The sequence below is a fragment of the Ranitomeya variabilis genome, chromosome 5 (genome assembly GCF_051348905.1).
Source record: "Ranitomeya variabilis isolate aRanVar5 chromosome 5, aRanVar5.hap1, whole genome shotgun sequence".
In the NCBI taxonomy this organism is placed as follows: domain Eukaryota; kingdom Metazoa; phylum Chordata; class Amphibia; order Anura; family Dendrobatidae; genus Ranitomeya; species Ranitomeya variabilis.
Window position 1 is genome coordinate 73,996,986 of NC_135236.1, and position 144,179 is coordinate 74,141,164.

At 45.3% G+C, this 144,179-nt stretch overlaps 2 protein-coding genes and 1 long non-coding RNA gene across 9 annotated transcripts; 2 read left to right on the forward strand and 1 right to left on the reverse strand.

Annotated features, from left to right (window-relative positions):
• The first annotated feature begins 4,414 nt into the window (after nucleotides 1-4,414).
• LOC143774550 (triacylglycerol hydrolase DDHD2-like) lies at nucleotides 4,415-117,242 on the forward strand. 7 transcript variants are annotated; one of them, XM_077262257.1, is made up of 20 exons: nucleotides 4,438-4,511; nucleotides 21,705-22,082; nucleotides 53,502-53,597; nucleotides 55,371-55,575; nucleotides 58,505-58,695; nucleotides 58,988-59,077; nucleotides 59,980-60,100; nucleotides 60,906-60,995; nucleotides 61,096-61,237; nucleotides 62,303-62,511; nucleotides 75,296-75,366; nucleotides 82,019-82,141; nucleotides 82,260-82,358; nucleotides 82,569-82,688; nucleotides 98,623-98,778; nucleotides 98,904-99,006; nucleotides 101,191-101,355; nucleotides 102,246-102,402; nucleotides 105,416-105,511; nucleotides 115,838-117,242. In XM_077262257.1, the coding sequence occupies exons 2-19, from the start codon at nucleotides 21,747-21,749 to the stop codon at nucleotides 105,495-105,497; spliced, it is 2,556 nt and encodes an 851-aa protein (XP_077118372.1). In that variant the 5' UTR covers nucleotides 4,438-4,511; nucleotides 21,705-21,746; the 3' UTR covers nucleotides 105,498-105,511; nucleotides 115,838-117,242. The 7 variants fall into 7 exon arrangements, 6 of the variants coding, with proteins under 6 accessions (XP_077118375.1, XP_077118372.1, XP_077118373.1 ...); XM_077262255.1 differs by lacking the exon at nucleotides 4,438-4,511 and adding an exon at nucleotides 20,892-21,017; XM_077262258.1 differs by lacking the exon at nucleotides 53,502-53,597.
• Nucleotides 117,243-124,262: 7,020 nt separating this feature from the next.
• Nucleotides 124,263-126,431, forward strand: LOC143773311 (uncharacterized). The gene is made up of 3 exons (XR_013215139.1): nucleotides 124,263-124,380; nucleotides 125,019-125,169; nucleotides 126,138-126,431. It is a non-coding gene; the product is annotated as an uncharacterized LOC143773311 (long non-coding RNA).
• A 3,734-nt stretch (nucleotides 126,432-130,165) lies between these two features.
• On the reverse strand, nucleotides 130,166-131,336 carry LOC143774860 (olfactory receptor 1-like). Its single transcript, XM_077262629.1, has one exon. It carries the CDS (start codon nucleotides 131,334-131,336, stop codon nucleotides 130,395-130,397), a length of 942 nt encoding a protein of 313 aa, XP_077118744.1. The 3' UTR covers nucleotides 130,166-130,394.
• Between the last annotated feature and the right edge of the window lie 12,843 nt (nucleotides 131,337-144,179).

Here is a 144,179-nt window from a genome sequence, read left to right on the forward strand (position 1 = left end):
AGTGGTTCCGTAGCTGTGGACTCGGGGACATCTTCAGTTAATGCTGAGTTGCTCCTTGTTGGAAAGATAATCTCCTTGGTCTCCCAGTTGACAGTTGGATTCTGAGAACGCAGCCAAGGGATGCCTGAAATCACAGGAAAATGAGGAGAATAAATTAACAAGAAAGAGAGTTGCTCTTGATGATTAGGCTCCAACAAAATCTCAAGGGGCGCGGTCTCCTGATCCACAGTCCCAGAGATTAAAGGTGACCCATCCACTGTTTCCATGGTAATTGGAGAGGCTCTTTGCTGAATTTCAATCAAATGTTCCTTGGCAAATGCTTTATCCATAAAATTGCCACCTGTACCAGAGTCAATCATAGCTGCACTGGAAATCCACTGTCCTGTACACAGGATCTTAATTGGGAGAGAACAGTGAGAGTTCTTTTCATTTAGCTCCTTGGGGGGTGAAGTCATAGAAAGTGAATGGAATACAGCGTTTAAAGGCAGGCTACATTCAGAGATGTCAGATTCATCATCATAGTTGTCATACTCCCCTACTGGTGCTAGCACCTTGTTAGGCCGCTTAGGACACTTGGGACAGTTGATTAGAAAGTAGTCAGACTGGCCACAGTAGAAACATAGACTTTCTCGAAGGCGATGCTCCCGGCGCTCATTACTCTCGCGCCTCTGAACCGAATCAATTTGCATGGGCACCTCCTCTCCCTCCCGAGATGTTTTACCTGCAGGCTCTTTGGAAAGAAGGGAAAAGTTAGAAATACGGTTATATGCAGTAAACTTCTCCTGCCTACGCTCAGTAAGGCGAATGTCAATGCGCACACAATGCTGTATAAATGTTTCTAGCTCTTGTGGTGATTCAGAGCGAGCTAATTCATCCTTTACAATGCTAGACAGACCCCTTTTAAAAATAGGTAATTGTGCATAACTGTCCCAATTAGTATCTACCGCTAATCTCCTGAATTCAGTAGCATACTCAATAACAGAACGTTTAGCCTGGCGTAAAGACAATAAAGCAGATTCAGCGGTTGCACGGCGATTAGGGTCATCAAGCATTAATGCCATAGCGGCCAAAAAATCGTCCAAATTATTTAACCGCGGGTCACGAGACTCAATCATCGGATTCGCCCAGGCGAGCGCTCGTGCAGTCAGCAGCATTATTACACACAATACTTTGGATCTATCATTAGGAAAACGGTCAGCATGCACATCAAAATATAGCATACATTGATTCACAAAGCCACAAAATTTGTTGCGATCACCATTAAATCTGAATGGGGGCAACTTAGGTGGGCTAGCTGGTGGCGGTTGCCCAGATGGTAAAGTCGCTTGTGCAGCCATTTGCGTGCTTATGTCCTGAAAAGCCCGTCCATACTGGGACTCTATGCCAGAAAGTTTGTTTTCCTGGGCTGCCATGCGGGTGCTTAAGTCCTGCAAAGTTTGTCCAAACACTTGTTGATTGTGTTCAAAGCTTCCAAACTTCTTTTGCAGACCTTCCACATCTTTCTGCAGTGATCTAATTATGGAGAACACCTGCTCTAGTCTGCTTTCTGCAGTCATTGTTCCAGCAGTCTCCTTTTTTAAGGCTAGAGTATCCGGTAATAATTATAAAGGATAACTCAGGAGACTCTTTGCATGGAACAAGACAACTACAGGACACAGTTTTATAAGTGGTAAAGTCTATATTATCACACGGTGATTCAAACAGGTGCAGAGAGAAACTCAAGTTCACAACACTTGGTGTAAATATTAAACGCAGCTTAACAGTCTATAGGAAACTTCAGAGGAAAATGCAATCACGCAGAAAGTCTATGAAGCACAATTATTCTTGAGGATACTTGACACGAATAAGTCCATGGTAGCCCAAACACAGATAGATATGCTTAGAAGGCAGTTCAAATAATATCTTAGCACAACCAGGGAGGCCTGGGTAAAAGTCTCAGGTTTAAGCAGAGCAGCAACAGCTTACATGTCCAGCAAATGCAGATGGAAACAAACACAAGCAGCCAGATGGAGGATTACTGGAAACCGATGTATGCGGCAGAAACTCAGAGCTGAGAAGCAGGATCTCCACACAGGTTCACAGGAGCAGGTGCAAAGCCAGGGAGTCATCAGGAGCTGGATGCAAGGCAGAATACTCTAGCACAGACTAAAGGCTGGGGTGGAGTTATATAGCAGGAAGACACAGTGCACATGAGACCAAAAACGCCATCTTGGAAAAGGGCAGTAATGCACAAAAGGTAATCAAAATGGTCAGAGTCCTGACACTCAGAAGGAGGCAGCCTACTTGGGGCTGGTCCCCTGATGGTATCCTCTCCTCCTGTGCTTCCTCTCCTGCACGCTCGCTGCAATCAATTCTGCTTTCTAAAATGTCTCTTTCTGAGAGCTGCAGCTCTGAGGGCATGCACAGCTCTGTAAACCCTCTGTCCTTCTCAGACGGATGTCTGGAACTTTCTCACTTTCCCGACAGACTACCAGTTATATATATATATGGTGAGTCACCCAGTAAATAGGATCAAAAGCTCCCCCTGGTGGCCTGGAGTGTGAAAGTGTTGCATGTTTGTGGTACCTGGTTACAGTTATCCTTTCTTGCCTCCAAACGCAGCATCACTCTCCCCGTGAGGAAAGCGACATTACTGTGACGACCAGGACCCTGGGGCGCCACATACACATGCGACTCTGCTCTGTACACCTTGTACACAAGCGTCTCTGCTCCGTACACCTCGTACACACACAACTGCGCTTTGTACACACGCGACTGTGCTCCAAACACCTCGTACACACATGGCTCTGCTCCGTACACCTCGTACACATGCGGCTCAGCTCCGTACACCTCGTACACACTCATGACTCTGCTCCATACACCTTGTACACGCGGCTCCGCTCCGTACACCTCGTGCACAAGCGGCTCCGCTCCGTACACCTCGAACACACACGTCTCTGCTCCATACACATTGCACACGTGGCTGCGCTCCATACACCTCATACACACGCGGCTCCGCTCCGTACACCTCGTGCACAAGCGGCTCCGCTCCGTACACCTCGAACACACACGTCTCTGCTCCATACACATTGCACACGTGGCTGCGCTCCATACACCTCATACACACGTGGCTCCGCTCCGTACACCTCATACACACGCGGCTCCGCTCCGTACACATGCGGCTCCGCTCCTTACACCTTGTACACACGCGGCTCTGCTCCGAACACCTCGTACACACGCTGCTCCGCTCCGTACACCTTGTAGACATGCTGCTCCGCTCCGTACACCTCGTACACACGCGGCTCTGCCCAGTACATCTCGTACACACGCTGCTCCGCTCAGTACGCCATGTACACACGCTGCTCCGCTCCGTACACCTCATACACAAACGGCTCCGCTCCGTACACCTTGCACACACACGGCTCCACTCCGTACACCTCATACACACGCGGCTCCGCTCCGTACAGCTCGTACACACACGGCTCCGCTCCGTACACCTCGTACACACACGGCTCCGCTCCATACACCTCGTACACACGCGGCTCCGCTCCGTACACCTTGCACACACACGGCTCCGCCCCGTACATCTCGTACACACACGGCTCCGCTCCATACACCTCGTACACACGCGGCTCCGCTCCGTACACCTCGTACACACACGGCTCCGCTCCATACACCTCGTACACACGCGGCTCCGCTCCGTACACCTCGTACACACACGGCTCCGCTCTGAACACCTCGTACACACACGGCTCCGCTCTGAACACCTCGTACACACACGGCTCCGCTCAGTACACCTCGTACACACACGGCTCCGCTCCGTACACCTCGTACACACACGGCTCCGCTCTGAACACCTCGTACACACATGGCTCCGCTCAGTACACCTCGTACACACGCGGCTCCGCTCCGTACACCTCATACACACGCGGCTCCGCTCCGTACAGCTCGTACACACACTTTAGGTACTTTATTGTGCAATATTGTATATGCAGATTTGGTGTAATATTTATGGTGTTTTCCAATCCCTTACCTGCTACTACCATTATACTATATCACCATTGGTTACCATAGTTATCGGGCATTTCTTTACTAAAAATAAGGATTTATCAGTGCGGTTACTGTCATATTCACGGCAGAAAATCCTTCACACTTGCACCACTATTTTTATACTTATTTTCATTTTTGAAAAAAAAAAAATCTGCTACTTTTCCACAAAAAAAAAATAAAATCCCCCGTTGCCCATATCTTTGTATAACTTGTTCAACATGTCATACTGGACGACGAGGAGAGTGGGAGTTGTAGTGCTGGCAAATTTTCCCTCACTAGTAATGGCGTTTTCCTCAGAAAGCTCAAGTCTCGCGAGAGCTAGCTCATCTCCTTTCTCCCTAGACAAAGGGGAAAAAAAAAAAAAATCACGTGAGCCTTTCATTGTAACGTAAAACAGCCAGGAGGACATGATCACGTGATAATTGGACAGTGGGCGGCGCTCGGAGCAAGAGCGTCTGATTCAACATGGCGGCCTGTTAGTGGTAAGTGCATGTACTGTACTGTTATACCCGGCCCTCAGTGCCAGAGGGCGCCCTCTATGGGCCGGGGGGAGGATTGTACGCCTGCGCAGATTTACAGACGGCGCTGACTGGAGTGACCATAAGCCGCAGCATGTCGTGTGTGTGTACGTGTGCAGTGCGGTATATTGTATCCTCACATGATGCAGGACTAGCCTCAGGAGCGAGCAGTGGACACAGTCCTGTATGTCATGTGCAGTGCAAAAGTATTCAACCCCCTAGCAAAAATCATCATATTTGTCTTTCATTAAAATTGCAGAAAAACCTGAATAAAATTAGTTTTTTATTAGTAAATTAGTATTTATTATGCTTTGATTACGTAGCTAAATTAATAAAATTAAAAATATTTGTAAAAAATGAAATATATATAATATATTTTATAACATGATATGCGCTTTGCAAATGTAAAATATTAATTAAAAAAAACAGAAAATTCTTGGCTTTTGTTGGAAATAGAAAAGGGTTATTTATTATCATTTCTTTACTTTTTTTTTTTAAAGGGTCAGGGTATGTGCACACGTAGAATGGTCTCCTGTGGATTTTTCCGCAGCGGATTTGATAAAATCCGCAGGGCAAAAACACTGCGTTTTTCCTGCGGATTTATTGCGGATTTACTGCGGATATACCGCGGTTTTTGTGCGGATTCCACTGAGGTTTTCTATTATGGAGCAGGTGTAAAACCGCTGCAGATTCCGCACAAAGAATTGACATGCTGCTGAATGTAAACCGCTGTGTTTCTGCGCGTTTTTTTCTGCAGCATGTGCACTGCGGATTGCGTTTCCCATAGGTTTACATTGTACTGTAAACGCATGGGGAAACTGCTGCAGAAACGCAGCAAAATTCGCAGCGTGTGAACATAGCCTTATTCTCAAATCGTAGGGAGTTGTCCCCTTTTCAGAAAGTCCCAGTTCCTGGGTGCAGTTTAAATAAAAATAAACCGTGCTTGAGTCACTCTCCTCAGGTCCAGCTTTGAGTGTTTGCCGCTGCTACTGGTCCCTGGAATTGTCTGCAGCGCTTTCGTCATGTCCACAGCTCTACAGCCAATTAGTGACTCTGCCTTGTATAGACGCACCGTCCTGCTAAGTGCTACTGAACTCACTGATTGACTGCATCGCTAACGACGTGACGTCAGCGCTGCAGGCAGTCACACCGGGAGCAGCGGCAGAGACTCGGAGCGACCAATCATTAACGGCCATCGTCTGTCAGCGAAATGGCCGCTGCTTTACTGCCCTGCAGTCAGCGCTGAGCGCTCACACAGGGTTAATACCAGCGTTAACGGAGCGCGGTGTAACGCACTCCATTAACGCAGCTATTAACCCTGTGTGACCAACTTTTTACTATTGATGATGCGTATGCAGCATCAATAGTAAAAAGATCTAATGTTACAAATAATAATACTAATAATTAAAAAAAAAAGGTTATTCTCACCTTCCAATGTCGCGTGCTGTCCTCGGCAGTGCAAGCAGCAGGTTCCGGTGCCAAGGATGCTATGCGAGAAGGACCTGCCATGACATTACGGTCATGTGACCGCGACGTCATCACAGGTCCTGCGCTCATACCAACCCTGGGACTGGAAGCTGCCGCGTGCACCGTACACAGGCGCCAGGACTTCAAGGGGCCTTGGGAAGGTGAGTATATGTTTATTTTTTATTTTAAGTCTTTTTTAACCATGCACATAGTGCCCACATTGCTATATACTACGTGGGCTGTGTTACATACTGCGTGGGCTCTGTTATATACTACATCTCTGTGCTATATACTATGTAGCTGGGCAATATACAGCGTGACTGTGCAATATACTACGTGGCTCTGCTATATACTACGTGGCTGACCAATATACTACATACTACATACTACGTGGCTGGGCAATATACTACGTGGCTGGGCAATATACTACGTGGCTGGGCAATATACTGCGTGGCTGGGCAATATGCTACGTGACTCGACAATATACTACATGGGCTGTGCAATATACTATGCGGACATGCATATTCTAGAATACCCGATGCGTTAGAGTCGGGCCACCATCTATTGTGTGTGTGTGTGTGTGTGTGTATACACACACACACACACACACACACACATACACACACACACACACACACACACACACACACACACACACACACACACACACACACACACACACACACACACACTCCATAGCGGTTTTCTAAAAGGGGAAACCTCCTTCCTTTTTTTTTTTTTTTTTTTAGGAGGAGTTCTGGAAGCCAATCAAATCAGCGATCTGCCTCCACTCTTTTTATTGTGGAGCCTGATACCTGCGTTCCAAAGCCATGATCTCAGGATTGGGGGGGGTGTTTGAGTTCCAGCAGATGGACCAGTCTCCTCACCAATCTACTATATAATTGTCTAAGGGTCACTTCCGTCTTTCTGTCTGTCCTTCTGTCTGTCTGTCGCGGATATTCATTGGTCGCTGCCTCTGTCTGTCATGGAATCAAAGTCGCTGATTGGTCGTGGCAAAACAGCCACGACCAATCAGTGACAGGCACAGTCCGGCGGAAAAATGGCCGCTCCTTCCTCCCCGCAGTCAGTGCCCGCACCATACTCCCCTCCAGTCTGCCCTCACACAGGGTTAATGGCAGCTGTAACGGACCGCGTTATGCCGCGGTGTAATGCACTCTGTTACCGCTGCTATTAACCCTGTGTGACCAACTTTTTACTATTCATGCTGCCTATGCGGCATGAATAGTAAAACGATCTAATGTTAAAAATAATAAAATAAATAAAAAATCGTTAGATACTCACCGTCCATCGGCCCCCGGATCGACAACAGGCCTTACCCGCTCCTCCTGACGCTCCATGCTGCGATCTCGTGAGATGATGACGTAGCGGTCTTGTGTGACCGCTACGTCATCATCTCGCGAGACCACAATGCACTCTTGGGACCGGAGCGGGCGAGGAGCATCGCTTGGACCCGGGGGCTCCGGAAGGTGAGTATATAACTATTTTTTATTTTATTTCTTTTTTTAACAGGGATATGATGCCCACATTGCTATATACTGCGTGGGCTGTGCAGTATATTACATGGGCTGTGCAATATACTACGTGGGCTGTGCAATATACTACATGGGCTGTGCTATATACTATGTGGCTGTGCTATATACTGCGTGGGCTGCGCAATGTACTGCGTGGGCTGCGCAATGTACTACGCATACATATTCTAGAATATCTGATGCGTTAGAATCGGGCCACCATCTAGTGATCAAAATATATGGGATAGGGGATAACCTATTAGTTTATGAATAGCCTTTAAAGGAGCTGTAAATACTTTTGCATATAAAATCTACATGGTAGTTTCCAGTAAGAATGAGGACAAAACATATAATAAAAATGTAGCCACTTTATTGTAAATGATATAGTGTTATAAAGTCCTTGACTCGTCCTCGTCTGTCTGCAGGGTCCCTCAGCTGTTTTCTCATTCTATGTGTTGGCTAAGTGACATGTATAATGGCTTCCCTCACCGTCACTCAGCAGGGTGGTCTCACCGCTCCTCTGAGGAACCAACAGAAGAATGGGCAGCTCACTTCTTGAGATTCGTAGCCTGCATTGGGTAAAAGAAGTGAGAAAAGACGGAATATGTGCACAGCAAGTCGTTCTGACGTTACAGTGCATATATTCATTATTTGTAACATTTACTGAGCGCTTTTTCTGGTGATTCCAGGCAGAATCCTCCTGACAAAGACACTGTGTGCACATATCCTGGCTGTTAATGAGTATTTTTTTATATAGCTTTACTTGAAGAGTTTTGGGGAAAAAACAAACAAATGTCTGGTGGGGGGAAACGTGTAATGCACGGACTGGCAGCGGCTCTCCTGACCGGAGAGTGACAGTTTCATGTATTTCTATGCAGCTGTCGCTCTCGGGTTGCGAGAGCCGTGGCCAGTACGTGCGTTGCAGTCTGAGATCGGACCAAATTTGTACAGATGACTTCATCTTAGGGCTGGATCTTATATTTGTAGGATCTGATAAATGTTAGATTTAGGGTCCCGTCTAAGAGAGGTCACCTTGTCGTGGCCGCTGGGCTCATAAATTGGCCAATAATGCAAAAAAGAATGAGCATATACACAGCAATGTTAGAACTGCGTACACCGTCCTTCTTTTTAAGCTTTTAGCTACTGTCCACCGCTCTCCTGACATATAATAAGCCACAAAGGCAGGAAAAACACCTCTGGCGTATTCCTGAAGCATCTTCTGCGTCGGATACCTATACCTACCCTTTCTGTTCCAAAAACGCATCTTCATGAAACGCTCATTCTTTGGAAGGGTTTGTCATTTGCTCAAGTGTGTTTTTTTCCCCAAAGTTCTTTAAGAAAAGAAACTCCAAAAACGCGGCGAGGGGAAAAAACTTCCTGAATATGATCTTTTTTGAAAAACTTACCACTTTATTAGTAACAGATGCACCAAGTTATAATACCTCTCTATAGTGCCTCATAGCAGGATCAGGGGTCTTCGATCATGTACATGCACGCTGTGAATAAGGTTTCCCGTCCCCCTATACTTTTGTAGGTTCCCCAGCAGAGAGCTGATTATAGGGGTTCTGCGGCTACTACCTGCCCTGATTGGTAGAGTGAACACAGGGTCACCCCAATCCCCAGAGACAAGATCCTTTTCTGTGTTTTCCACTGTGGCTCGTGCAGAGGGATCACAGATGCAGTGTCCATCAGGACACGTCCTTTAAAGGGGTATTCTGGTTTTGCCTACTTCCACATCGGGTACAGCTGGGCTTGTGCCATCACATCCACATATTTCTGTGCGTAGGTGGCAGGTAACACGCACCTGTCCTTTTCATTAGAATAAAGCAGATGCCCGATACCTGTCGCTCATGATCGCAAGTCAGCAGATCTCTATGGAGGTCACCGACCCAGCTCACCTTCGGATGCAGGAGTGATCAGAGACAGGTAGTCCCTTTAACGGCAGTCATGTTGTTGTTACCCGACTTTGCCAAAAAATGGATATTGATTTCTTACAGTCACTGTTTGTTCATTAGGGAATTAGAACTCTCAGGAACAACTTCATTAATTAATTAATTAATTAATTCATTCATTCATTCATTCACACATGCCATCTAAAACTGGGCACCAGCCCTGGCTCACATGTAACTGGTGTATTCGTGTGGCCACCTACCTCGCGTTCTAAATTATTATGCAAATTGGATTTAAGTATCATCAAGATGTGATTTTTTTATTTTTTATTTTTTTCCCCAATAAACTCATGGTTACTTGGTGCCTCAGGGTCTTTGGATCACTGAAATCTATCTCAAACACCTGAGATAATTAGGTGAGCTCAATTTTAGGAAAACTACTTAAGGACTCTTTCACACGTCCTGATACTTGTCACCGTTACAGGGCAAGTGGAAAGAGCCGGGCAAAACGCCAAAATTGGTGCATCTGATAGATGTGCCTTGTCTGGGTGGCTGCGGGCTTTTATTTTTAGGCTGGGGGAGGTCAATATCTATTTCCCCTTACCAGCCTGAGAATACCAGCCCCCAGCTGTCTGTTTTAGCTTGGCTGGTTGTCAAAGTGGGGGGTTTCCCACGCTGTTTTTTAAAATCATTTATTTAATTATTAAAAAATACGGTATGTAGATCCTTCTATTCTTGATAACCAGCCTTGCTGAAGCTGATAGCTGTCAGTTTTGCTTGACTGGTTATCAAAAATACAGGGAAACCATGTGTTGTTTTTTTTTGTTTGTTTTTTTTTTTCCTTTTTAATTTATTTATAGCTCAGGCGGCGGCTAATGAATACTCCCATCAGTCACCACCTGCTGTCGCTGTTATCAGTTGAATACAACTTTCAACATTGTCCCCTGCTAGTGCTGATCGCCGGCAGTGCTGGGGAGAATGATGGGAGATGTCTTCAGCACCCGGCACCGGGGTAGAGTGCTGATTCCCAGGCGCCAGTACATGACACACTGATGTCGTCCGTGTATCATGAGTGTACGTGTGAGCGGGCCTTTTTGGGGCCCGTGGTGCTGTTAAAAAAACGGACATGTTGTCGTATTTTGCCCACAGACACATGGTCCATGGAAACACACTGACATGTCCACAGACCCATTCACTTGAATGGGTCTACTTGTGTAAGTGCCTCCAGTACGTGTGAAAACTGCCACAACACATGCCGGACACACTGACGTCTTAAAGAGCCCTAAGAAAGATGTTCAAAATTATAAAACTGCTCACATGGGAAAGAAATATGATCTATCTGCTGTCAAAAAGCATAAGCAAGGTATGAAAACATTCGATATTTGATTTATAATTAGGCAAGATCATTGTACTGTGAAGAGATTTGTGGCTGATGCAGAGAACAGATGGGTTTGTGCAGATAAAGGCATAATAAGGAAGGTTTCTGCCAGACAAATTTATCAGATTAAGAAAGCAGCTGCTAAATTACCATTTCAAACCAGCAAACAGGTATTTGAAGCTGCCGGTGGCTTTGAATTTTCAGGAATTGTTGGATGGTCACCATGTTCCAACCATGCTGTGATATCTTGGAGTCATGTTTAGGGCCAGAACCATGGGGAAACAGCTGGTTGGCACCTTTAGGATCCCTGAAAGTGTGAAAATGACCTTGGCAATGTATATAGCGTTACTGACTGACAACTTTCTTCCATGGTACAAAACAAAGAACGATGCCATCCAAAATCATCTTCATGCATAATAATGCCCCATCTCATTCTGCAAGGAAACCTCCAAGTCATTGGCTGCTATGGGCAAAAAAGAGATAAACTCATGGTGTGGCCACCATCTTCCCCTGAACTCAACCCTATAGAGAACCTTTGGAGGATCATCAAGCAAAAGATCTATGAGGGTGGGAGGCAGTTCACATCAAAACAGCAGCTCTGGGAGGCGATTCTGACTTCATGCCAAGAAATACAGGCAGAAACTCTCCATAAACTCACAAGTTCAATGGATGCAAGAATTGTGAAGGTGATATCAAAGAAGGGGTCCTATGTTAACATGAAACCTGTTAAGATGTTTTTGATTTCAGTAAATGTGACCGCTTAACGCTGAAAATTCAACAAATGACCATTTTCAGTTCTTTACAACTCCACTGTGCAGAATAATTAGGAACAACACATTTTGAGGGTGTTTTTTTTTGCTTTGATAAAAATCCTGTTACCATAGGGAGGTTTGTCAAATAAAATGTGATTTATCCTCTAACAGTTGAATTGAACATTTGTACAGACACATCTGCATCCACCATTTAGGAAAATCGGAATAAAAGTAGCATTTGCATAATAAGTTGGAACACGGTGTAAAGTCCATATGAAAAGTAATGGTGGCAGGTTACATCACCTGCAACGCTCGGCCCTGTGCAACGAGCCTTGCGCCTGTGTCATTTGCATATATGTTCAAGATTGGATGTAAACAGTAGAGATGGGCGAACCCGTACAGTAAAGTTCGGCAACCGTAACAAACACCTACTGTTTGCGCACGGACTTCACCAGGAAGTCCGTGTTACTGTTCAGGTTCGGCTACCTGAACGCTGAGTGTTTGTCGCGCTGTTTTGTGTATGGCAGCGCGGCAAACACCGCTTCTGATCGGTGGTGAAATCATCCCCGCTGGTGAGAGCCGTGGTTCCCACGCTGTAAAAAGACAAAGGGAGTGCTCAACTGTGATCGGAGGTATAAAGTTTACCTCCAGTCACTGTTATCAGCTGATGGGACAACTGCTCCCATCATCCAACACCTGCTGCTGCTAATAACAGTGACAGCAGGAGCGACGGATGGGAGTATTCATCAGCCGCTTCTGCTCTGTAAATAATAATAAATAAAAAAAAGTTTGGATTCCCCTGTATTTTTGTTAACCAGCCAGGCAAAACTCACAGCTGGAGGCTGCAACCCTCAGCTTTAGCAAGGCTAGTTATCAAGAAAAGAGGGGTCCCATGCCATATTATTTAATTATTTAAATAAATAATTTAGAAAAACGGCCTGGGGTCCTGGTAAGGGGCCATGGATATTTGGCCCCGCCCCAGCCTAAAAATAGCAGCCTTCAGCTGCCCAGAAAAGGCGCATCTATTAGAAGCGCCAATTCTGATGCTTTGCCGGCTCTTCCCACTTGCCCTGTAGTGGTGGCAAGTGGGGTTCATATTTGTGGGGTTGATGTCACCTTTGTATTGTCATGTGACATCAAGCCCACGGCTTAGTAATGGAGAGGCATCTATAAGACACCTATCCATTACTAATCCTATAGTTGTATTATAAATAAAGACAGCCGGAATAAAGTCCTTTATTTGAAAAAATGACTCAGACTCCTTTAATAATCTCAATTAAACCATACTTACGACCTCGCCTAATTCCACCGAAGCCCTCGATCTCCTGTAATAAACCAAAAATAATAAAACAACAATATACCATACCTGTCTGTCATTATGTCCCTAATCTATGGGAGAAAAACAGTTTTCAACCTGGACGGTGCCAAGATGCGACCGTCCAGGCTGAGAACCACTGGGGAATGAACTGCTGCGAGCGCAGCCTCAGTGACTGGCGGTGACGTCATCGAGATACCTACGGTCACTGAGGCTCCGTGTACAGCCGGACTGAACTGTCGTGACGTCTGTGACATTCCCGCTAGCAGCTTGCAACTTCAGCCTCATTCAGACTCCCGTTTTTTCCCTTAAAAGTTCAATCTGTATTTTTCACAGATATCACTCGTACCTATATTATTGAAAGGGGTCATTGACATGTTCGCGATATTTCATGGACCAAGTGGTCCTCTTAAAATCACAGAGACGTATCTGATTTTGATACGAGGGTCGAACAAAATCGGAAATGCAAGTATATAGGTCTGTGAAAAAAATAATTTACAGCAAATTACTCAAACTGGTAAATTGACCCCATGTTAAGAGATGTGATAAAACATGACTTTTATTGAATCTCAATTAAAAAAGTCAATAACGTTAAAATTTGCTAGAGTGATCCTGTATTGTTTGTTTTGTTTGCAATCAGACTCCTAAATTGGAGATTCCTACTTTATATTAGCTATCCTAATCAGTTACTAGAAATACTGACTGTTCACGGCTGCAGTCTGTGGCTCCACAATAAATCATAAGGCAAATATCAATGTTATTGATGTACAGTACAGACCAAAAGTTTGGACACACCTTCTCATTTAAAGATTTTTTTGTATTTTCATGACTATGAAAATTGTACATTCACACTGAAGGCATCAAAACTATGAATTAACACATGTGGAATTATATACTTAACAAAACAGTGTGAAACAACTGAAATTATGTCTTATATTCTAGGTTCTTCAAAGTAGCCACCTTTTGCTTTGATGACTGCTTTGCACACTCTTGGCATTCTCTTGATGAGCTTCAAGAGGTAGTCACTGTGAATGGTCTTCCAACAATCTTGAAGGAGTTCCCAGAGATGCTTAGCACTTGTTGGCCCTTTTGCCTTCACTCTCCGGTCCAGCTCACCCCAAACCATCTCGATTGGGTTCAGGTCTGGTGACTGTGGAGGCCAGGTCATCTGGCGTAGCACCCCATCACTCTCCTTCTTGGTCAAGTAGCCCTTACACAGCCTGGAGGTGTGTTTGGGGTCATTGTCCTGTTGAAAAATAAATGATGGTCCAACTAAACGCAAACCGGATGGAATAGCATGCCACTGCAAGATCCTGTGGTAGCCATGCTGGTTCAGTATGCCTTCAGTTTTGAATAAATCCCCAACAGTGTCACCAGCAAAGCACCCCCACACCATCACACCTCCTCCTCCATGCTTCACGGTGGGAACCAGGCATGTAGAGTCCATCCGTTCACCTTTTCTGCGTCACACAAAGACATGGTGGTTGGAACCAAAGATCTCAAATTTGGACTCATCAGACCAAAGCACAGATTTCCACTGGTCTAATGTCCATTCCTTGTGTTCTTTATCCCAAACAAGTCTCTTCTGCTTGTTGCCTGTCCTTAGCAGTGGTTTCTTAGCAGCTATTTTACCATGAAGGCCTGCTGCACAAAGTCTCCTCTTAACAGTTGTTGTAGAGATGTGTCTGCTGCTAGAACTCTGTGTGGCATTGACCTGGTCTCTAATCTGAGCTGCTGTTAACCTGCGATTTCTGAGGCTGGTGACTCGGATAAACTTATCCTCAGAAGCAGAGGTGACTCTTGGTCTTCCTTTCCTGGGGCGGTCCTCATGTGAGCCAGTTTCTTTGTAGCGCTTGATGGTTTTTGCCACTGCACTTGGGGACACTTTCAAAGTTTTCCCAATTTTTCGGACTGACTGACCTTCATTTTTTAAAGTAATGATGGCCACTCGTTTTTCTTTACTTGGCTGCTTTTTTCTTGCCATAATACAAATTCTAACAGTCTATTCAGTAGGACTATCAGCTGTTTATCCACCAGACTTCTGCTCAACACAACTGATGGTCCCAACACCATTTATAAGGCAAGAAATCCCACTTATTAAACCTGACAGGGCACACCTGTGAAGTGAAAACCATTCCCGGTGACTACCTCTTGAAGCTCATCAAGAGAATGCCAAGAGTGTGCAATATGCAAATTGCCTCTTCTGAGAAAAAGAGGACTTAAACTCTATAGCGCCACCTGTTGGAAGTAGCGATCCTACAAGTCACAATCAACCCTTTAACAAGTCGTGCAAGATGACTTAGGATAAAAGCCAAATCAGTATCTCAATTCGCAGACACGGTGTTTCGGGCTGTTGGCCCTCGTCCGTGCGAAGCATGAGAACTGATTTGGCTAGGTGAGAGGCTCTGGACTGGGGTCTAAGGGGTATCGTTTCTCCTTATGGCTTGTCAAGGTAAGGAGGCTTATTCGCCGTGCAATGCTCCTCTAGGAAATTAAATATGCAAATTGCCTTTTCAGAGAAAAAGAGGACTTAAACTCTATAGCGCCACCTGTTGGAAGTAGCGATCCTGCAAGTCACAATCAACCCTTTAACGAGTCGTGCAAGATGACTTTGGGATAAAAGCCAAATCAGTATCTCAATTCAGTATCAGTATCTCAAAGAATGTGCAAAGCAGTCATCAAAGCAAAAGGTGGCTACTTTGAAGAACCTAGAATATAAGACATAATTTCAGTTCTTTCACACTTTTTTTAAGTACCATTTTTTTGGGGGCTGAAAGTCCCCTTCTCGGCTTATACTCGAGGAGTCATACCCAGGGGTCGGCAGGGGAGGGGGAGCGGGGGCTGTCTAATTATACTCACCTGCTCCTGGCTCGGTCCCTGCAGGTCCCTGGCTCCCCGGAGCCGGCAGCTTCTTCCTGTACTGAGCGGTCACATGGTACCGCTCATTACAGTAATGAATATGCGGCTCCACCTCCCATAGGGGTGGAGCCGCATATTAATTACTGTAATGAGCGGTAACGGTCAGTACAGGAAGAAGCTGCGGCGCCCGGGAAGCGGGGACTGCACCGCGCCAGGAGCAGGTGAGTATAATGGGGAGCGCTGCACGATATTCACCTGCTGCTCGTTCCGGCGCCACTCCGTCTTCAGCTTCTTCTGCAGTGACGCTCAGGTCAGAGGGCGCAGTGACGTGGTTAGTGCGCGCCCTCTGCCTGAACGTCAGTGCTGAAGACGGAGCGGTGGCTGGAACGAGGAAAGGTGCATATTGAAAGTGCCGGGGGCCTGAGCGACGGAGAGATGTGTTTGTTTTTTTTTTTTTTTTTTTTTTATCGCAGTGTCTCTATGGAGCATCTTATGGGGCCATTATAAACTTTATGGAGCATTATATGGGGCTTCTGATTCAGTATGGATATTCAAAAACACTTAACCTACTGATGTCTCAATTAATTTTACTTTTATTGGTATCTATTTTTACTTTTGAAATTTACCAGTAGCTGCTGCATTTTCCACCCTAGGCTTATACTTGAGTCATTAAGTTTTCCCAGTTCTTTGTGGCAAAATTAGGGGGGTCGGCTTATACTCGGGTCGGCTTATACTCGAGTATATACGGTATATAATTCCACATGGGTTAATTCATAGTTTTGATGCCTTCAGTGTGAATTTACAATTTATATAGTCATGGAAATACCTAAAAATCTTTAAATGAAAAGGTGTGTCCAAGCTTTTGGTCTGTACTGTACATCCGATTATAACCCCAGCCCTTTGAGGAAGCCTGCCAAGGCGAAACTTGTTGGGTTGGCTGGGACTGAATTTGTTGTAAAGAATTTTCATCTCTAGAGGGGTATTTACATTTCTTTGTTGACTTGTGAGCAAAATCAGGCTGCATTCAGATGACGTCTGAGTGAATTCCAATTTTTCACGGACTGTTAGAAGAAGGTGGAGGACTTTTTTTTTTATCCCACGTACACTCGGGTAAACTCTGATGAAAATCACTAATGAAACATGGTCCGTTTTTTTTTTTCTTTTGACGTGCTACCCGGATTTCCGTAGAGCCTTTTACCAGACCGCATCGGTCTCCCCCCCTAAACAAACAAGCATAATTCCTCATATACTGTGTGGAAAAAAAAAATAAAAAATTGGCAGCAAAAGTTTTTGTGGTGCAACATGTGCAGTTGCCAAAGGGGCTCAAGAGGTAGCGGGTCCACTTCAGGTTCGACAGCGGCTTCTGTTACAAACCCATTAGTTGACTACAAAGGGCCCATATACTATTTTTGCACAGGGGCCCTCTTCCATATGTGCCTGGCTGTAGGAGAGGGGATGACAATCTTAAGATTAGGACTCTAGAACCCCTAGAGCGTCCTGCATGCAGCGGAGGTGTGATGCTCCTCTTCTGCTCCATTCATTGTCTGTGGGACAGCCTGAAATAGCTAAGTACTGTATTTGACTTTCTTCTATAGTCACGTTGACAATGAATGGAGTGGAGGATGAGCTTGCATATCTCTACTCCATTCAGGAATGCCAAGCTCCAATCTCGGGGGAGGAATAACCCCTGAAAGCTACGTTTTGGATGAGTTGGTTTTACTTTTTCTTTATTTCTACATTTTTGGCTGTTTTTTAGGTCTTCGGAGAAGTTCTTCATTTTCTTTATTTTTTTTTACAGCTTGAATTACTCCCCACTCAGACATTTCTGTGCTGCGCCTTGTGTGTCCCCCATATCACGCTTCAGTTTCCATTCTTAAATGCCTCACAAAAAACAAAGATGTGAGTGAGACATAAGGGGACCTTCATATGAGGCTAATTGGTGGTGCGGAGTCAGACCACCATTTCCCGATGTGAATAACCAGCAACGTTTTTGGTGTTCAAGGGTGTTCCCATCTCGTAAAGGGATGAAGTGATCTGTCCCCTTCTCTCTTTTTCTGCGCAGCAGGTTTCCCGGCCACCTCCCCGCACAGGGATCTGTGGCCACATTTACCCATATAGTGCCGTTCTGTAGAGGGTGGATGGAAATGTACCAGTGAAGGGAACACAAATCTACACCATTAATAAAGATCGTTGGTCGGTCCTCCACCGATCCTAAAGTTATGACATATCTTTGCGAAATGTCTTCACTTTATGAAATGTGAATAGGTCTTTACCTGCAAGTAATTCGGTGTCGGCCCTGGTGCCGATTTATTCACAACTCCAGGTTATATTAGGGCTCAAATAGATGTAACATCCAAGTGTCCCTAGACCCACAAGCTTTCCCCGCTTCTACAATGAAGCTTGATCGTCTTCCTCTATTACCTGTGCCGGGCTATGGCCACTGATTCTAGCACACAAGCGGCTCCTGTGACCGCTCTCCAGCTTAGCTGCGCTGTTGGTGGGTCTGTTGGCTGTGTTGGTTCATAAGTCTGATCTACGATGTCCTATGTTTATGAACAGGTTCCCGTCGGCATAGCTTCTCTAACACTGATGTTGTACTCCCTCCCTATAGGGAGCCTTTTGCTCCTAACCTATGGCACCGATTTCAACATTTCTGCTCTCTCCTAACTTCGGGCCAAGATTTCTACATTTGAAGACAAGGTCAAGCAGCTTCTGGACGAAATACTCTGACAAAGCACTGAGATGTTCACACCACAGCTTTCCATACTCCCCCATACACAAGAATGCTTGTCTCCGTTGGATGTTCATTCAAAAACTAGGCTTATCTTCCCGAAAAGAAAGCTAAAGTTCAACTGTTCAATGCTAATTTTCCTCAATCTCATTTGTCGGTGAGAGTCTGGGGGCCTCCATACACATCAAATGACAGGCCAGTCCTTGTGAAATTGTTGGATTTGGACATCTTTTATCTAATGTGCATGGTGGCCTTAAGAGATGAGTATATAAAATTGATGACTACTCTCATAACTCCGAATTCCTCAATAGTCTTTAGAAACTGATTTTCCAAAACCGATACGGTAATCCATTTTTAGGATGCCGAGCACCATGAAGAAGAAGAAACATAGGGTCTGATTTATTGTGTTTGCACCCTTATTCTGCAATAAAAATGGTTCTAACAGACACTTTTTTTTTATCCGTATTTTCCGGCGTATAAGACGACTGGGCGTATAAGACGACCCCCCAACTTTTCCAGTTAAAATATAAAATCTTCTTAAAAGTCGGGGGTCTTATACGCCGTATGTCGTCTTATAGGGCCGGTGACTAATGTGCCTTTTGGGTGGGAGTGGTCCCGATGACGACGAGGGGGCGTCTCACAGGAAAGTGTGAGTGGACTATCCCCCATTACCTCATCGTAGCGCTGAAGCGTGGGGTCTCTGCTGGGAGCGGCGGCTCCTCTTTGTGCCGCGTGGGTGCTGTGGGGCGGCGGCTCCTCTTCTGCAGTGTGGGGCCTCTGTGCTGTGGGGCGGCGGCGGCGTATTTTCATGCGGTCAGTCGGGGCTCCTCCGGCATCTTCTTAAAGCCCGGAGGCCCCGCCGGCAGCTCCATTGCTACGATGCGGTGGCCTCCGGGAAAATGGCCGCTAGGGGCAGCGCATGCTCAGATTCAGATCTCGTCCCGAGATCTCGGGAGACGAGATCTGAATCTGAGCAGCGGCCATTTTCCCGGAGGCCACCGCATCATAGCAATGGAGCTGCCAGCGGGGCCTCCGGGCTTTAAGGAGATGCCGGAGGAGCCCCGACTGACTGCATGAAAATACGCCGCCGCCGCCCCACAGCACAGAGGCCCCACACTGCAGAAGAGGAGCCGCCACAGCTCAGCACCCACGCGGCACAAAGAGGAGCAGCAGCCGCCGCTCCCAGCACAGAGACCCCACGCTGCAGCGCTACGATGAGGTAATGGGGGATACTCCACGCACTTTCCTGTGAGACGCCCCCTCGTCGTCATCAGGACCACTCCCCCCACCCACCATATACACCCGGCGTACAAGACGATACCCGGCGTATAAGATGACCCCCGACTTTTAAGAAGATTTTCAGGGGTTAAAAAGTCGTCTTGTACGCCGAAAAATACGGTATTTACTTTGTGACCTTTTAAAGTTATCTTTACTTGGTCTCTTCTGTTTTTTTTTTATTTTATTTTAGTCAATTTGCCATTATGTGTGTGGTTTTGGTATCCAGATGTTCATCAGTTTGGACTCTTTTTATTAATATTTATGCTCATTTATACTCCGGAACCTTAGTGAAGAATAAAAATCTTTCAAACTTTTTTTTTTTGTACCTGACATTTTAAAGATTATTTACTGGATGAAATCATTTTTTTTGTTAACTAAAAAGGTGCAAAAGAACCTAAAGAATAATCATCTTTTGAATTTGTGCCAAATCATCAAACATTGTATCCCATATTGACTGACTTGGTGCAAAATCCACCAGTTCAAAATGAAATACAAGACTAAAGATTACTTAAAACGAAAACCTCACAAATGATGTATCGAAGTCTACAATACATCCAAATGTCTATTGTTGAGCTGATGAAGAATCAACAGTCCCACAGTTAACGATTGTGATTGTCTGCAAGCAGCCAGAACAACAGTGCACCTTGGTGGTGGACCAACACTTTGGAATTTTCTCGTACCCTTCTCCGGCTTTGTGTTTCTTCCATCACTTACAGAGAGAGCGATAACTGCATCCACAGTAGCAAACAAGCTTCATCTTTTTTAATGTGTCACATAATAAAGGGAGATGGATACGTTTCAACCTTATAGATAGGTCTTTGTCAAGTCACCAACTTCCAGTCAGGTCTAGATGAGAAGCTATTGTAGACTTACACTGTTGGAAAAAAAAAAATCTTTAAGTACTAAATATTTCTACAAAGTTTAAGTTCTCCATTAGGATTTACAATATCCTTTCGAAGACTTTTCAATTAGAATCGATGACCATATGGACAGCTCGACTCAGCACGACATGGTCAAAGATTGCCATGTACCATACATGTATAAAGCTACTTAGATCGAGCACTTCTGGTCAACTTGTGGGTTGTATAACCAGGATAACTTTCATTTACAGCACTGTTTTGTTTTTATTTTTTTGTAGATTCTGTGGCACCGTAAGCATTCATGATGTCCATTTCCGTACATCTCTTACCGTTTTTGACTTGCTCATGTTCACAAGCCTCGTCGCTTGGCCACCAGAAGATACAGGCTATCGGTACAAGCTGTATATATCCTGTAAATGATTTTCCAATACCTTTTTTAGTTGATTGGTGCCAAAAATGAAGGTGATGGGTAGATGCTGAACTTTATTTCAGACATTGTTTGTTGATGCTCGGCCTTCAAACACTTACGTGATCCTAGAAAAGACTTCCGATACTTTGGTAGAGTCCAAGGCTTGAGTGTTGTCCCACCAACATCTGCTTACGTATTGTCGCTTTTGTTCTACAGCCTTGCAGGAGAGGTAGACTTAACTCATGACAGGTTTATGTTGGGTGCCAGTGCCGTGTTTAAAATTATCATTTTTATTTTTTTTCACTTTCATCAATCAGCTGTGTGTTGCCAACACATCCATCAGAGATGTTATGGAATGGGTTTAGCTCCGTATTGACCCAGCTGAAATGCTTGCATAATGAACAAATAGCTGTGTACACCTCTGATCTGGCCATACAAGTGCTCACGGCATTGCGACCTGCAAATAGCTGGCTCACGACAGATAAAAATGGCCGACCTTTTATAAGTCTTTGTTTAGGACTGAAAGCGTTCATTAAGCCAACACAAGCTCTGATATAGGGGCAGTTATTGGACATTGCCATCAGTATTGTAGAAGGTACAGGCACCTTAAATAAGAGACCTTTCTCTCTTTTTTTTCTAGAAATCAACCCATATTCTTCGCTGTGTAATTAAAGTTTGTTTAACTTGTAGATAAGCCTCGGGTACTGTTCCTTGGTGGTCATCAAAAGCAACATGAAGAACAAGGAGCTTTCTCAAGACGTGCGGGACAGAGTTGTAGCGCTCCACAAAGCTGGAGAAGGGTATAAAAAAATTTCAAAGGCACTGACTCTCCCCGTAAGCACAGTGCGCAGTATCGTTGTCAAATGGAAGACCCACCACACTACAGAGACTCTACCGAGGTCAGGTCGCCCTCCTAAGCTGTGCAGCCAAGTACGCAGGAGGTTAGTTGAGGATTTCTCGCTGCAGCCATTGACCACTCTGAAAGACCTTCAGAATGCCGCTTCTTTGATGGGAGTCAATGTTCACACACCTACAATAAGTCATTCCTTACAAAAACTCCAAATTTATGTGAGTGTTTGGTTGTTTTTTGTTTTTCCCAAAAAATGCTTTATAATTCTACATCTGTGTTTCACGAAATCCTGCTTCTGAAGATAAGGCAATAGAATTTGATGTATAGAATTTAGTCCAGGGAATATCCTAGAATCCACAAGAGTAGGCTATATGGGTACTCGGCTACACCTAATGATGTTTTTTGCTTTGTTTTTTTTTTTCATTTTTGGGTGTGGATTCAACAATTAATAATTTACCAAATTACGGAAAAGATGTCTTCAGTACCTTGTTGGAACTGTAAAGTGTGCATGTGTTCTTGGTTAGAAAAGGGTAGGAAGCCACTGCCAGACACCATTTGATGGTGGCTTATCTCATTAAAATACCACCTATCAGGAGGCTCCCATACAAATTAGTCAGCTGATCCCAATTTGCATTGTGGAAAAAAATAAAATTTCATTGTCTTCCCCCTTCATATCAATTGATACCGTATTTTATTTTTGATGCATGTATCTGCTTAGTAAGAAATTGCCTTTGTGACTTCATAAATAATATCAGCTAAAGAAAAGCCACAATAGCGTGGTCAGCCGGAATACAGTCTTTGGCCATCTTAAATGTATTCTGTCATCAGGTTATACTTCTCAGTCTGAGAGCTATTGATTCCAGTGCAATGTCATTTACTCGGCTTGTTTCTGTAGTTTTGATATACTCCGTTTTCTCTGCTGCAGCTCTGCTAGTCTTCTCATTGATGAGCTCTGTCTAACCCCCACTGGCAACATTGATTATGCACAGTGTAGACATAAAGCTTCTGACCAATAGTGTGTTGATACAGATGGCAGTTAGACAGAGCTCCTCGTTGAGAAGACTAGCAGAGCTGCAGCTGAGACATCTGTTATCCAAAACTACAGCAAGAAAGCCATTAAGTGACACATCTCTGGAATCGGGATCTCTGTCCCTACATTATATTGCCCTCAGGGGGACAAATTGTCATTTAACATCTAACCAGTTGAGTATGAATTTGTAGTCTTTATCTTGTCTGAAAATTTGAGCTTGAAACACCAGTTTGAATACACATCTTAATAGCACAATTTTGAACCGTGTCCATTTTAGGCATCATAGTTGGCCTTCAATGTCTTTAAAATTTGCTTTTGTATGTCAATGCTTACCCAAAATGCTTGTCTGGGTTCTAAAATCAATTCTCTAATATCTTACTGGCGGATTCTAACTTGAGTTATGTGCACAGAGGTTTTTTTTAAGATTTTTTTTTTTTTTTGGAACTGAAATTAAGAGTAAACTTTCCGTATCTCAAAAACATTGCGCTTTTGCTCTGAAAATTCTTAAATACTCAGTGTGCACATAACTTTTTAAACTTTTTTTTTTTTTATTCTTATGTTTGTAATTTACTCACTGTTTAATGTAAAGCCACTGATGCTGCAATTTTGATAGCCTTTACGTTACCCATCTACTCCGTTAAATAGATGCCTTTAGATCATGTCCTGTACATACTTCGCGTGATCTCTTCTTACTTGTCTTCTCCCACCAAGAATTTTTTGTCTGTCTTTGTTTCTGTTATAGCTCTTTTTACATAGTGCTAATGCTTTATAGTCTTTAACTAGGGGGTGTGGCTCACAGGATCCTCTGGGGCGTGTTTTTAGGCTGCTCTGCATTGTCACCCTAGAGCCACGCCCCCTTGTAAAGACCATAAAAATTAGCAGCAAATAATAATAAAAAAAAGATCCATTTCTCTGTAGCTGGATGGTAAAATTAATTATATATAAACCCACAAAGACTGAATACTCAAGGGAACAGTGGGAATAAAATAAGAGCAAAAACTGGTCACTTTTGACCTGGTTTTCTTTGAGAGGTGAAAACTATTGCATCACTGGGAATTGAAATATTGTCTGTAGATACTCAATTATAAGAACTGTCCAGGATTCTTTAGAAATTGCCACACTGCAGGAAACTGGAGATGACTTTAACTTAGCCTTATTCACATGTCCGTATTTGGTCAGTATTTTGTCTCAGTATTTTTAACCCCTTTCTGACATTAGATGTACTATCCCGTCGAGGTGGTATGGGCCCGTATGAGCACCGACGGGATAGTACGTCTAACGCGATCAGCCGCGCTCACAGGGGGAGCGCGGCCGGGTGTCAGCTGACTATCACAGCTGACATCCGGCACTATGTGCCAGGAGCTGTCACGGACCGCTCCTGGCACATTAACCCCGCCACTCTGCGATCAAACATGATCGCAGCGCTCCGGCGGCATAGGGAAGCATCGCGCAGGGAGGGGGCTCCCTGTGTGCTTCCCTGAGACCCTCGGAGCAATCTGATGTGATCGCGTTGCTCCGAGCGTCTCCTCCGTCCTCTTCCCTGCAGGCTCCGGATCCAAGATGGCCGCGGGGCTCCTTCCGGTTCCTGCAGGGATGTGGCTTGCAAGCGCCTGCTCAGCAAGCGCTTGCAAGCCTCCCTGCAGTGCCTGTCAGATCGCTGATCTGATACAGTGCATTGCGAAGTGTCAGATCAGCGATCTGACACTTTACCATGATATCCCACCCTGGGACAAAGTGAAAAAGTAAAAAAAAAAAAATATTTACATGTGTAAAAAAAAAAAAAAAAAAAATGGTTCCAATAAATACATTTCTTTATTTAAGTAAAAAACAAAACAATAAAAGTACACATATTTAATATCGCCGCGTCTGTAACGACCCGACCTATAAAACTGTCCCGCTAGTTAACCCCTTCAGTGATCACTGTAAAAAAAAAACAAAAAAAAAAACCGGGGCAAGAAACAACGCTTTATTATCATACCGCCGAACAAAAAGTAGAATAACACGCAATCAAAGACGGATATCAATAAACATTGTACCGCCGAAAACTTCATCTTGACCCACAAAAAAATGATCCGCCATACAGCGTCATCAGCGAAAAAATAAAAAAGTTATAGCCCCCAGAATAAAACGATGCAAAAATAATTATTTTTTCTATGATACCAATAAAAACGTCAACTCATCCCGCAAAAAACAAGATCTCACATGACTCTGTAGACCAAAATATGGAAAAATTATAGCTCTCAAAATGTGGTAACGCAAAAAATATTTTTTGCAATAGAAAGCGTCTTTTAGTGTGTGACAGCTGCCAATCCTAAAAACCCGCAATAAATAGTAAATCAAACCCCCTTTTATCACTGCCTTAGGTAGGGAAAACTAATCCAATAAAAAAATTATTTCCATTTTCCCATTAGGGTTAGGGTTGGGGCTAAAGTTAGGATTGGGGTTAGGGTTGGGGCTAAAGTTACTTTTAGGTTAGCTTCTGAATGTCCGCCATAGGCCATTTTTACACCTCCCAAAATGGGCTGACTCCCCCCACGGGGCCGTGGTCACCACTTGGCGCAAGCGCCTGTGCGAGTGCCGTTTACCTGGACAGGTGGGTGTGCCCACTTTTGGGCGACTACACTGGCACAGGGTCCCTCATAGTACAATGAAGTGTCTCTGGCGGTGGTGGTGCACACCCAACGTCAGACACACCGTCGTAATATGAGTGGCCCTGGGCCAGTACCGCCGCCCACGAGAGAGTGTTCCCCCCCCCCCCCAGCTCAAACGGTGCTCTACCACTTGCAAAACTTACCTCACTGCTCCACCACTGTTTAGTCTGTGCTGTTAAATCCTTCAATGGCACTGCCAATACAAATTTGTTGAAATGATAGTAAAATATACAGGGGCCCTGCCCTCCATTTAGACCTGTGAATACTGTGCGCGAACTACCACTGTCTGCTACTGAGCAGAGGAACCCACCCCTGTACCTAGATTTGCCACCTGTTTATTTAGGAACATTTTTTTTTGCAGACATTTAGCCCACTTTACTATTTTGGCCAACAGTGTCAGCCACTTCTTCCAGTTGTCCTCCACCGAACAAAGCAATGCTGCCATTTCACTCCTGTTACCAGTTTTGAACTGCATTTAGCCAGCTTTTTTATTGTAGGCCTACTACCTGTGTCTGTCTGCGCCACTCATTACAGCTGTCCTCCACTGATCAAAGCAATGCAGCCCGTTCACTCCTGTTACCAGTTTTGAACTGGATTTAGCCTACTTACTTTTTTGGGCCTACAAACTGTGTCTGCCCCTCATTACAGCTGTCCTCCGCTGAACAAAGCAATGACGCCACTTTACTCCAGTGACCAATTTTGAATTTAATTTAGCCTACTTTTTTATTTTAGGCCTATTACCTGTGTCTGTCTGCGCCACTCGAGTCATTACAGCTGTCCTCCACTGATCAAAGCTGAGCTTCAATCTTCAGGCTTTCGGCCTATATTTAGAATATGAAACTGCATTTGGCCTACTAGTTTGGTTGGGCCTACTTACGGTGTCTGCCGCTCCTTGGTATTCTCCACTGATCAAAGCTGAGCTTCAATCTTCAGGCTTTCGGCCTGTATTTAGAATATGAAACTGCATTTGGCCTACTAGTTTGGTTGGGCCCTACTAACGGTGTCTGCCGCTCCTTGATGTTCTCCTCCACTGATCAAAGCTGAGCTTCAATGTTCAGGCTTTTGGCCTGTATAACATATTAAACTGCATTTGGCCTACTTGTTTGGTTGGGCCTACTAACGGTGTCTGCCGCTGCATGTTGTTCTCCTCCACTGAACAAAGCAGTGCCGCCTGATTACTCCTGTTACCAATTTTGAACTTTATTTGGTCCACTTTATTATTTGGGCCTACTAACTGTGTCTGGCTGTCTGCCACTCATTACAGTTGTCCTCCACTGAACAAAGCAATGCCGCCTGTTTAGTCCTGTTACCAATTTTGAACTGCCTTTAGCCTACTTTATTCTTTGGGCCTATATCTGTGTTTCCTCCTCATCCTGCCCATTGCCCAGCCACTGCTAGATGAGTCTGCTGGTACATTGATCCAGACCACTACATTCCCCTTGCACTCTACACAGCCAGTATCTGACCCTGCTGAAAGTCTGGTTCCCCTTCCCGCATACTATACCACCTTACACGGGGACAAAGAGGAAGGTGCAGATGAAAGTGCAGGTTCCTTCATAAGGTGGGGGGGCATACTCGTTGGCGACGTCACTGGCACAGGGCCCCTCATAGTACGCAAAAGTGTCTCTGCCGGTGGGAGGCGCCCCTGCCGTCAAACACCGCCGTACTTTGAGGGGCCCTGTGCCAGTGCCAATGCGAACGAGTGTGCCCCCCCTGCTTGCTCAGGATCACAGCACTTGCAAAGTTGAAATACTTACCTCTCCCTGCTCCACCGCCGTGACGTAGTCCGCGTTTCCTGGGCCCACGAAATACTTGAGCCAGCCCTACCCCCCCCCCCACAACTTTAGCCAAATGACCCCCAATTTTCAATGCCTAACTATTATTATAGGGTAAATTAAGATTGACAAGCTTAAGTAACAAGAATTGAGGTTTTTGGCATTAAAATGGGCACTGTAGGTGTTTTCCTGTGCTCCACTCAATGCCGACTTTGCTTCCCCATTGACTTGCATTGGGTTTCGTCTTTCAGTCGGATCCCCGACTTTTTGCAATAATCGGCCGATTTCACCCGACCCGACTTTTGAGAGTCGGGTTTCGCGAAACCCGACTCGATCCTAAAAAAGTAAAAGTCGCTCAACTCTACGCATGACCAGTATTCCCTGGTCTTCAGGTGCATGACCAGTATTCACTGGTCTTAAGGGCACATGATCAATCCGACCCTAAATGAGCTCAGGAACACACCTGTTGTGAATTCCGTTCTCGGGCTCCCTCCTGTGGTCATGAGTGGTACTTTGTGAGTTCTGTTCTTGGCTCCCTCTGGTGGCTTTGAGTGTTACGGCTGGTCTGTAGCTGGACCCCAGCTGCCTCGTTTCCTGCTAGGCTTGCTGCCTATTTAACTCCATCTGGACCTTTACTTGTTGCCTGCTGTCGTTGTATTCAGTACTGGTTCAGATCTCTCTGGGACTTCCCTTGTGACCTGTCTCCTCGTGGAGAAGCTAAGTTCATGCTAGTCCATTTTTGCTCATTGCTTTCTGAAAATGTTTCTCAGTATATGATGAGTTCAGTCCAGCTTGCTTATATGCTATTTGATTGCTAGCTGGAAGCTCTGGGGTGCGGAGTTGCGCCCCTCACATCGTGAGTCGGTGTGGGGGTCTTTTTGTATTCTCTGCGTGGATAATTTTGGTAGTATTTTATACTGACCGCATAGATTCCTTGCTATCCTCTGACTATTTAGTTATTAGCGGGCCTCATTTTCTAAAACCTGTTTGTTGTGATTCGGTTCGTGGGCTCCCCCGGTGGTCTCTTGTGGTACTGGTGTCCTGCAAGCTTTGCCTTCTCAGTTCACCTGTTCCTATCAGGATGTGGGAGTATCCTATTTAACCTTGCTCCTCAGTCATTCTAATGCTGGCCATCAATGTATCCAGAGTGATTCTGTTGCATGTTCCTGCTCCCAGTTTTCTGCTCAGCTAAGTTGGACACTTTAGTCCTTAAGTCTATTTTTGTATGTTTTGTCCAGTTTGCACTTATGTGAATCTCTGCAGCTGGAAGCTCTTGTTGGGCTGAAATTACCACTCCGGTGTCATGAGTTGTCACATGAGTTAAGGTAATTTCAGGATGGTGTTTTGAAGGGTTTTGCAGCTGACCGCGAAGTCCTCTGTTGTATCTTTCTGCTATTTAGTTAGCGGGCCTCTCTGTGCTAAATCTGCTTTCATACTACGTGTCTTTTCATCTGCTCTCACCGTTATTATATGTGGGGGGCTGCTATCTCCTGTGGGGACATTCTCTGGAGGCAAGCCAGGACTGTGTTTTCTTCTACCAGGGGTAGTTAGTTCTCCGGCTGGCGCGCGGCATCTAGAGACAACGCAGGAATGCCCCCTGGCTACTTCTAGTGTGGTGTGTAGGTTTAGCATCGCGGTCAGCTCTAGTTTCCATCACCCGAGAGCTTGTCCGTTTTATTCTATGCTTCTGATGTTTCCTTGCCATTGGAAACCATAACAGTATGGCCAGCCCAAATGTTTAATCTATAGGCTGAAGCAGGAGAGAAAAGGAACTGTGTGAAACCTTTTTTTTTTTTTTTTCCTTCCTCTGAAGTTGCACTCCAGCTCTAATTGCAGTCTCCTGTTTTCCTCTCCTCTTAACCCCTGAATGGCTCAGACTTTATCTGTTGAAATATGGATCCCCAGAGTCTGGCTACCAATTTGAATAATCTTGCCTCTAAAGTTCAGAATATACAAGATTTTTTGTTACATGCTCCTCGGTCTGAACCTAAAATTCCTATACCGGAGTTTTTTTCTGGAGATCGATCTTGTTTTCTAAATTTTAAATACAATTGTAAATTGTTTCTTTTGCTGAGATCTCATTCTGCTGGAGATCCTGCCCAGCAAGTAAAAATTGTTATTTCTTTACTGCGGGGTGACCCCCAAAATTGGGCATTTTCATTGGCACCAGGGATCCTGCGTTGCTCAATGTGGATGCGTTTTTTCTGGCTTTGGGGTTGCTTTATGAGGAACCAAATTTGGAGATTCAGGCTGAGAAAGCCCTAATAGCCCTCTCTCAGGGGCAAGATGAAGCCGAAATATATTGCCAAAAATTTCGAAGATGGTCTGTGCTTACTCAGTGGATGAGTGCGCTCTGGCGGCAATTTTCAGAGAAGGTCTCTCTGATGCTGTAAAAGACACACGTAGTATGAAAGCAGATTTAGCACAGAGAGGCCCGCTAACTAAATAGCAGAAAGATACAACAGAGGACTTCGCGGTCAGCTGCAAAACCCTTCAAAACACCATCCTGAAATTACCTTAACTCATGTGACAACTCATGACACCGGAGTGGTAATTTCAGCCCAACAAGAGCTTCCAGCTGCAGAGATTCACATAAGTGCAAACTGGACAAAACATACAAAAATAGACTTAAGGACTAAAGTGTCCAACTTAGCTGAGCAGAAAACTGGGAGCAGGAACATGCAACAGAATCACTCTGGATACATTGATGGCCAGCATTAGAATGACTGAGGAGCAAGGTTAAATAGGATACTCCCACATCCTGATAGGAACAGGTGAACTGAGAAGGCAAAGCTTGCAGGACACCAGTACCACAAGAGACCACCGGGGGAGCCCACGAACCGAATCACAACAGTACCCCCCCCTTAAGGAGGGGGCACCGAACCCTCACAAGAACCACCAGGGCGATCTGGATGAGCCCTATGAAAGGCACGGACCAAATCAGAAGCATGAACATCAGAAGCTGTAACCCAAGAATTATCCTCTTGACCGTAGCCCTTCCATTTCACCAGATATTGAAGTCTCCGTCTGGAAACACGGGAGTCCTTGGAAAAGGGACATATTCGTCCTTCTTCGTCTCCTCTTGGAGCGGGGTTCTTTTTCGTAGCTAAAAGCGATGGTTCTTTGAGACCTTGTATTGATTATAGACTCTTGAATAAGATCACAGTCAAGTATCAGTATCCTTTGCCATTGCTGACAGATTTATTTGCTCGCATTGAGGGGGCGAAGTGGTTCTCTAAGATTGATCTTCGCGGTGCGTATAATTTGGTGCGAATTAAGCAGGGGGATGAGTGGAAAACCGCATTTAATACGCCCGAGGGCCATTTTGAGTATTTGGTGATGCCTTTTGGTCTGTCAAATGCCCCTTCGGTCTTTCAGTCTTTTATGCACAATATTTTCCGTGAATATCTGGATAAATTTATGATTGTGTATTTGGACGATATCTTGATTTTTTTCGGATGACTGGGAATCTCATGTTCAACAAGTTAGGAGGGTTTTTCAGGTTTTGCGGACCAATTCTCTGTTTGTTAAAGGTTCAAAGTGTGTTTTTGGGGTTCAGAAGATTTCTTTTTTGGGGTACATTTTTTCCCCCTCTTCTATTGAGATGGATCCTGTGAAGGTTCGGGCTATTTGTGACTGGACGCAACCGACTTCTCTTAAGGGCCTTCAGAAATTTTTGGGCTTTGCTAACTTTTATCGTCGATTCATAACTGGTTTTTCTAGCGTTGTCAGGCCTTTGACTGATTTGACTAAAAAGGGTGCTGATGTTGCAGATTGGTCTCCTGCTGCTGTGGAGGCCTTTCGGGAGCTTAAGCGCCGTTTTTCTTCTGCTCCGGTGTTGTGCCAGCCTGATGTTTCTCTTCCTTTTCAGGTGGAAGTTGATGCTTCCGAGATCGGAGCGGGGGCGGTTTTGTCGCAGAAAAGTTCAGATTGTTCAGTGATGAGACCTTGTGCGTTCTTTTCTCGAAAATTTTCGCCCGCCGAGCGAAATTATGACGTCGGTAATCGGGAGCTTTTGGCGATGAAGTGGGCATTCGAGGAGTGGCGTCATTGGCTTGAGGGTGCTAAACATCAGGTGGTGGTCTTGACTGATCACAAAAATTTGATTTTATCTTGAGTCGGCCAGACGTCTGAATCCTAGACAGGCGCGCTGGTCGTTGTTTTTCTCCCGGTTTAATTTTGTGGTTTCGTATCTGCCAGGTACTAAGAATGTGAAGGCGGATGCCCTTTCTAGGAGTTTTGAACCTGATTCCCCTGGTGATTCTAAACCTACGGGTATACTTAAGGATGGGGTGATATTGTCTGCTGTCTTCCCAGACCTGCGACGTGCTTTACAAGAGTTTCAGGCGGATCGGCCTGATCGTTGTCCGCCTGGTAGATTGTTTGTGCCGGATGAGTGGACCAATAGAGTCATCTCGGAGGTTCATTCTTCTGCGTTGGCAGGTCATCCGGGAATTTTTGGTACCAGAGATTTGGTGGCTAGGTCCTTCTGGTGGCCTTCCCTGTCTCGGGACGTGCGTACTTTTGTGCAGTCTTGCGATGTTTGTGCTCGGGCCAAGCCTTGTTGTTCTCGGGCTAGTGGGTTGTTGTTGCCCTTGCCTGTTCCTAAGAGGCCTTGGACACACATCTCTATGGATTTTATTTCTGATCTCCCTGTTTCTCAGAAGATGTCCGTCATTTGGGTGGTGTGTGACCGCTTTTCTAAGATGGTTCATTTGGTGCCCTTGCCCAAGCTGCCTTCCTCATCTGAGTTGGTGCCCCTGTTTTTTCAGAATGTGGTTCGGCTGCATGGTATTCCGGAGAATATCGTTTCCGACAGGGGATCCCAGTTTGTGTCCAGATTTTGGCGGGCGTTTTGTGCCAGGATGGGCATTGATTTGTCTTTTTCGTCTGCATTTCATCCCCAGACAAATGGCCAGACGGAACGTACTAATCAGACCTTGGAGACTTATTTGAGGTGTTTCGTGTCTGCTGATCAGGATGACTGGGTCTCCTTTTTGCCGTTGGCTGAGTTTGCCCTTAATAATCGGGCCAGTTCTGCCACTTTGGTCTCCCCTTTCTTTTGCAATTCAGGGTTCCATCCTCGTTTTTCATCTGGTCAGGTGGAGTCTTCGGATTGTCCTGGAGTGGATACCATGGTGGATAGGTTGCATCGTATTAGGGGGCAGGTGGTGGACAATTTGGAGTTGTCCCAGGAGAGGACTCAACGTTTTGCTAATCGCCATCGTCGTGTTGGTCCTCGTCTTCGTGTTGGGGACTTGGTGTGGTTGTCCTCCCGTTTTGTCCCTATGAGGGTCTCTTCTCCTAAGTTTAAGCCTCGGTTCATCGGTCCTTATAAGATTTTGGAAATTCTTAACCCTGTGTCTTTTCGTTTGGACCTCCCAGCATCCTTTGCTATCCATAATGTCTTCCATCGGTCATTATTGCGGAGGTATGAGGTACCACTTGTGCCTTCTGTTGAGCCTCCTGCTCCTGTGCTGGTTGAGGGTGAATTGGAGTACGTGGTGGAGAAAATCTTGGACTCCCGTGTTTCCAGACGGAGACTTCAATATCTGGTGAAATGGAAGGGCTACGGTCAAGAGGATAATTCTTGGGTTACAGCTTCTGATGTTCATGCTTCTGATTTGGTCCGTGCCTTTCATAGGGCTCATCCAGATCGCCCTGGTGGTTCTTGTGAGGGTTCGGTGCCCCTTCCTTAAGGGGGGGGTACTGTTGTGATTCGGTTCGTGGGCTCCCCCGGTGGTCTCTTTTGGTACTGGTGTCCTGCAAGCTTTGCCTTCTCAGTTCACCTGTTCCTATCAGGATGTGGGAGTATCCTATTTAACCTTGCTCCTCAGTCATTCTAATGCTGGCCATCAATGTATCCAGAGTGATTCTGGTGCATGTTCCTGCTCCCAGTTTTCTGCTCAGCTAAGTTGGACACTTTAGTCCTTAAGTCTATTTTTGTATGTTTTGTCCAGTTTGCACTTATGTGAATCTCTGCAGCTGGAAGCTCTTGTTGGGCTGAAATTACCACTCCGGTGTCATGAGTTGTCACATGAGTTAAGGTAATTTCAGGATGGTGTTTTGAAGGGTTTTGCAGCTGACCGCGAAGTCCTCTGTTGTATCTTTCTGCTATTTAGTTAGCGGGCCTCTCTGTGCTAAATCTGCTTTCATACTACGTGTCTTTTCATCTGCTCTCACCGTTATTATATGTGGGGGGCTGCTATCTCCTGTGGGGACATTCTCTGGAGGCAAGCCAGGACTGTGTTTTCTTCTACCAGGGGTAGTTAGTTCTCCGGCTGGCGCGCGGCATCTAGAGACAACGCAGGAATGCCCCCTGGCTACTTCTAGTGTGGTGTGTAGGTTTAGCATCGCGGTCAGCTCTAGTTTCCATCACCCGAGAGCTTGTCCGTTTATTCTATGCTTCTGATGTTTCCTTGCCATTGGAAACCATAACACCTGTTTTCATTTCTATGTTTGTGTTTTCCCCTTATCTCACCGTTATTATTTGTGGGGGGCTGCTCTCACTTTGGGGAAAATTTCTCTGGGGCAAGTGAGGCTTTGTTTATCTCTAGGGGTAGCTAGTTTCTCAGGCTGTGAAGAGGCGTCTAGGCCGAGTTAGGTACGCTCCACGGCTGCCTATAGTGTGTGTTGATAGGATTAAGATTGCGGTCAGTAAAGTTCCCACATTCCCAGAGCTTGTCCTTATTTTTGGTTTACTTATTTGGTCAGTTCATGTGTTCCTAACCACCAGAACCATAACAGTACAGCAGGCCCGTAAAGTGTTAATGCATCGCAAAAGAGGGATAAGAGAAGCTCTGAGGTTTTTTTTTTTCCTCTGCAGTGTGTTTAGCCTCTCTCCTCCCCTTAATCTCTGGGTGGTTCAAGACTCAGATGCAGATATGGACATTCAAGGTCTGTCTTCTTGTGTGGATCAGCTTGCTACAAGGATACAAAGCATTCAGGATTATGTAATTCACAGTCCTATGTCTGAACCTAAAATACCAATTCCTGAGCTGTTCTCTGGAGATAGATCTAGGTTTTTGAATTTCAAAAATAATTGCAAATTGTTTCTTTCTCTGAGACCTCGTTCCTCTGGTGACCCTGCTCAGCAAGTTAAAATTATTATTTATTCGGACTCCCATGACAGAACTACGAGAGAGGGGATCCACCCTTCAGGAACAGGAAACCTACAGATACAAAAGGGCGGCACCTCTCCCCATGCATCAGTTGGTTTCCTGTTCCTGGAGGGACAGATTCCTACAGATAAAGATCCTATAGGACCCAGGCCGGCTGGCCGAATCAGGTAGCGAGGGGGTCTCCTACCTTGGCCGGTGCGGGAGTCCCTGGAGACGCCACGGTGGTCCAGGCTGGACTGCATGTCGGTGGCGTTTTGGCAGCAGGGAGCAGAGTCCAGTGGATCTTCTTGTCTCCATCAGCGCCAGCGCAGGTATGTATGCCCGTCCCTTCAGGTCTGGGCGGCGGTACAGCGGGTTTGCGGTGTGCCGGCGTCAGGAGTTGGAGGCCGTCCGGAGCGCTCCTGTCCGTTCCCGGCGTCCTGCGCCGCTCTCAGCATGTGCTGGAGCGTTTCCGGGCAGCGGTGACGTCGGGGGCGGAGTCGGTGAGCGCTTCCGGGTCACGGGATGGCTACACATGCGCAGTCGATCCAAGATGGCGGCGCCCATCGGACCCTGAACGCCGGATTCATCACAGGACCCGCTGACCATCCAGCTGCAGCCTGAATAGCAGGGACCAATGGGATGGTGCCTGGCAGTCTGCTGACCGGATTCCGAGGGGAACTTAAGCATGTGTTGGATTTAGAACCCTGCTTTTGGTCACATTCTCATCATGGAGGAAAGTGATGGTGAGCAGCAGCCTCTGCTGCTGGAGGAAGTGCGACAAAAGCCCAAAGGAAAGGAGCATGTCGGGAGTGACCAGTCTGGTCGTAAAAGCTCATCCAAGCAGGGATCCAGAGCATCGACTAGCAAAGAACCCCCTCGTATTCCGGTACCTGTTTTTGGCGTGCACTGGTAAGTGATCTACGTGAATGTTCACTCAGTGATGGGGCCCCTTATACTTTGTCATTTTAGGGGAAGAAGAGTTCAGGCAAGACGAAACATAAGGAGTGCGCCCTCTGCAGGACCCCCTTACCAGATTCTTACCCAAAAAAATTATGCGCCACCTGTATACAGCAGACGGTGAGGTCTACAGGAGTGGTGGGGTTGAGTGACATCAGGTCGGTTAGAGGTTACCACCCTTGTTGTCCTCCCCTAGGTAGCGGAAGAATCTGCCAATGCGACCAGCTTAAAGGAGATGATCCGCATGGAAGTAAGGGAATCTCTGTGTTCCCTATCCCAGGCGGGTGGTTCAAAGCATAAGTCTCCCCTGGTGTCTGATTCTTCGGAGGAAGAAAGAGAAGAAGGTTCTTTTGCCTCTATTCCCTCTTCATCTGAAGAGGACTCTGGCCGATTTTGTCTACCTCTGGATCGGGTTGACAAACTAGTTAAGTCAGTCAGAGGCACAATGGGCCTGGAAGAGCCTAAAACTCAACCTTCCAGGCAAGAGATTATGTTCAGTGGGTTGGATCATAAAAAACGTAGATCCTTTCCGGTGAACGATAAGATTCAGGATTTAATTCTACGAGAGTGGAAGAAACCTGAAAAGAAAGGCTCATTACCGCCAGCATTGAAGCGCAGATACCCCTTTGATGATACAGCGGTGGTTACCTGGGACAAGGCCCCTAAATTTAGATGCTGCAGTGGCGAAAGCATCAAAGAAAGCCTCACTACCATTTGAGGATATGGGGTCCCTTAAAGATCTTCTTGATAGGAAGGCGGACACCTTCCTTAAAGGTACCTGGGAGATGGCGGCCGGATCGTTGAGACCAGCAGTGGCCGCAACATGTACGGCCAGATCACTAATGGTCTGGCTGGATCAGTTGGAGTCACAACTTAAGGAAGGCGCGTCTAGGAATACAATCCTAAATGCGCTCCCCGTAATTCAAGATGCTGCGGCCTTCCTGTTGGATGCTTCGGTTGACTCAGTCAGAATGGCGGCCAGGGCAGCAGGTCTTTCCAATGCGGCTCGTAGAGCCTTATGGTTAAAGTGTTGGTCTGGAGACATTCAATCAAGATCCAAGCTCTGCGCCATCCCATGTAAAGGGGAATATCTCTTCGGGCCAACTCTGGATGAGTTGCTTGAGAAAGCAGGGGATGACAAGAAGAAGTTCCCCAATTTAACATCAGCATCTTACCGTCGCCCTTTCAACAGGAGGAGATTTGGTCGCGTAAGAAAACGCGTATCCTCGCCCTCTAGAGATAATTTTAGATGGGAGGATAGACGCAGGAGAGGTACGGGCTACATGTTTCGCCGCTCCTCAAAAGAACGTAAAAAATCAGACCAATGCCTAGCAATCCCTGTGGGAGGGAGATTGGCAGCCTTCTCTTCCGCTTGGTCTGACATCACAAATAGTGACTGGGTCCGAGGCATTATATCAGACGGTCTGAGACTGGAGTTTAACCATTGGCCTCGTGATAAATTTAAATTAACCCCCTTACGTTCCTCCACTGTTGAACAGACAGCTTTGGAAGCTGAAGTCGTGAATCTATGTCTTAAAAATGTGCTGATTGAGATTCCAGATTCAGAAAGAGGAAGAGGGTTCTACTCTCCTTTATTTCTGATTCAAAAACCAGATAGTTCTAAATGACTTATCATTAATCTTAAATCCCTTAATGAGTTCCTGGTTAATAAAACCTTCAAAATGGAGTCTATCAGTTCTACAATAAAGATGTTGTTCAAACACTGCTTTATGGTAGTTGTAGATCTTAACCCCTTTCTGACATCGGACGTACTATCCCGTCGAGGTGGGGTGGGCCCCCATGACCACGGACGGGATAGTACGTCCAGCGCGATCGGCGGCGCTCACGGGGGGAGCGCGGCCGAGCGCGGCCGGGTGTCAGCTGCCTATCGCAGCTGACATCCGGCACTATGTGCCAGGAGCGGTCACGGACCGCTCCCGGCACATTAACCCCCGGCACACCGCGATCAAACATGATCGCGATGTGCCGGCGGTGCAGGGAAGCATCGCGCAGGGAGGGGGCTCCCTGCGGGCTTCCCTGAGCCCCCCGCAGCAACGCGATGTGATCGCGTTGCTGCGAGGGTCTTACCTCCCTCCCTGCCTGCTCCAGACCCGGATCCAAGATGGCCGCAGATCCGGGTCCTGCAGGGAGGGAGGTGGCTTCACAGAAGCCTGCTCAGAGCAGGCACTGTGAAGCAGCCTGCACTTCTCTCAGATTGGTGATCTGTCAGAGTGCTATGCAAACTGGCAGATCACCGATCTGTATTGTCCCCCCCCCTGGGGCAAAGTAAAAAAGTGAAAAAAAATTTTTCCAAATGTGTAAAAAAAAATAAAAAAAAATATTCCAAAATAATGAAAAAAAAATAAAAATATTATTCCCATAAATACATTTCTTTATCTAAATAATAAAAAAAAACAATAAAAGTACACATTTAGTATCGCCGCGTCCGTAACGACCCGACCTATAAAACTGGCCCACTAGTTAACCCCTTCAGTAAACACCGTAAGAAAAAAAGAGGCAAAAAACAACGCTTTATTATCATACCGCCGAACAAAAAGTGGAATAACACGCGATCAAAAAGACAGATATAAATAACCATGGTACCGCTGAAAGCATCATCTTGTCCCGCAAATAACGAGCCGCCATACAGCATGATCAGCAAAAAAATAAAAAAGTTATAGTCCTGAGAATAAAGCGATGCAAAAATAATTATTTTTTCCATAAAATAGTTTTTATCGTATAAAAGCGCCAAAACATAAAAAAATAATATAAATGAGGTATCGCTGTAATCGTACTGACCCGAAGAATAAAACTGCTTTATCAATTTTACCAAACGCTGAACGGTATAAACGCCTCCCCCAAAAGAAATTCATGAATAGCTGGTTTTTGGTCATTCTGCCTCACAAAAATCGGAATAAAAAGCGATCAAAAAATGTGACGTGCCCAAAAATGTTACCAATAAAAACGTCAACTCGTCCCGCAAAAAACAAGACCTCACATGACTCTGTGGACCAAAATATGGAAAATTTATAGCTCTCAAAATGTGGTAACGCAAAAAATATTTTTTGCAATAAAAAGCGTCTTTCAGTGTGTGACGGCTGCCAATCATAAAAATCCGCTAAAAAACTCGCTATAAAAGTAAATCAAACCCCCCTTCATCACCCCCTTAGTTAGGGAAAAATAAAAAAAATGTATTTATTTCCATTTTCCCATTAGGGCTAGGGTTAGGGTTAGGGTTGGGGCTAGGGCTAGGGTTAGGGTTAGGGTTGGGGCTAGGGTTAGGGCTAGGGTTAGGGCTAGGGTTAGGGCTAAGGTTAGGGCTAGGTCTAGGGTTAGGGCTAGGGTTAGGGCTAGGGTTGGGGCTAGGGTTAGGGCAAGGGTTGGGGCTAGGGTTAAGGCTACAGTTAGGGTTGGGGCTAAAGTTAGGGTTAGGGTTGGGGCTAAAGTTACGGTTAGGGTTTAGATTACATTTACGGTTGGGAATAGGGTTGGGATTAGGGTTAGGGGTGTGTTGGGGTTAGAGGTGTGGTTAGGGTTACTGTTGGGATTAGGGTTAGGGGTGTGTTTGGATTAGGGTTTAAGTTATAATTGGGGGTTTTCCACTGTTTCGGCACATCAGGGGCTCTCCAAACGCGACATGGCGTCCGATCTCAATTCCAGCCAATTCTGCGTTGAAAAAGTAAAACAGTGCTCCTTCCCTTCCGAGCTCTCCCGTGTGCCCAAACAGGGGTTTACCCCAACATATGGGGTATCAACGTACGCAGGACAAATAGGACAACAACCTTTGGGGTCCAATTTCTCCTGTTACCCCTGGGAAAATACAAAACTGGGGGCTAAAAAATAATTTTTGTGGGGAAAAAAAAGAGATTTTTTATTTTCACGGCTCTGCGTTATAAACTGTAGTGAAACACTTGGGGGTTCAAAGTTCTTACAACACATCTAGATAAGTTCCTTAGGGGGTCTACTTTCCAACATGGTGTCACTTGTGGGGGGTTTCTACTGTTTAGGTACTTTAGGGGCTCTGCAAACGCAATGTGACACCTGCAGACCATTCCATCTAAGTCTGCATTCCAAATGACGCTCCTTCCTTTCCGAGCCCTCCCATGCGCCCAGACAGTGGTTCTCCCCACATATGGTGTATCATCGCACTCAGGACAACTTGGACAACAAATTTTGGGGTCCAATTTCTCCTGCTACCCTCGGGAAAATAGAAAACTGGGGGCTAAAAAAATAATTTTTGTGGGAAAAAATTTTTGTTTTATTTTTACGGCTCTGCATTTTAAACTTCTGTGAAGCCCTTGGTGGGTCAAAGCGCTCAAAACACATCTAGATAAGTTCCTTAGGGGGTCTACTTTCCAAAATGGTGTCACTTGTGGGGGGTTTCAATGTTTAGGCACATCAGTGGCTCTCCAAACGCAACATGGCGTCCCATCTCAATTCCTGTCAATTTTGCATTGAAAAGTCAAACGGCGCTCCTTCCCTTCCGAGGTCTCCCATGCGCCCAAACAGTGGTTTACCCCCACATATGGGGTATCAGCGTACTCAGGACAAATTGTACAACAACTTTTGGGGTCCAATTTCTTCTCTTACCCTTGGGAAAATAAAAAATTGGGGGTGAAAAGATAATTTTTGTGAAAAAAATATGATTTTTTATTTTTACGGTTCTGCATTATAAACTTCTGTGAAGCACTTGGTGGGTCAAAGTGCTCACCACACCTCTAGATAAGTTCCTTAGGGGGTCTACTTTCCAAAATGGTGTCACTTGTGGGGGGTTTCAATGTTTAGGCACATCAGGGGCTCCCCAAATGCAACATGGCGTCCCATCTCAATTCCAGTCAATTTTGCATTGAAAAGTCAAATGGCGCTCCTTCGCTTCCGAGCTCTGTCATGCGCCCAAACAGTGGTTTACCCCCACATATGGGGTATCGGCGTACTCAGGACAAATTGTACAACAACTTTTGGGGTCCATTTTCTCCTGTTACCCTTGGTAAAATAAAACAAATTGGAGCTGAAGTAAATTTTTTGTGAAAAAAAGTTAAATGTTCATTTTTATTTAAACATTCCAAAAATTCCTGTGAAGCACCAGAAGGGTTAATAAACTTCTTGAATATGGTTTTGAGCACCTTGAGGGGTGCAGTTTTTAGAATGGTGTCACACTTGGGTATTTTCTATCATATAGACCCCTCAAAATGACTTCAAATGAGATGTGGTCCCTAAAAAAAAATGGTGTTGTAAAAATGAGAAATTGCTGGTCAACTTTTAACTCTTATAACTCCCTAACAAAAAAAAATTTTGGTTCCAAAATTGTGCTGATGTAAAGTAGACATGTGGGAAATGTTACTTATTAAGTATTTTGTGTGACATATCTCTGTGATTTAATTGCATAAAAATTCAAAGTTGGAAAATTGCGAAATTTTCAAAATTTTCGCCAAATTTCCGTTTTTTTCACAAATAGACGCAGGTACTATCACAGAATTTTTACCACTATCATGAAGTACTATATGTCACGAGAAAACAATGTCAGAATCACTGGGATCCGTTGAAGCGTTCCAGAGTTATAACCTCATAAAAGGACAGTGGTCAGAATTGTAAAAATTGGCCCGGTCATTAACGTGCAAACCACCCTTGGGGGTGAAGGGGTTAAGGACGCATACTATCATATACCTATCCATGAGAACTTCCAGAGGTTCCTAAGGGTTGCGGTGTCTATAGAGGGAATTGTTCGTCATTTTCAATTTAGAGCCCTTCCCTTCGGCATTTCAGCAGCACCTAGGGTGTTTACTAAAGTAGTCGCTGAGGTTATGGCGCATTTGCGGGAATTCAATATCCTCATAATGCCTTATCTGGATGATTTCCTTATTGTGGGGAACTCAGCAGATCATTGCCTTTCACAAGCAAAGACAGCCATAGCCAAACTAGAACGTCTGGGCTGGATTATAAATTATGACAAATCCCGTTTACAGCCCCTAAAAATTCAGAGATTCCTCGGACTGTTATTAAATTCAGAGACCCAAGAATGCTGTCTGCCGCCTGATAAATTGCTCCACATTCAACAACAGGTGTTAAAGGCGATTAATAAACCATCCATGACCCTTAGACAGGCTATGTCACTGTTAGGATCCCTAACTTCGTGCATTCCTGCCGTCCGTTGGGCCCAATTCCATACCAGACCTTTACAGTTTGAGGTTCTGGATCATGATAGAGCCTTACAGGGGTCCTTGCAGGGTCAGGTGAGGTTAAGTCCGGTAGTGCTTACATCTCTCAGATGGTGGCTAGTAGAAGACAATCTGTCGGCAGGAGTTCCCTGGGTGACGCATGTGACTCGTGTAATAACAACAGACGCCAGCCCTACGGGATGGGGGGCACACATGGGTGACATCGTAGTTCAAGGGCTATGGGACCCTCAAACATCAGCCTCTTCTAATCAGAGAGAGTTAATGGCTATTGAATTGGCAGTTAAGGAACTCCTCATGTATCTACAGGGTCACCATGTCAAGATCCTCTTTGACAACCAGGTGGCAGTAGCCTACGTAAATCACCAGGGTGGAACTCATTCCGAATCTCTGATGGAAGTAGCGGACCGCCTTCTCCAGACAGCAGAGAGCCATTTACTATCTTTAACTGCTCTGCATTTAAAGGGGAAAGAAAACATAAAAGCGGACTTTCTAAGCCGCAACACCTTAAAGCAAGGGGAATGGTCCCTGAACAAAGACATCTTCAGTCAGATTGTCCACATGTGGGGTCATCCAGACATGGACCTGTTTGCCACCAGGGACAACAGAAAAACAAAAAAGTTCTGTTCCCTGAATCCCAGGGAGAATCCGTTGGCAGTGGACGCCTTCCTGATCAAATGGGACTTCCAATTGGCTTATGCATTCCCCCCGCTGAGCCTATTACCTCTTGTGGTCAGGAAGATAAGGGAGGACCGAGCAAGGGTCATACTGGTCGCCCCTTTCTGGCCCAAGAGGGCTTGGTTCGCTTGGCTCAGGTCCATGTCGGTGGAAGACCCCTGGGTACTCCCGGACATTCCAAATTTACTCCATCAAGGTCCGATCACCCATCCGCAGGTGAAGGGGCTCCATTTGACGGCATGGAGTTTGAGAGGTCATTGTTAAAAAACAGAGGTTTTTCCCCAAATTTAATTGATACCCTTATGAAGAGTAGAAAAAATATAACAACAAAGATCTACTCTAGAACCTGGAGGAAGTTCTTGGCCTCTTCAGATTTTAGAATCGAAGAAGGGTTACCAATTAACCAAATTTTAGAATTCCTGCAGAAGGGGTTAGAGCTAAATCTATCTACAAGTACGTTAAAAGTACAAGTCTCAGCCCTAGGGGCCCTGTTTTCTTGTAACATTGCTAATAATTATTGGGTATCGAGGTTTATAAAAGCTTCTAGTAGAGCTAGACCTATACACAAGAACAGGTCGGTACCTTGGGATCTCAACCTTGTCCTTTCAGCATTGACTAGAGAACCATTTGAGCCCTTACATTCAGCCTCAGTTAAATTATTGTCCCTCAAAGCAGCATTTTTAGTAGCAATAACTTCTGCTTGTAGGGTAGGGGACATACAGGCGCTCTCTAGACTCTCCCCTTATACAGAGTTTCTACAGGACAGAGTAGTCCTCAAACCGGACCCAGCCTATTTGCCAAAAGTGGCCTCACATTTTCACAGATCACAGGAGATAGTGTTACCATCATTTCTCCCTAATCCCTCTAATACTAAGGAAGAACTACTCCATACATTAGATGTTAGAAGATGCCTGTTAGAATATATCACAGTCACTGACGCTTGGAAGAGAGAGGATGCGTTATTTTTATCCTTCCAAGGTCCTAGGAAAGGGCTTAGAGTTTCGAAGTACACACTAGCGAAGTGGATTAGGGAGGCTATCTCTCTGGCTTATACTGCAGGTGGAGGTCCGGCTCCGCAGAATCTGAGGGCGCATTCCACCCGGGCCATGGCTACATCCTGGGCGGAGAGATCTGGAGTATCAATCGACCAAATATGTAAGGCAGCTACGTGGTCGTCCCCTTCCACCTTTTTTAAACACTATCGGTTGGACTTGGGGTCCTCCTCTGATCTCACCTTCGGGTTAAGGGTGCTGCAAGCTATAGTCCCTCCCTAAGGTAGTTTTACATCTCTGTAATTCTCTCGTAGTGCTGTCATGGGAGTCCGAATAAAGCATTAAGCTACTTACGGGTAGCGGCATTTTTCAGAGGCCCATGACAGCACCCTTAGTTCCCTCCCTTTTCACGTGGGGGGTTGCACTTCCCTTAATGAGACATAACTAGAAATCACACGTGAGATCTATATATTTCAATGGATTAATTTGGTATATAAACTGTATATAATGTATACTTGTGTGCTACTAACCGCGGTAGTCCTCTCAGGCTCTAATATACAACTGATGCATGGGGAGAGGTGCCGCCCTTTTGTATCTGTAGGTTTCCTGTTCCTGAAGGGCGGATCCCCTCTCTCGTAGTGCTGTCATGGGCCTCCGAAAAATGCCGCTACCCGTAAGTAGCTTAATGCTTTCTTTGTTACGTGGTGACCCTCAAGATTGGGCATTCTCCCTGGCGCCAGGAGATCCTGCATTGCTAATGTGGATGTGTTTTTTCTGGCGCTTGGATTGCTTTATGAGGAACCTAATCTAGTAGACCAGGCAGAAAAGATTTTGCTGGCTCTCTCTCAGGGTCAGGATGAAGCAGAGGTTTACTGTCAGAAGTTTAGGAAGTGGTCTGTGCTCACTCAATGGAATGAGCGTGCCCTGGCAGCGATTTTCAGAAAGGGTCTTTCTGAAGCCCTTAAGGATGTTATGGTGGGGTTCCCCACGCCTGCGGGTCTGAATGAGTCAATGTCTTTGGCCATTCAGATTGATTGGCGTTTGCGGGAGCGCAAACCTGTGCACCATCTGGCGGTGTTTTCTGAACAGAAGCCTGAGTCTATGCAATGTGACAGGATTCTGACCAGAATTGAACGGCAAAATCACAGACGTCAAAATGGGTTGTGCTTTTACTGTGGTGACTCCACTCATGTTATCTCTGATTGTTCTAAGCGCACAAAGAGGTTCGCTAAGTCTGTCACCATTGGTACTGTACAGCCTAAATTCATTTTGTCTGTTACTTTGATTTGCTCTCTGTCATCCTACTCTGTTATGGCTTTTGTGGATTCAGGCGCTGCCCTGAATTTGATGGATTTGTCATTTGCCAGGCGCTGTGGTTTTATCTTGGAGCCATTGCAATTCCCTATTCCACTAAAGGGAATTGATGCTACGCCATTGGCCAAGAATAAGCCTCAGTACTGGACTCAAGTGACTATGTGCATGACTCCTGCACATCAGGAGGTTATTCGCTTTCTGGTGTTACATAATTTGCATGATGTTGTCGTGTTGGGTCTGCCATGGCTGCAGGTTCATAATCCAGTCCTGGATTGGAAAGCAATGTCTGTGTCAAGTTGGGGTTGTCAAGGGGTACATGGCGATGTTCCTTTGGTGTCAATTGCTTCTTCTACTCCTTCTGAAGTACCTGAATTTTTGTCGGATTACCAGGATGTATTTGATGAGCCCAAATCCAGTGCCCTACCTCCTCTCATAGGGATTGTGTTTGTGCTATAAATTTGATTCCTGGTAGTAAGTTCCCTAAGGGTCGACTCTTTAATTTGTCTGTACCAGAACATACCGCTATGCAGACTTATATAAAGGAGTCTTTGGAGAAAGGGCATATTCGTCCGTCCTCGTCACCTTTGGGTGCAGGGTTCTTTTTTGTGGCCAAGAAGGATGGTTCTCTGAGACCCTGTATAGATTATCGCCTTCTAAATAAAATCACGGTCAAATTTCAGTACCCTTTGCCTCTGCTGTCCGATCTGTTTGCTCGGATTAGGGGGGCTAGTTGGTTCACCAAAATAGATCTTCGCGGAGCTTATAATCTTGTGCGTATAAAGCAGGGCGATGAATGGAAAACAGCATTTAATACGCCCGAAGGTCATTTTGAGTACTTGGTGATGCCTTTTGGGCTTTCTAATGCCCTTCCGTGTTTCAGTCCTTCATGCACGACATCTTCCGAGAGTATCTGGATAGATTTATGATTGTGTACCTGGATGATATTTTGGTCTTTTCTGATGATTGGGAGTCTCATGTGAAGCAGGTCAGGATGGTGTTTCAGGTCCTGCGTGCCAATGCCTTGTTTGTGAAGGGCTCTAAATGTCTCTTTGGAGTCCAGAAGGTTTCCTTTTTGGGCTTTATTTTTTCCCCTTCTACTATCGAGATGGATCCAGTTAAAGTCCAGGCCATTTATGACTGGACTCAACCTACATCGGTGAAGAGTCTTCAAAAGTTCTTGGGCTTTGCTAATTTTTACCGTCGCTTCATCACTAATTTTTCTAGTGTGGTTAAGCCTTTGACGGATTTGACTAGAAAGGGTGCTGATGTGACGAATTGGTCTTCTGCGGCCGTTGAGGCCTTTCAGGAGCTGAAACGTCGGTTTTCTTCGGCTCCTGTCTTGCGTCAGCCTGATGTCTCTTCCCTTTCAGGTCGAGGTTGATGCTTCTGAGATTGGAGCAGGGGCTGTCTTGTCTGAGAGAAGCTCTGATGGCTCGGTGATGAGACCATGTGCTTTCTTTTCTAGAAAGTTTTCGCCTGCCGAGCGGAATTATGATGTTGGTAATCGGGAGTTGTTGGCAATGAAGTGGGCATTCGAGGAGTGGCGACATTGGCTTGAGGGAGCCAAGCATCGCGTGGTGGTCTTGACGGATCACAAGAATTTGATTTATCTCGAGTCTGCCAAGCAGTTAAATCCTAGACAAGCTCGATGGTCGCTGTTTTTCTCCCGTTTTGATTTCGTGGTTTCGTACCTTCCGGGCTCAAAGAATGTGAAGGCTGATGCCCTTTCTAGGAGTTTTGTGCCTGACTCTCCGGGAGTTTCTGAACCGGCTGGTATCCTCAGAGAGGGGGTGATCTTGTCTGCCATCTCCCCTGATTTGCGGCGGGTGCTGCAGGAATTTCAGGCCGATAGACCTGACCGTTGTCCACCGGAGAGACTGTTTGTCCCGGATAGATGGACCAGTAGAGTTATTTCCGAGGTTCATTCTTCGGTGTTAGCGGGTCATCCTGGGATTTTTGGTACCAGGGATTTGGTGGCTAGGTCCTTTTGGTGGCCTTCTTTGTCGCGGGATGTGCGTTCCTTTGTGCAGTCCTGTGGGATTTGTGCTCGGGCCAAGTCTTGCTGTTCTTGTGCCAGTGGTCTGCTTTTGCCTTTGCCTGTCCCGAAGAGGCCTTGGACGCATATTTCCATGGATTTTATTTCGGATCTTCCAGTCTCTCAGAGGATGTCTGTCATCTGGGTGGTTTGTGATCGTTTTTCTAAAATGGTCCATTTGGTGCCCTTGCCGAAGTTACCTTCCTCCTCTGATTTGGTTCCGCTGTTTTTTCAGAATGTGGTTCGTTTACATGGTATTCCGAAGAACATTGTGTCTGACAGAGGGTCCCAGTTTGTGTCCAGATTTTGGCGGTCCTTTTGTGCTAAGATGGTCATTGATTTGTCTTTTTCTTCGGCCTTCCATCCTCAGACGAATGGCCAAACCGAACGAACTAATCAGACCTTGGAAGCCTATCTGAGATGTTTTGTTTCTGCTGATCAGGATGATTGGGTGACTTTTTTGCCATTGGCTGAGTTCGCCCTCAATAATCGGGCTAGTTCTGCTAATTTGGTTTCACCGTTTTTTTGTAATTCTGGTTTTCATCCTCGTTTTTCCTCAGGTCAGGTTGAGCCTTCTGACTGTCCTGGGGTGGATTCTGTGGTGGATTGGTTGCAGCAGATTTGGAACCACGTAGTGGACAATTTGACGTAGGTCACAGGAGAGGGCTCAGCGCTTTGCTAATCGCCGTCGCTGTGTGGGTCCCCGACTTCGTGTGGGGGATTTGGTATGGTTGTCATCTCGTTATGTTCCTATGAAGGTTTCCTCTCCTAAGTTCAAACCTCGTTTCATCGGTCCTTATAAGATTTCAGAAATCCTCAATCCGGTATCATTTCGTTTGGACCTCCCAGCATCTTTTACCATTCATAATGTGTTCCATAGGTCATTGTTGCGGAGGTATGTGGTGCCTGTGGTTCCTTCTGTTGATCCTCCTGCTCCGGTGCTGGTCGAGGGAGAATTGGAGTATGTGGTGGAGAAGATCTTGGATTCTCGTATTTCGAGACGGAAGCTTCAGTACTTGGTTAAATGGAAGGGCTATGGTCAGGAGGATAATTCCTGGGTTGTTGCCTCTGATGTCCATGCTGCCGATTTGGTTCTTGCCTTTCATTTGGCTCGTCCTGATCGGCCTGGGGGCTCTGGTGAGGGTTCGGTGACCCCTCCTCAAGGGGGGGGGGGGGGTACTTTTGTGAATTCCGTTCTCGGGCTCCCTCCTGTGGTCATGAGTGGTACTTTGTGAGTTCTGTTCTTGGCTCCCTCTGGTGGCTTTGAGTGTTACGGCTGGTCTGTAGCTGGACCCCAGCTGCCTCGTTTCCTGCTAGGCTTGCTGCCTATTTAACTCCATCTGGACCTTTACTTGTTGCCTGCTGTCGTTGTATTCAGTACTGGTTCAGATCTCTCTGGGACTTCCCTTGTGACCTGTCTCCTCGTGGAGAAGCTAAGTTCATGCTAGTCCATTTTTGCTCATTGCTTTCTGAAAATGTTTCTCAGTATATGATGAGTTCAGTCCAGCTTGCTTATATGCTATTTGATTGCTAGCTGGAAGCTCTGGGGTGCGGAGTTGCGCCCCTCACATCGTGAGTCGGTGTGGGGGTCTTTTTGTATTCTCTGCGTGGATAATTTTGGTAGTATTTTATACTGACCGCACAGATTCCTTGCTATCCTCTGACTATTTAGTTATTAGCGGGCCTCATTTTCTAAAACCTGTTTTCATTTCTATGTTTGTGTTTTCCCCTTATCTCACCGTTATTATTTGTGGGGGGCTGCTCTCACTTTGGGGAAAATTTCTCTGGGCAAGTGAGGCTTTGTTTCTCTCTAGGGGTAGCTAGTTTCTCAGGCTGTGAAGAGGCGTCTAGGCCGAGTTAGGTACGCTCCACGGCTGCCTATAGTGTGTGTTGATAGGATTAGGATTGCGGTCAGTAAAGTTCCCACATTCCCAGAGCTTGTCCTTATTTTTGGTTTACTTATTTGGTCAGTTCATGTGTTCCTAACCACCAGAACCATAACACACTCCGCCGCTGATCCCAGTTTATCCCAGAGTACCTAGTGCCCCTCAGTGGACTTTGTCACTAACCGCAATCCATGGTTTCTCTGACCAAGAGTTTGAATCCCTCTCTGAACCCTCTGTGGCTCGAAGTGCTCGCAGGACCGATATACATGGTCCCTCTCCTACATGGGAGCCGTCGGCTAGCCGGGGCCGCAAGTATTCTAGAAATGTACAGGCGTCTAGAAACGTACAGGCATCTAGAAAGCGGAAGTTTAATTTCCTGATCTCTCTCTCACCAATGATTTGCTGAGAACAAGTCTCTGAATATGGATCGGATATTGCCTTGGGTTGCCAGATCTTCAGAAAAGGATGGACTCGCCTATTTATATCAACCAAATTGACGAGCGATTCACTGGACAGAAGCCTCTACGTGGGATGCCATGCCTGGCCTGATTTTTAAGGGCGACGGGTCCTTTAAAGGGCCTTGATCTCCCCACACCATGAACAGACGAGCACATGGAGTGTCGCCTCCATGTATCCTCTTCTGCATCCAGGCCTAATGCCAGACAACCTGCCCTGTCCACCTGGGAACCTCAACTCTGGGGATGTACAGAGGCACCCCTTTTTGGCGTCCAAGCACCCCCCTTTGCATCACCACTATTTAGCGGATGATGCAAGAAGGCGAACGATTCCTCTCCACTTCCTTGTTAAGAGGATGGTGGATCGAGGGTTCCTAATTTTCTACTCTGCACCGTCAAAAGAGAGCGACGATGGCAAGAGACGGTTTCTTCCTGACCATCTGGATGCAGCCCCGCATTCTGCCACTTGGCAGACTAACCGGGTAGAATTTCTTGTGGTATACCTACCAGTATCCCTGCCCGATGTATCATCAATTGAAAATATCACGGACTGTCGGATAGCAAATCTGGTTCGTTCTGTCTTGTGGCTTCGGGTTCAGCGCTCTTCCCTTCCTTAGCCGCCACATGGGTTGCTTGAGCAATGGTCTCCTGGTCGGAGACCTTAACTACTTGGATTCACACAAGTAATCTTTCCCCGAAGACAGTACAGCTGGCCAATCAAATCTGAGCGGGAGACTAACAAGGGATTGTATTTTTTCTACAGACCCAACCAGCAGTGGAACGGTTGTCCAGAACAGGATCTTGGTTCCAAAAAAGGGGAAGGAAAAGTAAGACCAATCCCAAACCTCAAACTTCCAACAACCTTTGACAAGGTCCTCCTTTTTCGGATGGAGTTCCTCTGCTCAGCCATTACTTCAACAGAAAAAGGTGGAGTTTCTGGCATCCTTCGACATTCGGGTTTCTTACCCTCAGGGTATGTGCACACATTCAGGTTTTTTCGCGTGTTTTTTTTGCATTTTTGTCGTGATAAAAACGCTATAAAACTCATTAAAAACACATGCATTATGCAGTCTATCATTTAGAATTCATTCTGCATGTTTTGTGCACATGGTGCATCACAGTAAAAAAAGCAGCATGTTCATTAATTTTGCGGATTCTCCGTGTTTTTCCCGCAATTCTATGCATTTGGAAAAAACGCATGAAAAAACGCACAAAAAGCACGTCAAAAACGCGAAAAAAACGCATGCGGGTTTCTGGCAGAAATGTCCGTTTTTTTGTCAGGAAAATTTCTGCTAGAAATCCTGACGTGTGCACATAGCCTCACATTCCTATTTTTCCCCTCTACAAAAATCCCTTCGCCTTTCCATTTGCGAACAGCATTTTCAAGTCACGACCTTGCACTTCGGCCTGGCTACCGCACCCAGAGTGTTCGCAAGGGTCATGGCGGTTGTCAGTTTCCTCTGGCACCCTAGTAGCATGGTTGTCCTGCCCTATTTGGTCGACTTTCTAGCCGCTCTTCCTGGACTACGCTGAGTCGTCTATATCACTTGCGATACCCTCTCTCCTGGGCTGGCAGCTAAACTTAGACAAGTTTTCCTCATTTCCAGCCCAGCAGATCCTTTTTGAGGATGATCCTGCACAAGAAGGATGGTAATTCTCTCTCGAGTCAAGCTCGTGGCCCTTCAACAGGGAGCTCGCGCACTTGATCACTCATCCCCTCAGTTCAATCGATTCGCTAGGAGGGTTCTGAGGAAAAATGGTGACGACAATGGAAGCAGTTTCCTTCGCTCCGCTCGTTTTCAGCAAGTCAATCAGGCTTTCAAAAGGTAGTCTCTGAGCTCCTTCCTCATCCAGGGCCTTCTCCTGGTCTAATGGTTATTAGTGAATACCAATGCCAGTCTTCTCCCGATCATTGCTCTTGGGATCCAAAACGGTACGGCTAATCCTACAGCAGGTCCACAGCCTTCAGGCGGGTCACCCCATCCGACTTCAATTGGATAATGCCATGGCTGTGCCATACAGCAATCATCTAGCAGGTACCCACAGTCAAGCGCCATGGCCGAGGTACCTCACACTCTCTGATGGGCCGAGATCTACCATTCAATGATCTCGGCAGTACATATCCCTGGAGTAGAACACTGGGCGGCAGACATATTCAGCCGTCAGGGTTTCTCCTCAAGTGAGTGGGAACTTCACCCGGAAGTCTTCCATCAGATCTGCCTTCACTGGATACTCCAGATGTAGGTCGGAACGCCAATATACTTGAGTTCATGTTTCGGCCTCGAGATCCAAGAGCATCACAGTGCATGCTCTGTTCTTCCATGGTACCAATTTCTATAACCCCTCTTCCACTACTTCCGAGATCTTTTTGGAAGCAGAAAGGGCCCCAGTGATCCTGGGACACCCACACTGACCATGTCAGGATGCTCGCTTGCGGTACTAGTATTTTTCCGTCTTATTGCAACAAAACTGCAAATATGGACTCCCTTGTGGGGAGTCTTCACCTTAGAGAAGAACCAATCGCATACCGTTAGATCTTTGGGACCTTAATGGTCCTGGGGGTCTTACAGTAGACTCCTTTTTTGATCCGGACAGACTTTACTATCAGGGAAGGTCGCTCCCTTTTTTTCTCTGCGTTCTTGTCATCCTGATGAGTCTTCAGAGCTTGCCGCTCTGTTCTTTCAGACTTTTTTCCTTATTACCATCAAGGCAAGGTTGTCCTCAGGCTATACCCTTCCCTTGTTACCAAGGTGGTATAGTATTCCCACTGTTACAGGGGCATCATCCTTCTCTCATCTCTTTCGGTTCCAGTCCACACAACGGAATGGGTTCTCCATAATCTGGACGAAGCGAGTGCTCCGAGTAGGTGCGTATCGAGGACGGCGTCCTTCCGAAGGTTGGACACTTTATTCGGGCTTCCTGACGGTCACAGGAAGGGTTTAGCCATTTCATCAGCCATGTTAGCCTGGTGGACTCGTTTCACCATCCAGGAGTCCTTCCGTGCTACATGTCAGCCTATCTCCCTGTCTGAGGGCCCTAGGCACCAAACGTCGGCAAGCACGGCTGCAAGCTTGCGGATTCGTCCAGTCCGCATGCATTCTTGAAGCACTATAATTCCCACACTTCCACAGATGTGAGTGTGGGCAGGCGGACTCTGCAGGCCGCGGTGGCGCACTTGTGAGTAGCGGTTACACAGGGCCTGATCTATTGTTGTCCCCACCCAGGGTCTGCTTTGGGACGTCCCACGGTCTGTCCCCCAATGAGGCGAAGGAGAAATAGGGATTTTTGTGTACTCACTATAAAATCCTTTTCTCCGAGCCATTCATTGGGGGACACAGCTCCCACCCTATTATCTTGTGCTTGTTTTTTATAATTTGACATGCTATACTCTCATATATATATAATATGACATGATATACGCTCATTTGTTGTTATTGATCTCCTACTGCTTTTGCACTGAACTGGTTAGCTGAGAGCCAGCAGGAGGGTGTATACTGCAGGGGAGGAGCTAACTTTTTTTGTATCACTTAGTGTCAGCCTCCTGGTGGCAGCAGCATACACCCACAGTCTGTGTCCCCCAACGAATGGCTCGGAGAAAAGGATTTTACAGTGAGTACACAAAAATCCCTATTTTTGTGTCCTTAAAGTAAAGAGCCGTGTCAGACAAAATAGTCAATAAATAACATTTCCCACATGTACATCAGCACAATCTTAGAAACAATTTTTTTTTTTTTGTTAGGAAGTTATAAGGGTTAAAAACTGACCAGCGATTTCTCAATTTTTTTACATCAAAATTGACAAAACCATTTTTTTAGGGACCATCTCACATTTGAAGTCACTTTGGGGGGGTCAGTATGACATAAAATACCCAAAAGTGACACCATTCTAAAAACTGCACCCCTCAAGGTACTCAAAACCACATTCAAGAAGTTTAATAACCCTTCAGGTGCTTCACAAGAACTAAAGCAGTGTAGAACGAAAATATTAACATTTAACTTTTTTTCACAAAAAATTTACTTTAGACCCAAACTTTTTTTATTTTCACATGGGTATCGGGAGAAAATGGACCACAACATTTGTTATGCAATTTCTCCTGAGTACTCTGATAACCCGTATGTGGGGGAAAGCCACTATTTGGGCACACGTCAGGGCTCAGAAGGGAGGGAGCACCATTTGACTTTTTGAACTCAAAATTGTCTGGAATCAATGGCGGGTGCCATGTTGCGTTTGGAGACCCCCTTGATGTACCTAAATAGTGGAAACCCCCCAATTCTAACTCCAACCCTAACACAGCCCCAACACACACCTAACCCTAATCCCAACCCTAACCCTAATTCCAACCCTAACCACAGCTATATCACAAACACCACCCTATCCCCAACACAACCGTAACACCAACACAACCCTAACCCTAGCCCCAACTACAAAGAATGGAAAAATGCATTTTTTTTTGTTTTATTACATTTAACTAACTAAGAGGGTGACAAAAGGGGGTTTGATTTACTATTTTTTTTTATTTTGATCACTGTGATGGGGTCTTTCACAGTGATCAAAATTACCCAATAGGAAAAATTTTGTATTGTTGCAGGGTACCATCCGGCAGATCTCGGCAGGCCGGGCACACTGCGCATGCCCCCTCCATTTTCTTCCAGGAAGAAGACGTGGAAGGCCGGGGATGGTGGAGGTACCGGGGGGCTTGGGGGACCCAATTTCTCTCTCGTCTAGACCATTTCAGAGGGGTTCTCCGTCCATGGGTCCATGGATCCAGCCATGACTGTCCTTCTCTCTGCAGTTCAGCTGCAGCGGCGAAGTCTCGTCGACAGCAGTGTCATCACCACTGTAGCCAATCGATGAGCTCTACCTCTGCACACCCGCTGAGCTCAGTGATTAGCTACAGCGGTGATGTGCGCTGACTACGTGATGTCACCACTGCAGTCAAAACATTGTGGCCCCGATTCATCAAAGTCTCTTCACCAGAAACTTCATGCAGAAAAATAGGAATTTCGGTGGTTGAGTCCACGCTGACCAAGGTTCAAAGGTGCAGTCACACAAGGTTAAAGCATGAATGGGGTTTATTGTGGCAACGTGTTTCAAGGTTTCCAAAGCTCTTCAACAGCATACAACTCAAAAACTGTGGAAATATATGGACAATGTATTCGGAAAAAAGGCCCTCAGTAGTGAATCTTAGCAGTCATATGATACCTTGTCATTGTAGCATATACAGAGTGAACGCAAAATACAAAAATATGTAATTTTGACAAACCTTGAAACGCGTTGACACAATAAACCCCATTCATGCTTTATCCTTGTGTGTGACTGCACCTTTGAACCTTGGGCAGCGCGGACTCTGAACCACGTAGTCCTCTTTTTCTGCCTGGCATTTTATTGGTGGTCCAGCAGCAGCCATTACATGGTTTTATAGGAGTTGTGACTGTCCCAACCCGATCAGGTGAGCGTACCTACAATATTTTATTTCATTTGTCTGAGATAAGACACTATTTGTGCTTTTTGTTTCTCCAGCTTTATTAGTTGATTGTCACCAGAAAAAAAGCATCAAAGATTGATAAGTCTCAACAGTTTTTCGCACCATGAGGTTGTTTTGCCCAGCTTTAGAGGGTAGAACGTCTAGAATTAAACTTTTGAAATGTCATAGAGAAGCGTCAGACGTTTTGATCAGTGGGTGTCCAGAAGCTGAGATCTTTAGAGGTTGCTAAAACCTGGTCTTCACTCTTGGAGGAGCGCAGTGTGTCATCAACTTTAGGCTACGTTCACATTTGCGTTGTGCGCCGCAGCGTCGGCGCCGCAACGCACAACGCAAACAAAAACGCAGCAAAACGCATGCACAACGCTGCGTTTTGCGCCGCATGCGTCCTTTTTTTGATTGATTTTGGACACAGCAAAAATGCAACTTGCTGCGTCCTCTGCGCCCGGACGCGTGCGCCGCAGGGACGCATGCGGCGCAAAACGCAAGTGCGACGCATGTCCATGCGCCCCCATGTTAAATATAGGGGCGCATGACGCATGCGGCGACGCTGCGGCGCCCGACGCTGCGGCGCAGACCGCAAATGTGAACGTAGACTTATTTAGTGATTGGTGGAAGTCTCAGGATCTGGCACCCAAGTCTCTAACGTGCCAAAATTTCTTAGAAAAAGCAGTTGCCCTTTATATGCAAACAACGATCCATAAAGAAGTTGGCAAAGTTTTAGCTGATTTCTACATACTGGTTTCTGAACACAATAGTCAAAACCTCCCATGGTCAATATAGAAGTCTCCTCCCTAGCCAAAGTGTTTATACCACCCCACAGCTTTTCCTACAGAGCTGATCTTACGTAGCAGCGTGGAAGGAGGGGACAAAGTCTTCTCAGTGGTATTAGTCAGAGAGAAGAAGGATCCCCGGCCTGTGTGATTGCAGCATCGCCTCCGCTGACTCTTTCATTAGTTTACTTTGTCATTCTAGCACATGGCGTCACTGGACACATCCGATATACTGGAGACCCCTCCACCGATCTTGTACCCGGTCTGTACTGAGACGATGGAGACGACAATGTACTACGAGGTGGTGGTCCCGCACTGGTTCTATGCCAGGACACATGATGGCAGAAGTTCCTGGAACCCCTTCAGCAAGGAGGACTCCGACATACTGGAGGCAGCGTTCTGCTCTGGTAAGGAAGCCCTGTAGAACACCTCCCGTACAGGTACACCTATAGCATTACCAAAAACATCGTTCACACAGGTCGCGTAGAGTTTGAGGGGTTTCAGTGTAAAATAATCTAACATTTTCTCCAGCTTTGTAACATACCTTGTGCTCTCTATCTCTCTATTATCCCTTTTTCTTTTTTTTTTGTTGTAACATAAGGTTTATTATAAAGTTGTGCAACTTTTTTGCATCAACAGACCCCCTTAAGTGATTAGCAATGAAAAGTTATACTTCTCGCCAATATATAATATTTCTGAGATCTGAATACTTGGACCTCAGACCACCGAGAAAATGTGTATCCTTAAAGGGGTATTCCCATCTCCAAGATCCCATCCCAATATGTAATAGGTATAATAATATTATTAGCAGATACCTCCAATTAGAAATGTAGTATAGTTCTTCTGATTTGCTATGTCACTTACCCCATGTGCAGGGCATTGCAGTAGCTTAGGTATCCATGGTTATGGGCACTAACTAACTGGCACTATATGACTGGTTGTAGCCATAGATGCCTAAGCTACTGCAATGCCCTGCACATGGAGTGAGCGACATAGCGAATCAGAAGAACTATACTACATTTCTAAATGGAGGTATTTTCTAATTTTATTATTATTACATTGTGTACATATCGGGATAGGATCTTGGAGATGGGAATACTCCTTTTTAAGTTCCTTTTGTGAATGTAGTGGTGGTGAGCATGGATGACTTCTATGTGCTGTCTTCTTTTATTTCCTTATTCCTGTAGAAGAGAATGGTCACATAGTGTTCCCTTCATAGGGGGGACTTGGAAATGCACCACGTATGTGAGGGTCCCAACGATAGGACCTCCCAGCAATCATATCCTTTGGATAGGTGATAAATCCTGTAAAAACCTGCATAATTTGAAATCAAAATGTCCTATTATAGGATACGTTTTTTTTTCCTGCTTACAGTAGACCTAATTACTGTCCTTACTGTGTTTTCTTCTTCAGTCCTTTTTTTGTTTTTTTTAAGAAACTTTTTTAAACTGCTCTCTTGTACACATTGCGCTTGCTCTGGCTTGTCATGTGACCGTCACTCATACTTTTTATAAATAGAGATCACATGAGTAGAAATCTGTTGCCACTGGCACTACCATGGCGACCCCAGAGCAGGCGCATTATTTCCTTATATTCACTGCAGTAATTCCAGCCCTTTAATATCTGCATAGCTCTAATTATTAATGATGAATAGTATATCTGTGGTGACAAAACCATTATATCTGACCACGTATGATACTTTAAATGGTGGGAAAATCATTCCTGTGGTTACGGTTGTGGCTTATTCATAACATCCTCTATGTCGGCTATGGAGGAATCTGTACCTAGAGGGATCGGAGTAATTGGATTTACGTGTTTAAGATTTAATCTCATTAATTATAAAGTTTAGCACATTAGTTAAGCCTTTAATCTTCTAGATGGTAATCTCCCCATAGACAATTCATGATTTTGGGTAGGTGCTGGCAGAATATGTGTGTAATGGATCCACAACATCCTAGCCTTTAGGACCTAGAGGATGGGACATGCTGGGTTTTACATGCCCAATCCTTAATGGGTCTACTAATAATACATCTGGCCGCTCGATGATCCTACGGCTATGACCACCATTGTTGCACTTTGGTTTTACAACATTAGGGTGTAGCTGGATGGCGGAGGGAAAAAAAATTTGTGTGTTTCTCCTAAAACTTGACATCTTTTCACCCGTTGTGTGCAACCGTCTAAGAATTATATGTTCATGAAGTTTCTTTAGAGCCGATCAGGTCTGAAATAAAACTTTAAAGACTTTTCCTATTCATTTCTATTGGAATCGTATGTGTGCATGGCGTTATTTAGACTGCAGAGTTTTCCGAGGTCGACTCTTTCCTGAGGCAGTTTCGCCATAGTTTTTCCGTCAGATCTGCCACCGGCGTCTTTCTCGCTATACTGTGCATTATAGTGAGTAGGCGACTTCCAAATGAGCATGTTACTTCTTGTAACCACTTGACTGTTTCCAAACCCTGAAGCCATTAAAAGACGTGATATAAGATGGATCATGAACACAGGAAAATACTATTTTCATTTTATGGGGCACCAAATCGAAAACAATGAACCGGCACACAAGTTGGTATGATAAAAAAGGAGAATGTTCACACTGGCCATTAAACAGGAAAAAAGAAGACAACAGGAACATAAACCCTGCTGTAAGTAAAGGCAAAAGTGCATTTAAATAGCACAGGGTACTTCGTAAACACCGTTTTTGATTAAAAAAAAAGCGTAGAGGCCATCCCACCAAGCGCCAAGGTGACCCAAATCAGGATAGTCCTAACCCCTAGTTATTAAAACCTTACCATGCGTCATAGTGACGTCCCACATTGCACATATACCAACACGTGTGTCAGCCCATTTGGTATTAAAATAGTAAATGATGAAATAATTCTGATTTTAATATTCACCTACTGTTTTGGTGTATACAGCTCCTGTGCTGACCAATGTACATTGGAAGGATACACTATACTATTTTACTTACTATACTTGCAAAAAGAAACAATGGCCCCCCTGGGTCCTTCAATATGATCTGAGCAAGTTAGGTTTATGTCCACCAAGGGAGAAGCTTCAGAGGAGACGATCACTGAGCTCTGAACTTGCAGGTACACATACTGGAGTGTTAAAATGGGTCTCAAAAATAGAAGTGCCTAAGTCTGCCCACTATTTAGTGCAGGACCGTCAGCCACATGGACTTTAGGTTGTTGGTGGTTTCTGACATCTGTTCATGGGCAGCTCCAGAACTTGAGGATTTGGTGGTGCCATCATAGTCATTTTGACGCTCTTCGACCTGAATTTTGTAACATTTCTTGCTCTATAATGTTTCTCTTTTTTTTTTTATTCTGTTTTTATCAGGAGAGAATCCAAACAGTATTGTTGTACCGGTTTGTGGTGGCCGATATGACGTTTACCTGGGCAGTCGCAGGCGACTGTCTGTGTACTGGGATGAAGAGGACTCCATCGTACAGAGATGCACCTGGTTCTTCAAAGGGGATAAGGACAGCAAATATGTTCCGTATCCAGAGAACTTCAGTGAGATCTTGGAGGTCATTTCCTATTATATTATTATATATAATGAAAGACTGCGGGGAAGGGGTCTTCATCAGAAATGACCCTCCTTAAAAGACTCTGCTCCTGGCATCCCAGCCAAATATCTGACCTTACCGAGGAAATCTGTGTCCAGCCAGTGCCTGTGGTTGATCCCTAGGGGCATTATCACTCATGGCTGAAATTGTCTGTTTCCGTAACGCCCATATAGGTTCTATGTCAGTAGTAATTTGACATAGACATGTCTGTAAATTAATATTGTACTTTTATTTATTTTTTTTACCCTCCCAGGATGCCTTCATGCAGGCAGTAACCCGAAATGAGTGGAAAAAGAGATTGGAATCGCCATCTAGAGACCTAATTATTTTGCATAATCCCAAGGTGAATGAAGAAGACTTTTTCAATGCATTTGCAACCCCACAATGCTGTAAATGTTTGTGAGAAGCTATGTCAGTGATTTTTATATATTTTTTTTCTTGATAAAGTGGAACAAAATATGTCTGTTTTCCTCTTTGTGAAAGGCAGCGGCTGCTATTATTGTTAAAAAAAATTAAAATATATATTATTATTTTTTATTTTTCTTTATTTACTATACATTTTTTTTATTCCTAGTTTCAGTGACTCAAGTTAACTTTATTAGGAGGTTCGGTCCACCCTAACTGTGGCCGGTGTGAACTACCTGCAGACTCTGTCATTGCAAAGACTGAGTGTTCTGAGTTTTAGCAAGCATTCTGGCTTAAAAAAATGTGTTTGAAATGTTGCGAAGAATTTTCAATTTTTAGTAGATTTACACCAGTCTCGGCCAACTTTTTGGAAAAAGTGGGTAGGACTTAAGGGCAGAGGTCAAGGCTAAGCGGGGCCCAGAATTTCATGACTCCATAAAAGTGGCTTAAATTAATAGAGAAATGTACATTTCTTCTATTGAGGCTCGGCAGCTAAAAGATGCGCAACATTATTGGGTCGAACAGCTTTTATTGAAATTTCCGCATCATGGTACAACGCTTCCTTCATCAAGACCGGTGTGAAAAATACAAGTCTTGGTGAATCAGAGGCCTAAGTTTAGAGTGTGAAATACGTAAAAAAATGAAGGGGCTGGTGGGACCGCTGTGGGGTCCGCTTCTTGGCTTCATCATTTCCTCCTATTTGGACACATACTGGATTTTCAGACATGGTTTATGGTAGGCGGCTGAGGTCTATATTATAATTTATACATCCTATATGTTAATATATGAATAGTGATCAGATTAAGTTCCTAGTCCTCTTACTGTCTTTTTAATTTGCAGCTTATGGTTCACTACCAGCCAACAGGAATCATAGATGAATGGGGGGCCACCCCAAGTGAGCAGGGCCGGCCTCGGACTGTAAAGAGAGGAGTAGACAATATTTCGGTGGAGATACCTCAAGGTGAGATTTGCCTTCACATGCAAATTATGGGATGTAGACGCAGCATGCGCGACTAGAAGCGAAACGTTACTTAGAGAATTCCACGACTCAAAGACACCGCAGGTAGTCATGCTACATCCATTTCTATGCATCAAACTACTTTTTCTGGAGTGTATCTTTTTAAAGGGCTTTTCCATTTATAATTTTTGAAGAGAACCTGTCACATCAGAAAAGCTCTATTTACCTCCATAACTAGGGTTACAATGCTGGACGGACGCCTTACTGAAAATGTGGCTACTGGGAGAAAATGAACTTCTTCTTTCCTCCCAGGAGCTGCTGGTTAAAAATACTGATCTTGGCGTTACTCACTTTTTCCGTTACAACCATGGTCCCGGTCTTGCAATGGTGACAACTACTGTGTGCGTGACCACTGCAGCCGATCACCAGCTCTGTCGTTGTACATGGCACAGGCTGCTGAGCTCAGGGATTGACTGCAGTGTAGTTGTGATGTTACCGCTGCAGCCTGTTAGAAAGGACAGCAGATCTCATACCTTCCATAACTGTGGCACTGGGTAGGTGCTGGATTATCGGGCTGATATATCCACTCTCAATGGGAAATATAGCCGGACATTCCTTTAGGTCCCAAGTTCCTGGATTCAGGGGGTAATTATTATGCCCTGACACTTGGATTTTCTTACTTGTTATCACACCGCTATAAAAGCGTCAGATCATTCAGTATCCGAGCTGTGAGTCCAGACCATGAATTTGGCAGCTTTACCTCCCCCGCTTCCAGCTGACCATTAACCCCCAATTCACTTTGTTTTAGGTGAGCCACCCCAGATTGATCACTTGGTCTTCATGGTTCATGGCATCGGCCCGGCCTGTGACTTACAGTTTCGAAGTATTGTGCAATGTGGTGAGTACTGTCACATAAAGAAATCGGCATGGATCGCCCTCTCCATCACTGGCCGTCATGTACCTGACCTCCATTGTTTTTTTGTTTTTCCTTTTCTCAGTAAATGATTTCCGACTTGTATCTCTGAATCTGCTCCACGCGCACTTTAAGAAATCCTTAGAAGAAGAACGGATCGGACGGGTAGAGTTTCTCCCCGTGGACTGGCACAGCGCTCTCCACGCTGATGCCACCGGAGTTGACAAGTACGTGCACCGCCACACTGCATGGACACCGCTGACGTGACTTGGAAGAGGGCGATATAAGTAGCAAAGGTTACCATGCCTCGCAGCGCACCATCTCGATAACTTGTCACAGAAGATTATCTCACTTAAGAGGATTAAGATAACATAAAAGGGTTATTCCCAGCTCCAAGATCCTATCCCAATATGTAGTAGGTGTAGTAATAATAATAATATGAGCAAATACCTATAATTAGAAATGTAGTATAGTTCTTCTTATTCACTATGTCACTTACCTCATTGTAGGGCATTACAATAGCTTAGATATCCATGGTTACGACCGCTAACTGCTAAATAACGAACTATATGAGTATCCGTAACTATGGATACCTAAGCTACTGCAATGCTCTGTAGGTAGGTGACATAGCTAATCAGAAGAACTGTACTACATTTCTAATTCGAGGTATTTGCTAATATTATTAATAATAATATTAATGATACACCTACTATATATATAGGGATAGGATCTTCGAGATGGGAGTAACCCTTTAAGGGGAACGTTCATTTTATCAACCAGATGAAAGATACAATGTCCCTTCTCAACCGTGGTACATAAGTATATGTGATATGGGCACAAGGTATGGCATGGGTTAAGGACGTTACAAGTTTGGTATCTTTGTAATCGTACTGACCTGGAAGATCATGCTGCCTGGTCAGTTTTACCGCACAGTGCATGCCTTAAACCCCTCCCCCACCCAATAAAAAGTGGCGAAAAGTGGTTTTATTCTTTTTCAACATTTCACTTTTGGATTTTTTTTTCTTTCCGTTTCTCGGTACATTATATTGTAAAGTGAAAAATGTAATTCTAAACTACAACCAACCAACCTCTCGTATGATCATGTAGACAGGAAAAAAATTGTTATGGTTCTTGTAAGAATGCAAGGGGAAAAATAAAAAGTCACAAACCAAAAAACGGAAAATCGCCTTGTAGCGAAGGGATTAAAACACCCCAGTTTCTCTTTGTTCCGAATTGTAAAAAAGTTTTGCTTTTTATATGTTTTTAATTTGACTTCTATTAATGCTCCCTAGTGACATCCAGAGGATCACGCTGCCCAGTATCTGCCGTCTTCGGCAGTTTACCAACGAGACCATACTGGACCTGTTCTTCTACAACAGCCCGACGTACTGCCAGACCATCGCGAACACCGTGTGTGGGGAGATGAATCGCATCTACCGCCTGTTCTTGGAGAGGAACCCTGAATTCAAGGGGCGAATCTCAGTCACAGGACACAGTCTTGGTAGGTGGAGAGAGGGCAACATGTCGCCCGAGGTTCTTATCCTTCATGGGCTACGTATTGGGCCATAACAATTGTGGTACGGTGGCCCTTAAAGGGACTCTGTCACCCCCTCCAGCCATTAGAAACTGAAAGAGCCGCCTTGTGCAGCAGTAATGCTGCATTCTGACAAGGTGGCTCCTTTAGTTATTGGTGCAGTCAAAGCAGAAATAAAGCATTTCTCTGTCGCCTCATTGGGGGACACAGGACCATGGGTGTTATGCTGCTGTCCACTAGGAGGCGACACTATGCATAATCTGAAAAAGATTAACTGTGGCTCCTCCTGTGCAGTATACACCCCTGGACGGCATCAGCCTTCTCCAGTTTTTGCTTAGTGTCGCATAGGAGGCACACCTAAAAGATTTTTACTCCGTTTTTTCCGACGGGATTACAGATGAAGAAAAGAGGGTCTCCTGTGAGACTCCCGGCATGGCTCCTTCCTCGGCCCCCTATTATGGGGTGCCCAGTTGAAGTAGAGATGGCTATTCCCCATGTTGCTCCTTCCCCAGTCCCTCGGGTGCTGGTTCGAAGTCGAGACCCCCCTCCTTCCCCAATTCCTTTTGGTTTCTGGGTTGAGGTCGAGGAGAGGATAAAGGCCCCTGAGGGTGACAACAGCACCCTCCCTAATCCCCCTCTGGGGGTATTAGGTTGAGACGCCTCAGGTAGGGCCTGTACAGACAGCATTCTACAGCTCCCAGCAATGGGCCAGCACACTGCGCCTGCATCCAGGGACCCCAGCCCAGCTGCGGGCTCCTGTTGGGGCCGGGGGGAGTGCAAGCAGGCATGGCACAATACAGACACAGGGCTCCCTGCGTCCCTGTCTCTGCGGCAGCACCAGCTCTACACTGTGTTCCAAATTATTATGCAAATAATATTTCCTCATATTTTCTCTAAATTACCTATCTGAATTGCAGTCATTGTTGTTTTCCAGTCATCTACTATTCTAGTATAATTGCAATGTTTTGGAACAAACTGCCTATGAAAACAGTATCTTTTTAAAAAAAAAATAAACACTCAAAATGCATGTTCCAAATTATTATGCACAGCAGAGTTTTCAACCTTTTTTATTTTGAACAAAAAAATGGTCAATTGTGAAGTTATAAGCATTATCAGCTTATTACAAAATGAAATCAAACAGTTTTCAAGTGAAAACTTTATTCTAGGTGATGTTACATTTGCACATAGGACCCCTTGTTCGAAAGAAGCTTCTGAACTCTCTCGTCCATTGAATTTGTCAGTTTTTGGATGGTTTCTGCATCAATTGTTTTGCATGTGGACAGAATACCCTCCCAGAGCTGTTGCTTAGATGTGAACTGCCTCCCGCCATCATAGACACTCCTTTTGATGATGCTCCAGAGGTTCTCAATGGGGTTGAGGTCAGGGGAAGATGGTTGCCACACCATAAGTTTGTCCTCTTTTATGCCCATAGCAGCCAGAGATGCAGATGTGTTTTTTGCAGCATGAGACGGTGCTTTATCATGCATGAAAATGATCTTGCTGCGGAAAGCACGGTTCTTCCTCTTGAACCATGGCAGGAAGTGTTTTAGAAACTCCACATAGATTATGGAGTTTATGATCCCTGAAGAGGTAAAGATGAAGGGGCCAACAATCTCTCTCCCCATGATTCCAGCCCAAAACATTACTCCACCTCCTCCTTGTTGGCGCCTTAGCCGTGTTTTCATGGGGTGTCCATCTTCCACTCCATCCATCTGGACCATCGAGCGTTGCACGGCACTCATCGGTAAACAAAACAGTTTGGAAGTCAGTCTTCATGTATCGTTTGGCCCACTGGAGCCGTTTCTGCTTGTTGCAGTGGATAGAGGTGGTCGACAGGATGGCTTACGCACAGCTGCAAACCTCTGAAGGACCCTGCATCTTGTTGTTCTGGGGACGTTGGAGGCACCAGCAGCTTCAAAAACTTGTCTGCTGCTATGATAAGGCATTTTTGCAGCTGCTCTTTTAACCTTACGCAATTGCCTGTTGGAAAGAGTCCTCAATTTTTCCTTATCAGCACGCACACGTGTGTGCTGGGAATCAGCTACATACTTCTTGATTGTGCGATGATCACGATGAAGTGTCTTGGCAATGTTGATTGTAGTCATGCCTTGACCTTAATACTCCACAATTTGTTGCTTCTCAGCAGCCGACACATCCTTTTTCTTTCCCATTTTGGCAAAAAATGTAGGCTGCTTAATAATGTGGAACAGCCTTCTTAAGTAGTCTTGCCTTTATTTGGACACACCTGCCAAACTAATTTGCACAGGTATCTGCAATTGCTTTCAGTGATATAAAGAGCCCTGACACACATCACCATCAATGAGTTAAAATGACAATCAAAAAAATTCTAACCTTATCACTCCTAAACTCTATGTGCATAATAATTTGGAACACAGTGTATACTGCATCAGGGAGACCCCTACCGGGCTCCCCCTTCTGCTTATAGCCCCACCGCCATCCTGCCTTTAAATCCGGAGGGGTCCGGTTCAGATCCGACCCCCTCCCGGACTTTCGCGCCGGCCTGGAGCCCTTCTGGCCTCAGGCATCTAATTTAGGCCCCGGCTTCGGCCTAGCTGAAGCTGCCACCTCCTCTCCGCCCCCCGGCCCGCCCCCGGATGACAAATATGACACTCTACAGTGTCATACAGTGGGTGGATCGAGACAGAAAGGGCGCGTTTTTACACAGCCTTGCCGCCTTTTTCCAGCTCTCCGCCCCCTTCTCCTCCTTTCCTCTCTGTCTCAGCAGCCATTTTCGGCTGCAGATTAACCCTGCATCTCCCGGTCTGCAGGACCAGGACCAGGCAGCCAGTCTCCGGGGGGCACAGGACTGTGGATCTTCGGCGCTGGACCTAGGGGCACACTGGTGGGGTAAGATCACAGCTGGGTTTTTTTTTACTCAGCTGTGAATCCATATTACCTATAAGGCTCCCCTATAGGTTTCTCTACCCCTGTAAGGTCCTCTGCTGGCAGCACTTCTGCACTCTGTGCACTATGCCGGGCTCAAGGTCCAAGAGAACCAGGCAGAACTGCTATTATGCATTCTGCACAGCCTGCGGGACCTGTTGTGAATTCTGTTCTCGAACTCCCCCCTGTGGTTGTGAATGGTACTTCGGCGAGTTCTGTCCATGGACTCCCTCTGGTGGCTGTGAGTGGAGCTGCTGGTTCTGAGGTTCCTTCCCCAGCTGACCTCGTTTAGGCCTTGGCTGGCTGCTCTATTTAACTCCACTCAGATCGTTACTTGATGCCAGCTGTCAATGTCCTAGTACTGGTTCAGTTCTCTTGGATCTTTCAGATGACCTGTCTACTTCAGCAAAAGCTAAGTCCCTGCTAGCTTATTTGTTACCACTGTTTTTTGTCCAGCTTGCTATCATGATTTTGTCCTGTTAGCTGGAAGCTCTGGGATGCAGAGTGGCACCACCGCGCCGTGAGTCGGTGCGGTGGTTTCTTTTGCACACTCTGCGTGGTTTTTTGTTAGTTTTTTATGCTGACCGCAAAGATACTTTTTCTATCCTCAGTCAGTTTAAGTTAAGTCTGGCCTCCTTTGCTGAAACCTATTTCATTCCTGTGTTTGTGACTTCCATCTTAACTCACAGTCAATATATGTGGGGGGCTGCCTATTTCTTTGGGGAATTTCTCTGAGGCAAGGTAGGCTGTATTTTCTATCTTTAGGGGTAGTTAGCTCTTAGGCTGTGAAGAGGCGTCTAGGCAGAGTCAGGAACGCTCCATGGCTATTTCTAGTTGTTGTGATAGGATTAGGGGTTGCGGTCAGCAGAGCTCCCACTTCCCAGAGCTCGTCCTGTATTACTAGTTTGCTCATCTGGTCATTTCTAGTGCTCCTAACCACCAGCTCATCATAACAGGGACCGCTCTCCCCAGTAGTAGCACGTACCCGCATTGTCAGAACTGTATACAAACTAATGTGTCAGAGCCCCAAGAAGCCCCTGCCAATGCCTCGGTGTCTAATGCCACGCCGGAATGGGCTACTCAGATATCGCTGTTATGACCCCAGTGGACAGGGTCTCAGAGGAACGTGTAAGTCTGCAAGATACAAAAATCCAGCTCATAGGGCTGTGGTAACTGGATTGACCAAATAGCTACTCCTAACGCCAACACTAGAAGTAGCCGGGGATCATGCCTACGGTGATCGCTAGATGACTCGCGCCAGCCGGAGAATCTAACTACCCCTAGGAGAAGAAAACAAAGACCTCTCTTGCCTCCAGAGAAAGGGACCCCAAAGCAAGATACAAGCCCCCCACAAATAATAACGGTGAGGTAAGAGGAAATGACAAACACAGAAATGAACCAGGTTCAGCAAAGAGAGGCCAGCTTACTAATAGCAGAATATAGCAAGATAACTTATCTGGTCAACAAAAACCCTATAAAAATCCACGCTGGAGATTCAAGAACCCCCGAACCGTCTAACGGTCCGGGGGGAGAACACCAGCCCCCTAGAGCTTCCAGCAAAGGTCAGGATACAGATAGGAACAAGCTGGACAAAAATACCAAACAAAAACAAAAGCAAAAAGCAAAGAAGCAGACTTAGCTTGAAAAACAGGAACCAGGATCAGAGGACAAGAGCACAACAGATTAGCTCTGATTTCAACGATGCCAGGCATTGAACTGAAGGTCCAGGGAGCTTATATAGCAACGCCCCTGAACTAACGGCCCAGGTGAGGATATAGGAAAAGACAGACGCTCCAGAGTCAAATCACTAATGACCACTAGAGGGAGCAAAAAGCAAAATCACAACATATCGCAATCTATGACGCAGTCTATAGATAACCTAACCTCCACATTGCTTCAGGCTCTGCAGGGTCATGCCCCGGCTATGACCCTTACCCAGCAAAGGGAGAGCTTGACTCAGGAACAAGATGACCCTGGCACATCCACGTCTAGGTCAGGACGCAAGCGGACCCATAGATCAAGTCCTTCTGCGTCATCCCATAGCACACGGTCATCCCCCTCTAGGGATAGACACCGTAGCTCCAGGTCATCTAGACCGTCCCATTCCAGGGACAGACGATGCAGATCTCCGCAATCCCCGACCAGAGAAGGCCTCCTCCCCGGCCCACTCAGCATGGGACGCCTCAGTGATACACAGGATTCGGAAGGCATCTGTGACTCTGACTCAGACAGAGAAACGGAGGGGTCCCTGATCCCAATCCCTCCTAGCAATACAGCGCTAGTTGAGGACATAATTTCATCCATCCATCGGGTGCTGGAAATTTCTGATCCGCCACCAGAGGCCCCAGAACATTAGATTTCCTTTGAAGAACCTCTGAAGCCACCTAAGGACACCAAGGAATGGACAGATCCAGCTGAAGTGGACCCCCCAGTCTCTAGGCTAGCAGCACAGACCCTCCTTTCACTGCCAGATAGCTCAACCCTCAGGGACGCAGCAGACCGGCAGGTAGAACGCATGGCTCGTTCAATTTTCGAGGCAGCAGGGGCATCCCTGGCTCCCGCATTCGCCTCAGTTTGGGCTGCCAAGGCCATTCTGGCCTGGGCAAAGAATTTACAAGCTCTCCAAGCATCCGCTCCTGAGCTGTCGGACCAAGCGGTTCAAATAGCAGTTGTAGCAGACTACATGCTCCATGCAGCTCTGGATTCAGCAAGGGGAGTAGCGGGGATAGCATCAAACGCCATCACGATTCGGCGTATCCTCTGGCTGCGGGAATGGAAAGCGGACGCAGCCTCAAAGAAGTCCCTCACGCACCTCCCCTACCTCAGTGGGAGACTTTTCGGTTAACAGTTGGACACTATGATATCCAACGCCACCGGGGGTAAGAGTACTTCTCTTCCCCAACTGAAACCTAAACGCACTTACAAGAAGCGTAACCAAACTCGATTCCGATCCTTTCGGAATTCCTCCGGCTGGTCCGTCTCGCGTCCAGCACAAATTCGTAACCGTTCCCCACTCATGGACAACTCACAATCGACACAAAGGTCGGACAAGACCTGGCAGTCAAAAGCAGGCCAGCCTAAGCCCAGAGGAGGAAAATCTCAAACTTTCTCCTCATCATGACTCACGGACTCCGGAAGACACCACACCAGTAGGCGGACGACTTTTGCTCTTTCATCAAGTCTGGCTGCCTATTACAGAAGACAGGTGGGTCAGGGAACTAGTGTCTTCCGGATACAAAATAGACTTCACCTCCAACCCACCGGACCGATTCTTCCTCTCTGTCCCCCCACAACCGCCAGCCAAGGCTCGTGCCTACCACCAAGCGGTCTCCTCGCTTTTTCAAGCAGGAGTCATGGTACCGGTACCCACGACCGACCGCTTCCGAGGGTTCTACTCCAATCTGTTCATAGTTCCCAAGAAAGGAGGCAGCGTACAGCCCATACTAGACCTAAAACAGCTCAACAACTATGTACGGGTCCGTCATTTCCACATGGAGTCCCTTCGGTCCATCATTGCGTCCATGGAGAAGGGAGAATATCTCGCCTCCATAGACATACAAGGCGCATACCTGCATATACCCATTGCACCTGCCCATCAGAGGTTTCTCAGGTTCGCAATAGGCCAGGACCACTACCAATTCGTGGCTCTCCCTTTCAGACTCGCCACGGCTCCCAGAGTGTTCACCAAGGTCATGGCAGCCACCATGGACGTCCTGCACTCCAGAGGCATAGTAGTCGTTCCATACCTGGAGGATCTACTCATCAAGGCTCCCACCTTCAAGGACTGTGAGCTCAGCGTCTCAATCACAACCGATATTTTCAGTCGCATGGGCTGGTTAATCAACCTACAAAAGTCATCACCAACCCCGAGTCAGTCCCTGACCTTCCTGGGAATGTTATTCAACACCTCCAGGGGTCTAGTGCTCCTTCCCAAGGACAAGGAACTGGCTCTCCGACTAGCAGTTCGCACCCTCCTCTGCAAACCCCCTCGATCTCTCCAGTTTGCCATGAGAGTCCTCGGCAATAGAAGCAATAGAAGCTGTCCCATTTGCCCAGTTTCACCTCAGACCTCTCCAACTAGCCATTCTCAAGTCCTGGGGCAGGAATCCCTTTTCTCTCGACAGGGAGTTCCAGCTAACGTCGTCAACCAGGAGGTCCCTGCACTGGTGGCTCAAGCCAACCTCGCTAGCAAAGGGGAAATCCTTCCTCACAGGTCAATGGAAGGTTCTGACCACGGACGCGAGCCTGACGGGTTGGGGTGCGGTGCACCTACACCACAGGGCACAGGGCAAGTGGTCCCCAGTGGAAACGACCATGCCCATCAACATCCTGGAAATTTGTGCCATCCTTCTGGCATTGAGGGTTTTCCATCACTTACTGGCAGCCTCTCACATCAGAATACAGTCGGACAATGCCACGGCTGTGGCATATGTGAATCACCAAGGGGGGACCCGCAGTACCCAGGCGATGCGAGAAGTGTCACACATCCTCCGCTGGGCGGAGGACACAGGGTCGGTTCTTTCGGCGTTCCACATTCTGGGTGTGGACAACTGGGAAGCAGACTTCCTCAGCCGACAAGGAATAGACTCAGGAGAGTGGTCTCTCCATCCCGAAATTTTTCAACAGATCTGTCTCCGCTGTAGGACCCCGGATGTGGACCTAATGGCATCCCACTTCAATGCCAAGGTCTCCAACTTCATGGCCAGAACACACGATCCGCGGTCGCTCGGAGCAGACGCTCTGGTTCAAGACTGGACCCAGTTCCAGCTTCTGTATATTTTTCCTCCTCTCCCCCTGATATCCAGAGTGGTGAGGAAGATCAAACAAGAGGGAGTTCCAACCATCCTAATTGCACCGGACTGGCCCAGACGCACATGGTACGCCGACATCGTACAACTCACAGCAGACCCCCACCCTGGCATCTCCCCGACCGCCACGATCTTCTATCACAAGGCCCGTTCTACCACCAGGACTCAGGGGCTCTCAATTTGACGGCGTGGCCCTTGAGACCTGGGTTCTAACCCAGGCAGGGGTCTCGACGGATGTCATTGGAACCATGATCAGAGCACGGAAACCAGCCTCTGCCAAGATTTATTACCGTACCTGGAAAGCTTTCTTTACCTGGTGCGAATCTCGTGGCCAGATCCCACTCCCTTATTCCCTACCCAAAGTACTTGGTTTTCTCCAATCGGGTCTGGAGGCCGGGCTGTCATTGGGCTCGCTTAAGAGCCAGGTGTCAGCCCTCTCAGTGCTTTTTCAAAGGCGCATTGCTACCAAGCCGCAAGTAAGGACTTTTCTTCAGGGGGTTTCCCGATTGGTTCCCCCCTACAGACGACCACTAGAAACGTGGGACCTCAACCTGGTCCTGACAGCATTGCAGGAAGCACCCTTCGAACCCCTTAAGGAGGTCCCGCTCCGCCTTCTTTCCCAGAAGGTGGTTTTCCTGGTGGCAATCACCTCGCTACGCAGGGTGTCTGAACTGACAGCACTCTCCTGCAGACGGCCCTTCCTGGCTTTTCACCAGGACAAGGTAGTTCTTCGTACGGTCCGATCCTTCCTTCCGAAGGTTGTGTCCGATTTCCACCTCAATGAGGAAATTTCACTACCATCCCTTTGTCCGGTTCCGGTTCATAGAGTGGAGAAGGCTCTGCATACGCTTGACCTTGTCAGGGCATTGCGTATATACGTGTCTAGGACTGCGTCCTTCCGGAGGTCTGATTCTCTTTTCCTCCTTCCGGAAGGCGGCCACAAGGGTCTGCCAGCTTCCAAAGCTACCTTTGCCAGGTGGATCAAATCCACCATACAAGAGGCCTACCGCCTTAAGAATTCTCCTCTTCCAGCCGGTATTACGGCACACTCTACACGGGCGGTAGGGGCCTCCTGGGCCATTCGGCACCAGGCTTCGGCACAACAAGTGTGTAAGGCGGCCACTTGGACTAGCTTACACACATTTACTAAACACTACAGGGTTCATACCCAGTCCTCAGCGGACGCGAGCCTGGGTAGATGTGTCCTGCAGGCGGCGGTGCCCTAAGTATAGGGGCCTGTCTGCACAATATTCGTCCATTGCTTCCCACCCAGGGGCTGCTTTAGGATTTCCCATGGTCCGGTGTCCCCCAATGAGGCGACAGAGTAAAGGAGATTTTTGTGTACTCACCGTAAAATCTCTTTCTCTTAGCCTCTAATTGGGGGACACAGCTCCCACCCTGTTGCCCTTTCCGGGCCGTTGTAACTGTTGAGTTCTCATATTGTTTTCTTGAGCTCGTACATAGTTGCCTTCTTACAGGCATAATTATGTTATTCATGTTACGTTCCTCCTACTGCTTTTGCACAAAACTGGAGAAGGCTGATGCCGTCCAGGGGTGTATACTGCACAGGAGGAGCCACGGTTAATCTTTTTCAGATTCTGCATAGTGTCGCCTCCTAGTGGACAGCAGCATATCACCCATGGTCCTGTGTCCCCCAATTAGAGGCTAAGAGAGAGAGATTTTACGGTGAGTACACAAAAATACCTGTCTTTAGTCCTGGAGGCAGGTCTTAACCCCCCTGCTGCACACGCCACGCCGCCGTCACTCAAGGCTTCTTCAGCGCTGGGCGCCGCCCCCTCCGCGCTGTTTTCAAATCAAATCCGGCGCCTGAGCTGTTTTGTTCTGCCTGGGGCAGGCGCAGTGAGCGCTGCTTGTCTGACCTCAGATGCAGTCTCGATCAGCTGAAGATACACACGCTGTAAGGCAGGGGACCTGGGTGAGTGGCTGACACACGCAGTGCGCATGCCCAGGAATCCCAGCCCCGCACTGTGCATAATGCATAACACTGCGGGGCTGGGATTCACAAGCTGGGTGGCCGCACAGGCGCAGTCTGCGAGACTGCATGTGGGGTCAGACGGACAGCGCTCACTGCGCCTGCCCCAGGCAGAACAAAACAGTGCAGGCGCCGGATTTGATCTGGAAACAGTGGCGAGGAGGAGGTGGCGCCCGGCGCCGAAGAAGCCTTGAGCGACGGCAGTGTGGCATGTGCAGCAGGGGGGTTAAGATCTGCCTCCTTGACTAAAGACAGGTATTTTTGCGAAATTATATAACGCTTTATTTCTGCTTTGACTGCACCAATAACTAAAAGAGCCACCGTGTCAGAATGCAGCATTACTGCTGCACAAGGTGGCTCTTTTAGTTTCTAACGGCTGGAGGGGGTGTCAGAGTCCCTTTAATGTTACAGTGGAGAAAGAGACCCAGGACATTTCCTGCATACAGTACTAGTTCAATATCAAAACAAAAGTGGTCTTCTAGGCATTAACTTTCAAGGATACAGCCCATTTTCCATTTTCATTTTTGCTATATTTTTTTAACTTTCCCATCGATATAGCAGCATGAGGGCTTGTATTTCCTTTTCTTTCTTTTTTTAGGTGAGTTACAGTGTTGAATTTGATGTATTCTGTAAATTTATTATTTTTTATTGTACAGTTGTATGAAAAAGTGTTTGCCCCCTTCCTGATTTCCTATTCTTTTGCATGTCTGCCACATTAATATGTTACAGATCACCAAACAAATTTAAACATTAGACAAAGATAACAGAAGTAATCACAAAATGCAGTTTATAAATGAAGGTCTTTATTAAGGAAAAAATAAATCCAAACCTACAGGACCCTGTGTGATAAAGTGATTGTCCCCCTTTTCCCCCTTAAAGCACAATTAATTTAGGTTTTATCACATCTTTGTGAAACTGAGTTTCAAATTCCCTAGCCACGCCCAGGCCTGATTACTTCCACACCTGTTCTCAATCAAGAAATCACTTAAATAAGACCTGTCTGACAAAGTGAAGTAGACCAAAAGCTCCTTAAAAGCTAGACATCATGTCCTGATCCAAATAAATTGTGGAACAAATGAAAATCAAAGTAACTGAGATCTTTCAGTCTGGAAAATGTTATAAAGTAACCTAAAGCTTTTGGACTCCAGTGAACCACAGTGAGAGCCATTATCCACAAATGGCAAAACATGGAACAATGTAGAACCTTCCCAGGAGAGCCTAGCTGACCAAAATTACTCCAAGAGTGCAGCGACGACTCATCCTAGAGGTCACAAAAGACCCCACAACAACATCCAAAGAACTGCAGGCCTCACTTGCCTCAGTTTAGGTCAGTGTTCATGACTTCACCATAAGAAAGAGACTGGGCAAAAATGGCCGTCCCACAGCGACATCGTGTACCCATCGGTCTTAAACCCTTACCACGTATCCTACGACGTCAGTGTGAATAGGGGCAGGGTCCTACCGAGATTGTGAAATGGCCGCAGTGTGAACGTGCTCCTACACCTCGCACATACACCATCTCTGTGTATGGGGATGAAGCCCGTCACGTTGTCTTCTAGGTGGAGCCTCTGTATCAGCTGCTGAATCTTGTACCTGGCGCCACAATATAGTTGTGCAGTCGGTTTGTGTTGATCTTTGCCCGTTTAGTGATTCATGTGTAATCTGGGTCAGAAAATCATCATTACATGTGATGTGATCTCACGTCAGCTTTCTTGCCAAATGTGTCATTCTACAGTTTTCATTTTTATTTTTTTTTATTACTTTTATACAATTACTACACTTCTCTGAAAAAAAAATTGCTTTTGGATCGCTGTAGTCCCAGACAAGTCTGTTTTTTTTTTTTTGGTTTTTTTTTACGCCAGCTAAAATGTATGAGATCTCATTTTGTGTGTGACAAGCTATAGTTTTCTTTGATCGCTTTTGATAAACTTTATGGGAGACATAATAAACAAAAAAAGACATAATTTCTACATTTTTTTTTTTTATATGCACCATTCACCCTTGGATATAATTGTCATGTTATCTTTATTCTGCGGCTCGATTACAGTCATGACAATTCTAGATTTATAAAAGTTTTGTAAGTTTTGCACGAGCAATGCTTTACAAAATGTACTTTTTATGGGTCAGTATATTCTGAGACCCATAATTGACATTTCTCTGCAGATATATGAGGGCTTTCTTTTGTGGGAAAAGCTGTTGTTTTGCTGGCACCATTGTTGGCTATATACAACCTTGTGTGATCACTTTAAGTCTTATGGTAGCAATCCTGAACCTTTGACAGACCATCAAATCTGGAATTGTTTGTCAATGATAAGTTGTTTTTTTTTTTTTTTTTTACGTAGTTCATTTTGCAGGTCAATAACATTCCGGTGATACTAATTTATTCTTTTTCTTTTTTTTTTTAAACAAAGAAAGTCCGTCTCACAAGCCCCTCTCATTTTTGAAGGGGTAAAAGTGCTGGGATCGGAGTTGGGTCCGATCTCCGCACACTCAGCAGGAGCGCAGCTGTGTATAATAGCCGCCTCCTGATGTGGATGATCATGGCACAACTACTGTACCCAATCCATCCCTCAGATGTAACTAAATGTGGGAAATCACTTACAATCTGGATGTGAGAAGGGGTTAAAGCAGATTTCTATTGCTCACATTTACAGTTTTCAAACCTTCAGAGCTGAAATCTCCCAGAATTCAGAGCTTGCTTTGGTGATTTTCAGTCTTGGAGGTGCCATCTTTATACCACACACTCTACAGTAAGGAAAAAACTAACTGTCCTATGTATTGTAGGACTTCAGGGGGTGTCTATTCACAAGCTTGTTGACTGTGACGGCCAGCAGAATTGTGATTGCAGCTCTGGACTCTATGAAAAATAATACAATGTATTTACAAAGTTAGGGCCCTTTTGATTTTTTTCCTGGTTTTATCCTATTGCAGCTATAATATAATGATTTTTTTTTTTTGGTGGGATAATAAAGTTATTACTGGAATATGATCCCTAAAAAGACCGGTTGATGCCCATTGTGACACCGTACTACTGTCTCCTCTATAGGATCTCTGATTCTCTTTGATCTGCTCACTAATCAAGTGGATCCTGAAGAAAATGTTCCTCTCAAGGCAAAGGTAACCTAGACCACTCGCTCCTAATTTCCAGTGTGTAGATTCAGCTGTTATAGTTTTTTTTTTTTTTTTTGCTTCTTCCAGAGGCAGTCTTATACCATCAGGCATGACGGTGGTCTATGGCTACAGAAGTGGAGTAGGAGTACCACCTCTTACCTGCCGGCATTCCTTGCTCTTCTTTTGATTACCTGGTCTGATATTGCGCCAGGTCGGCTAATGAAAAGGAAATCCGCGAGTGCCATCAGGTAAGAGGTGGTCCTCCAGCTCCCCTTCATCCTAACTGCTTTTACAAGCCTCCGAACCTTTCACGATGGCACAAGCCGCCTTTTCGGCTGGCGGCCACCACTACGTGAGACCCTACTCTTTGTAGGACTTTGTAAAGTTCTATCCACTGCAGAAGTACATGTTTGCTGCTATGGTTATTGGTGCTGCTTTGGCGGTATGGGTGATCCTATACATTGGGACACCCTAAATGTGAATATTTACTCTGTCGCCTCATTTGGGGACACAGGACCATCGGTGTTATGCTGCTGTCCACTAGGAGGCGACACTATGCATAATCTGAAAAAGATTAACTGTGGTTCCTCCTCTGCAGTATACACCCCTGGACGGCGTCAGCCTTCTCCAGTTTTTGCTTAGTGTCGCATAGGAGGCACACCTAAGATTTTTTACTCCATTTTTTTCCGACGGATTACAGATGAAGAAAAGTGGGTCTCCTGTGAGACTCCCGGCATGGCTCCTTCCTCGGCCCCCTATTACGGGGTGCCCGGTTGAAGTAGAAATGGCTATTCCCCATGCCGCTCCTTCCCCAGTCCCTCGGGTGCTGGTTCGAAGTCGAGACTCCCCCTCCTTCCCCAATTCCTTTTGGTTTCTGGGTTCAGGTCGAGGCGAGGATAAAGCCCCCTGATGGTCACACAGCACCCTCCCTAATCCCCCTCTGGGTCATTAGGTTGAGACGCCTCAGGTAGGGCCTGTACAGACAGCATTCTACAGCTCCCAGCAATGGGCCAGCACACTGCGCCTGCATCCAGGGACCCCAGCCCAGCTGCGGGCTCCTGTCGGGGCCGGGGGGAGTGCAGGCAGGCATGGCACATACAGACACAGGGCTCCCTGTGCCCCTGTCTCTGCGGTAGCACCAGCTCTATACTGCCTCAGGGGGACCCCTCACAGGGCCCCACCTTCCGCTTACAGCCCCACCGCTATCCTGCCTTTAAATCCGGGGGGGTCCGGTTGAGATACGACCCCCCCCCCGGACTTCCCCGCCAGCCTGGAGCCTTTCTGGGCATCAGGAATCTAATTTAGGCCCCGGCTTCGGCCTAGCTGTAGCCGCCGCCTCCTCTCCGCCCCCCCGGCCCGCCCCCCGGATGACAAATATGACACTCTACAGTGTCATAAAGCGAGTGGATCGAGACAGAAAGGGCGCGTTTTTACACAGCTTTGCCGCCTTTTTTCTCAGCTCTCCGCCCCCTTCTCCCCCTGTCTCTTCTCCTCGGCGGCCATTTCTACTGCAGCAAGGATTAACGCTGCATCTCCCGGTCAGCAGGACCAGGACTAAGCCAGCCAGTCTCCGGGGGGCACAAGACTGTGGATCTTCGGCGCTGGACCTAGGGGCATACTGGTGGGGTCAGATCACAGCTGGGTTGTTTACTCAGGCTGTGAATCCAAATTACCTATAAGGCTCCCCTATAGGTTTATCTACCCCTGTAAGGTCCTCTGCAGCTAGCCCTTCTGCACTCTGTTCACTATGCCGGGCTCAAGGTCCAAGAGAACCAGGCAGGACTGCTATTATGCATTCTGTACAGCCTGCAGGACCGCTCTCCCCAGTGGCAATGTAACGCGCTGCCAGGACTGCATCCAGACTACTGTTTCAGAGCCCCAAGAAGCCCCTGCCAATGCCTCGGTGTCTAATGCCACGCCGGAATGGGTCACTCAGAGGTCGCAATCTATGACGCAGTCTATAGATAACCAAACCTCCACATTGCTTCGGGCTCTGCAAAGTCATGCCTCGGCTATGACCGCTACCCAGCAAAGGGAGAGCTTGACTCAGGAACAGAACGACCTGGCACATCCACGTCTAGGTCAGGACGCAAGCGGACCCATAGGTCAAGTCCATCTGCGTCATCCCATAGCACACGGTCATCCCCTTCTAGGGAGAGACACCGTAGTTCAAAGTCATCTAGACCGTCCCCTTCCAGGGTCAGACAATGCAGATCTCCGCAGTCCCCGACCAGAGAAGGCCTCCTCCCCAGCTCACCCAGCAGAGGACGCCTCAGTGATACACAGGATTCGGAAGGCATCTGCGACTCCGACTCGCACAGGGAAACGGAGGGGTCCCTGATCCCAATCCCCCCTAGCAATACAGCGCTAGTCGAGGACATAATCTCTTCCATCCATCGGGTGCTGGACATTTCTAATCTGCCACCAGAGGATTTCCTTTGAAGGACCTCTGAAGCCGCCTAAGGTTTTCTCTAACCACCCAGCGTTTAAAGTGATCCTTATAGAGCAGCTGTCACAGCCTGAGAAAAAATTCACTAATCGCAAATATCTGGAGGCAAGGTACCCTTTCCCACAGAAGGACACCAAGGAATGGACAGATCCACCCGAAGTGGACCCCCCAGTCTCTAGACTAGCAGCACAGACTCTCCTTTTCACTGCCAGATAGCTCAACCCTCAGGGACGCAGCAGACCGGCAGTTAGAACGCATGGCTCATTCAATTTTCGAGGTGGCAGGGGCCTCCCTGGCTCCCGTGTTCGCTTCAGTTTGGGCTGCCAAGGCCATACTGGCTTGGGCCAAGAATTTATAAGCTGGCCTCCAAGCATCTGCTCCTGAGCTGTCGGACCAAGCGGTTCAAATAGCAGTTGTAGCAGATTACATGTTTCATGCAGCTCTGGATTCAGCAAGGGGCTTAGAGGGGATAGCATCAAACGCCATCACGATTCGGCGTATCCTCTGGCTGCGGAATGGAAAGCGGACGCAGCCTCAAAGAAGTCCTCAGTGGGTGACTTTTCAGTGAAAAGTTGGACACAATGATATCCAACGCCACCGGGGGGGAAGAGTACCTCTCTCCCTCAACTGAAACCTATACTCACTTACAAGAAGTGTAACAAAACCGATTCCGATCCTTTCGGAATTTCTCGGGCTGGTCCGTCTCGCGTCCAGCACGAAATCGTAACCGTTCCCCACACAGGGACAACTCGAGGTCGACGCAAAGGTGGGACAAGACTTGGGAGTTAAAAGCAGGCTAGTCAAAGCCCAAAGGAGGTAAACCCTCATGACTCACTGACCCCGGAAGACATCCCACCCGTAGGCGGCCGACTTTGCTCTTCCAGCAAGTCTGAATGCCTACTACAGAAGACAGGTGGGTCAAGGAACTAGTGTCTTCTGGATAGAAGATAGATTTCAACCTCCAACCCACCGAACCGAGTCTTCCTCTCTGTTCCCCCAAAACCGCCAGCCAAGGCTCATGCCTTCCACCAAGCGGTTCCCTCGCTTCTTCAAGCAGGAGTCATAGTACCGGTTCCCACGGCCGGGCGCTTCCGAGGGTTCTACTCCAATCTATTCGTAGTCCCCAAGAAAGGAGGCAGCGTACGGCCCATACTGGACCTAAAACAACTCAACAAATATGTACGGGTTTGTCACTTCCGCTGGAGTCTCCTTCGGTCCATCATTGTGTCCATGGAGAAGGGAGAATATCTAGCCTTCATAGAAATACAAGATGCATACCTGCATATACCGTTTGCACCTGCTCGTCAGAGTTTTCTCAGGTTCGCAATCAACCAGGACCACTACCAGTTCGTGGCTCTTCTGTTCGGACTCGCCACGGCTCCCAGAGTGTTTACCAAAGTCATGGCAGCCACCATGGAAGGTCCTGCACTCCAGAGGCATAGTAGTCGTTCCATACCTGGACGATCTACTCATCAAGGCTCCCACCTTCAAGGACTGCGAGCTCAGCGTCTCACTCACAATCGACACTGAGTCGCATGGGTTGGTTAGTCAACCTACAAAAGTCATCACCAACCCCGAGTCAGTCTCTGACCTTCCTGTGAATGCTATTCAACACCTCCAGGGGTCTAGTGCTCCTTTCCAAGGACAAGGCACTGGCTCTCCGTCTAGGAGTTCGCACCCTCCTCCGCAAACTCCCTCGATCTCTCCGGTTTGCCATGAGAATCCTCGGCAGGATGGGGGCAGCAATAGAAGCCTTCCCAGTTTCGCCTCAGGCCTCTCCAACTAGCCATCCTCAAGTCCTGGGACAAGAACCCTTTCTCGACAGGGAGTTCCGGCTAATGTCGTCAACCAAGAGGTCCCTGCACTGGTGGCTCAAGCCAACCTCGCTAGCAAAGGGGAAATCCTTTCTCACAAGTCATTGGAAAGTTCTGACCACCGATGCGAGCCTGGCGGGTTGGGCTGCAGTGCACCTACACCACAGGGCACAAGGCAAGTGGTCCCCAGTGGAAGCGACCATGCCCATCAACATCCTGGAAATTCGTGCCATCCTTCTGGCATTGAGGGCCTTCCATCACTTACTGGCAGCCTCTCACATCAGAATACAGTCGACAATGCCACGGCTGTGGCATATGTAAATCACCAAGGGGGGACCTGCAGTACCCAGGCGATGCGAGAAGTGTCACATATCCTCCACTGGGCGGAGGACACAGGGTCGGTTCTCTCGGCGGTCCACATTCCAGGTGTGGACAACTGGGAAGCAGACTTCCTCAGCCAACAAGAAATAGACTCGGGAAAGTGGTCTCTCCATCCTAAAATTTTTCGCCAGATCTGCCATCGCTGGGGGACCCCGGATGTGGACCTAATGGCATCCCACTTCAATGCCAAGGTCTCCAACTTCATGGCCAGAACACACGATCCGCGGTCGCTCGGAGCAGACGCTCTGGTTCAAGACTGGACCCAGTTCCAGCTTCTGTACATTTTTCCACCTCTCCCCCTGATATCCAGAGTGGTGAGGAAGATCAAACAAGAGGGAGTTCCAACCATCCTAATTGCACCGGACTGGCCCAGACGTACATGGTACGCCGACATCGTACAACTTACAGCAGACGCCCCCTGGCGTCTCCCCGACCGCCACGATCTTCTATCACAAGGCCTGTTCTACCACTAGAACTCAGGGGCTCTCAATTTGACGGCGTGTCCCTTGAGACGTGGGTTCTAACCCAGGCAGGGCTCTCACCGGACATCATTGGAACCATGATCAGGGCACGGAAGCCAGCCTCTGCCAAGATTTATTACCGTACCTGGAAAGTTTTCTTTACCTGGTGCGAATCTCGTGGCCAAACTCCACGCCCTTATTCCCTATCCAAAGTATTTGGTTTTCTCCAATCGGGTCTGGAGGCCAGGCTGTCATTGGGCTCGCTTAAGAGCCAGGTGTCAGCCCTCTCGGTGCTTTCTCAAAAGCGCATTGCTACCAAGCCGCAAGTAAGGACTTTTCTTCAGGGGGTTTCCCGATTGGTTCCCCCCTACAGACGACCACTAGAAACGTGGGACCTCAACCTGGTCCTGACAGCATTGCAGGAACCACCCTTCGAACCCCTTAAGGAGGTCCCGCTCCGCCTTCTTTCCCAGAAGGTGGCTTTCCTAGTGGCAATCACCTCGCTACGCAGGGTGTCTGAACTGACAGCACTCTCCTGCAGACGGCCCTTCCTGGCTTTTCACCAGGACAAGGTAGTTCTTTGTACGGTCCCATCCTTCCTTCCGAAGGTTGTGTCCAACTTCCACCTCAATGAGGAAATTTCACTACCATCCCTTTGTCCGGTTCCGGTTCATAGAGTGGACAAGTCTCTGCATACGCTTGACCTCGTCAGGGCATTGCGTATATACGTGTCTAGGACTGCGTCCTTCCGGAGGTCTGATTCTCTTTTCCTCCTTCCGGAAAGCGGCCACAAGGGTCTGCCAGCTTCCAAAGCTACCCTTGTCAGGTGGATCAAATCCACCATACAAGAGGCCTACCGCCTTAAGAATTCTCCTCTTCCAGCCGGTATTACGGCACACTCTACACGGGCGGTAGGGGCCTCCTGGGCCATTCGGCACCAGGCTTCGGCACAACAAGTGTGTAAGGCGGCCACTTGGACTAGCCTACACACGTTTACTAAACACTACAGCGGACGCGAGCCTTGGTAGATGTGTTCTGCAGGCGGCGGTGCCCTAAGTATAGGGGCCTGTCTGCACAATATTTGTCCATTGCTTCCCACCCAGGGACTGCTTTAGGACGTCCCATGGTCCTGTGTCCCCCAATGAGGCGACAGAGTAAAGGAGATTTTTGTGTACTCGCCATAAAATCTTTCTCTTCGCCTCTAATTGGGGGACACAGCTCCCACCCTGTTGCCCTTTCCGGGCCGTTGTAACTGTTGAGTTCTCATATTGTTTTCTTGAGCTCGTACATAGTTGCCTTCTTACAGGCATAATTATGTTATTCATGTTACGCTCCTCCTACTGCTTTTGCACAAAACTGGAGAAGGCTGATGCCGTCCAGGGGTGTATACTGCAGAGGAGGAGCCACGGTTAATCTTTTTCAGATTATGCATAGTGTCGCCTCCTAGTGGACAGCAGCATAACACCCATGGTCCTGTGTCCCCCATTTAGAGGCTAAGAGAAAGAGATTTTACGGTGAGTACACAAAAATCTCCTTTTTCTTTTTTTGTGCAGACTTCCGTACTGAAATCGGAATTAAAGACAAACAAGCAGACGCTGGAAGACGTCATGAATCAGCTGGAGCTGGCGGAGTTCACTGATGTGTTAGAGCGAGAAAAGATGGACATAGACGCTTTGGTGAGTCTGACCCTTCCAGCTGTTCCTAAGTTTAACTCATGAGGTTACTGTCCTTTTTGAGAGGTGCGGCTCTGTAGAGGTGTTTTACTGCTTATATTTTTGCCCCATGTGTGTATAGGGTTTGTGCTCTGAGCAAGACTTGGAGAATATGGGCATTCCTTTGGGACCAAGGAAAAAAATCGTCCACTATATAAAACACAGAAGACCTCCTCTTCATGTAAGTATTTTCTTGGGCTGTTTTGTTTTGTTTGTTTTTTTTTATAAATGTTGATTTCCATGTTAGCAGATTCTATAGTTATATATTTGAGTGACCTTATATCTTAATTCAAATCTCGGGCATTAAATAAACGAGATTCTCTGCAGTAAATGAGTCTTATAAAACTAATGAAAACAGAAGAATTAATCTTTATTTACTTCTTAATTCTAGGACACAAAATGCACGGCTCCGGGGTCGTCTCCTAAGAAAGAATTAACACCACCTCCGTCCATGTCTGGCAGCACTTCCAGTATGGCCAATTATGAATACTGCGATGTAGGAATTGGACAGGTAAGAAACAGTCAGTCGTGCTTCAGCCTTGGTCTATGATTAGTTATAAGTAAGTGTGGGTGGCTGTGCTTTGCTTGTGTATGTACTGTATGTGTGTATATGTGTATAATATATATACTGTATATATTTATGCGCGATGGGCACAGTCCGATTAGTCCCTCCTTACTCCCCTGCAGTCCGTTCCCGGCGCCCAAATGCTCCCCACCAGTCACCACAGTCAGTGCCCGGCGCCCGCATGTTCCCCTCCTGTCACCGGTTAAAAATAATGAAAAAAAAAAACCTGCTATACTCACCCTCCGTAGTCCGCCGAGCCGCGGGCGGCCTCCGCCATCTTCCGTTCCCAGAGATGCATTGCGAAATTACCCAGAAGACTTAGCGGTCTCGCGAGACCGCTAAGTCATCTGGGTAATTTCGCAATGCATCCTGGGAACGGAAGATGGCGGCAGCCGCGCGCTCATCGCCTGCGCCGCAGCTTCGCTGGATTGGATCCCGGCAGGTGAGTATATAACTATTTTTTTTATTTTAATTATTTTTTTTTAACAGGGATATGGTGCCCACACTGCTATATACTACGTGGGCTGTGTAATATACCGCGTGGCTGCTATATACTACCTGGCCAGTGTTAGATGCTATGTGGGCTGTGTTATGTACTGCGTGGGCTTTGCTATATATTACATGGCCAGTGTTATATACTGCGTGGGCTGTGTAATATACCGCGTGGCTGCTATATAGTACCTGGCCAGTGTTATATACTGCGTGTGCTGTGCTATATATTACGTGGCCAGTGTTATATACTGCGTGTGCTGTGCTATATATTACGTGGCCAGTGTTATATACTGCGTGGCATGTGTTATATACTACGTCACCTGTGTTATATACTGCGTGGCTGCTATATACTGCGTGGGCTGTGCTATATAGTATGTGGGCTGTGTTATATACTGTTTGGGCAGTGCTATATATTGCGTGGCCTGTATTAACGTATCGGGTATTCTACAATATGTATGTATATACCAGCCACATAGTATATAGCACAGGCCACATCGTATTTGTCTGCTATATACTACATGGCTCCTATATACTACGTGGCCTGTGCTATATACTATGTGGCTGCTATATACATACATACATATTCTAGAATACCCGATGCGTTAGAATCGGACCACCATCTAGTGTGTGTGTGTGTGTATGTATGTATGTTTGTATGTATGTGTATATATATATATATATATATATATATATATATATATATATATATATATATCTATCCCGTATATACTCGAGTATAAGCCGACCCCCCCTAATTTTGCCACAAAAAAACTGGGAAAACTTAATGACTCGCGTATAAGCCTAGGGTGGAAAATGCAGCAGCTACCGGTAAATGTCAAAAGTAAAAATACATACCAATAAAAGTAAAATTAATTGAGACATCAGTAGGTTAAGTGTTTTTGAATATCCATATTGAATCAGGAGCCCCATATAATGCTCCATAAAGTTTATGATGGGCCCCATAAGATGTTCCATAGAAAAATATGCCCCATATAATCCTGCACAAAGATTAATAATGGCCCCATAAGATGCTCCATAGACACATTTGCCCAATATAATGCTGCACAAATGTTGATTATGGTCCCATAAGATGCTCCATAAAGATATTTGCCCCATATAGTGCTGCACAAACCCTGATTATGGCCTCATAAGATGCTCCATACAGACACTTGCCCCATATATTGCTCCACAAACGTTAATTATGGCCCCATAAGATACTCCATATAGATATTTTCCCCATATAATGCTGCACAAACGTTATGGCCCCATAAGATACTCCATACAGACACTTGCCCCATATAGTGCTGCACAAACGTTATGGCCCCATAAGATGTTCCATACAGACACTGCCCCATTTGCTGTTGCTGCGATTAAAAAATAAATAAATCACATACTCGCCTCTCCGTCTCTCAGGCCCCCGGCACTTGCAATATTCACCTGACTTCGTTCCGGCGCCGCTCCGTCTTCAGCGTCTTCTGCACTGACGTTCAGGCAGAGGGCGTGCACTAAACACGTCACCGCGCCCTCTGACCTCAGCGTCACTGAAGAAGACGCTGAAGACAGAGCGGCGCCGGAACGAGGAGCAGATGAATATCGCGCAGCGCTGCGCTCCCCTCCCCGTTATACTCACCTGCTCCTGGCGCTGTGCAGTCCCTGCTTCCCTGGGCGCCGCAGCTTCTTCCTGTACTGAGCGGTCACCGTTACTGCTCATTACAGTAATGAATATGCGGCACCACCCCTATATATCTAATTTTATTATGTGTTTTAGGTAATATCTATTCTCTCCAGACTTAAGTGCTTATTATTTGTTCAGTGTTTTGCTTTTTCCATTTCTGCATAGTTTGTCTTCATCTCCAACAACACATTTTTTTATGAAGTTGTTTTTTTACTATAAATGTCATTTTATGATTCCTGTCTGGAGGACCTTTGTTCTTTCATATTTGTCTAAATCACGGTCCTCCGTGTTTAATTATTGGGGCATCTTTTTCAGTATTAGTAATTTGAACTGAATACGCTGAGGGAATGGGAGCCAGTGAAGAGATTTGCAGAGGGGAGAAGCAGAGGAGTAGCGAGGAGAGAGATGAACTAGTCTGGCAGCAGAGTTAAGGATGGGCTGGAGAGGTGCGAGAGTGTTAGCAATTTTCGTTTTGCCCATTCTGCAGATTCAGCGCACCGATCTGGGCCATCCTCGCTGAGATGCTGCAGCAGCTGGATTTTGTAAGGGCGCCATTTGTGAGTGGCTAATATCCGCTGAAGGGATGTTCGACTGATGCCAGATCGGCGCGCTGAATTTGCAGAATGGGCAAAACAAAAATTGGAACAGGACCCACAGTTTACACAGAACATTATGTTCAGTGATGAGGCAAACTTTTTTTGGGTGGGCCATTTATATGGATACACCTAAATAACATGGGAATGGTGACAGTTTTCTTGGGTAGGGTGTCTTGCATTGAAATCTGCTGCAGTGACCCGTGTACTGTGTTCACCAGACATCAACACAATTTCTATCCGCTCCTCGTGTTAACCTCTGCGACATGTCAATGGCTGTAAACAAAGAGAAACTTGTAAATAACTCATGAAAGAAGAAAGTTACGTTAAAACCAAGCACACCATTGTTTGTCTTGTGAAATTCTCAATAAGTTTGATGTCACATGACCCTCTTCCCATTGGAAAAAATAAAGTTGAATCCAAAATGGCCGACTTCAAAATGGCAGCCATGGTCACCACCCATCTTGAAAAGTTTCCCCCCTCTCATATACTAATGTGCCACAAACAGGAAGTTGATATCACCAACCATTCCCATTTTATTTAGGTGTATCCATATACATGGCCCACCCTGTATAAATGTATTTGCATTTTGCAGTAAGAAATAAGTATTTGATCCCGTTCCAACCATTAAGAGTTCTGGCTCCTACAGACCAGTTAGAAGCTCCTAATCAACTCATTACCTGCATTAAAGACAGCTGTCTTACATAGACCACAAAAAACAAAAAGACAGCGCCACAATGGATGGTGAAATAGGAGCTTACATTTATTCTACCTCCTGTAGCGACGTTTTAGTCAACAGACCTTTATCAAGCTTGATAAAGGTCTGTTGACCGAAACGTCGCTACAGGAGGCAGAATAAATGTAAGCTCCTATTATTTCACCTTCCATTGTGGCGCTGTCTTTTTGTTTTTTGTGGTCTTGGTACTGTCCGGGATGGGCTCCCTGGTTTTGGACGTGCGCCCTTGTGTCCGCTGAGACCTTTAATCTATATATAAAAGGGTGCGGTTTTGACTTTCTTTTGTTTTGACTCAGCTGTCTTACATAGTCATCTTTATAAAAGACTCCTATGCACAGACTCAAATCAGTCAGGCTCTAACCTCTACAACATGGGTAAGACCAAAGAGCTTTATAAGGATGTGAGGGACAAGATCATAGACCTGCACAAAGCTTAAATTGGCTGCAAAACTATAAGTAAGAAGCTGCGTGAGAAGTAGACAACTGTTGGTGCAGTAGTAAGAAAATGGAAGAAATACAAAATGACTGTCAATCGACATCGATCTGGGGCACCATGCAAAATCCTATCTCGTGGGGTATCCTTCATCATGAGGAAGATGAGAGATCTGCCTAACACTACACGGGGGGGAACTTGTTAGTGATCTCAAGGCAGCTGGGACAACAGTCACCAAGAAAACCATTGGTAACACATTACGCTATAAAGGTTTACAATCCTGTAGTGCCCGCAAGGTCCCCCTGCTCAAGAAGGCACATGTGCAGGTCCGTCCACAGACACCTGGATGATTCTGTTAGTGATTGGGAGAAGGTGATGCGGTCAGATGAGACAAAAATTGATCTCTTTGGCATTAACTCAACTCGCCGTGTTTGGAGGAAGAGAAATGCTGCCTATGACCCAAAGAACACCATCCCCACTGTCAAGCATGGAGTTGGAAACATTATGTTTTGGGGTGTTTCTCTGCTAAGGGCACAGGACTACTTCACCGCATCAGTGGGAGAATGGATGGAGCCATGTACCGTAAAATCCTCAGTGACAACCTCCTTCCCTCCTCCAGGACATTAAAAATTGGTCGTGGCTGGGTCTTCCAGCAAGACAATGACCCAAAACCTACAGCCATGGCAACAAAGGAGTGGCTCAAAAAGAAACACATTAAGGTTATGGAGTGGCCTAACCAGTCTCCAGACCTAAATTTCATAGAAAACTTATGGAGGGAGTTGAAGCTCTGAGTTGCCAAGCAACAGCCTCAAAATCTTAATGATTTAGAGATGATCTGCAAAGAGGAGTGACCAAAATTCCTCCTGACATGTGCGCAAACCTCATCATCAACTACAAAAAAGTCTGACTGCTGTGCTTGCCAACAAGGGTTTTGACACCAAGTCTTAACCCCTTTCTGACCTCGGACGGGATAGTACGTCCGAGGTCAGAAGCCCCGCTTTGATGCGGGCTTCGGCGGTGAGCCCGCATCAAAGCCGGGACATGTCAGCTGTTTTGAACAGCTGACATGTGCCTGTAATAGGCACGGGCAGAATCGCGATCTGCCCGCGCCTATTAACCAGTTAAATGCCGCTGTAAAACGCAGACAGCGGCATTTAACTACCGCTTCCGGCCAGGAGGCCGGAAATGATCGCATCGCCGACCCCGTCACATGATCGGAGGTCGGCGATGCTTCAGAATAGTAACCATAATAATAATAATAATCTTTATATAGCGCTAACATATTCCGCAGCGCTTTACAGTTTTGCACACACATCACTGTCCCTGTTGGGGCTCACAATCTAAATTTCCTATCAGTATGTCTTTGGAATGTGGGAGGAAACCGGAGTACCCGGCGGAAACCCACGCAAACACGGAGAGAACATACAAACTCTTTGCAGATGTTGTCCTTAGTGGGGCTTGAACCCAGGACTCCAGCGCTGCAAGGCTGCTGTGCTATCCACTGCGCCACCGTGCTGCCCTTGAGACCTCTATGGTTACTGATCCCCGGCAGCTGTGAGCGCCACCCTGTGGTCGGCGCTCACAGCACACTTGCTTTTCTGCTACATAGCAGCGAACATCAGATCGCTGCTATGTAGCAGAGCCGATCGAGTGGTGCCTGCTTCTAGCCTCCTATGGAGGCTATTGAAGCATGACAAAAGTAAAAAAAAAAGTGAAAAAAATAAAAAAAATATAAAAGTTTAAATCACCCCCCTTTCGCCCCAATCAAAATAAATCAATCAAAAAAAAATCAAACCTACACATATTTGGTATCGCCACGTTCAGAATCGCCCGATCTATCAATAAAAAAAAAGCATTAACCTGATCGCTAAACGGCGTAGCGGGAAAAAAAATCTAAACGCCAGAATTACGTTTTTTTTTTGTCGCCGCGACATTGCATTAAAATGCAATAACGGGCGGTCAAAAGAACGTATCTGCACCAAAATGCTATCATTAAAAACGCCAGCTCGGCACGCAAAAAATAAGCCCCTCAAACGACCCCCAGATCATGAAAAATAAAGACGCTACGAGTATCGGAAAATGGCGCAATTTTTTTTTTTTTTTAGCAAAGTTTGGAATTTTTTTTCACCACTTAGATAAAAAATAACCTAGTCATGTTAGGTGTCTATGAACTCGTACTGACCTGAAGAATCATAATTGCACGTCAGTTTTAGCATTTAGTGAACCTAGCAAAAAAGCCAAGCAAAAAACAAGTGTGGGATTGCACTTTTTTTGCAATTTCACCGCACTTGGAATTTTTTTCCAGTTTTCTAGTACATGACATGGTAAAACCAATGATGTCGTTCAAAAGTACAACTCGTCCCGCAAAAAATAAGCCCTCACATGGCCAAATTGACGGAAAAATAAAAAAGTTATGGCTCTGGGAAGGAGGGGAGCGAAAAACGAACACGGGAAAACGGAAAATCCCAAGGTCATGAAGGGGTTAAGTCTTGTTTGCCAGAGGGATCAAATACTTATTTCTCACTGTAAAATGCAAATAAATGTATATAATGTATACAATGTGATTTTTCTGGATTTTATTTTTGATATTCTATCTCTCAATGTTAAAATTAACCCACCCTTAAAATTATTTCATTCACTGTGTATATTATATTTTATTATACACTGCGACTAGGCAGAAAAACAAGTTAACTCCACCCCCAAGCAGGCTACACCCACCTACTGGCAGAGATCTAACCAATTTGTGAGAAAGCAGCTGGAAAAGAGTGCCATTCTTGGTTCAATTTAGGGTAAAAACAAGGGTGGGTGCTGTGTTCCCCAATGAAGGCTCAGAGAAAGATTTTACAGTAAGTACCCAAAATCTTCTTTTCTCTATCGCTTTATTGGGGACACAGGAAACCATGAGACGACCTGAAACAGTCCCTGGTGTGGGAAGAAACAGTGTAAGGCCGGTTCATTGTTGCATGCAGGGCCTCCATGACAGCGCTGGTGTTCGCTGAAGCATAGGAGAACCATGTGTGGAAAGGTGTGGACCAAAGACCAGGAAGCAGCCTAGCAGGCCCAAGGGTGAACAGCCCATTAAGCTTTCAATGTCATGAGGAGAGAGCTGTGATCCTAGTTGAGATCAGTCTTTTCCGAAGATAAGATAAAGCAGGTGCATCGGACAATGGAGGTATATGAAGCGGGACGACCCCCTGCAGAAACCACAAAAAAAGAAAGTCCGAGCGTCTGAGGAGTCTTGTCCTGGAAATGTAGAGGCTCAGCTCTGACGAGATCCTGGTTGAGAAGAGGCCAATCCAGAGAATGAGATGAAAAGGTACAAAGTACCTAAAAGGGAATTGGAGTAACCACCTTGAAGGGAAGGATGGACCGGGCATATGATCCCTCTATCCTCGTGAGACAAAGTGACAAATTCTTCTGGCGGAGGATATAAGAACCACCTTAGGAAGGAAGGAATGAGAGGACCTCCTTCTCTGATACAAGGTCTTCTGGTAGGGGATGTAAAGGGTGTCCTGGCACTTTAAAGAATAGGGGGACAGATTGGAGTCTAGGCCCGACTGTAGGAAAACCCAAGAAGCAAGGAAGAAAAAATGACAGTGGTGTGACCTGACAGTTATGCGGGAGGAAGGTGGTTACCTCGCTGTCTTTATGGTATAAAGAGCCTGGTCGGAGGAGACAAGCAGCCTACAAGGCTGCGGCTTCTGCAGCCATGATGTAAACTAGGAGGCTGAGAATTCATGAGGAAGAGAGGACCCTTGGAGGACAGGGCTGGACAAAAGAGGATCATGAGAAGGCAGGTCTGGACAATCTGGAAGACTCCATGGGACCAAAACCGGGTCTTCTGGGCCAGACCATAAGGTTGACACCAGGGGTGAGGCTGCGGAGAAAACATTTAATTTGGCACCCAAAAACACAAGAATACCCTATTTAGAGTTGAGCTCTGGAGATTATGTAACTCAGTTATGGCAGATAGTGCAGACTGAACTTCAGAGGGTTGTTAGAGGGTCTTTCCAGCGGCTTAGGGCTGTGAGCTCTTTAAAGACTGCTCCTCAACCCGGGAGAAAAGTATCCAAGGACACTGCCTACCACTGATCGTGAATGTCAAGAGCGGAAACGGAAGGGTGGGGGGGTGGAGGAGAAAAAGGCTCCTTCCAGTCAGGAGATGCTTCGCCCGAGGTGGGCAGGAGAACTAAATTCTGATCCAAGGAGAAGGGCCGAGAATTCTTACGAGAATTCTTACTAGAATTCGTACGCTAGGAGGAAGGATCTTGGCACCAACTGTGAAAAAAAGATTCTGCCCACAGGAGGGATAGGCAAGATAATGTTTGCAGGGTGGCTGTGATGACCAGCTATCTGAAGGGAAAGCTCTTTCATAGTGTAACTACAAAAAGGTAAATAAAATAAGGCACTAAGCCCTTTATCACTATTCTTTCCACCGCGTCTCTCATAGGTGCTCTAGGTAATTCACACAGCGTTAAGGGCTGCATTATTTGTTGATTCATTCACACTGTTGCAAAAATAAATTTAAGAGGGCAGCACCTAGTCCATACACCTATAACATAGCACTGTGATGGTGTGATATGTTATGTGGGTATCATTTTTGTGTATATTTCTATTTTACTGATTATCATGTGTTCTCTTGTAGTACGAGTTATTTGCCAATTGAAGAATGGCTGTCATTTGCAATCTGATATCAGCCCCCACATTCCTGTACTGTTATCTCTCCACAGGGTCAGTGAATAAACCTGTTTGCTAATATGCTAATGACATATTGAACTAGCTTGTTGAAACAATGACCCCCTGTAGTGCCTTAATCCACCAGGCACCATTGTCAGGTGTGGGAGGCCTTAAAACCACCCCAACCTGTCTGACTACTGGACATAAGGAGAGGACAGGAGCTGGGGGTAAATCAGATCCTGTGTGGAACCCATGATGTGAAGACAGCAGGTCAGAGAGAGAAAGAAGGGAATATGGACTGTTATCCTCTGTGCTGGATTGTTGGACTTTTATCCTGTTACTGAACTGCATTCGTGTTCTGGAATATTTTATCCTTTGTGTGGTGGATCGTATATGGACCTTTCATACTTTTGCCTAAATAAAGGTCTTGGGATTGTTCACTATTCTCTTGCTCTGTTGATTGTGTGATACCGGAGAAGGAACCTGTTACAAGCACCATTACTTCTGAGAGTTCTATGGTCTTAATCATTATTTATAGCAAGGAATAACACCATAATAGTGATCCATTGTCTGTACAACAAGTGTATTATTGATGTTTGTGCACATTACCTGATTCATTCCATTAATCCATTGCTCCCCATGGTACTTTGAAGTCATTATAAATTTAATTAAAAGTACACATATTATATTTTATGTATTTTGAGTGCCACCTATAAGCGGCCCCTATTGTGACATCTCTGCTTATTTTATTATTAAGTTTTAATTATAAAGTCAAATTTTAATTATGCTTCGGTATTCGATTCATTATTCGTTTCTAAATTTGATATGTATCGTTGTTGAATTGCCTAAAATATGTCTTGGACTTCCTTGTATAATTCTAGTACCATGCCTGTAGCTTGACAGACTTGAAGTGGTCCATTTCTGTGGAAACAAAAAAAGACGACAAAAACACTGTGGATAGTGAATTGAATACTAGACAGTTGACGGGATAGGCAACCACTTCATAGTTGCGAAAAATGGGAGCTAGTAGGCAGGGCTGTGGAGTCGGTAAGCCACAGTTCCGACTCCGACTCCTGGATTTTATCAGGTTCCGACTCCGACTCCGACTCCTTCATAAATGGCCAATTCGTAACAATAAATTTACTGTTGTAAAATATTAACATCGTGCTTATTCAGTTTCTCACCATCATATAAGTAATCAGACCACTTAGAGCAAAAACTATATTTATTAGAATACAAACAATTAGAATATAGCAAAAAACTTTTATAAACTTTTCTAAACTCTTGTAAGTAAATATGCAATAAACACTGGTATGCAGTTAATAAGAAGAAATCTATAAATTTGTCCTCAGAAAAAGTATTGCCTCTGTCAGATCCTCCTTGATGGATGCCCTCAAATCTGATCTAATTATTTTGAGAGCAGAGAACAGCCTCTCTACACTAACTTGGGTTGGTGGCAAAGCAGTAACCACTCGGGCAACATCTCTGACAATGTCAGAATACAGAGGAATCGCTTGTTGCACTGTTATTTTTGATGAACGGTCAAATTTCTCAATTTCTTTTAGTGCACATGAAAAATTCTGCTGAAATGTACGGGCTGTGTTCTTTGATGGGGATGACTCTTCTATGCGGAAACGCTTTGCACGGTCCTTGTGATCCAAATATTTTTCGGAATTAAATTCTTCATCAGTTGATGAGGGTGAAGATGTGTCAGGACGACCAAATTCTTCTTGTTCCTCCTGACAGTTCTGCCACTCTTTCATCCTTACTGCTATTTCAAACAGAGCTTCTTTTCCTTTAGTTAGCTGTTGATCATCTAGAAGAATCCGATGCATTGGGTCTACATAAACAGCTGCCAAAAGAATGTTATTTTGTAATAGTAGCTCCTCTCTCCATTTCATTGATGTAGCAATGCCACTTGCAATTAACCCTCCTCTTTGGGACAGGCGAAACATCAGGTTCTTCCACTCCTTTAAGAAAATACCTGGAGTTAAGTCCTCTGCTTGTAATTTTTTAGTCATTGTAAATGGGTGCTCTAGTAATTTTTCCAGCTCAGTCACCTGATTCCACTGACTTTCATTTAGCGTCAGTTGAGGGTTAGCCATGTCTACAAGAAAGGTTTTCAGTTCAACCAAGCGCTGAATCATTAAGTAAGTACTGCCCCATCGTGTGGCTTGATCAATAATTCCCCTTTTTCCAGCACGTCTCTTCAAAATTGAGTCAACTTTAGGGGTTCTGGCAACAGTAGCCAATTTTCTCACCTTGCCAATCAGTGCAGCAGCATGTCCTTCTTGCAGACTGTCTCTTATAGCCAGCTGTAGAGTATGCACAACACAGTGCATGTGATGAATGAAAGAACGTATTGACGCAGTTTCAACAAGATCATCTAAACTATCATGTTGCTGTTCATCTGAAGCAACTTCAGTTTGCTCCTCAGTTACAATACTGTGTTCCTCTATTTCAAACATTTCTGAGTCTGTGGACCCAGAATGTTCTTCCAGCTGCTGGTCACCATCATTACTCTCATTCATTAGCTTAATAGTACTTATCATATTTGAAGCATTGTCAGTTACGACAGAAAGAACTTGCTCTTTTTTAAGTTGATAGTCTTGCAGAACCTTTTCCACTAAGACCTGGAGAAACTCACTGGTGTGATGAGCTTTGGTGTCTTTTACTGCCAATGTCCTGGTAACTATTTCATTTCTGTCACAAACAAATCGGACATTGATGGCAAAATAGTTCACTCTGTGACGTGTGCAGGCATCCTTTTTAAGAAACAGAAAGCGTCCCTTGAGAGTTTTTTTTAAGTTCTTCCTTTTGTTTAAAAGCTTCTTCGATTACTAATTTTCTAATACTCTCTCTCTCCAGAGAAACACCAAGCTTGCGGGCCATTTCCCCATTCAGACACACAAGCTGGTCGTGAAAATAATGAAATAGGCACACTATCCTTTACAACAAGCTCTATGATCTGTTTTTTAAATGTATCTACTGTCATTGTCACAGTAACTTTGTCACTGACAAAATATCTTGCAACTGATGGCTGCAAAGTTCTCTGCTCCTTTGTTTGGCTGGAAGAGCTGGGCACTGGTTCATTGGTTTGGAAGCAGTCTTTCTCATCCACTGCTTTCAGTACTTCTGGATGAAAGCGCTGTAAATGTCTCTTTAGATTAGAAGCTCTGGTAGGAGCATTTTTATCTTTGACTGAATATGCACTGATCTTGGCTTCACAGCATTTGTTTTCGTCTGGATCATTTGTCATACACTGACAGACATAATGTTTTCTATCTTGAGTGATGGTGAAATGTTCAAATACAGCTGATTTAATGTGACGCTTCTTTGACATTCTCAGGGTTTTAATTCTGCATTCACAATCCAAATGACAATTGTTTTTCCTAAAAACAATTGTACAAAATTATTGCCAGGTCGTACAACTGATATAGTGGTCAGCAATACTGTTATTCCTCATGTACTCAGTTAACTGATACAAAGTTTGTTGAAAGGATAATACTTCTGACAGTCTTCCTCTTCTGAGTAGCAGCTGTGAGACGCTTGGAAGACGCACACCTAGTAAACCTCTAGTCTAGAGGAGGAGCTTTGCTACTAAGAATTTGCAACACATTTTCACTGTTTCATACATTGTAAGTAGGGGGGTTGGGGCAGCCTGAGGTAAACCAAGTATAAGACTAGACAAGGGCAGTGGAGAACAGTGACACACAAGAAGTAAGAAATGTCTCTATCTCCAGCAGCACTGCTTATCACTGTTGTTCATAGTTTGATAGAACATTGTTGTGAATTCCGTTCTCAGACTCCCTCCTGTGGTCATGAATGGTACTTCTGTGAGTTCTGTCCGTGGACTCCCTCTGGTGGCTGTGAGTGGAACTGCTGGTTCTGAGGTTGCTTCCTCAGCTGCTCTCGTTTGCGGCTAGGCTGGCTTCTCTATTTAACACCACTCAGATCGTTACTTCATGCCAGCTGTCAATGTATCAGTACTGGTTCAGATCTCTCTCGGATCTTTCTGATGACCTGTCTACTCCAGCAGAAGCTAAGTCCCTGCTAGTTCATTTGTTGTTCATTGTGTACTGAATATATTTCTTAGTACTTGCTAAGTTCTAGTCCAGCTTGCTATCATGATATTGCCTTGCTAGCTGGAAGCTCTGGGGTGCAGAGTGGCACCTCCGCACCGTGAGTCGGTGCGGGGGTCTTTTTGCACACTCTGCGTGGCTTTTGGTAGTTTTTTGTGCTGACCGCATAAACTCCTTTCCTATTCTCTGTCTATTTAGTGAAGACTGGCCTCCTTTGCGGAAACCTGTTTCATTCCTGTGTTTGTGACTTTCCTCTTAACTCACAGTCAATATTTGTGGGGGGCTGCCTTTTCCTTTGGGGAATTTCTCTGAGGCAAGGTAAGGCTTTATTTCCTATCTTTAGGGGTAGTTATCTCTTAGGCTGTGAAGAGGCGTCTAGGGAGAGTTAGGTACGCTCCACGGCTATTTCTAGTGTGTGTGATAGGATTAGGGTTTGCGGTCAGCAGAGATCCCACTTCCCAGAGCTTGTCCTGTCGTCTAGTTTAACCATCAGGTCATTTCAGGTGCTCCTAACCACCAGGTCCATAACAGAACATATATATTTGAGTAACATTTATAAAATTCATATGAAAGTTCAATTATGAAATATTAATACATTTTTTTTAAAGCTGGAGTCGGAGTCGGTACATTTCTACCAACTCCGACTCCAACCAAAACTAACTCCGACTCCACAACTCCGACTCCGACTCCACAGCCCTGCTAGTAGGTCTGACACTCTATGGCTAGTGGACAGAGAACCAGTGTAAGTCTGCATAGGTAACCGCTCCACAGCTATGGTCATGGAGCTGGTGAATCACCAGGTAGTTGTTGCCATAGGAAAAAAATGTTCTAACTGTTGTCATTGAGGTTGGTGTGTCTGACACACTGCAGAGAGTGGACAGACTACCAGACGGTTGACGCATAGGTAACCACTCCGTAACTATGCTCTGGGAAGCTGGTGGGTCTGACTCACTAAGATGGTGGAAAGAGTTAAAACGGTTCTCAGTTTGTATAGCATTTAATAACTGGTAGGGGTCTGGTGACGCATTGTTTCTGACCTACTAGCTACCGTAGAAGCACTGTCTGACAATGACAGGGGTATAGTACTATTAAATCGTGGTTATGGCACATTTCTTGTGGATCTGTGGGCTTGACCATAGGGACAGGTGTGATGTTCCTGTATATACTAAAGGCGGTGCACCCTGCCAGGGACAAGGGATCTAAATGACCGGCAACCTCAGGCTGCGGGGGAATCTGTGCGAGAGATACAGGGTCAAAGGGAAAGACTATCTCAGGACGTTATCTGTTCAGGACACAATTTTCCCGAGTGTTACCTGTCCGCAGGGACACTCCTGTCAGATTCTTCGTGGTTGGAGAAAACACCCACAAGAAGCATTTAGTCTTCTTGATGGTTGACAGAGTGCTCCATGGGGGGAGGCTCATCTTCCTTTTCTCGGTCTGCTTGACAGTTATCGGGCTGTCCATCATGTCCTGTAGCTTGGAGGGTCTGGTTTGAATCTAGATAGGACTCTGACTCAGATGGAGGGCGGTACTACCTCGGGGAAAGAGGAACGAGACATGGAAGTAATCCTGGATGATGTAGGCAGCAAAGGGTTCCTGACATGGAGCTCGAATGCGCCCGCTTTTTGAACCTTTACATGGTCTGCCATAGCTGTATGCATCTGATACATCTTGGGGAAAGTATCAGAGCCACAGGGTCAGAGGGCTTATCAGGTAGTTGTGTTGGGACCTCTACCAAGTACTGGGATACCTTGGTTAGGTTGGTTATTGAATGAAATAGGGCAGCCACTCACTCGGAGGAGAGGGTGCATACTAGTCCTTGGAAGGGGGGATTCCTGAAATACCTGCGTGTTTGAGTTGCTGCGGTCGGAGCAGAAGCCGTATCCTGATCTGTGAGCAGTCTTGTAGTAGACTAATTCCATACTAATGCTATAATGATTTTTGGAATGACCCACAAACTCTATAGGTGTGATGGCCGCGCTTTCCCTTCTGGTCGTATATTGACCTGGTCATGTTCACACAATATCCTGACCTTGCAGAGAAGAATATAATGGGGTGTCTTGCTCTCCACCCCTAAGGTTGCATCGTAGTATCGCTGGCTTGGGGATTGGCAGGTTAGACACGGCCCAATGAAGGAGCTGAGCTTAAAGATCGGACCGCCAGAACAGGGCTTGCCTTGTCCTGTGTGGGAAATCCTGGTGGGCAGGGATCCGAGTGCTAGAGAAGGATTGCGCGTGAGTGTAGAGCTGAGCCAGAAACCAAGGCAGCTTCTCCTGGAGCTATGCTGGAGGCTGCAGACCGCGTGAGCAATGGCATCAGCTGGAGGAAGGGGCAGAGTCAGAAAAAAGGCGTGCTGTTAGCCTGCGCTTAATAGGAAGTAAAACCCCAGGGATTAGTCAAAAAGGCGCGTGAAAGTCTCTGCTGCTCTGAATGACTAAGTTGTGGCTGGGGATGTGGTTTAATCAGAAAATGGGAGTAGAACGAAGCCATGTCCTAAATTTTGAAAAATAAGGGGGCTCGAGTAATGGCTGAAAATAAACCGGGTGCTATCCAGCTGTAGGGCACCTGTCTTTTAAATAAAGCTCCTATGCCTATCTTTAAATTAACAAATTGTGTCCTGTTGTTGCCTTGGCTGCGCTTTCCTATGTTGCCCTCTCTGCCATGAAGAGGGTCTGAGGAAGAGAAGGATTCCTGCTTTTAGACGTGACCCTGACTCCTTTTTCCGCAGTCCCGAATATGGCACTGGAGCCCCCGGGTGAGGGGGTGTCGCTGGAATGGTTACGTCTTCCTTCCTGCACCGTTATGGTCTCGGACTGTGCAGATGACTGTGTCGACCATGGATGAGGGAGGGATACTGAGGAATGACAACAGTCTTCCTCCTGGCACTGCTCGCAGAGAAGTGGGCTGGGGGTGGGGATGGCAGGACCATCCGCCACAAGTCGCCCTGAGACACGCTTGAAGTGTTGAGGGGGGGAAGGATCCTGGCTTGTGATTTGTGGTTTTGAAGCAAATACAAGTGGATCTTATAGAAGCTATGTCCTTCACATGAACTTTCCACGATATTGAGGCAATTCATGATGTGGTGATTGACCTTCTCCTCTGCCAGAGTGAGTCCTCCAGATATCAAATAGTCTACCCTCTATCCCTAACAGTCTTCAAAGCTCACGTGAAACTATTCTGCTCTATTTTTCAGGCCCGAATCGATTACCCACATCTCAATTTCAACCCGGAAATATTCTTTGCGTGGGGTTCTCCAATCGGGATGTTTCTGACTGTACGAGGAATGAAGAGGCTTGACCCTAATTACCAGTTCCCCACCTGTAAGCGTTTCTTCAATATCTATCATCCAGTAAGTAGCTTCATATATCACAATTTAGGTTTTTCTTTTCTGTTTTATTCACTATGTAACAGTAAAAAATAAAAAAAAAAATCTGAAATATTAATTCCATTTCTATTTTTCTTTAATATTTGCAGTTTGATCCAGTCGCATACAGGATTGAACCCATGGTTCTGAAGGAAGAGGAGTTTGAGCCAATGCTGATCCCTCACCATAAAGGCAGGAAGAGGATGCATCTAGGTAATTGAGGTCCTATCTGTACAGCTATCTATGGACTGGTCGCCTGAATACAGCAATAATTAGTAATAGAATGGAGGGGAACAGAGTAGGTAAAGGTTGGCAACTAGAGAGATGCATCTCACTCCAGTCTATCCCACCTCCTGGAGGTAGTTTCTGGCGGAGTTCTCAATTTTGACCCATTTTTTTCAACTTTTGAAAGTATTTCTGACTTTTGGATCTGGTTAAAGACTAGAACAAAGAGTAGTTTTGATTTTGGAGGATTCTCCAGTACCAGGAGCGGGAGGGTACATGTTATTTGCATACATGTGGACACATACAGTGCCTACAAGTAGTATTCAACCCCCTGCAGATTTAGCAGGTTTAATAAGATGCAAATAAGTTAGAGACTTCAAACAAGAGCTGGATTTATTAACAGATGCATAAATCTTACAAACCAAAAAGTTTTGTTGCTCAGTTAAATTTTTATAAATTTTAAACATAAAAGTGTGGGTCAATTATTATTCAACCCCTAGGTTTAATATTTTGTGGAATTAGCTTTGTTTGCAATTACAGCTAATAATCGTCTTTTATAAGACCTGATCAGGCCGGCACAGGTCTCTGGAGTTATCTTGGCCCACTCCTCCATGCAGATCTTCTCCAAGTTATCTAGGTTCTTTGGGTGTCTCATGTGGACTTTAATCATGAGCTCCTTCCACAAGTTTTCAATTGGGTTAAGGTCAGGAGACTGACTAGGCCACTGCAACACCTTGATTTTTTTGCCTCTTGAACCAGGCCTTGGTTTTCTTGGCTGTGTGCTTTAGGTCGTTGTCTTGTTGGAAGATGAAATGACGATCCATCTTAAGATCCTTGATGGAGGAGCGGAGGTTCTTGGCCAAAATCTCCAGGTAGGCCGTGCTATCCATCTTCCCATGGATGCGGACCAGTTGGCCAGGCCCCTTGGCTGAGAAACAGCCCCACAGCATGATGCTGCCACCACCATGCTTGACTGTAGGGATAGTATTCTTGGGGTCGTATGCAGTGCCATCCAGTCTCCAAACGTCACGTGTGTGGTTGGCACCAAAGATCTCGATCTTGGTCTCATCAGACCAGAGAACCTTGAACCAGTCAGTCTCAGAGTCCTCCAAGTGATCATGAGCAAACTGTAGACGAGCCTTGACATGACGCTTTGAAAGTAAAGGTACCTTACGGGCTCGTCTGGAACGGAGACCATTGCGGTGGAGTACGTTACTTATGGTATTGACTGAAACCAATGTCCCCACTGCCATGAGATCTTCCGGGAGCTCCTTCCTTGTTGTCCTTGGGTTAGCCTTGACTCTTCGGACAAGCCTGGCCTCGGCACGGGAGGAAACTTTCAAAGGCTGTCCAGGCCGTGGAAGGCTAACAGTAGTTCCATAAGCCTTCCACTTCCGGATGATGCTCCCAACAGTGGAGACAGGTAGGCCCAACTCCTTGGAAAGGGTTTTGTACCCCTTGCCAGCCTTGTGACCCTCCACGATCTTGTCTCTGATGGCCTTGGAATGCTCCTTTGTCTTTCCCATGTTGACCATGTATGAGTGCTGTTCACAAGTTTGGGGAGGGTCTTAAATAGTCAGAAAAGGCTGGAAAAAGAGATAATTAATCCAAACATGTGAAGCTCATTGTTCTTTGTGCCTGAACTACTTCTTAATACTTTAGGGGAACCAAACAGAATTATGGTGGGTTGAGGGGTTTAATAATAAATGACCCTCTGAAACAACTTTTCACAATTTAAAAAAAAAACAAAACAAAGAAATAACATTCTTTTTTGCTGCAGTGCATTTCACATTTCCAGGCTGATCTACAGTCCAAATGTCACAATGCCAAGTTAATTCCAAATGTGTAAACCTGCTAAATCTGCAGGGGGTTGAATACTACTTGTAGGCACTGTACCTACTAGACGTACGCAGGATCGCTCAATACAAGTGAGTTGAGTGAGACCGGACACGACTAGTCAGAATGTGGCCTGAAGTATGCAAATTGCACACTTGCGGTCACTTGGCCGCCGGTACCAGATAATACAGGCAGCGCACTTTGTACTCTGTGAGGATTCAGAAGTCTGCCGTCACGTAAAGTGACTGCAGACTTTTACTCCAAGACTGGACAACCCTTTTAAGGAATCCATGTTTTCAATGCATCTATGAGTAATGTTCTATTTCTTTCTAACAGAACTGAAAGAAGGACTAACGCGAATGGGTACAGACATTTTGGGGTCTCTTCGGGTAGCCTGGCAGACATTTACCCGGCCCCCTGTGCCTACGTTACCACCTCCAACTGTAGAAGCTGCCGAGTTGCCTGTTTCTGAACTTGCACCTGTCCCAGAAGCTATGCCTGGTAAGGGACACTTTACACATGCTTTGTAGAGGCTTCTATCCATGGGATTGGTGGGTAACTTGCTGATCACTGCTGGTCCAACTACAGTGATCTCGAGAACTCTGCTTTGGAGTGGAGGTGTGCATGCTCCATTACACTCCATTCATTTTCTATAGGATTGGCGAGCAATGTTTTATTTTCTGCCAGTCTCGTAGTCAATGAATGGAACGTAGGATGGGCATGTGTACCTCTGGAATTCCAAGGCTGGCATTTGGAAGCCCCTTCCTGAAAACAGCAGAGCCCCAATCTTGTGATCACTGGGGTCCCAGAGGGCATTGACCTTAGCCATCAACAAGTTGTTCCCCATCTTGTAGCTAAGGGATAACTTGATTTTTTGGGGAATAACTCTTTAAGGGTGGACAATCCCATTAATGACTTCCAGGTGTCTTCCAGATAAAAGAATGCTGCATATACAGGATTGAAAGGTTAAAAAAATATATATGGAATCTGTTTCTGTGAATTAACAAGGACTTCAATGATAACTTTCTCTCTACCTGCAGCCACCACTAGAGGGAGCACGGGAGCTTTCTGCATACTCTGCTGAATGACTCCCTCTGGTGGTGACTGCAGGCAGTCAGCAAAACTTCAGATCTCTCCATGTTGAGGATGTTGAACTCTGATTCAGAAATTTCTGAACTGGAAATCTACCCAAAATCTGTTTCTTGCCCCCTAGTTATTGAGATATTGTAATTTTCACAAATAACAGACCCCTATTGCTCACACTCACCCAGATTCTGTGTTTGCCATAGATTGTCCCTTTAATGGGCCATTTGAAATTGACAAGAAATATCTTGGCGCTAGGACGCAATCAATATTCAGTTTGTGATGCTAATGACATTTTATTTTTGTAGTTGCAGCGTCAGATGATGTTATTGTGAAGGAGGAGCCGGTACAGCTCGATGTGGGGATGTTAAATGGCGGTCAGAGATACGACTACGTTCTCCAGGAGAAGCCGATCGAGAGCTTCAACGAATATCTGTTTGCACTACAGAGTCACCTCTGTTACTGGTAACGACCGCAGTCACCTACATATTACAGGGACTGTAGTGGGGTGGAAAGGGAGAGGGGCTACACTAAAAGGTGCCAGGGTTGGGGGCCATGGTTATGCTGCAGCTGATCAGACAGCTGGAATGGAGCCTCTACAATCCGCTAATCACAAGAATAAAATACACCCTAAGGAGCCGGATGGGGAGAGGAAGTGACGGGGCTGTAAGCAGGTAATGTGGGTGCCTGACACTTATCCTGTGGCGCTCTTATATCATTGAAGCTGCCACGCGCGGGAAGAACAGCGGCAGCCAGCTTGGTGTGTGGGTGCCGTACTGTGCCCGGAGCAGACACCGCGGCAGAATACTTTGCCGGTCTCCGATCTGGGGTTTGCCACCCGACAGCGGCAGTAAATCTTTGCGCCTCTCGGCTGAAGATCGTGCGACCTCCCTGAGTCCTTTTGGATCTGTGTGAAGGTAATAGAGGCAAAGGTGGATATCTAAAATCCCTGGTACTGGGAACTTACGACTTCGGGCTGTGACGGGGCCATGACGCGCAGCAAGAAGCTGGGGAAATATGAGGGAGAACAGCAAACATATCCCAAGAAGGCGCCCGCCCAGCACAGGAACATGATGGTTCCCCTAAAATGGCCACTCATTCACAGGAATCCCCTGTAGTGTCCAACTCTCCTATGGAAATAATAATGCCCCTGATGATGTACTCACAGGCGAAACGCCTTCATTGATGGATGTCCTCACCACAGTCAATAAATGTAATGTTACTCTACACTGGCTGGCCAGGTGGGATATATCCAAGAAAACCAACTCCATAATCAGTCATGCTGTACAAAAGGGAGCGGTTGATGGCAGAGTAAGTGAAGATGGAGGATGCTCTTCCCCCCACTGTCTGCGGAGATGTTGAGAACCATACACAGGCCATGACGGCCCTGTTTGTTAAAGGAGACGACTTGGAAAATCACGAGAGACATAATAACATAAGGCTAGTTGTGTGCCGGAAAAGGTGGAAGAGGGGGGATGGGACCCGGACAGAAAAAAAAAAAAAAAAAAAGGGCTCCTAGATAAATTTAGGAAAGAGGTCCTTACTCCTTACTCCCTTGGTCACGGTGAAGAGGGCGCACACAGTTCCTACCTGGGCCGGTGGGTAGGCCTCCCAGACCCATCCTAATTAAAATTCTCCACTATAAAGACAGAGACATTATACTAACGAAGGAGAAGCCAGATATCCAGCTTGGCGGGCAAACGATTCCAATATTTCCAGACTTTTCCGAGGATGTACCTGTATATGGCTGCCCGTAATGGAAGGAGCTCTGCTCTGAGACCCTGGCACCCGAGTGTGTAACGAATCATTAGGCGTTTTTTGTGCTCATACCTTATGTTTAAGGATAGGATTACATCACTTTGGGAGGGCGGAGTGTTTTTGGGTGGGAGGTAGGGAGGGGCTGTTATGGTGCACAATAGTTTTTGGCTATACTTAGCGGGTGAAAATTGAAATGGTCCTGACTTCCCAGGTCAGTATGAATATGTTCGTACCAAACATACAGAGTTTATTTTTTATTTATTTTTTTTTATTTAAGTGGTAAAAAAAGATGCCAGGAATGTGTCAATTTTTTTTTATTTTTGCTTTTGTTGCCATGTTCGGAGACCCGTAATGTTTTCATTTTTCATAAGGGCTTATATTTTGCGCCTTGAGATGACATTTTTATTGATAGAACATTTTGATCTCCCATTATTGCATTTTATTGCAATGTTGCAGCAACCAATAGACTGTCATTCTGTCGATTTTTTTGATTTTTATCTCATTACACCATTTATCGATCACATTAATTTATAGTTTGATAGATTAGGCATTTCTGAACGTAGCGATACCAAATATGTGTTGTTTTTTTTTTTTGGTTTTTTTTAATTTATTTTTAATGGGGCCTTCGCAAAGATGACTGATATCGAGGGGGCAGAAAATAAACAGAAATAAAAGGAGTTGCTTGTCTGCATTTCTGGATTTTCTTTTCTTTTTTTGAGACCAGAAAGAACCTCCAAAATTCATTTTTGAACAGTTTTTTTCCCTTTTCATACCTATCATTTTTGTTTCTGTTTCTGGTTCCATTTTTATATATCAGTTACATATTTTGAGGTTGTTTTTTTTTTATTTTTCCATTTCACACATTCTGCTCCCCCTTTATGGTGATAAGAGACCTTTTTGAGGGCATATCTACATTTTAAGTACATTTTTATTATTGCTGGTTTTCCATGTTACTGTGGCTGGTTTATTAGCCCCAGTTACAGGGCAAAATGAGTCTCCGTTCTCTTGTACAGAGCGGATGTGAGTCTGTTCGGACCCAGCAGCTCCTTCTCCCACTGGCATCTAATGATCACATGATCTGTGGGAACGGAGGGGGATTCTGTATGTACAGTTGTGCTCAAAAGTTTACATACCCCGGCAGAATTTTTGCTTTCTTGGCCTTTTTTTCAGAGAATATGAATGATGGCACCAAAGGAACTGGAACTTTTGATCAGGGTCATTTGGATGTTTGGGTTGTCATTATGATTTATAAAGAGAAAACACAGTAGTGACAATAAATGGCTTCACCCAACCACTGACCATGAGTGGGGAAAAAGTGTTGGTGTTATCATTCATATTCTCTGAAAGAAGGCCAAGAAAGCAAAAATTCTTCCGGGGTATGTAAACGTTTGAGCACCACTGTACAGCTCTATTTCAGTATGGTTTATACAGTGACTGTGAAGGCAGACATGGCTATAAACATGTACAGGTTATCTGAGTCTTTGGCAACTAGCTCCATCTGTGCGATGATGTTCTAACTCGTCATCGCAAAGTTTTATGTGGATCGGCCTGATGTTAGGATGTTTGGTGGTCCACAAATAGTTTCCAGCTACTGAACGTTTGTGAGGGTGAGAACGTGTGATGCACCTCACATCATATCCGGATGGACGTCCTCTGTCTGGAGAGTCGGGCGGCCTCGTGACATTGCCCTTGTGACATATATGTATATTTTTCCTTGTAGGACCTCAGAAGACACTGCTCTGCTGTTTCTTAGAGAGATATATCAAACTATGGAAACCAACATGGATCAACCACTACAGTAATGGCACCACACCCAGTAGGTTTTACTAAATCTCTCATGTGAGCGAAACTTGTCTGCTGGATTCACTAGAGGGGAGATCCACACGTTGGCAGAATGGATCGGAACTTGGGCTCCACATAAACCTCAGGGGTTTTTTGGGTGCCCAATTTCATGGACAAATTGTCATTTTTGATTCAAATCCGTCAGCACAAATTATATGTTTGGAGAGAAAATGGGGAACGTAGATTGATTTTCTGTCTCTGATTCGCTGGTAAGAGGTAAAACATTTCCGCCATTGAAACCTAAGCAATAAGTCCTATTCTGACGACACATGCCCTTGAAGTCAGTTTACCTTTGTTTCCTACACACTTCTAGACAGAGGACAGATGACATCCACTGCTGCAGTGCAGCGCCATCTGGGGCCACGGGTCTTGCCTTTTATTGGTTTTTAACCTGAGTTCTGCTGGTCCTGTTCAGAAGTAAGGAGGGCAAAATACTGAAAGCCATCACACAGGAAGATTCAGGAACTTTTATGTTTTTTGTTTGTTTTTTTTTGACGGGGAGGAGCCTATCATTTCAAAAGTAATAACCATATAATTAAGAGCACATGGAGCAAGCCTAAAATATCATAGAAGTGTTACTCCATACTGATCACAAATCAAACAAATGTATGTGGACCTCAAGTGTTGTTTTGAGGTACACAACTAATACATTAGAACAGTGATTTTCAACCTTTTTTGAGCCGCGGCACACTTTTTATACTTAAAAAATCCCGGGGCACACCACCAAGCAAAATGGCACAAAATGACACTAAAACAGTACATATTCTACATATAGTTAATAATATAGATTCTAAATGTATTTATACTCACTCAGTGTGAAACCTGGGCCTGTTTCGATAAACACAAAAGCGATATCCTGGCAGGAATGGTGGAAAGACACACACGAAGCTCTTCCTCAACAGTTCTCAGTCTCTCCCTGTTTTTAGTTTTTATCGCAGTCAAGCTTGAGAAGCCCAGCTCACATAGATATGTGGTCGAAAATGGGAGCAATGTCAAAATGGCTTTGTTGGCCAGAATGGGGAACTCCTTGGAGTGGTACCGTGCAGTGTATATATACAGGGCAGGAGGAGTGGTACTGTGCGGTGTATATATACAGGAGGAGAGGTACTGTGCAGTGTATATATACAGGACAGGAGGAGTGGTACTGTGCAGTGTATATATACAGGACAGGAGGAGTGGTACTGTGCAGTGTATATATACAGGACAGGAGGAGTGGTACTGTGCAGTGTATATATACAGGGCAGGAGGAGTGGTACTGTGCAGTGTATATATACAGGGCAGGAGGAGTGGTACTGTGCAGTGTATATATACACAGGAGGAGAGGTACTGTGCAGTGTATATATACAGGACAGGAGGAGCGGTACTGTGCAGTGTATATATACAGGGCAGGAGGAGTGGTACTGTGCAGTGTATATATACAGGAGGAGAGGTACTGTGTGGTATATATACAGGGGAGAGGTGCTGTGCAGTGTATATATACAGGAGGAGAGGTACTGTGCAGTGTATATATACAGGACAGGAGGAGTGGTACTGTGCAGTGTATATATACAGGACAGGAGGAGTGGTACTGTGCAGTGTATATATACAGGACAGGAGGAGTGGTACTGTGCAGTGTATATATATACAGGAGGAGTGGTACTGTGCAGTGTATATATACAGGAGAGGTGGTACTGTGCAGTGTATATATACAGGACAGGAGGAGTGGTACTGTGCATACTGTGCAGTGTATATATACAGGACAGGAGGAGTGGTACTGTGCAGTGTATATATACAGGACAGGAGGAGTGGTACCGTGCAGTGTATATATACAGGGCAGGAGGAGTGGTACTGTGCGGTGTATATATACAGGGGAGAGGTACTGTGCAGTGTATATATACAGGACAAGAGGAGTGGTACTGTGCAGTGTATATATACAGGAGGAGTGGTACTGTGCAGTGTATATATACAGGAGGAGTGGTACTGTGCAGTGTATATATACAGGAGGAGTGGTACTGTGCAGTGTATATATACAGGAGGAGTGGTACTGTGCGGTGTATATATACAGGAGGAGAGGTACTGTGCAGTGTATATATACAGGAGGAGTGGTACTGTGCAGTGTATATATACAGGGCAGGAGGAGTGGTACTGTGCAGTGTATATATACAGGAGGAGTGGTACTGTGCAGTGTATATATACAGGAGGAGAGGTACTGTGCAGTGTATATATACAGGAGGAGTGGTACTGTGCGGTGTATATATACAGGAGGAGTGGTACTGTGCAGTGTATATATACAGGGCAGGAGGAGTGGTACTGTGCAGTGTATATATACAGGACAGGAGGAGTGGTACTGTGCAGTGTATATATACAGGAGGAGAGGTACTGTGCAGTGTATATATACAGGACAGGAGGAGTGGTACTGTGCAGTGTATATATACAGGAGGAGAGGTACTGTGCAGTGTATATATACAGGAGGAGTGGTGCTGTGCAGTGTATATATACAGGAGGAGTGGTACTGTGCGGTGTATATATACAGGAGGAGAGGTACTGTGCAGTGTGTATATATACAGGAGGAGTGGTACTGTGCAGTGTATATATACAGGGCAGGAGGAGTGGTACTGTGCGGTGTATGTATACAGGAGGAGTGGTACTGTGCGGTGTATATATACAGGAGGAGAGGTACTGTGCAGTGTATATATACAGGGGAGAGGTACTGTGCGGTGTATATATACAGGAGGAGAGGTACTGTGTGGTATATATACAGGGGAGAGGTGCTGTGCAGTGTGTATATACAGGAGGAGTGGTACTGTGCTGTGTATATATACAGGAGGAGAGGTACTGTGTGGTATATATACAGGGGAGAGGTGCTGTGCAGTGTATATATACAGGGGAGAGGTACTGTGCAGTGTATATATACAGGACAGGAGGAGTGGTACTGTGCAGTGTATATATACAGGGCAGGAGGAGTGGTACTGTGCAGTGTATATATACACAGGAGGAGAGGTACTGTGCAGTGTATATATACAGGACAGGAGGAGTGGTACTGTGCAGTGTATATATACAGGGCAGGAGGAGTGGTACTGTGCAGTGTATATATACAGGAGGAGAGGTACTGTGCGGTGTATATATACAGGAGGAGAGGTACTGTGCAGTGTATATATACAGGGGAGAGGTGCTGTGCAGTGTATATATACAGGAGGAGAGGTACTGTGCAGTTTATGTATACAGGACAGGAGGAGTGGTACTGTGCAGTGTATATATACAGGAGGAGTGGTACTGTGCAGTTTATGTATACAGGACAGGAGGAGTGGTACTGTGCAGTGTATATATACAGGACAGGAGGAGTGGTACTGTGCAGTGTATATATACAGGAGGAGTGGTACTGTGCAGTGTATATATACAGGAGGAGTGGTACTGTGCAGTGTATATATACAGGAGGAGTGGTACTGTGCAGTGTATATATACAGGACAGGAGGAGTGGTACTGTGCAGTGTATATATACAGGACAGGAGGAGTGGTACTGTGTAGTGTATATATACAGGATAGGAGGAGTGGTACCGTGCAGTGTATATATACAGGGCAGGAGGAGTGGTACTGTGCGGTGTATATATACAGGGGAGAGGTACTGTGCAGTGTATATATACAGGACAGGAGGAGTGGTACTGTGCAGTGTATATATACAGGAGGAGTGGTACTGTGCAGTGTATATATACAGGGCAGGAGGAGTGGTACCGTGCAGTGTATATATACAGGAGGAGAGGTACTGTGCAGTGTATATATACAGGAGGAGTGGTACTGTGCAGTGTATATATACAGGAGGAGTGGTACTGTGCAGTGTATATATACAGGAGGAGAGGTACTGTGCAGTGTATATATACAGGAGGAGTGGTACTGTGCAGTGTATATATACAGGGCAGGAGGAGTGGTACTGTGCAGTGTATATATACAGGAGGAGAGGTACTGTGTGGTGTATATATACAGGGCAGGAGGATTGGTACTATGCAGTGTATATATACAGGAGGAGAGGTACTGTGTGGTGTATATATACAGGGCAGGAGGAGTGGTACTATGCAGTGTATATATACAGGAGGAGTGGTACTGTGCAGTGTATATATACAGGAGGAGAGGTACTGTGTGGTGTATATATACAGGGGAGAGGTACTGTGCGGAGTATATACTTCAACAGCCGCCCAGCCCAGGCCCCCAGCACCTGTCCTGTATATATATTATATACACTGTATCTATACAGGCTGTGCTGGGGGCCTGGGCTGGGCAGCTGCTGTAGTATATATATATATATATGTCAGCTGCAGCCGCCCAGCCCATGGCCGCCCCAGGTCACCCAGAGTAGACTGTCAGAACATACAACGATAGCATGGCACTCACTCAGGTGCCGGTAGCAGCTCCGGGAATCTGCCTGTGCCTGATAAGTTCAGCACTGCAGCAGCCAGGAGAGTAGAGCAGGAGAACTCTCCGCCCACAATGTCAGGCTGGCTGGCTGTGTCCTTAACCCCTATGTGTGCCTGGCCCTGCACTGACTGAGATGCTTGTGCCAGGCAGCACAAATTGAAAGGGTAGAAAGGGTTAAAGCATAGTTTGGGGAACTTTCCCCGCAGCACACCCGACCATGTGTCCCGGCACACTAGTGTGCCGCGGAACACTGGTTGAAAATCACTGCATTAGAAGATACTAGTTGAAATCAAATATGCAAATTGCCTCTTCAGAGAAAAAGAGGACTTAAACTCTCTAGCGCCACCTGTTGGAAGTAGCGATCCTACAAGTCACAATCAAGAAATCAAATCAATCAAGAAACAATGGAAGCAAGAGGAGCCGATGAGAGACACAAAATAAAGAGAAGACAATACAAAGTGCAACCATCAGATGGCAGAATACTACCAAGGAATGATATACAGTACAGACCAAAGTTTGGACACACTTTCTCATTTAAAGATTTTTCTGTATTTTCATGACTATGAAAATTGCACATTCACACTGAAGGCATCAAAACTATGAATTAACACATGTGGAATTATATACTTAACAAAAAAGTGTGAAACAACTGAAATTATGTCTTATATTCTAGGTTCTTCAAAGTAGCTACCTTTTGCTTTGATGACTGCTTTGCACACTCTTGGCATTCTCTTGATGAGCTTCAAGAGGTAGTCACCGGAAATGGTTTTCACTTCACAGGTGTGCCCTGTCAGGTTTAATAAGTGGGATTTCTTGCCTTATAAATGGGGTTGGGACCATCAGTTGTGTTGTGCTGAAGTCTGGTGGATACACAGCTAATAGTCCTACTGAATAGACTGTTAGCTGCTTTTTTCTTGCCATAATACAAATTCTAAGTAAAGAAAAGCGAGTTACTTTAAGAAATGAAGGTAAGTCAGTCCAAAAAATTGGGAAAACTTTGAAAGTGTCCCCAAGTGCAGTGGCAAAAAGCATCAAGCGCTAGAAAGAAACTGGCTCACATGAGGACCGCCCCAGGAAAGGAAGACCAAGAGTCACCTCTGCTTCTGAGGATAAGTTCATCAGTCACCAGCCTCAGAAATCGCAGGTTAACAGCAGCTCAGATTAGAGACCAGGTCAATGCCACACAGAGTTCTAGCAGCAGACACATCTCTACAACTGTTAAGAGGAGACTTTGTGCAGCAGGCCTTCATGGTAAAATAGCTGCTAGGAAACCACTGCTAAGGACAGGCAACAAGCAGAAGAGACTTGTTTGGGCTAAAGAACACAAGGAATGGACATTAGACCAGTGGAAATCTGTGCTTTGGTCTGATGAGTCCAAATTTGAGATCTTTGGTTCCAACCACCGTGTCTTTGTGTGACGCAGAAAAGGTGAACGGATGGACTCTACATGCCTGGTTCCCACCGTGAAGCATGGAGGAGGAGGTGTGATGGTGTGGGGGTGCTTTGCTGGTGACACTGTTGGGGATTTATTCAAAATTGAAGGCATACTGAACCAGCATGGCTACCACAGCATCTTGCAGCGGCATGCTATTCCATCCGGTTTGCGTTTAGTTGGACCATCATTTATTTTTCAACAGGACAATGACCCCAAACACACCTCCAGGCTGTATAAGGGCTACTTGACCAAGAAGGAGAGTGATGGGGTGCTACGCCAGATGACCTGGCCTCCACAGTCACCAGACCTGAACCCAATTGAGATGGTTTGGGGTGAGCTGGATCGCAGAGTGAAGGCAAAAGGGCCAACAAGTACTAAGCATCTCTGGGAACTCCTTCAAGATTGTTGGAAGACCATTCCCGGTGACTACCTCTTGAAGCTCATCAAGAGAATGCCAAGAGTGTGCAAAGCAGTCATCAAAGCAAAAGGTGGCTACTTTGAAGAACCTAGAATATAAGACATATTTTCAGTTGTTTCACACTTTTTTGTTAAGTATATAATTCCACATGTGTTAATTCATAGTTTTGATGCCTTCAGTGTGAATGTACAATTCTCATGGTCATGAAAATACAGAAAAATCTTTAAATGAGAAGGTGTGTCCAAACTTTTGGCCCGTACTGTATATTTACAAAGTTAATTACAATGCAGTATTGAAAGTTAGATCTATAGACATTTGGTGCAGTGTAATGCAGAAAATTAAATCCGTAATACAGATGAGAGGTGCATTATGTAGTCAGATATACCCAAGAATAGTGTGTCATAGTTGTGTACCTCAACATTTATTGTTTATATACATTTGTCTGATTTCTGACTGTTATGGAGTAACACTTGTATGAACTTTTCTATAATTTTTTTTTATCTAGGGTGCAGATTTTTCAGACTTAGTAAATTTTAGTGTTCTCTTTGGCTTCATAAAACTATTATTTTTTTTTTCTTCTTTTTGCCTTCTATGGGGGCTGTACAGTGCCAGGAATATTCACTGCCATTAGAGATGTAGCAGAACTGAAATTGCTACTTGGTTTTTAAAAAGTCACTTGTCCAGTAAAACTCAAGGGAGACGCAAAATTCCCATTCCCTGTGTTTCCTTCTCGTGGACACCATCTTTGTCTCCTGGTGGTGGTGGCTAGGAATACACAGCCCGTGCACATAGCCTGTCCATACACCTTAACCACCTGCGTTCTCCAGACACTGCTCAGCCGAATGTGCATTTGTTCTGAATGGAGACCGTGGAGTAAACTGCTGACGGACATTTCAGATAGATTTGTAAATTGAAAAGTCAGCTCACCTGTTTCTAGGCTTCTCCACATCTATCCCCACATGGAATGGGTAGAGCAGCCAGTCCAATAGGAAAAAAAGAAAAGGGAAGGATACTCCAGCGGGAACGAAAATTTCATTCATTAAAATTCCATATATTTATTAATCCAAAGGTGGAACAGAAGGATAATGTGGCAAACCACTGCAGCACATAGAGCAGCATTCAGCCAACGCGTTTCCACATCCGTCTTAGCCATGGCATGCCTGAATAGAGACTGAATATGTTCTTATGCAGTGTTCCCCAACTCCGGTCCTCAAGAGCCACCAACAGGTCAAGTTTTCAGGATTTCCTTAGTATTACACAGGTGATAATTTCATCGCCTGCTCAAGCAATAGTTCATCATCTGTGTAAGGCCGGCCTCACACTAGCGAGTTTTACGGACGTATGAGCGCATAAACTACGTCCGTAAAATACGCATAACACACGGCCCAATGATTCCCTATGTCCCAGCTCCTATCAGCCGTATTTTACTGATCCGTATTATACGGTCTTGTACGGCCGTAGAAAATCGCAGCATGCTGCGTTTGTCACCGTATTGCGCAAAAAATCGCCAATGAAAGTCTATGGGGGCGAGAAAAATACGGATTCCACACGGACCAGCAGTGTGACCTGCGAGAAATATGCACCGGTGTTAGTGAAAAGCCGGTAATTCAATTTTCTCCGCCAGAGTGGTAAAGCCAGTGACTGAGGGCAGATATTAATAGCCTAGAGAGGGATCATGGTTATTGGCCCCCCCCTGGCTACAAACATCTGCCCCCAGCCACCCCAGAAAAGGCACATCTAGAAGATGCGCCTATTCTGGCACTTGGCCTCTCTCTTGGTTAATAAAACACACACATTATTACAAAGTATTTTAATGAAATAAAGACACATGTTGTTGTAATATTTTATTAGACTCTTAATCCACCTGAAGACCATCGTCCTGAAACAAAGTAAACATCCAGCAGAGGGCGCCTCACCGCAACTCAAGGTAACTACAGCTCAAACTGCTTTCCTTTCAGTACCCGGGGGTTTACAGGCACGAGCGAGTGCATTAGCACAGCTCCTGGCTGTAAAATGATTTAACCCCTGCAGATGGATTTACATCGTGGGACATAACAACGGAAGGTATGGAATATTGTTGTTTTGTTTTTTTAACTTTGTTACAGAACGAGGGTCTTCAGGTGGATTAAGAGTCTAATAAAATATTACAACATGTGTCTTTATTTCATTAAAATACTTTGTAATCATGTGTGTGTGTTTTATTAACCATTTCGTACTATTGGATTAATAATGGATAGTTGTCATAATTGACGCCTCTCCATTATTAATCTGGCTTAATGTCACCTTACAATAGCAAGGTGACATTAACCCTTCATTACCCCATATCCCACCGCTACACGGGAGTGGGAAGAGGGTGGCCAAGTGCCAGAATAGGCGCATCTTCCAGATGTGCCTTTTCTGGGGTGGCTGGGGGCAGATGTTTTTAGCCGGGGGGGGGGGGGCAATAACCATGGACCCTCTCTAGGCTATTAATATCTGCCCTCAGTCACTGGCTTTACCATTCTGGCGGAGAAAATTGCGTGGGAGCCCATGCCAATTTTTTCCGCTATTTAACCCTTTATTTTACAAGCTAGAGCGCCCAAATTTTGCACATACACACTACTAACATTAGTAGTGTGGAATATGCAAAAAAAAAAGGGATATGAGATGGTTTACTGTATGTAAACCATGTCTCATATCCTGTCGGGTTTGGGAAGGAGAAATGAAAAGCCGGCAATTGAATTACCGGCTTTTCACATATATCACGCTGAATTAAATATAAATACAGAATATATATATATATATATATATGTGTGTCTCAATGATATATATATATACTGTATATATGTTTTAACGAACATTTGAGCACATAAATCCAATAGATGTCGGTTTTGCAAGCCTGCGAGAAAATATCGCAGTACGGATGCCATACAGATTACATACGGAGGATGCCATGCGCAAAATACGCTGACACACCCTGCCTGCGTATGACATACGGATCACTATTTTGGGGACTTTTCTGCGTATTACGGCCGTAAAAAACGGACCGTATTTACATACGCTGAGTGTGAGGCCGGCCTAATAGGAAATCCTGAAAACATGACCTGTTGGTGGCTCTTGAGGACCGGAGTTGAGACTGTTCTTCTAGTTTCTCTTGTTCAGTTGCACAGCTGATTGGAATAGTATCAATGATTTTTAAAGACCACTCAGCTGGCTATAGGGATATACAAAGAAATAATCATGAAAAAAATAATTAAATATCATTATTCAAACACCACACAAAAGTTAAAAAAATGAGAAAGACCAAACCCACAATAACAGAGGAATGTCAAACAAGGATCTATTGTCCTAATAGTGTAGAATAAGATCCTGTCTGTGGTTTAAACCATATGGTACTCTCGTTTTGAGTGTGAAGATCCAAAATGACTCTCTATTCAAGAGTTTCCTTCTGTGATCTCCACCTCTGTAGGGTCTATAGACCTTTTCTATACCACGGAAAGTAAAGCCAGAAGTGTCACCTTTATGTTTATTCAAAAAGTGTCTGGATCCTGCAGAGGAGGAAAAAGCTGCGGGGTTAGGCTACTTTCACACATCAGGTTTTCAGCGTCAGGCTAAATCCGGCGAATGTTGGAAAAACTGGATACGGCGCAGATTGTGCAAAACTGATGCGACGGATCCGACTAGCATATCTAGATTATTGGATAAAAAAAAAATTTGGAGCATGCTCAGTTTACAAAAAAAAAAAAAAAAAAACGGAATCTGGCACCGGAATTCGTCATTTTCCAGATCCAGCACCTTCCGGCGCCCATAGACTTCTATTCTAGCAAACAGCCGGAAGCGCCGGATCCGCTTCCGCTGAAATCCAACTGCCCCATCCCTCTTCTCCGGACACTTTCCTACAAATGAAATGGTCGGCTGGTGAAATCAGCACATGTTTTTCCGATAAGGAGACTTTATTTTCAGTGTTTCCCATTAGAATAAAACATGATTGGAGCCAAGTGACAATCTCGGCTCTGCTGCACCTGTATTTCTCTTCTCATAGAAAACTCATGGACTCCTCATATCTTTGTTTGCCCTTGTAGGTGCACGGGGATAATCTCCATCCTTGGTTTATCGGGACTTCCTATACAGATGGGACATTTTGCTGACGATCTGGAGAACATGTTCTTGATGTCACCTGAAGTTTTGTCTTTCTCAACCTTCTATTTATGTGCAATATTATTCCTCACCGTGCTTCATGGGTATTAGTAATGTTGGTTTACAGGGTAATCCATAACCCCAACCCCCACAATAAACATCATATTCCAGCATTAAGAGGTTTTTCAGAATTAGAAAAAGGGTCTACTGCTTTGTTTTTTTTTTCTCCTCCAGAAACAGCGCCACTTCTGTCCGTAGGCTGTGCGTGGCATTGCAGTAATGAAGGGAATGAGGCTCCGCTGTGATACCAGACCCAGCCTGTGGATAAGGGGGGCACAAAGACCATTTTTCTAATCATAGAAAACCACTTCAATTACATATATTTCTTTTTATGTATTTGTTATAGTATTTGGAAGATTTTTATGCCGCTCCACATATAATCCCAATAAAGTTTTTTTTTTTTTAGCATTTTATTTTTCCTTACTTTTTAGAAAAAGGCATTTAATATTTCAGCCTGAGACTGTGACGCTGCTGCCAAGCTGTTTTTGCTCCTTTCTTTGCTTCAACTTAAAAAAACTGGCCTTGCTCTGTGATGGCGTTCTGAGAAACTGTACCGAAGAACCACGGCTTAAAAGGGTTGTCCAGCTTTGGGGGACAATTTTTTATTTATTCATTTTTCTAATAGAGTTTTATTAAAATGTTTGCACCATTTGCCCTCTATCACCCCTGCATTGCACTAATGATAAGTGCAGAAAGAGTAAACTGAGAACCTTCAGAATACAAATCATAAACCTCAAAAATTAAGGGGTTAAAATGTAAAAAATGTCCTTTTTGACAAAATAGTTATGTTTTTCTTACCCTAGACAACCCCTTTTAATATCGAACAGTGCGAGTGAAGGGATTGTACAAATCCTCTAAGGTTGTCTCATCCGGGATCTACTTCCACACGTGACTTTTAGATGTGTCTTGGACATATGAGTATTGTCACCCGTGCTACAATCTATGTAATACTTCAAGGAAAGTCAGTACGGTTGCTTCTCCTGTCTTGGGCAGCACAAGCATCAGTCGCCACCTGGTGCCCTATTGTATACCGTTACTATACGTCATCTATATATCCCCATACCAAGCACAACATACTGCATTAGCCTTTGTAACCGCTTCCTAAAGTCCAGTGTGTTGATCCATAGCAAAGTACTGTGTATGCCTTATTTGCCGTTCTTTGCACTTTTTTTTTTCCCTTTTATTTTCTATTGTATATATTATAAAATATATAACGAAGACAAGTCAGTATGGCATGTGATGACATGTAGAGGTAGTATTTTATAATTAAAGGAAATGTGTTCTTAATTAGTTGAGTCTTGTTTTATTACTCCTTTTCACCAATATCTTAATCTGAATTTTCTAAACTGGGAAATTAGGAGTAGATCAAATTCTGTCAAGTCTTACTGATGAAGACTACGTCCATTCAATGATACATTTCTTCCTGTTGTCGCTAGAGGGCGCTCACTACCTATAGATCAGGGGTGGGCAATTCATTTTCCTCACAGCCCCATAGATACAGTATGATGGCCCCACTGATGGCACCCACACACACAGTATGAGGACCCACAGCCCCCCCACACAGTATGATGTACCCACAGCTTCCCAACATAGTATGGTGGCACCCACGGCTTCCCACCTAGTATGAGGGACCCCACACTGTATGAGGGCCCAACAGCTTCCTAATATAGTATGGTGGCACCCACAGCTTCCCACCTAGTATGAGGGACCCCACACAGTATGAGGGCCCAACAGCTTCCCAACATAGTATGTTGGCACCAACAGCTTCCACCTAGTATGAGGGACCCCACACAGTATGATGTACCCACAGCTTCCCAACATAGTATGGTGGCACCCACAGCTTCCCACCTATTATGAGGGACCCCACACAGTATGAGGGCCCAACAGCTGTCTACACAGTATCGGTCCCACAGCTTCCTACACAGTATGATGGATCTCAGCGACTCCCTCCACACCGCACATGTTCCTCACCGCCCCTCACACATTATGATTGTCTCCAAAGCCCCCACACAGAGCCTCCCACATAGACTTATGACCCCCATAATCCCCCACAGAAAGCATGATGACCCTCAGGGCCCTCCCCAAACACAGGACGAAACTCCTCACATGGTATGATTTTCCTCAGCTCCCATATATGCAGTATGATTCCCCTCAGTCTTCCTACATACAGTATAATTCCCTGCACAGCCCCCACATATACTGTATGATCACCTTCACAGCCCCCCACATATACTGTATGATCACCTTCACAGCCACCCTTTTCAAGGCCTTTACATGTGAAAGGAGGCGTACATAAAAAAACAAGCACACTAATCCTAAACGACTGGTACAGGAGGAGAGAGGACCCTGCCTGCGAGGGCTCACAATCTACAAGGATATGCAGTATGCGCCCACATACAGAAACCCCTATATGCATTATGAGCCCATACACACTCACACATACGATGCAGATACTAGTAATATTGAGACGGCAGCAGGCGGAGGGTGGCCGGACCATAAGACACAACTAGGTTTTAGAGTAGGGGGAAAAATTTGAAGCAAAAAGTGTCATGACACACTGTTATGGTGGGGATCTGCTGCTGACACAGTTATAGGGGTAATGTGCCCTAATTCTGTACTAATATCCCACATCCTGGTATCCATGGCCCCCAGATCCCCTTCCTGGTATATATTTAGGCCACCATATCCCCATCCTGCTATCCATGGCCACCATATCCCCATCCTGGTATCCATGGCCCCCATATCCCCATCCTGCTATCCATTGCCCCCATCCAGGTATCCATGGCCCCCATATCCCCATCCTGGTATTCATGGCCCCCCCTCCCATCCTGGTATCCATGGCCACCATATACCCATCCTGCTATCCATGGCCACCATATCCCCATCCTGCTATCCATTGCCCCCATCCCGGTATCCATGGCCCCATATCCCCATCCTGGTATCCATGGCCCTCATATCCCCATCCTGCTATCCATTGCCCCCATCCAGGTATCCATGGCCCCCCATATCCCCATCCTGGTATTCATGCCCCCCCCATCCTGGTATCCATGGCCACCATATACCCATCCTGCTATCCATGGCCACCATATCCCCATCCTGCTATCCATTACCCCCATCCAGTATCCATGGCCACCATATCCCCATCCTGGTTTCCATGGCCCCCATATCCCCATCCTGGTATCCATGGCCCCTGTAATGGTGCACACACAAAAAAAATTATTATACACTCTTTTCTTCCTCTCTAGTGTTGCGTGCTGTCCTGATGCCAGAAGCTGATTTCAGAGTGTAATAGCGCATGACCTCACTGCCATGCACCCTCACACGCTAAGATCATCTGCGGGAATATTCACTGCTACCCAGGCCCGGGAGTATGGGGGTGTGGAGCAGTGAATATTCATCTTCTTCAATAACAGGCACACTGTTTGCCGCAGCGGCCGTCTTCCTGCAGCGGCTGGGTGATCACATGTGCCCGCTTTAAATAGGAAATGAATATTCACTGCTCTCCACTCCCATATTCCCAGAGTGGGCAGCAGTGAATATTCATTCTCTTTAATAGCAGGCTCTGATCGCTATTAAAGGAAAAAAGTATGGCTTATAGTCCGAAAAATATGGTATATATTTGTGGCTGTTCTTAATTTAACCCCTTCCTGCTGGAGCCAGTTTTCACTTTCCTGACTAGGTCAAATTTGGCGTTTCTCTTTATATGGTAATGACACTGAAATTCTTCCACATAATCCAGGAAGTTTGGAATTACTATTTTGTGACACATTTTACCAGGGGCATATATAGGTATCATGGGGCCCCATAGCAGAAGTTCTAATTTGGCCCCCCATCCAAAAAAAAAACAAACAAATTGTCTGGATCACATAATAGCATATCTCACAACATTGCAGCCTTTACAAAATAATTTTACTCCTGCTGAAGTTCTAGATTCCTCCTTCATTGCCCCTATAAAGTATGATGGCAACAAAAGTGCCCCCCAAGCACCGTATGATACCCCCATGGCGAATTTCTCCACATTAGCTTCCACATGCACAGTATAATGACACTACTGTACCCCACCTCAACTCCCAAGGCAAAGTAGGGTGAGCCCATCACAGTATGATCCCCCAAATGTGACCCGCACACTGCCCTCCATACACTATAATGGACCCACACAAATCTTCACCCAGTATAATTTCTTGCATACAGTATAATAGCTCCCACACATCCCTCTAAATATTATAATAGCCCCACATGGTCCTCCAAATAGTATAATGTGCCTCACATAATCCTCCATATAGTATAATGTGCCCCACCTTAATCCTCCATATAGTATAATGGACTTCCGATGATCCCTCATATAATTTTAATGCACTCCCCATGGTTCTCCATAGAATATAAAGAACTTCACATGGTTCTCCATAGAATGTAATGCACTCCCCATGGTCCTCCATAGAATATAAGGCACTCCCCATGATCCTCCAAAGAATATAAGGCACTCCCCATGGTCCTCCATACAATATAATGCTCTCCCCATGGTCCTCCATGTAATATAAAGCTCTCCCCATGGTCTTCCATGTAATATAAACCTCTCCGCATGGTCCTCCATGTAATACAAAGCTTTCCCCATGGTCCTCCATAGAATATTAAAGCTCTCCGCATGGTCCTCCACACTCTAATACTAATAGTCACCCCTCCTCTTTCCACCCAATGTTGTGAAGTGCCAAACATCTCAGCACAGTGGGCGCTCTGTAGTGATGTCATTGCGCCCGCTGCACTGAGACATCAGACGCCAAGGAAGGCTGATGGATAGGGAAGCATCAGCTGACGCTCCAACCTCAATCATCACTGCTCACACGGAGGGGGAGCCCGGTGTGGGCACTGGCACCGGACCCCTCGGCTCACTGGTCACATAGCAGTCGCGTGGCCTGCAGCCATTGATGGTATGCCACTACATTGTACTTTTGTTAGCAGTGAATTTAGGTGACCCTGACGACATAATCACAGGTCCTTCTGCACTTCTTGGTTACTGTCGTCTAAGAATTGGTCAGTGTCATAAAGGAGGCAGACGCACACGCCTCCAGTGAAAAATATCTAACATCCACTAGCGTTAACTCATTAGGTGCTAAATATTTGATCGCTAATACCTGCACAACAGAGAGGCGAAATAAAAAAAAAAAAAAAACAACTTTTATTCCTTTCTGCAGCCACTATGATGTCTTCAGTTCAACATGAGAAATTTGGGGAAAGATCTTCAGTGCAAAGTGGAATGAAAAATTGAAAAAAACAAAAAAACAAAACAATTTTCCCATGAAAATGTTACTTTAGCCTCAAAGTTCTCATTTCACATGGGTAATTCTGTTCACAAAAGATGATGTAGTCCATTTTCTCCTGATACTCCATAAGTGGTCGGAAACAACTGTTTGGACACACGGCAGGGATCGGAAGGGTAGGAGCGCGATTTGACGTTTGGAATGCAAATTTGACTGGAACAGATTGTAGACGTTGTCTTGCATTTCCAGATCCCTCAAGGTGACTAAACAGCAGAAACCCCTCACAAGTGAACCCATTTTGTAATCCTCAGCCCTAAAAAAAAAATAATAATAATTTAGGGTTGGAGTGACCATTTTGGACCCACAAGTGCTTCACAATCATTTGATATTGGGATGCAAGAAAAGAAAATGTTTCATTTCATTTTTTGCAAGAAAATGTTTCTTTAGCTCCAAATTTTAAATTTTCACAAGGGTAAAAGGAGAAAATGGACCACAATATGTATTGCCTCCTGAGTACGACGATGCCCTATATGTGGCCAGAAATTGCTGTTTGGGCACACAGCATGGCTCAGGAAGGAAGGAGCTCGATTTGCCTTTTTGGAGCCAGTTTTGATGCCAATGGTCTTTAGACACCATGACACATTCGATAGAGCCCCTAAGGTGCCAAGACTGCAGAAATCACCAAAAAGTAACCACATTTTTTAAACTATACCCCTTAAGGAATTCATCTAATGGTGCACTGAGCATTTTGAAGCCACAGGAGCTTCACCGAATTTTATGACACTGAGATGTGGAAACAAATTGTTTTTTTTTTCCTGTAAAATGATGCTTTAGCCCTAGATTTTCAATTTTGTCTTGCAATTTCTTCTAAGTATGACGATACCCATATGTGGTCAGATACTACTTATGAGCACGCAGGAGATCTCGGAAGGCAAGGAGCGGTATTTTGTCTTGGAGCGCAATTTTGATTGGAATAGATTATGGACACCATGTTGAATTTGTACAGTCCCTGATGTGCCAAATGACAGAAACCTGCCACAAATGACCCCAATTTGGATACTACACCCCTCAGGGAATTAATCTAGGCATGTAGTGTGCATTTTGAAAACACAGATGCTTCACTGAATGTTATCGTTTTGAGCTGTGAAACTGAAAGTATGCTCTTTTTTGTCCTTCTTGTTCGTTACACTAAATATAGTTCTTAATGACATTGGCTGTATGTTTTGGGTATGTTTTGTGTCCTACTGAAGAATAAATTTGAAGGCATATGATTGGTTTAGCTGCAGGACAACAATCTCCGACATACAGCCAATGTAATTAAAAATGAGAAAAATGTAAATTTGTATACACTGGCGCTTAATCACCTGAAAGGATGAGTATTATTTAACTGTAATTAAAACGATCTTTAGCTTAAGAACCAGGAGTCCTAGAAGTGATGATATGGCCTCCACAGAGTCCTGATCTCAACATTGAGTCTGTCTGGGATTACATGAAGGGACAGAATAATTTACACAAACTACATCCACAACAGATCTGTGGTTAGTTCTCCAAGATGTTTGGAACAACCTCTCTGCTGAGTTCCTATCCAAATACAAGTGTACCCACAATAATTGATGCTTTCAATCAGTTTTGAAGGCAAATTCTGGTCACAGCAAATATGGATTTAATTTAGATTTCTCTTTTGCCATTTGTTCATTGATGAAAATAAAAAATAAACTATTAATATTTCTAAGTTTTTTTTTCCACATCTAATGTACTGTGCAAAAAAAGTTGTCCAAGAAGTATTTCCAATATCTGGTTTACTTGTCATGACTGATACTAAGAAGAGGTTTTCATGACCATTGTTGACATGGTAGATATCAACTTTTATGTTGCTAGATTTTGTAAATTGAGGAAGATGAACCTGACTTTAAGACATTCATAGTTCATTAGTTATTGGGATAGGAAAGAGGTCCAAAGTCAATGACCACTGTTAATCTTCTACTGTGAAATCTGAAAAGAAAATTCAGAATGACGGTACTTTGTATGTTATCGGTAAGATGTACTATAAATGTGTTATTGAAGTGGACATCTGGGACTTTAAAAAAAAAAAAAAAAAAAATTAGAAATATAGTTGTTAACAGAGGCTGCTACCTGTCTGTTGTTCCCAGCGCCGGTCATTGACCGCTCCTGCCAGAGATTCAGCTGCTCCCTGTCAACAGAGCAGCAGTTTCTCTTCCTTTTGACAGGGCAGAATTACTGGTCACGCTGACTAACAGCCGTCTCTGCTGCCTAATTGGTCCGCCATGTCAACAGGAAAAGAAACTGCTGTTCAGTTGACAGGGAGTAGCTGAATCTCTGGCAGGAGCGGTCAATGACCGATGCCGGGTACAAGAGGAAGGTAGCTGCCTCTGTTAGCAACTACATGCCATTTTTTTTTTTTTTTTTTAAGTCCTGGATATCCCCTTTAACTTTATTCTGTTGGTCAGTACATTTAACACTAGAAATGAGTGGATCTAAGAAGATTCAAATTCATAATTCATAATAAATATAAGATTGAGAAAAAGAAAAAAGCAACTAATACTCTCCGCATCACTCACCTCTCCGGCCACCACTGCTGCAGTGCTCACTTTTCCATGTACGGCCCTTGGCGCCTCTTTTTTATCGGTAGTGCCTGCTGAAAACCCTAGGCATCTTCATGATAGGTTGGAACTTCTGGCTTAGGCGTGACAAAAAGTCTCAGCCTAGAGTGGGCGCCATAAGGTTGTTGTAAATGTTGTGACATCACGACCTTTTGAGATACGTGCATTCTGGGATGCTAGGAAGAGATGTCGAGGAGGTGGTAAGGGGAATCACCAAGGACCGTGGGGGCAACATGTAGTGGCCGTAGAGCACTAGCGTAGCTACCAGGGGGGCAGAGGGTGCGGTCGCCCCGGGCCCCTTGCTCTGAGGGGGCCCACTCAGAGTTACTGCCACTGTTAACTATGCAGGTGTACGCAGCACGCCGATGTAGTTCTCTCCACTGTAGTGTGGGGAGACATAATCTCCCTGCACTATCACTGTCTGTTCTATAGCACACGCCCCCATTGCACCCTGTGTGTCTGCAGGAGAGACCGCACGGACGTCACCACGCAGCAGTTGCTGCCTTGAGGCTTCTTCTTCCCGCCGGAGAGGAGCAAAGACAAGGTGGTGCTGTGAGTATTTAGAACTTGGGCTGCTTCGTGCAGGGGGGGTTGTGTCTGTGCAGTGAGGAGGGGGAAGGACGCTGCTGCCCTACAAGTCCTGGATTGTTTATTTTCTTGTATTTGTGGTCTTGTATCTGAGGCACAGTAGATTTATGGCGCTAGTCTACTTGAACTTTTAAACATATCAGGTGACTCTGCCAATGCAAATCAGCTGCCATAAATCTCATTATGCCTCAGATAGAGCCACTGACATAAATAGTAACTATCATGCACTGCCCTGATAGAAGTCACCCCAGCTGCAGGACAGCACAAACAAGAATGTGTCTTTCCCTGTATATATACACTGTATGTGCATATATATATATATATACATACATATGTAAAAATTTATAGTAGTAAAAAAATAAGGCAGCGCACCATTGACAAAATTAAAAAATAGTGTTTAGTAGCCCATTGGGGCTCAGCCACATGTCGGTTCTACTGAGAACCTTTATCCAGGAGAACCAAAATTCTGTTTTTTCATTTTTTTTGCTGCTGCATTGAAGATCGGTAAATGCCTGGAATGTTTGGGTTTGGCAGCTGATATTACACACTGTTTGCTAGTGCTGCTTTCAAATCTCCCTCTCTCTCTCTCTCTCTCTCTCCAGATACACACTCTGTGACTTGGTCCTGTAGCCGGGGAGAGGGTCCTATCATATCATATTGTAAATCCAGGGTGGCAAGCGTGAAAACCCAAATATATGGTATAACTTGGTATGGTATAAGAGCCAAATAGAAGAAAATACAAACAGCCAGTAGGTGCGTATAGATGATAACAAGACCCCTGAACATATACTCAGTCTGGCCAACTAGACCCCCCAAATGCAGAAAAGGAAATAAAAGAGAAGACCTACCAGGGTGTGCACTTTCTTCTTTACATGAGTAATATTTTACCTCCCTCTCTTCTAATTCCCTCTTTCTTTCTGGTCCCCTCTTTGGGGTCTTGCCCAGACAATAGTATTTCTTTTAGGGTTACCTGGGTACATTAAGGGAGCTATTCACATACGCTGGCCTCTATATACACCCACTGGCTGTTTCTGTTTTCTTCTATTTAGCCCTTTGTTATATATATCAGCACTGTGCAAGATGTAGTCCACAAACAGGGACCGACAGAGACCAGAATCAAAGGCATGGGAGCTACAGCGGGGGCCATTATACAGTGTTAGAGCTAATTTGGGGGTCATTATACAGCGGATGAGCTAATGCGGGAGCCAGTATACAGTGTGAGAGCTAATGCAGGGGTCAATATACAGTATGGGAGCTAATGTGGGGCCAGTATACAGCATGATAGCTATTTTTGGGAGCCATCATACAGTGTTAGAGCTAATTCGGATGCCATTATACAGCATGGGAGCTAATGCGGAAGCCATTATACACTACAGTTTAAAGGCTACTGTGGGGGCCATCATGCGGTATGGGGGCCTATATACAGTGTGGGTGTTACTGTGGGGTCTGTCATAAACTGGGGTGGTTTACATACAGTGTGGGAGCTACTGTGGGGGGACAAAAGAGACATTCTACTATGTAAAGGTCCCAATGGTGGCATTATTATGTGAGGCAGTATGAGGAGCATTGCTTTTGTATCACACAGCAGGTGCAATAGTAGGGACACATGTGACAGAAGTGGCTCAGTATTGGGTTGAGTACTTTGTGCAGGTTGGAGATAGATGGGTACTGGGCTGGAAATGTGTGAGAAGTCAAATGTGTCTTTGTTGTAATCTCTGCAGAGGAGTCCTGGCTGGAAGAAGTTGGCATGTCGGTCTGAGTAAGGTGTAAAAGTGAACGATTATCAAAAAGAACATCACCTGTAAGTTATTGTCTGTATTGTAAACTCTTGTATATTCTGCAACACTGGTATCTACAATTATGAGATCATCATATGACGGTATAATCAGTATTGTTTTTTGTGTAGAGATTTTTTTCAGTTACAGCACTGTAATGTGCTGAGGTTCTCCTATACCCACGAATAGAGTGCGCCACCTCAGTTGCAATCAGGGCTATTGGTTAGGGGCCCACTCAGATTTTTCGCCCCCCCTGAGCTGAACCCCTAGCTACGCCTCTGCCGTAGAGGTAAGAAGTGAGGTGAATATTATTGATTTGTTTTTTTTAACATTAGCCGACCTTCTCTTCATTAAAATAGCTACCATTTTGCTGAATTCGTGCTGAGCATATTCTGGACAATATGGATTTTTGTATAAATAATTTCCAGTTGAATAAGTACGTCCATCTCCAGTAGACAATACTAATACATAGGTAGATCCATATAGAAACCAGCATTCATAGTATTCCATAAACAGATGAGCTGATTGTCCATTGTTTGGTTACTAAATGTATAGCTTATGTTTTACTGTTTTTGTACAATTAAAAAAACTTTTTACAAAGCAAAAACATTTTGTGTGTCACCATATTCTGGGAGCCATAACTTTTGTATTTCTCTGTTGATGAAGCTATAGAAGAGCTTATTTTTAGCAGGATGAGCTGTAGTTATTATTAATATAAATGTTGGGGCAGATGTAACTTTTGATTGTTTTTTTTTATTCAACTTTTATATCTTCTATACTTTGTTGGTGGCCAGTTGAAGCCCTGATCTAGTAGATACAGGGGTGGAGTATAGTGATACTGCCACAGGGGAGATGTTTCTTCTGCAGTTAGTTGTCTTACAGCCAGACCCAGAACACAGAGGGGGGACAAGGAGCAAGGACATGGCACATCTGCTAGGACACAAAACATTTCTTGATATATTTTCCATTTTAATTGTAGCATGAGCTGAAATAGGATCAAATTAGAGAAGAGGTGAGCGGGGGACCAGAAAAATGCTTTTTTAAATGATAGCGATTCATGAGCGCAAAATTAAACCGGATTTGACCACTTTCTAAACTCTTACTTCAACACCGGATGTTCTATGATTCTTGTCTCTTGATGCAAAAGGAAGCTAGTCCTGTGCTGAGATATCAGTGCATCATATGACCAAAGGGGTTTGGAAGTTTTTTCAGCACCACTGCAAATCAGATTCCTTTTTTTTTTAGCCTTCTCTGCAAGTTACTGTATTTTTCCAATTTTTGGGGGAAAATGGGGTGTGTCTTATGGTTGGAATATACTTACAAATCCTGTGGCGGTGTTCCCGGTGGTGGCAGTCCCGATGCAGCCTCCCTTTCCAGGCTGTGGCAGTGCTCTGTGGTGCGGCAGTGGTGGGGCTCTGTGGTGTTGTGGCGAGGCTCTGTGGTACGGCGGGGCTCCTTTGGCATTTTGTCAAAGCCTGGAGGCCCCCGCACATCCATTGTTGTGATGCGGAGGCCTCCGGGAAAATGGCTGCCGTGGGCGGCGCATGCTCAGATTCAGATCTCAGCAACGATATCTCGTTGCCGAGATCTGAATCTGAGCATGCGCCAACCCGGAGGCCACCGTATCGCAGCAACGGAGCTGCGGGGGCTTCCGGGCTTTGACAAAATGCCGGCAGAGCCCCCCATGCAGCACAGAGAACCGCTGCCCCAGTACAGAGCACAGCCACCCCACAGAGCACAGCCGCAACACAGAGCACCGCACCAGCCTGGGATGGGATTTCCCAGAGGCCACCACACCAGCCTGAACCACCGAATGACTCCTGTGACCACTCCACCTGTGCCAATCCCTTCCCTGGTAAGCTGAATTCGGACTGTAAGACGGACCCCCATTTGACACATTATTTTTTTCCCCTATTTTCCTTCTGAAAATTTGGGGTGCATCTTATGGTCCGGTGCCTCTTTTATAGTCCGAAAAATATGGTACCTGTACTTAGTTGCATGGCTAATGCCACCACTCTAGCTCTCTGCCCTGCTATTCAGGTTTAATGATTGCAGCATTTTGGGGACAAATAAGAAAGCATATTGAGCTGCCAATGGCAGTGGGGGAATAAATACGTTGTCTTCTGAGTCTTCATGCTGCAGCTACTGTACGTGAAATCGTCAAGCAAGGCAATTTTTTTTATTACAAATCCAAACTACTACAGTATTTTATACAAATCCACCATAAAAAAAACATTTGCTTTTTTATGAGAGTCTGTTCACATGGCGTCTTATAGCCGTTATGTTTTTGCTATAGAAAGATGTTTCAGGAAGTTGTCTGTAGTGTTTTATCTGAAGAATCTTTTTTTGGTGTCTCTTTTTTTTTAAATTAGTTTTTTTTGTTATATAGTTACTGTATTTACAGTCATCGCCAAAAGTGTTGGCACCCATGAAATTGTTACACATTTTGTTATACACGTTTTATTACCTTTGTGTGTATTTGAACAACACAAAAAAACTGTGAAAAAGGGCAAATTGTACATCATTTCACACACAACCCCAAAAATTGACAGGACAAAATTGTTGGCCCCCTTCTAAAATTGTGGGTTTGTTTCAAGCATGTGATGCTGATTCAAACTCACCTGCAGCAAGTAAGAGGAGTTGACTCAATCCTTTGCATTGTGTGTGTGCATGGAGAACAGAAAAAGAAGAGGACTTGAGAACCAAAATTGTTGAACAGTATCAACAATCTCAAGGTTACAAGTTCATCTCCAGAAGTCTTGATGTTCATATGTTCTAATGTTCATGTTTTTTAGGTGTAATAAAAATATTAGGGAATTTATTAAGAGTTTTGTCTTAAAGGGAACCTGTCACCCCGTTTTTTCCGTATGAGATAAAAATACTGTTAAATAGGGCCTGAGCTGTGCATTACAATAGTGTATTTTGTGGACCCCGATTCCCCACCTATGCTGCCGAAATACGTTACCAAAGTAGTCGTTTTCGCCTGTCAATCAGGCTGGTCTGGTCAAAAGGGCGTGGTGTCTTCCCCCAGATCTTGCTTAGTTTTCCGTTGGTGGCGTAGTGGTGTGCGCATGCCCAAGGTCCCAAATCCACGTCACAGGGGAGTGAAAAGATCGCGATGTGCTGTATTTCATTGGTGATCGGTGGGCGCGGCCATCTTCCTTTGGCCGTGCGTGCGCAGAAGCAGCGCTCTGCTGGCCGCGGCTTCGGGAAAATGGCCGCGGGATGCCGCGCGTGCGCAGATGGAGATCGCGGCGGCCATTTTCCTGAAGCAGAGTTTGCATCTCGGCTTCAGGAAAATGGCCGCTGCGATCTCCATCTGCGCACACGCGGCATCCCGCGGCCATTTTCCTGAAGCCGCGGCCAGCAGAGCGCCGCTTCTGCGCACGCGCGGCCAAAGGAAGATGGCCGTGCCCACCGATCACCAATGAAATACAGCACATCGCGCTCTTTTAACTCCCCTGTGCAGTGGATTCGGGACCTTGGGCATGCGCACACCACTACGCCACCAACGGAAAACTAAGCAAGATCTGGGGGAAGACACCACGCCCTTTTGACCAGACCAGCCTGATTGACAGGCGAAAACGGCTACTTTGGTAACGTATTTCGGCAGCATAGGTGGGGAATCGGGGTCCACAAAATACACTGTTGTAATGCACAGCTCAGGCCCTATTTAACAGTATTTTTATCTCATACTGAAAAAACGGGGTGACAGGTTCCCTTTAAGTGTTTGTTTTTAATAATTTTTGTTTTAAGAGCTGTGACATAAGTGTTTCCTATGCTAGATGTGGATTTATGGTATAATTTAGTTTAAATTGAAGATAATCTGCTGGACTGTTGATCGTGATACCCCTGCTAATCCTCACCCACTTTCCCATTTAGTTTTCAAAAGTAAATACATTCCTCCCTTTGGGTTACCCTCTTCTTTCATACAGTTTAAAAAACTATTTTCAGCTATTTCTTGACAAGGGGTATCCCATACTGCCCCATTACAGTCCCCAAAGGTCTTGATGACCTGATTTTCTAAGCTCCTAAATAGTAGCGATACCAGATAATTCAGTGATATAGAAGTGATGACTTTAGGGAACAAAACATTAAATGGTTTGGTAAATTTGCTTTTCCACATTTTTGGAAAACTTGATGGGAGCTGTAATAACTGCCTTACCAGAAGAAATATAAAAAAAAAATCTATTTTTTTTTTTTTTAGAATGATCCAAGCTTGAGTCTTTTACGATCAACGATTCTCCTAAATGCTCTTTTCACCTCTTTATTTCTTAAACTATATATAAGAGGATTTAACGTGGGGGTGACAGCCGTATACAGCACTGAGAAGACCACATCCTGCACCTCTAAATGTTCTGATGGAGGATTCATATACATACATAGTCCAGTGCCATAGAAAATAATGAGGACAGTAAGGTGGGACGTGCAGGTGGAGAAGGCCTTTCTTCTACCATTAGTGGACTTGATCACTAAAATACTCCTGATTATTTTAACGTAGGATGTTAGGCTTAGAAGAAATGTGCAAAAAGCAAGTAGTATAGTTTCTACATAGAGTATGATATGGAAGCTGGCGTTATTGCAAGAGATCTTCTCCAAAGCTTTAATATCACAGAAAAAATGTTGAATTTTATTAGATCGACATAGGTCCAACCGGTAGATCGAAACAGTCATGAACAAAGAATTTACAGACCCAGAAATCCAGGTGCCCAATATGAAGAGGATGTACTTCTTCTTATTCATGATCAGGTGGTAATGTAAGGGTTTGCAAATGGCCACATATCGGTCATAGGCCATCAAAGACAACAAAATGTCCTCTGAACCAGCTGCAAACATAAAAAAATACAATTGGGAAAAGCATTGTGTGTAGGATATCAAAAAGTTTCCGGAGAGTAAAATGTTCATCAGCATCGGAATAGTAGAAGATATAAAGATGAGATCCACCATGGACAAGTTGCAAAGAAAGATGTACATGGGGATACGTAGATGAACATCAATTATCACTGCCGAAATTATGAATAAATTGCCCAGTAAACCCGACATATAAATACAGAAAAATATCAGGAAAAAAAAAATATTGTGCTCTTTAGTATCCAAAAATGCTATAATTTGGAAATATTTAAAAGATGTTGCGTTACTATCCATCTGGTAAGGGTTCTCTATAAAACGGAGAAAAAGATGGTCAATTACTTCTTTTTTTTTCTGGTGAAGAAAACTAATAATTTGCCTTTTTTTTTTATTCAGGTTTTTTAGCTGTTCTTGAATTTGTATCAGTTTTTTTTTCCTTTTAGTGTTTTTCAAAAACAATTAAGATGAAGGCCTCATGTACTTGGCTTATGGTTTTCTAAACTACAACTATGGCCTCTCTGAATCCATTAGAAAAATCGTCTATGTGCCATTTTATAAAATCAAAAGGAAACTGATATTATAATATTGGCCTTTGAAAGTCCACAGTTGTTATATCACATATCCATATACTATATATATTCATAATACTGTGATATACTTGTGGTGTGAAATGATGAATGAGAAATGGAATAAGGTTATCTTCGGTTCTCCTTATAGTTATTCTGTTTCAGTTTAAGAATACCGTGTTTCAAGGAGACAACATACCGCTGCAAACATTCTTCCTTTGGGGTCGTAATTTGAACTATGTGTGCAATAGTATGAGGTCCATGCACACAGACATTAAAGGGGTTGTCCGATGGAAACAAGTTATCACCTATCTGCAGGGTCGGTGATCACCAGAGATGAGTACATTCTGGCAAAATTCGAAATTTACCCGTTTGCATGGTTTTTCCAAGTAAGTTTGATTATTATGATGTCCCTTGTGCTCTGGGGTCTCTTCAAACCCCAGAGCATAATAAACGTAATATGTAAAAAATACAAAAAAAATCCTCATACCCATTGCACTGATCATCTTCCCGGCCCCTTCACTCCTCACAGTTACTCATCTGGTCTTTTTCGGATTGCCGTCTGCTGCTCTGAAATTCCTGAGCCCCTCACGTTAGTCTGGGTTTTGCAGGTTTAATAGGCTGGGGAGGGTTCTGCGCATGCGCCTGCAAAGTTTGTGGCGCACAAATTTATCAGTAATTTAATGTACCTTATTATGCTCTGTGATCTCTTCAAATCCCAAAGCTTAATAAATGTATTTGTGATGCCCCAGTGGCATTGCTTTCCTCACGGGGAGAGTGATGTCACGCTTGGAAGCGATGAAAGACCTCTTTTATCAGGTAATCACATACGCACAACATGTTCATACTCCAGGCCAGAAGGGGGAGCTCTGAACCCGGATTAAGGGGAACTTCCCTAATATATTCTGGCTGGAGGGGAAGTTAGTGGGCAGTCTGTCAGGACAGAGACGAGAGTAGTCGGACAGTGAGTGTCAGAAAGACTGAAGGGGCCGTGTAGCCAGAGTCGCTACAGCTCCTGGTGAAAGAGATACAGAAGGAAAGGACAGTTTGTGGAAAGTGTGCAGGAGAGCAGAGCACAGGAGAGTGATACCAGGGGAGCCTAGCAGCTATTTGGTTACCTCCCTGGCTGAGCGAAGATTCCAGTAGCCGGAAGACCGAGGCCATGTCGGACTCTAGGAGGCACAGAAGAGACCGGCAGGACAGCTGGATTATAAATCACCTGTCCGCCTTTACACCCAGGAGGCACAGTGGCATATAGGGCCCGGGTTGTGATAGGGACCCTGTAAAAAGGCTTGAGTCACCTGTCATACGGGTTTGTGTCTTCACCTTTATGGAGGACAGAGAGGAACTGTGAGGACCTTATTCAAAGCCATAGGCAGTAAGGGACTACAACACCACCGCGCTTTGAAGAATGCTTTCATCTCCACCTGGTAAAGGGGACTCTGGATTCGCTTCCAAGCCGGCTGGACCCTGCCTGTCCTGTGATCTTGTGCCCTGGACTGCGGTTGCCTGAAGCTTCAGTAAATCAGGTAAAGAGGATGCAAACCTGTGTCCTCCATTTCTTACCGCACTACTCACCATCTTTACCTATACACCGGGGAGCCCTGGGGACCTACTTCACCTGTGGGAAGTTATACCATCTTAGCTGCCATAACATCACCCCAGAGGACCCCTTTAAGGTCCCCACTGACCGAATACCACAGGTGGCGTCACAAACACAAACTTTATTAAATCCTTAAAAAACATTTCTCTTTTAATTGGGCGCCCAGGGCCACGGACCAGGTCGCAGCCACCGTGAATCCCCTGTATGTACCAGACCCTGGTGGGCGACTCATATTATGTAAAAGACTAATAAATCATTATACTCATCTGACCGCTCACCTTTTGGGCATCTGCCTTCCTCACAGTCACCCTTCTGGTCCTTGTCACATCTTCGGATCGCTGTCACTCTGAAATTTCTGGGTCTCTCACGCTAGCCTGGGGTTTTCCAGATTTGAAAGTCCCGTGAGGGTTCTGCTCATGCCCAGCAAAGTTCGTGGCTCACAAATTTCGGCACACCCAACACCAATCCAAAGAGCGTGGTTTCAGTAGAGGTGAGCTGTGTGATGAGGTTTTTCTTATTTTTTTACATTTTGATGGCCATTTATGGTTCAGAAAAATTGTCGCCTTCCTGCTGAATCTGTGCAGGAGCATATTACCCCCAAAAATCACCATTTTGGTGAATGCGTATTTTTGTAAAGTGAAAGTAGAATTCAATTCCACAGAAATGTATTCTCTCATCTCTAGTGATAACTTACTGATCAGTGGACGTCTAACTACTGGGACCTTCACTGATTGGCAGATTGAGGAACGTTTATCCCAGAATAGAAACCTTTATCTCTGTGACAAAATGGCACGGCAATTCGGACGTCTGATCGCTACGCCATTCATTCTCTATAGCTGGAAAAGCAAACACTTGCACTGCCTCTCCATTCTAACGGGAATGAACATTCCCCATTCTAACGGGAATGAACATTCCCCATTCTGCTGATTGGCGCGGATCAGAGCAGGTGCAGACCTACACCGATCAACAAGTTGGCACCTATACTTTTTTCATCACACAACACATTTAAAGATATATTCACATGTTGACTGCATATAGATTTTTATTTCCATTCTGCTTCTAAAACAATGCAAAATCTACAACTGCTTTTCCACAACCCCACTCACATTCAAGAGGAATATTATCTATGAAAAATATCAGCGGGGCTAAGCTTTGGTTGGATCCTGGGCAGTGCTAACTGCAAATCTGTAGAACATGCATTGCAAAAAAATCTGGGTGTCAGCCTTGGATTTTTGCAGCAGAAAATAACAGTTATTCAACACCTTCAATTCTCTCCTCTGTCCCCCAGCACCTCCTTCCTCCCCACTTATCTCCGCTGAAGACTTTGCCTCATTTTTCAAGCAGAAGATTGATAGCATCAGAGACAGTTTTGGTCAACAAGCCCCAGAGCCCTTCCTCCCGACTTCCCAGCCCTCCACCCCCAAAACCAACCTCCCCACCATTACAGAAGATCAACTCTCCACTCTACTCTCAAGATCGCATCTCACCACCTGTGCACTTGACCCACTCCCATCCCACCTCATCCCAAACCTCACCACAGTCTTCATCCCAACCCTAACCCATCTCTTCAATCTATCACTAACAACTGGTGTTTTCCCCTCAAGCTTTAAACATGCCTCCATCACACCTATCCTCAAAAAGCCTTCTCTTGACCCATCCTCTGTATCTAGCTATCGCCCTATATCACTTCTCCCTTATGCCTCCAAACTACTGGAACAACAAGTCTACCTTGAACTGTCCTCCCATCTCTCTTCTTGCTCCCTCTTTGACCGCTTACAATCTGGCTTCCGGTCACACATTCCACTGAAACTGCCCTAACTAAGGTCACCAACGTCCTCTTAACCGCCAAGAGCAAGTGATACTACTCTGTTCTCCTCCTCGACCTGTCAGCTGCCTTTGACACAGTGGACCATTCCCTATTATTACAGACCCTCTCATCCCTTGGCATTACAGACTTGGCCCTATCCTGGATCTCATCATACCTAACAGACCGGACATTCAGCGTCTCACACTCACACACCGCCTCCTCACCTCGCCCCCTATCTGTCGGAGTCCCACAAGGTTCAGTCCTTGGGCCTCTGCTCTTCTCCATTTACACCTTTGGCCTGGGACAGCTCATAGAATCTCATGGCTATCAGTATCACCTCTATGCTGATGACACACAGATCTACATCTCTGGACCAGATATCACCTCCCTACTAACCAGAATCCCTCAATGTCTGTCCACTATTTCATCCTTCTTCTCCGCTAGATTTCTGAAACTTAACATGGACAAAACAGAATTCATCATCTTTCTCCCATCTCACGCGACCCCCCCAACAAACCTAACCATTACAGTAAATGGCTGCCCACTCTCCCCAGTCCCAGAAGCTCGCTGCCTCAGGGTAATCCTTGACGCTGATCTCTCCTTCAAACCACATATCCAAGCCCTTTCCACTTCCTGCCGACTTCAACTCAAAAATATTTCACTAATCCGTTCATTCCTCAACCAAGAATCTGCAAAAACCCTAGTCCATGCCCTCATCATCTCTCGCCTTGACTACTGCAACCTCCTACTCTGTGGCCTCCCCTCTAACACTCTCGCACCCCTCCAATCTATTCTAAACTCTGCTGCCCGACTAATCCACCTGTCCCCCTGCTATTCCCCGGCCTCTCCCCTCTGTCAATCCCTTCACTGGCTCCCCATTGCCCAGAGACAAAACCCTAACCATGACATACAAAGCCATCCACAACCTGTCTCCACCATACATCTGTGACCTCGTCTCCCGGTATTTACCTGCACGCAACCTCCGATCCTCACAAGATCATCTTCTCTACTCCCCTCTTATCTCCTCTTCCCACAATCATATACAAGATTTCTCTCGCGTATCACCCCTACTCTGGAACCCTCTACTACAACACATCAGACTCTCGCCTACCATCGAAATCTTCAAAAAGAACCTGAAGACCCACTTCTTCTGACAAGCCTACAACCTGCAGTAACCACCGATCAACCAAACCGCTGCATGACCAGCTCTATCCTCACCTACTGTATTCTCACCCATCCCTTGTAGATTGTGAGCCTTCGCGGGCAGGGTCCTCTCTCCTCCTGTACCAGTTATGACTTGTATTGTTTAAGATTATTGTACTTGTTTTTATCATGTATACCCCTCCTCACATGTAAAGCGCCATGGAATAAATGGCGCTATAACAATAAATAATAATAATAAAAATAAATATCTGATAAGAAAACATCACTAGTGGGGTTTTTCAGTGCAGATATTAATAGTATATCACTATTATATGCCCTAACCTGCTGATCGATGGAGGTTCTACCAATAGAATAGCCATTATTTTATAGAATGTTGTGGTTGTGTCTGTGTAAAAACTTCAGAGGAAATCACTTGCTCAAGGGGCTTTTGCCTCATCCTTCTAGTAATCATGGGGGATACCCACCAATGAAATGATGAGCCTTTAACTCCAAATTTCCTAGACATAGGTGATTATTATGCCTAAAAAATAAAATATTTTTATTGGAAAGTTGGAGATGGAAAAATAAAAATATTACCTTACTGTTAGAGTAAAATCGATGGTTCTTGTGGCTTCTCAGTGTCCTAGAGATGATTTATATACAAGTTTCAATGTTAATTATCCTTAGTCTTCTTAGTCTTCTCTATAGGGAACATAATGTCGCTCAGGGACTCAAATTACACATCCAAGCATGTAAAAATCCTAAATCTCCTGGGAGGGTTCATGTATTTCTGTTGTGTATTATCCGGAGTACACTAATTATTTTTGTTTTCTTCCATTTCAAGCAAAAGTTGTTTTAATAAACTTTAATAATAAACTGTTTAGAAAACTCAAAAGAATTATTAACTCGTTAAAAGAATTTCACCATTTAAGGAAAATTGAAGGGGGTTTAAGCCCTATCTTTTTAATCAACAGAATGTGTACTTTTCATATCGCCCATCACCCTTCTCAAATTGTCCCACGGTCACCCATAAGTCTTTCCTTATCTGACATGATTGGCCATTCAAACCTTTAACCATTTTCATCAATTTCTGGCCACCAGTTGACCCCAATATTATCATAAATATGAACAGTTATTGGCTGCTGTGGTCACATGTCTATGGTGGAGAAATGTAAAAAAGTCTGGCCATACTTATCAGCTAAGGGGCTTGTAAAAGTATTCACCCCCTTGGCTTTTTACTTATTTTGTTACATTACAACCTGTGTTTAGATTTTTTTTATAATCTGAATTGTGTGGGATGCATCAACACTAAATAGTCTAAGTTTGTGAAGTGAAATGAGAAACATATAGGAATAAATTACATTTATGGGATCAAATAACTAAAAATTGGCATGTGCATATTTATTCACCCTTATTGCTAAGGAGCACCTACAACATTCTGGTGCAAGCAGTTACCTTCATAAGTCACATTCTTAGTGACAGGACGCCCACCTGTGTGCAATCTAAGTGTCACATGGTGTGTCAGTATATTCACTTTACCTTTTCTGAAAGGCCACAGAGGCTGCAACAGGTACCACTAACCAAATAACACTATGAAGACCAAGGAGATCTCCAAAGAAGTCAGGGACAAAGTTGTTGAGAAGTACAAGTCAGGGTTAGGTTATTAAAATAACAAATCTCAATCTCTGATGACGCCCCTGAGAGCACCATTAAATCCATTATCATCAAATGGAAAGAATATGGTACCACAACAAACCTGCCAAGAGAGAGCCGCCCACCGAAACTTGCTGCTGGGCAAGGAGGGCATTAATCAGAGAGGCAGCCCAGAGACCAGAGATATCCCTGAGGGAGCTACAGAGTTCCCAAGCTGAGACTAAAATATCTGTCCATATGACCACAATAAGCTGTACACTCCATAGAGGTGGCACTTATGGAAAAGTAGGCAGAAAAATCCCTTACTTACACACAAAAATTGTAAGGCTCAGTTTGAATTTGCCAAAGACATGTGGGAGTAAGGTGCCATGGTCAGATGAGATCAAAATTGAACTTTTTGGCCTCCAAGGAAAACGCTATGTCTGGCTCAAAACCAACACCACTCATCACCCCAAGAACACCATCCCCAAAGTGAAACATGGTGGCAGCATCATGCTGTGGGGATGTTTTTCGGCAACAGGGACATGGAAAATTGTCCAAGTCGAGAGGAAGATAGATGCTGTGAAATACCTGGATAATCTTGAGCAAAACCTGTTTCAATCAGTCAGTCAGTGATTTGAGACTGGGATGGAGATTCATCTTCCAACAAGACAATGACCCAAAGCCTATTGGTTGAGCAACACTGGAGTGGTTTAAGGAGAAACATGTAAATGCTTTGGAGTGGCCTAGTCAGAGCCCAAATCTTAAAGGGAATCTGTCACCTCTTTTTTCACATATAAGCTGCGGCCACCACCATTCCCGATGTAACCTGAAAGATAAGAAAAACAAGTTAGATTATACTCACCCAGGGACGGTTCTGTTTGGGTCCGATAGGCGTCGCAGGTCTGGGTCCGGTGCCTCCCATCTTCATGTGATGATGTCCTCTTCCTTGCTTCTGTCGCGGCTCCTGCGCAGGCATACTAATTTGCCCTGTTGAGGGCAGCATAAAGTACTGTAGTCCACAGGCGCTGGGCCTCCGACCTTTCCCGGCATCTGCGCACTGCAGTACTTTGCTCTGTCCTCAACAGGGCAGAGAATTAAGCCTGCGCATGAGTCACGACAGAAGCAAGGAAGAGGACGTCATCGCATGAAGATGGGAGGCGCCGGACTTGCGACGCCCATCGGACCTGGACCGCACCGGACCGCCCCTGGGTGAGCAAAATCTAACTTGTTTTTTTTATCTTTCAGGTTACATTGGGGGCTTATCTACAGCATTATAGGATGCTGTAGATAAGCCCCTAATGGTGGTGGCCGCAGCTTATATGCGAAAAATGAGGTGACAGGTTCCCTTTAATACAAATGAGAATATGTGGTCAGACTTGCTGTTCACCAGAGGAAACCATCTAACTTGAAGGACCTGGAACAGTTTGGTTTTCAAGAATGAGCAAAAATACCAGTGACAAGATGTGGAAAACCTATAGAAACTTATCCAAAGCGACATGCATCTGTAATTTCCGTAAGAGGAGGCTCTACAAAGTACTGACTTTAGGGAGGCGAACAGTTATGCACACTGAAGTTGTCAGTTATTTTGTCATTTGACTCATTTGTTGTTTGCTTCACAATAATAAGAAAACCAAATATTCACACAGTTGTAGGCGTGTTCTTCACATGAACTAATGCAGACCCTAAAAAAACCTATGAGATTCCAGGTTGTGAGGTAGCAAAACACAGAAAATGGCAAGGGAGGTGAATAATTTCCCAAGTGACTTTAACTTTTGAATGACACTCATTAGGAAGACTGCTCTCTTCTGACTTCCCAATACAGCTCTTCTAACTGTTCTTTTCTGTGTTTTCAATGAAGAGAGCGACGAAAGCTCCTACTGGACACTTCTCGCCTTGGCTTTATCTTGCATGAAAACTAAAAGATTAGGTGTTGAAATTCCAACAGCCTGATCCTTCTCTCCTCCAACATCATCTGTCTGGGAACGTTGGGGGACCTCCTTACATATCACATATCGTGCTCAACATAAATCTGTACACCTTCTTGAAGAATAAGATTTTAATCAATTTTTCACTCAGTACGTCCATGGTTCCATCCATGGTTTTTTCCACTCTCCCTTTTTTTTTTTTTTTTTTTTTTTCTATACTATGTTGTGCATAAATATGTGATTCTTCAGAATTTGTTTTAGTCTTTGCCTGATGAAGAGACGTATGTAGTCTCGAAAGCTTGCAATTTGTTACCATCTTTTCAGTTAGCCATTAAAAGGTATCAACCACTGAGGACTCTCAATTCTAAATATTTTTCTATCTACTGGCTAACACGGTACCAAGATATATTTCTTTCCTGTATCACTCAGTACAAGCAATTTCCCAAATTTTTAAAATACTGAATTTCACAGAACATTTTTCATAAACCATAACATGAAAGTAAGGTTAATAATATAATGTTCATTTCAAAATCTTCAGTTTTCAAATTAGTTGATGCAAAAATGAGTACACCCCACATCAAACACCGCTACATTTAACCCCTTCCCGACCCATGACGCCACGTAGGCGTCATGAAAACCTGTGCCAATCCGACCTATGACGCCTATGTGGCATCATGGAATGATCGCGTCCCTGCAGATCGGGTGAAAGGGTTAACTCCAATTTCACCCGATCTGCAGGGACAGGGGGAGTGGTACTTCAGCCCAGGGGGGGTGGCTTCACCCCCCCGTGGCTACGATCACTCTGATTGGCTGTTGAAAGTGAAACTACCAATCAGAGCGATTTGTAATATTTCACCTAAAAAACTGGTGAAATATTACAATCCAGCCATGGCCGATGCTGCAATATCATCGACCATGGCTGGAAACACTTATGTACCCCCCCACCACCACCACCGATCTCCTCCCTGGTCCTCCGTCCGGGGCTCCGCTCCCCTCCGTCGTCCTGTCCGCTCCCCCGTCCTACTGCCCGCTCCCCCAGTGCTCCGATGCCACCCCCCGTCCTCTGATCCACCCCCCATGCTCAGATTCCCCCCCCCCCTCATACTTACCGGGCCTCCCGGTGTCCGTCCGTCTTCTCCATGGGCGCCGCCATCTTCCAAAATGGCGGGCGCATGTGCAGTGCGCCCGCCGAATCTGCCGGCCGGCAGATTCGTTCCAGGTATATTTTGATCACTGAGATATAACCTATCACAGCGATCAAAATAAAAAAAATAGTAAATGACCCCCCCCTTTATCACCCCCATAGGTAGGGACAATAATAAAAAAAGAAAATATTTTTTTTTTCTTTTTCCACTAGGGTTAGGGTTAAAACTAGGGTTAGAACTAGGGTTAGGGGTAGGGGTAGGGTTAGGGGTAGGGTTAGGGTTAGGGGTAGGGGTAGGGTTAGGGCATGTGCACACAGTGCGGATTTGGCTGCGGATCCGCAGCGGATTGGCCGCGGATCCGCAGCGGATTGGCCGTGGATCCGCAGCGGATTGGCCGCGGATCCGCAGCGGATTGGTCTCTGCGAATTCGTAGCAGTTTTCCATCAGGTTTACAGTACCATGTACACCTATGGAGAACCAAATCCGCTGTGCCCATGGTGCGGAAAATACCGTGCGGAAACGCTGCGTTGTATTTTCCGCAGCATGTCAATTTTGTGCGGATTCCGCAGCGTTTTACACCTGTTCCTCAATAGGAATCCGCAGGTGAAATCCACACAAAAAACACTGGAAATCCGCTGTAAATCCGCAGGTAAAACGCAGTGCCTTTTACCTGCGGATTTTTCAAAAATTGTGCGAAAAATCTCACACGAATCCGCAACGTGGGCACATAGCCTTAGGGTTAGGGTTGGAATTAGAGTTAGGGTTGGAATTAGGGCTAGGGTTGGAAATAGGGTTAAGATTAGGCTTGTGGTTAGGGTTACGGATAGGGTTAGGGGTGTGTTGGGGTTACAGTTGTGGTTAGGGTTGGGATTAGGGTTAGGGTTGGGATTAGGGTTAGGGTTGGGACTAGGGTTATGGGTGTGTTGGGGTTAGGGTTGTGGTTAGGGGTGTGTTGGGGTTAGGGTTGTGATTAGGGTTATGGCTACAGTTGGGATTAGGGTTAGGGGTGTGTTGGGGTTAGTGTTGAAGTTATAATTGAGGGGTTTCCATTGTTTAGGCACATCAGGGGTCTCCAAACGCAACACGGCGCCACCATTGATTCCAGCCAATCTTGCGTTCAAAAAGTCAAATGGTGCTCCCTCCCTTCCAAGCCCCAAAGTGCGCACAAACAGTTGTTTACCCCCACATATGGGGTATCAGCGTACTCACAACAAACTGGGCAACAAATATTGGGGTCCAATTTCTCCTGTTACCCTTGTGAAAATAAAAAATTGCTTGCTAAAACATCTTTTTTGAGGAAAGAAAAATGATTTTTTATTTTCATGGCTCTGCGTTGTAAACTTCTGTGAAGCACTTGGGGGTTGAACGTGCTCACCACACATCTAGATAAGTTCCTTGGGGGGTCTAGTTTCCAAAATGGGGTCACTTGTGGGGGGTTTCTACTGTTTAGGCACATCAGGGGCTCTGCAAATGTAACATGATGCCCGCAGACCATTCCATCAAAGTCTGCATTCCAAAACGTCACTACTTCCCTTCCGAGCCCCGGCATGTGCCGAAACAGTGGTTTACACCCACATATGGTGTATCATCGTACTCAGGAGAAACTGGAAAACAACTTTTGGGGTCAAATTTCTCCTGTTACCCTTGGGAAAATTAAAACATTCTGGGCTAAAAAAATATTTTTGAGGAAAGAAAACACATTTATTATTTTCACGGCTCGGCGCTATAAACTTCTGTGAAGCACTTGGGGGTTCAAAGTGCTCACCACACATCTAGATAAGTTCCCTTGGGGGTCTAGTTTCCAAAATGGGGTCACTTGTGGGGAGTTCCTACTGTTTAGGCACATCAGGGGCTCTGCAAACGCAACGTGACGCCCGCAGAGCATTCCATCAAAGTCTGCATTTCAAAACATCACTACTTCCCTTCCGAACCCCGACGTGTGCCAAAACAGTGGTTTACCCCCACATATGGGGTATCAGCGTACTCAGGAGAAACTGGACAACAACTTTTGGGGTCCAATTTCTCCAGTTATCCTTGGGAAAATAAAAAATTGTGGGCTAAAAAATCATTTTTGAGAAAAGAAAAATTATTTTTTATTTTCATGGCTCTGCGTTATAAACTTTTGTGAAGCACTTGGGGGTTCAAAGTGCTCAACACACATCTAGATTAGTTCCTTGGGAGGTCTAGTTTCCAAAATGGGGTCACTTTTGGGGGAGCTCCAATGTTTAGGCACACAGGGGCTCTCCAAACGCGACATGGTGTCCGCTAATGATTGGAGCTAATTTTCCATTCAAAAAGCCAAATGGCGTGCCTTCCCTTCCGAGCCCTGCCGTGCGCCCAAACAGTGGTTTACCCCCACATATGGGGTATCATCGTACTCAGGACAAACTGGACAACAACATTTTGGGTCCAATTTCTCCTATTACCCTTGGGAAAATAAAAAATTCCAGGCTAAAAATATTTTTTGTGGAAAGAAAAATTATTTTTTATTTTCATGGCTCTGCATTATTAACTTCTGTGAAGCACCTGGGGGTTTTAAGTGCTCACTATGCATCTAGATAAGTTCCTTGGGGTGTCTAGTTTCCAAAATGGGGTCACTTGTAGGGGAGCTCCAATGTTTAGGCACACAGGGGCTCTCCAAATGCGACATGGTGTCCGCTAATGATTGGAGCTAATTTTCCATTCAAAAAGCCAAATGGCGTGCCTTCCCTTCCGAGCCCTGCCGTGCGCCCAAACAGTGGTTTACCCCCACATATGGGGTATCATCGTACTCAGGACAAACTGGACAACAACATTTGCGGTCCAATTTCTCCTATTACCCTTGGGAAAATAAAAAATTCCAGGCTAAAAATCTTTTTTTGAGGAAAGAAAAATTATTTTTTATTTTCACGGCTCTGCGTTATTAACTTCTGTGAAGCACCTGGGGGTTTTAAGTGCTCACTATGCATCTAGATAAGTTTCTTGGGGGGTCTAGTTTCCAAAATGGGGTCACTTGTAGGGGAGCTCCAATGTTTAGGCACACAGGGGCTCTCCAAACACGACATGGTGTCCGCTAACAATTGGAGCTAATTTTCCATTCAAAAAGTCAAATGGCGCGCCTTCCCTTCCGAGCCTTGCCGTGCACCCAGTTGTTTACCCCCACATATGAGGTATCGGTGTACTCAGGAGAAATTGCCCAACAAATTTTAGGATCCATTTTATCCTGTTGCCCATGTGAAAATGAAAAATTTGAGGCTAAAAGAAATTTTCTGTGAAAAAAAAGTACTTTTTCATTTTTACGGATCAATTTGTGAAGCACCTGAGGGTTTAAAGTGCT

What these genes read in the sequence shown, in the direction of transcription:
- LOC143774550 (XM_077262255.1), top strand. Translation starts at nt 20,907, where the DNA reads ATGATGTCCATTTCCGTACATCTCTTACCGTTTTTGACTTGCTCATGT. An exon ending in GGAGGCAGCGTTCTGCTCTG is followed by an intron (nt 55,576 to 58,504) that starts GTAAGGAAGCCC and finishes TGTTTTTATCAG; the next exon opens with GAGAGAATCCAAACAGTATT. An exon ending in CAGGAAGAGGATGCATCTAG is followed by an intron (nt 99,007 to 101,190) that starts GTAATTGAGGTC and finishes TCTTTCTAACAG; the next exon opens with AACTGAAAGAAGGACTAACG.
- LOC143774860 (XM_077262629.1), bottom strand. Translation starts at nt 131,336, where the DNA reads ATGGATAGTAACGCAACATCTTTTAAATATTTCCAAATTATAGCATTT.